This window comes from Bos indicus, chromosome 16 (genome assembly GCF_029378745.1).
Source record: "Bos indicus isolate NIAB-ARS_2022 breed Sahiwal x Tharparkar chromosome 16, NIAB-ARS_B.indTharparkar_mat_pri_1.0, whole genome shotgun sequence".
NCBI classification, from domain to species: Eukaryota; Metazoa; Chordata; class Mammalia; order Artiodactyla; family Bovidae; genus Bos; species Bos indicus.
Genome location: NC_091775.1, coordinates 30,404,976 through 30,526,871, shown reverse-complemented (window position 1 = coordinate 30,526,871; position 121,896 = coordinate 30,404,976). Strand labels below are relative to the sequence as shown.

The 121,896-nt window shown below is 48.2% G+C and overlaps 1 protein-coding gene across 2 annotated transcripts; it reads right to left on the bottom strand.

Moving 5' to 3' along the window:
• Positions 1-240: 240 nt before the first annotated feature.
• Positions 241-80,164, bottom strand: STUM (stum, mechanosensory transduction mediator homolog). Of its 2 annotated transcripts, none has more exons than XM_070768060.1 (3): positions 79,751-80,164; positions 25,346-25,525; positions 241-528 (listed from the first exon to the last, which is right to left on the bottom strand). In XM_070768060.1, exons 1-3 carry the CDS (start codon positions 79,947-79,949, stop codon positions 332-334), a joined length of 576 nt encoding a protein of 191 aa, XP_070624161.1. In that variant the 5' UTR covers positions 79,950-80,164; the 3' UTR covers positions 241-331. The 2 variants fall into 2 exon arrangements, with proteins under 2 accessions (XP_070624161.1, XP_019832484.2); XM_019976925.2 differs by lacking the exon at positions 241-528 and adding an exon at positions 11,649-18,731 and having other exon boundaries at positions 79,751-80,156.
• Positions 80,165-121,896: the final 41,732 nt, after the last annotated feature.

The following is a 121,896-nucleotide window of genomic DNA, read 5'->3' as shown; positions in this document are numbered from 1 at the left end:
GCCAAAGATTGCAAATGCCGTCCATGTCATTGTGGGGCCAGGCTAAATGAAATGTTTCCAATGCAGCTGTTAAATATGACGCAAATGAACATATCTTTGAAAAAGAAACAGACTCACAGACATCGAGAACAGACTTGTGATTGCCACGGGGATGGGGGTGGGTGGGAGGGGAATGAACTGGGAATTTGGGGTTAGTAGATGCAAACTATCATGTTTAAAGTAGATAAACAGCAAGGTCCTACTGTACAGCACAGGGAACTATATTTACTATCCTCTGGTAAACCAGAATGGAAAAGCATTTTAAAAAGAGTGTGCATATAAATATACACACTCACCTCAGTCGTGTCTCACTCTTTGCATCCCTATGGACTGCAGCCCACCAGGCTCCTCTGTCCATGGGATACTCCAGGCAAGAATACTGGAGTGGGTTGACAGGCCCTCCTCCAGGGGATCTTCCCAGCTTAGGGATAGAACCTGCATCTCTGATGTCTCCTGCATCTCTGATGTCTCCTGCATCTCTGATGTCTCCTGCAGATAGATAGATAGATAGATAGATAGATAGATATATCTGAATCATTTTGCTGTACAGCAGAAATTAACACAACATTGTAAATCAACTATACTTCAGTTAAAAATAGACAAAGGAGTAGGACACGAGAGAGTTCAGAAAGAGATCTATACACGTGTTATGAATTCTTTTTCAACAAAAAATGCAAAAGTAACTCCATGAAGAAGAGACAGTGTTTTCAACAAAAGGTGCTGAAACAATTGGGCATCCATATACAAAATAATCTGAACTTTGACTCAAATTTTGCATCACATACAAAAATTAACTCATGTAAACTGAACTCAAATAAAACCTAACATTATAAAACTTCCAGAAGAAAATATGGGATAACACCTTGGTGATTTAAGGTTAGGCAGAGGTTTTCTTGGGTATGTCACCATAAAAGAAAAATATGATAAATTGGACTTCACTAACATTTAAAGCTTCTGCTCTTTTAAAAACTTTGTTAAGAAAATGAAAAAACAAGCCACAAATTGAGAAAAAATATTTGCAAAACACACATCTGACAAAGGATGCAACCATTATATCCAAATGTATGTTTTTAATTGTGGTAAAAAAGCCACATAACATGAAATCTACCCTCTTAACAAAATTTTAAATGTTACATTACACTGTTGTTAACTCTATGCACATTGCTGTACAACAAACTCTAGAATTTTTTCATCTTGCATGACTGAACCTCTATATTCATTAAACAATTCCGCAGTTCCTTCTCCACGCAGCCCTTTGTAACCACCATTCTATGCTCTGTTTCTGTGAGTCTGACTACTTTAGATACGTGGAATCATGCAATATTTGTCAGTCTGTGGCTGGCTTATTTTACTTAGCAAAATGTACTCAAGTTTCATTCATGTTACAGCACACGACAGGATTTCCTACTTTTTCAGACTGAATACTACTCCACTGCATGTATATTCCATGTTTTCTTTGTCCGTTCATCCCTTGATAGATGGCAGAAACTCCTGAAACTCACCAGTAAGAAAACAACCTTCCACCAAATGGGCAAAACATCTGAACAGACATCTTACAAAATAAGACAGGGAATAAGCACGTAAAAGATACTCAACATCATTAGCCATAAGGAAAATGCAAATGAAAACCACAGGGAGCTGCTACTACTCATCTATTAGAATGATAGGCTTAAAAAAAGCACCTGTGGTAGCAAGTGCTGGTGAGGATGCAGAGTAAGGGGGACTCTGACTCACTGCTGAAGAGAATAACACGGTAACTCTAGAGAACGCATGACAACTTCATATGAAATGAAGCATATGCTTATTGTGCAGCCCAACAACTCCACAATCCTAGGGATTTACCCACAAGAAATGAATGTTTTATGTCCACATGAAAACATTCTCAAATGTGTATAACAGCTTTATTCATTATCCTGGAAACTCTGCAGATCTCCTTCAATCTGTGAATACGTGAAAAATGCGGTTATCCTTACAGTGGTATACTACTCAGCAGAGACCAGGAGCAGAGTACTGGTGAAGGCAACAACGTGGATAAAGTGGAAATGCATTAAGCTGGGACTTCCCTGGCGGTCTAGTGGCTGAGGCTTTGCTTTCCAGTGCAGGGGGTGTGGATTTCATCTCTGGTTGGGGAGCTAAGATCCTACATGCCTCGGGATGAAAAAGCCAAAATATTAAAAAAAAAAAAAAGGAGCAATATTGTAACAGATTCAATACTTAAAAAAAAAAAGAAAGAAATGCATTATGCTAAGTGAAAGCAACCATGATGCTAGTTGTAATTATATATGAACTTTCCAGGTTGCCCTAGTGGTAAAGAACGCATCTGCCAATGCAGGAGACATAAAAGATGTGGGTTCAATCCCTGGTTTGGGAAGATCCCCTGAATGAGGGCATGGCAACCCGCTCCAGTGTTCCTGCCTGGAGAATCCCCATGGATAGAGGAGCCTGGCGACTACAGCCCTTGGGGTCACAAATAGTCGGACATGACAAGTGACTTAGCAGGCACACATGACTCTCAGGATATGACTTCCTGGAAATGTAAAAACTGTACAGCTGTACGTGTTTGACAAACTGTATATAGGCTTGTATACAGGATTATTTGCTATAAAGGGTGAATCATGTAAATTATGTCTCAAAAAACCTGAATGAGAAATTAATTGATGTCCCTTATTGACTCATTTGAAAAGACCCTGATGCTGGGAAAGACTGAGGGCAGGAGGAGAAGGGGACGACAGAGGATGAGATGGTTGGATGGCATCACCGACTCGATGGACATGAGTTTGAGTGAACTCCAGGAGTTGGTGATGGACAGGGAGGCCTGGCGTGCTGCGGTTTGTGGGATCGCAAAGAGTTGGACACGACTGAGCGACTGGACTGAACTGATGAATAAAAAACACCTGAAACAAATAAATAACCCAGCATCGCTGTTAGTGTCTTGGACTAACTCCTTCTACATCTCTTATTTGTGCCTGCTCTACATAAGCTCTGTTCTAGGCATCGTGCACGTGTTATTTCATTTATCCTTAAACACAGTTATTAATTACAGAAACCAAATTCTGTGAGGCTACCTCATGTTTCTGTGAAGGTATTTTATAGCTGTGTTTAAATTCCATCATCGGTGAACCTTAAAGTAAGGAAGACTATCCTCGATGACCTGGGTGTGTGCTAAGTTGCGTCAGTCGTAACTGACTCTGTCACCCCATGGACTGTGGCCTGCCAGTCTCTTCTGTTCCCGGGGATTCTCCAGGCAAGAATACTGGAGTGGGTTGCCAAGTGGTCCCCCAGGGATAACCTGGGAGGGCCAGTTTCCATCAGTTGACAGGCCGGAGGAGCAGAACTGAGACTTCCAGGGAAAGAAACGTCACCTGTGGCAGTTTCCGCTCATGCCCAAGAGCTCCAGCCTGCCCTTCCGGGTGGCCAGCCCCAAAATGATGAGATTTGCCACAGTCGCCTGAGCCAATTCCTTGCTAACTATGTGTCCCACTGGTTCGGCTTCTCTGGTTGGTACGCCTGAAAGATACACCAATACTCAGAGACATCACAGACAGGCATCGGCTTACCCAGCGAGTTAGTAGCTCAGGGGTCCTGCTCTTTCCCACTGCGTTACCCCAATCAGAGACAGGAGAGAAGAACATTTGGGGGTTTTGTTTGTTTTGTATATGCCTCCTTCTTTTATTTATTTAAATGAATTGCATTTACATTGTTAAAATACTACACAATTCTGTAGTTGAGAATTGGGCATATTTGTCTGTGATGAATGCCTGAATACAATTTTCCCCCCTCGAGCTCCTTTTCTAGAGTTGACATCAGAATTATCTTGGAGCCAGTAAGGAGGTACTAACATTTCTCTGCTGTGAAGTTGAAACAATCTGATTCAGGGAGTTTAGTCCCAGATTGGTCACCTCATTCACACTTCAACCTGTCTTCTCTTTCAGATTATTAGAAAGGAACATTTTGACTTGCTTCTAAGTTTAGAAAAGAAAGGAATAGGATCCTGGACATTCCCTCTCTCCCTCCTACCCTATTTCCTCCGCAAAATCTCTGGCCATGAATTCTCTCTCTGGGGCCCCTTCTTTACTTTAAGCTTCTTCCTCTCTTCTCCCCACCCAGTGTCTGGCTCCCCTTGCACTAGATTGACTAGAGCCCCTTCTCTGATGAAATAGCCACGGGCTTTCCCGCAGCAGGGCCTTCCAGAAACGACCCGGAGTCCTCCCGACCATCATCGCCCTCCTCCACTGTCTCTCTTTTCTCACCGCCTCTGGTAGGCGACAGTGGCTGTGGAAGAGGCTCCTTCTGTTGACCAGTTCACTCAGGAGAGAACAAAGTGAAGGTCCCGGAAGTGGCAGGTCTGAAAGTTCTAGCACCTGCAGGCTCAGGCCCCTCAGAGCTGGGGGTGTTGGGTGTGTAGGGTCTTAGACCTGCACCTGCTTTGAACTGGGGTTCCAATCACTCAGGAAGGGAAGCCAAGGTGGGTGCCAGGGACTCATTATTTCATGGGTGTATCTAAATCTGTGTTGGGCAGTGAGGTGAGAGTTGTAAGGACAGAGCTGTGGGTTCCCTGGCTCTTTTCTAATCTCAAGGCACTGGGTGGTGGGGCACTGGGGCTTGCAACCGTGTTGGTGAGACACGCAATCCATACACTGACACACACACACACACATGTTCAACAGCAATCAAAACACATTAAAAAAATAATTTTATTTATTTGTTTTGGGGGGAGCTGCGCTGGGTCTTCGTTGCTGCTGGGGCTTTTCTCTAGTTGTGGCGAGCGGGAGCTACTCTCTAGTTTCAGTGTGCAGAATTCTCACTGCAGTGACTTCTCTTGTTGCGGAGCCCAGTTTCTAGGACATGCAAGCTTCAGTAGTTACGGCACATGGGCTCAGTAGTTGCGGCTCCTGGGTGCTAGAGCACAGGCTCAAAAGTTGTGGCACACGGGCTTAGTTGCTCCAAGGCATGTGGGATCTTCTTGGGTCAGGGGTTAAACTCCCATCTCCTGCATTGGCAGGCAAATTCTTTACCACTGAGCCACCAGGGAAGCCCCAAACACATTTTTTTTGAGGAACTAGGATTTCTTGTTCAAAATATGGGCATGTCCAGAAATCCAGGTCATGTGGGTGTTGGTTGAAAGGACCAAAGGCACATACTCTGCAGAAGAGAAGAGAAGGGGAGATAGAGACAAGAGAGACACCCTCAGATGACTGAGGGGCTGCCTGTCTCGTCGAAGAGGGAGAGGACCTCCTGCATCCCATCTCATCCCCATTCTTTAGTTCTGGAGGGACCACTGGAACTGATGGGGAGAAGTTACAGGGAAGTAGGTTATGACTCAACCAACTCTTTCCATCCCCCAGAGGAACAAGCTAGTGAGTCCCTGGTCATTAGAGGAATTTACATAAAAGTCCCTTGACCAATCATCTGGCAGATGGGAGGCAGGAATTCTTAGAAAAGGTAGGGGATTGGGCACCATGACCTCCAAGCTCCCTCCCAACTCTAAGATTTTACAAAGAGCCACTTGACATTCATAGTTTTCAACTAACAAATATGCTTTCATGTTTACCTGCCTTATACTGAAAAAGATACACTTAAAGGCTCAAGTTTTATACATCAAATCCTGCAAAACCAGTAGGGCTGCCTGGATCCAGGGGAGGATGTGATATGGAGTGACTGACAGGAAGTGAATCTGGAAAGCAATCTGGGGAGGTGAATTTTGAATAGGATGGTCTTTTTAAAAATTTTTATTTATTTGATTTTTTTGGTTGAGCTGGGCCTTCATTACTTTGCTCAGGCTCTCTCCAGTTGTAGTGAGCAGGGGATATTCTTCGTTGCAGTGCGCAGGCTTCTCACCGGTGTGTCTTCTCTTGTTGTGGAGCACAGGCTCTAGGCGAGTGAGCTTCAGTAATTGCAGCACGCAGGCTAAGTAGTTGTGGCTCATGGGCTTAGCTCCAAGGCATGTGGAATCTTCCCGGACCAGGGATTGAACCCGTGTCTCTTGCATTGGCAGGCAGGTTCTTATCCACTGTGCCACCAGGGAAGACTGAATGGGATAGTCTTGACTTTCACCACTCAAACCACACTACTGTCAGTAGAGAATTAGATCATTCCAACTGGGTGCTCAGGGCAGGCCTCCTCCCTGGTGCAGGCTAGACCAATTGCCAGGCTGAGACCTCAAGGCCAAGGCAGCAGGCGAGGCCAATGATCTTCTTTTGTGGTCCTTGGCACACGCAGCACTCCCCACCTGTGCAAAGTGTGACTCCCTTAGAAGTTCCCAGATTCGCCTCCAGTGACCCGGGGCTTCACGACTCGGGGCTGCCATACGGCTACAGCAAACAATGCCTTTTGGGTTGCACAACAAAGAGAGAACAGAGCCTGTAGGTAATGCTTTCTCCGAAGTTGAGAGACATTTTGGAAATCCTTGTCAGGCCACCACTGCTTCCTGATGCTTGGCTGTTGACCTTCTTCCATATGTTTGCTGTCTTTTGGTCTCGATTCGTTCCTGTCCAAATGAAATTCTTTGAGCCCCTAGGCCTGTTGGTTTGTTCTTATTTTCATGGCTAGCATCCAGCACTTCAGATGGGCAGGAAGCCAATGGACACAAACTTTACTTCTGTACTGGGTTCTGAGAGGATCTTTGGCACAGAATATTTCCTTTTTTAGGTAGAAGGTGGGAGGTGGGAAGAGGGGGCCAATATGCAGGTGTGCTTCATGTCAATTAACAACTTGCTGCTTCTAATTCCACCTTCCCCATGCAATGAAATCTCCCTGGAACAGGGCCAGAGATGGCATGCGAGAAATAAAAATATTACTGGAGCTGGTGTTATTTGGGGGAGAGTGTCATGTCTGAGAAACCTAGCTCCCTCTGTGAAGTGACTGGGGCCACTGGCTTCGCTTTGCGGAGAATTTTGTGGGGCTGGATGGCAGGACAGTAGCTGAGTGTCTACAATCGCAGAGAATTCCCAGGGACTTTGGGAAACTAACCTCTGTGTTCTGTCTTCACAAGGACTAATAAGGAGGAGCTTAGACCTAAGTCCTGAGCCTTCAGCCTTAGTTTCTTATTCCTTAACTGGCCTCTTGGTAACCAGAGAGCAACTCCCAGCATGCTTTTGGTGCCTCGTCACGTGCTCAAAGGCCCTGCATCCACCCGGAGGGTCCACACTTACAATCCTTCCTAGGTGGGAAGAGAAAAGGGTTTTTTTGCATGTGTGTTAACCTTTTCTGGAACTTTTCATTTTTATTTGTTTATTGATGATTGATTCGGCAGCACCTCGATTTTTGCAGTATCTTAGTTCCCTGACCAGGGCTTGAACCTGAATCCTGGTAGTAAAAGCACCAAGCCCTAACCATTGGACCACCAGGGAATTCCCTGGAACTTTTCACTGAAGTGAAAAAGTTTTCATTAAAATCATGTGCATATTTACACCTACATTTTTTTCGTATAAAGACTGTTCTCCGTCACTGTTGAGATAGGTGGGGTCGGGGGGAGTGGGAATCCGGGAGAACAGGGCTGGAAGAGATGAAAACCTGTAAGAGCTAGACACACCACTTGTCAGAAGGAGGAGGCAACCACACGTGTGCTCAGGCCTGGTGTGGGCTCATGTGTGTGTGTGAGCGTGTGACGTATGTAAGGATTTTGTCTGTGTGTGAGACGTTGTAGAAGCTCCATAGAGGGTGGCTCTTCATAGTTGGGAAGATCAGTGAGGACAGGATGAGTCACACGAGGCTTTGGGAACAAATATTTACGTAGGGTTTTTTTCTTGTTAGAGAACCTCAACTTGGACCAGTTTATGGAAAGGAAAAAAGGAAAAAAATGCAAGGAGTCGGGGAGGGAGAGGAGCTCAAGCTCCTCCTCATCTGTGAGGACCTCACAGGTGGCTCACGCATTTAAACTGTCCTGTGGGCAGGGCCGCTGCTGCCTGGAGGTGATGGGGGTGACACCCTCCATCCCTCTCTCATCTCCGCTCTTCCCCTTGTTGCTGACGTCTTGCTTCATTCTCATGACTCCATGTTGAGGGGGCGGGTGGGGGACCTTGGCCATTGGTCGCTTTGGGCTGACAAACCACTGCCTCAAGACCAAAGAGGGGAAAAAGCTTTCCTGTACTCTAGTTCGGAGAAGGCAATGGCACCCCACTCCAGTACTTTTGCCTAGAAAATCCCATGGATGGGGGAGCCTGGTGAGCTGCCGTCTATGGGGTCGCACAGAGTCGGACACGACTGAAGCGACTTAGCAGCAGTACTCTAGTTAGGAAGATCTCAGGGGGATTCCTCGGCCGTTCAGTGGTTAGAACTCCACACTTTCACTGCTGAGGGCCCCGGGCAGGAAGGACCTGGATTTCTGCGGATTAATCCACCATAGCCTGTCCCTAACCCGCAGGACAGGCCTGTCTGGGGTGGGGTGATTTTGTGAGTGAACGTCTTTCCCAGAATCCCATGGGCCAAGCGGGGGAGGAGCTGGCCCCTGGGAAGGGCGGGTGGACAGCAGAGCAAACAAGATCCCAGTCTTGCATCCTCCACCACGATGGATGTGGTTCCTGAGCTGGGCCCTGAGAGCCAGGGAGGATTTGAATGGAGAGAGGAGGAGGGCTGTCCTCCACTCAGAGAGAGGGAGCAGGCTGCAGACTCTAGGGGCACTGCCATGCCTAAAGCCACAGAACTGATCTCTTCGCAATAAAATCTATATGTCACCACCTCAGCTCCTTCAAAAAGATTCTGGACATGTGTCAAGTTTCCCCAGAAACTTGAAACCAACAGCAGAGGTGATGCTCTTTCCCCTGACTGCTGGGTTCCCCTCCTGGCCTGGAACCTCAGGAGATGGAGACAGCTTCTAAGTGTTTGGAAAGTGCTTATTTCCTCCACTGACAACATTCCCAGTTTTAAAAGTTTCTTTGCTTTCTAGAGTCTTTTTTTTTTTTTAACGTAGCTATTTTTGATGAAAGTATAAATATCCACCAGGCTGACTGGAGAGACAGCTGCCGGCTCCTGCTCTGAGCACAGCCTCCACCCCCCATTACCCTCCACAGAGCCAGCCAGAACCCATCAGGGGGCCTGGACTCAGACTTGTGGCTGGAGGGGGCACTACTCCAGGGCCCATTCAGGTTTCCAGGCTTTCCACAAGGACACTCAGGGCCGCAAGGCCACAGGAACAGCTGCACAGCTGTGCCCTGGAGGAGCCAGGAAGTGGGTGGACACCAGAAGTGCCCAAGGTGTCCTGAGCCCAGGACGAGGGGGCTACTCTGAAAGAGTACCCCACTCACATGGCCAGACACTGCTGTCTCCTTTTTTGGAGGGAAGGTCCCACTTCTCCTCCTCCTACCAGCCAAGTGACCATTTCAGTAATTCCCAGTTTATGTTGCTGTGTGAGAAGGTCTCAGTGACCCAGCTGGCAGCCATCCTCCAGCACCTCAGGCCACTGGCCAGCTGGGGACTGAAAGAGGAGCTGTGCATTTAGGCCACACCTTCCCGCTCAAGGAGCTGCCCAGGCCTGCTGCTTTCTACCCTCCCTCCCTCCACTCCACTCTTCTTTCCCATAAACTGATATAAGTGGAGTCCCTCTTACTGGTAATAACAAATCTTAGCCAAGTCCTTGCTCCCAGGACACTCTGCCCTAGGTTTCTGTTCCCTTCCGGCTCCGTGGGCCACGCATCTTCAGAATAGATCCGAAACCCAGTCTATAAACCCAGCCACGGCCCTCCCACCCACCCTGCCTCCCATCCCCAGAGCATCTTCCCACATCCCCTGCTGGGACTGACCACAGCAACTGCAAACCTGTCTCAGAGCCTTCGGTCTGAGAATGCGGAGATTTCTGGGGAGTGGTTGCCTTTATGTTTGTCACAGCCCCTTCCTTCTGGGTCTGAGGAGAACTATCTCTGTGGGGGACCCCTTTCCTCACCCTCTAGGAGAAGCGCTGGAGGCTTCAACCAGGTCACCCCTCCTGAACATGAGCAGATGGGGGCTGGGAGGGGAGAGGAGATCTCGGTGCCCCTGAGGGTTCTTTCCTGTGACGCAGCAGGGCTGGAGGGTGCTGCTAGCTTCATCTCCACTGCACCTTCCCATCAGCCGGTCTGAAGCCGGAACCCTCTGCAGGAAGAAGTCTCTGGCCAAGAGCATTTCTGGCATAAGTTGAGCACAGCAAGTACCAGAAGATGCACATGGTCAAGAAATGCCCCTTAGGCGGGGTCTGGGTGACCGTGAATATCTTGGGTCATTATGTTACCTCAGGCTTTGCATCCTGGTTTTAGCAGTGACTAAAGTCAACCCTTGGGCTTCCCAGGTGGCTCAGTGGTAAAGAATCTGCCTGCCAATGCAGAAAATATGGGTTCGATCCTTGGGTCAAGAAGATTCCCCTGGAGAAGGAAATAATAACCTGCTCCAGTATTCTTGCCTGAGAAATCCCATGGACAGAGGAGCCTGGTGGGCTACCGTCCAAGGGGTTGCAAAGACATGACTTAGCAACTAAACAACAGCAAACAAAAGCCAACCCTTAGGCTCAGATGCCATTTCTGGGGCCTTGAAGGGTCCCTGAGGTTGAGACTGACGTCTCCCTGCAAGGTTGTACTTTGTGGCATATTCACTCTTTGGGGCAACAGCATCACCGAGGCCCTGAGATGGCAGCATCTCTCAGTAGCCACACAAGAATAGCCCCAGCCAGAGGACCAGGACCAGATTGGTGACCCGTGGGGTCCTGGAGTGATGTGAGGAAACAGTGAGAGAAGCAAGGCCTTGCCCTTGGGTGTGAGTACTGGGGTGACACCCGGGGACTCGCCTCCCATGCCCCCCGGGACTGAATGCAGCTCTACAGATGCGGGGTTTCTCTGCTGCTCCCAAGGCATGTGAAATCAGACAGTCTGTTCCATCATCCACACTCAGTGCTCCTGAATGTCGAGCCACCTGTCGTATGCCTCCCTGGGCACCAGGGAGAGTCTGGAGCCTTCTTAATTCCAAGCACGACTTCCTCATTTAACGTTATTAGATTTCATCTTGTTATATGGCCTCTGCCTGCCAAGAGCTTTTTGAATTCTGATTTGTCTAATAGATTTAGTTCCCTTCATCCACAAATTTGATAAGCTCTGCAGGTCTTCATCCAATTATTACAGAGAACATAGGCAGGGCCACCGGCCGTGCCCTGAAATTCCCTCCAAGGTAAGTAACATTGGTTCAACCAGGCCCTTGCTGCAGCTTAACAGCGAGTTGTAAGTTCCCCTAAGCACCCCTATTCTGCTTCTCATTTACATAGGAGACTTGGACGAATGAGTATGCCACACACATGTCCCTCATCAACTGGTCTCCAATCAAGAGAAGGAAATGAGTTTCATCTGTGCCCCCATTCTTGGTGAGCCCAGTCTGGGCACCGTGCTCAATTTAACTCACCAACTTGCGGTTACAAAGGGATCAGATTACCAAACATGTGGGCCTTTGAGAACTAACTTGCCCAACCCTCCCAGGAAAAGGGGTTGAGGAAGAAGTCTAAAGGAAGGCAAGGCCCATCTTGGAGAAGGGCAACCTTCACAGCAGGAAGGACGCCAGCCGCAAACACTGCCGAGGGAATGGGAGGGAGGCACTCCAGGGCCAGAGGTCTGTCCAGTTATGAGCTCGAGAGGACACAGGCAGGTGAGAAGCCATCAGAAAGGTCACATGAATGTTTATTACATAGAAAAGAAGGAAAGGAAGAAAAGGTTTCCAAAGCCATCGTTTGGGGATTAAAAAAAAAAAACCACAAACTTGGAATGTCAAAGAGATGCCATGCTTTCTATATTTATAATAGGAATATATAAATATGTACATGGAGATATGTACACAAGTTTTTATTGTCATACATGGTATTTTTCAATACATGTACAGTAATGGTGCTTGAAGGACGCATTTAAAGCCGGGAGAAGGCTGGAGAAATTGGAACCCTCCTCAGTGAGCGCCTAGACGGTGCTGTGGAGACTCAGCCAGGTCAGGCAGGTCTGCCAAGGTGGGCACTGGGGAGGTGGGCACGGTTATGAGGATATGGGGGAGCTAAGTTGCAGGCAGGGCTGGGCCCCAGACTGCAAGGTTTGGGCCAAGGTAAGTCTGGAAACTTCCCTAGGTCTGTGACATTAAAGCTTTCTTCCTCTCTCAGAAGGGAGGAAAGCTGCAGTCGTTGCAGTGGGCTGGAAAATATAGGAGCACTGGATCCCAGGGGAAGTCTGTGGTGGTGGGGTAGGCTCCCAGTTGTCTGGACGGAAGAGAGACAAGAAAGCCCTGGGAGATCAGAGAGTGGATCTTGCTGGAGAACAATGGAAATGTACGGTGATTCATCTAACATAAAGAAGAGAGACCCAAACAAAGCCAGTCATGGTATCAGAAATTATAAATCAAATACAACACGTATTCGTTATGAATTCTGCTGAGACACACAGAATCTGTCTTTTTTCTATATATGTTTTTTTTTTTTTTAAATGGTACCACATACAGCAATATGGAGCTTAGCCTGTGTAGGGGGGGCAGCCACATGCTACCACAGGCTGTCCAGGCCACCTACAACCACCAACACCCTCTCCCTGCTTGGCACAGGGGTCAAGTGCTAACCCAGAAAGTGGGGGCAGATGTGACCTCTGTCCCCCTTCTCTTCTTACTGGTTCCTGTACCTGGGCTGCTGGCAGTGGGGAGGTGGGAACAGAAAAGGACCTTAAAGAGAGGGTTGTATGCAGCCCTACAAGAGCTGGGAAAGAGACCATTGTCTCCTTCTCTCTGAGCAGACCCCCCACCCCCCCACAGGAGGCCAAACTGAGTGTGGGGATGGGCACAGCCAGGTTTGGTAGGGTGGGGATGCTAAGCCCATGGACCCTAGGAGGAAGAGATACAAGACCAGGGGTCCTGGAGAGAGAAGAAAAAGCATGGGTATCTGGGCATGGGATGAGGCCAAATGTGCCATCCACCAGAGCCCATGCTGGAGGGAGACGGTTCCCGGATGGGGCACTGGGCTCCTCTGGAGACATTAATTTCCAACCCTGAGTCTCCAGACAGACCCTGGCCTGCCTCCTCCCAGCCTGAAGGGAGCTGTGTGTGCACATGTGTGCTATGTGTGGGTGTGAGTGTGTGCACAGGCGGGGGTGTGCGTGTGTCTGTGCTTCTGCTCGCTCCAGGGTGAAAGTGCAGGTGCGAAGGCGGACCGTGGAGTCTGGACCAGCCTGGGTGGTTGGCATTTGGACAAATCCAGGAAGGGATGAAGAGGGGTGGGGAATGGAGATTTCACAGCTAGATCCAAGGCAAGAGGCAACCTGTACCAGAAATCAGGACACACGAGTGGGACCCTGTCGTCAACCTCCCCCTTCCCTGCCCTGGACAGGATCAGGAAGGGAGAGTGGAATTTGTCGGGGGAGGGCAGGCAGTATTTCGGTTTTACTAGGAAGAATCCATGGGGCCTGCTGCTCCCTCTCCCTGTCCCTCACCTGGCAAGGCTCAGCCTCCAAGCCCTTTGGCTCCAAAAGAAATGGGAAGAACGGCAGTTGCCCAGCCCCTTCTTGTACCCAAGCTACAGATGGTTAAACTGAGGCACAAGGCAGTAGGAAAGACAGAGTGCTGAGGGTGGAACTCACCCTCTCCAGGCTTGTGGGGCATTTGGGGTCACCTTGGTTTGGGGTTTTCCCCACCCATCACCCGAGGGGCTCGTCCTCTCTCCACAGGGGATTTGGGGTGGATCTATGAGAATCTGAGCATAATCCTCCATGCTCTGTGAGTTCAAGAATTTTCTAAAGTTCTAAGAATCTGAAGGGAACAAAAGTGATGAAAAATACAGGCCCCCAAGCATCGCCACCTACTCATGCTGACCTCAGCCTCCCTTCTGCTGACAGCCTGGCTTCCTATCTCCTCCAGCACATGCCAAGCTCTCTGGGGGCTCAGCCCTAGGCCTTGGAGAGCATCTCCCTTCTCCGACCTCCACTCACCTCGCCGTCCCACCTGGGATGCTGCTCGCCAGGAAGACAGCACCTTCGATCAGCTTCTCCAAAGCCACGCTCAGGACCTACTTGGCCCATTTGGTGCCCACTGAGGGCTTGCTGATGCACAAAATCAAAACAGGTGCCCCCACTCATAGGACTGCAGGAAGCTGGCACAGGGAGCCCATGGAGACAAAGGCTGGGTTCCATGGAGGAGCGTGTGTCAGCAAATGGTCAGCAACTGCTTCAAACTGCTCATCCTAGAGACGAGGTCATGGTCTCTGGGGAGTGGGGACTGGTCCTTTAAAAGTGCTCTGCCACCTTGGGATGCAGAAGGCGGTGGGAGAAGGTTCAAGAGGGAGGGGACATAGGTATATCCATGGCTGATTCATGTTGATGTTTGGCAGAAACCAACACAATATTGTAAAGCAATTATCCTTCAATTAAAAATAAATAAAATTTAAAAAACATAGCAAAAAAGGGCTCAGCCACCTCCACCCTGCCTGTTGAAAATCCTCTAAACCAACCAGCAACAGGGAGGAATGTAACAGTGAACACCTCCTGCAGACACTAACTGGAGAATTTACATCTAAATTCTACATCCCCAAGTGGTTTACACAGCACAAGAGGCTTTCTTTGCCATGTCACTAACGTGATAAAAACAGCTGGTATATTAAATCCCGAGGTGGGCCCGCAGCCCACAGCCTGCTCTCCTCCCAGGAGGGGATCCGCCCCAGCTCAGGCCCAGGGACTCAGGCAAGCTGAAAAGCGAGAAAACTCCTGCCTGTTAGGAGGCAGCCCCTCCCATCGGCTCCACCGTTCTCTTACACTGCAGTGCGGGGCGCCCTTCGGGCCTGCCTTCAATGAGGAGCGTGGGTCTGGGGGCCGCCTGGGGTGGTGACAGCAGGGTGGTGCCCTATTACTGCTGAGTGGGCCAGATACCACCCACCCCACTGCCGAGGACTCCCTCTCAGCCACTAAAGTCAGCTCCATGCCATGAGCGTGTGATGCAGGACCCGTGGCCTCCTCTCTTGGTGCCTCAGTTCTGACGTTTGAAAACCCGGCACACTGAAATTTCACCCCATCCCCACCCCACCTCCCCCGCCACTCGGTAAGGGTCACGGGAGATCAAAATGCACCACACAGTGCCTGGCAAGGGCCCAGCGTCTGGAGGCTGTCCTTGTCAAGCAGGCGGACACTTGGGTCCAGGGCAGCAGCGGGAGGGCACTATGTCCCTTCCTCACCTCCCCTCACGTACAGCCAGAGGCTGGCTTCGAGGCCACAGCGGGGTGGCTCCTGCCTGTTGCCCCAGCACCACAGAAGGCAGGAGGGGTGCCGACTGGAGCCAGGAGCCATCTGTCCCTGTGGCTCCCACAGGGACCGCGCCCTTCCCTAAGTCTTGTCGGGGACTCAGATCTTAAGATCCAGGGGGACTGTCTCCACTGTCCACAGGACACTCCCTGGCCGCCAGGTGGCTCATGCTGGCTGTAGGATCCTGCTCTAGCCCGAGGGAATTGCCACTCTGATCCAAGTTTCTCATTCACTGTGAGGTTCTCTGTGTGCCTGTGATCCGAGTACCCATGGCCTAGGAATGTCCTACGGAATTCTGACTGATCTATGGCTGGACCTGAAATGCACCCTGGGGTTTTTGGACTATTACCCTTGAGACAAGACCCAACCAAAGTGTTGGGTGTCAACCAAGCACTTGCTCGTACAAGGTTCCTGCTTTTCAGTTGGCCGGTGCTTCATAGATTAACTCTGGCCATCTAACGGTCAGTGGACATGACTTTGAGCAAACTCCAGGAGATGGTGAAGGACAGGGAAGCCTGGCGTGTTGCAGTCCACAAGGTTGCAAAGAGTCAGACACAACTTGGCAACTGGACAAGCTAACCACCTGAGCGGCCAGCTCAGAGGACTTGGAGTACACTGGCCGCTGTTCCTTATCTAATGACAATGACGAAACTATTTTGAGCTGATCCACACTATTTTGGGCAGTCCTCACAGACTCATTGTTCAGAAGATGGGCAGGGGTCTACCTGGAAAGGGCCTGCCTCCCGAGGCTGGTGTGTTCTCAAGTTGGGAGAAGCAGCCACAGGTAAGGGAAGGATCTGGGGGAGGGGGCGTAGGACGGGAGATGTCCTTCCAGGCACACACACCCCTGCATGAAGCCAGCCCACACTGGGACTCGTGGTGACACCTGTCACTCAAGAAAACTCCCCTCATGTCTGAATTGTGTCAGTAAACATGAGACATAAATTGCTAGCTCTTCTTTACCCCCCTCACAGCCGCCCCCAGCCATGCCAGGAAAATAAGCCCCACCTCTCCCTATGGGCGCTGCCTCCACCTGACACCTGTCACTGCGAACTCTGGGGAGCTATCTGGGGGTGCCGGGCTGTGGGCTGTCCTTCCTTCCCTCTGCTGGAGCTGTTTTTATCCGACTCCAGGGGAGGCTCCGCGCTCCGACGCCACTTCCTCGAGAGCAACCAGCCGCCAGCCTGCCCTCCTCTTGGCCTGGGGGATGCTGTCTTCTCACAGCAGAAGGTTCTGACTTTCTGGATAAAGCCAAATCCGATCCCACGCCTTGACAACACAGAGGCTTCTAAACGTGAAAAGAAGCTGCAAAGGCTTGGGTTGAGGCCAGGAAGAAAGGAGGGGTAAGAGACAGACACTGCCAGGTGTCCAGAACATGTAACCTGGCCCCAGGCAGCTCCTCAGAACTAAGGGATGGACGGGGTGGTGGGAGGTGGGTAGGATCAGGCCAAGGAGTGGAGAGCCCACCTCTGATTCAGGGCCCGGGGTGGAGGTGGGGGGCAGCAAGTGGCTCAGGGAGTTCCATTTCTTCAAGGATGCCGGTTTGCTATCCAGGCCACAGGGAGCCTGAGACCCACCTCCCAGCAGGACTGTAACTAGAAAGTTCGGTGGATGGGGTGGGTGGGCCACTGCCCCAGGTGGAGAGTATAGGAACGGAGACTAAGCACGCAGTGGCCCCCAAAGGGGCGCACGGTGGAGCGAGGGGCCTACCCAGCTGCCGGTTCCCCAAGCCTTTCCATCCATTAAGGGAAAAACGACCAGAAAAGGCCACTCTTCTGTGCTGCTTCGCTTCAGCCATGTCCAACTCTCTGTGACCCTATGGACCATAGCCCCCAGGCTCCTCTGTCCATGGGATTCTCCAGGCAAGAATACTGGAGTAGGTTGCTGTGTCCTCCTCCAGGGGATACCCCCCAACTCAGGGATCGAAACTGCGTCTCTGTCTCCTGCATTGGCAGGTGGATTCGTTACCACTAGCGCCACAGGCCGCTCTTCCATCCCTGGCCAAATTCTGACTGAGTCCTTGATAGATAGGAAAAGCCCCTTGGAGAGAAACACACCCCGTGGCACACAGTCCAGCGAGGCCAGAAACTTGGCTTTGGGCCAGTCCCACATTTTAACAACCCCTACGTTAGAATGAAAACGAAAAGAAAGCAGACATGTGAATGTCTCCTTTGTCACTGTCATTCAGATCTCCTTTCTCTTAATTGCTGATTGATCTTGAATCAGACATCTTCGGGTGGTTGTGACTGTAACAATCACTTGGGCGTCGAAAAGGCCCCGATCATCCCTTTGCAACAGGAGGAATCCCCGTGTAACACCAGCAAGGTCACCCGAATGCCTCTGTTGGCAGGATTTTTGCAGAAGAAGGATTTTCAGAGAGGGGTCCACAATTATTATTATTATTATTATTTGCAATTCTAAAACCCCTAAAGCTCTCAAATGGTGAGTTTTCTCCCCTTACGTATTTAGTGGCAAAATCTGACCTGTACTGAGGCGAAGCTATTTACAGTTTTATTGATTCTAATAAGTCTGATTATTCACATGCTCCTCTACAGAAGTGGTCCCGTGTTTCATGGTGTGAGCAGGTCCAGACTCCACCAGGCTGTCACGAAATGGATGGCAAACGTTTCTTCTCTTCCTCAGATCTAAAATGTGTGAAGTCAGAGACCTGTCGGCCCTAAGGATTTCAGAGAAAGGAGTACGGGCCCCAGACAGTGTTGAGTGTAATGGGGAAGGCTGCCCATGTGGACCTGGGTTGGTGAACTTGTACATGAACATCTGGCAATTCCAGCAATTTTGCCCCAGGAATGGAGCCACTGCCTTCTTCCCAGGGAAACAAAGGTCAGATCCGCCCAGACCTGGAGACTTCAGTAGCGAGGAGATGGGGGCAGCCATGGGGCCAGCAGACACCCATAGGGACCCATCCCTGCCGACAGAGGAGGGCACAGCAGGCTTTTCCACACCAGGCAGGAATCTGTCTATCCTTACTCATGCCTGGATGTTGGCCCCAGGAGACCACTCCCACAGGGGCCCAGAGGAGGTGTCCACTGCAGTCCTGCCCCTTGACGAGCCCTGCTCGCCTGGACGGGGTCACTGCTGCCTGGCCTGGCCGCCCCGCACACCCTCACGGTGGGCAGCAGACAAGGCGAGGTGGCCCGAGCCTGGGGCACTCCAGCTTCTTGCATCAGCATCCCCGCCTCCACCCCACTCCCCACCCAACCCAGATACCCTCTGGGTGTCTGTGCTACAGGACTCTCTGGAGCAGCAGGAGGAGCTGGCAGCTCTCAGAGCCTGCTGAGAAAAGCAGGTGCGTTTTCAAAATAAATAGTATTCTCAAATGCCCTTCTTTCCACTCCAAACCCAGGAAGCGGCAGAAGAGAACACGTGAAGACCCCGGGCCGGCCGCTGCCTGACGTGGCCCTCCTGGGCACCGGGCTTCTCAGCGGCTCGCCCGGGCTCACAGCTGCTGTGGGATGCCCTGCTCCTTGTAGCCTGTGAGGGAGAAGCAGAGGAGAGATGGTCAGACACCCACTTCCCTCACCATTTCTCCAGGCAGTGCCTCCGGACTTGAATATGCTAGAACTTATTCACACAGACGTGTGAATGACTGCTATAGCCGTGGCCCAGCTTTTCCCAAGGGCGCTGTCTTCTTAATGGGAAACAGGGTATGAATGAAGAGAGTGGATTTTGGGGTTTAGTCGGGGAGACATGAGAGGAGAATTTCTGTTACAGACCTGCTGGGGGTTGAAAGGTTATCAATGTGCTCCTGAATCCACACCCCTGAAGCCACTGCACAAACGTGGCCCCGGCAGACTGGCCTGCTGCCATTTCTTAACGCGGCGCCTTGGGAGAAGGTGCCAGGAAGACTTCCCCAAGTGATGGGCATCTGGTACGTGTGGATGGAGAGGAGGAAGGAAGAGAAAAGGAAGACAGCATACAGAAGGGAGGAGCCAGGCCGGCGTGCTCCATCAGTTGGACACCTGTGAACCTGTGACACAGGCCAAGGTGACCGCTGGCTTCGAGCCTTTAAAGGCTTGGTGGTGACTATGAGGACATGAGAAAAACTTGATCACTGTTGATGTTAAGGAACTGATGCTAGTTTATTTGAGCATGAAAAGGTACTGCGGTTCCTTTATTTTTTAAGACATCTACTGGGATATTTAAGGGTGAAATTGTCATCTGGGTTTGCCGAGTAGTTACCCCTATTAGCTGGTAAGTCAGCCCACAGAGGAGCATCAGTGGACTTGCGTTTGTTTTTTTTTCTCCCTTTATTTACCAGGTTACTTATCAAGTTAAGGTGTTGGGGGTGGAGGCAGATGCAGGCAGTAATAGAAGAAAACAGAGCGGCCGTGAGTGGAGGATGGCTGAAGCTGGTCTAGGCGTTTAGAGACTCGCTATACTAGGCCTTCTATTTGTGTCTATGTTTAAACATTTTCCAAAATAAAAAACTAAAAATAGAAGCTTGTTGGCCAACTGGAAACGGGGTGTTTGTGTGCAGGAAGTGGGGGGTAGGCGGGGGACGGGTAGGGGAGCAGCGTGGGGTAGGGTAAGGGCAGTGAAGGGGAGGGTCCAGGAAGCCCAGGCATGAGAACTGTGCACACCCCAACAGACTCACCTTGAGAAACTTCGGAGAAACACAGGAATATGAGGCAGCATGAGGAAGAGGAGAAAAAGAGAAAGAGAAAACAGTCTAAAAAGAGAAGCCAGACATGAGACCAGCTGGGACCTGGCACCTGGGACCCTTTGCTGCAGTGCTTGCACCCGGACAAACCCTCTCTGAGCAACAAAATACAAAGAAACTCATCGTCGTGAAGTCACTCAGTTGTGTCCGACTCTTTGTGACCCCATGGACTGTAGCCCACCGGGCTCCTCTATCCATGGAACTATGACGGATCAAAAATAACTGCATGCATGTGCATGAGCAGTAGGGGCAAATTATGGACAAGAAGATACAAAAAGACCAAAAGAACCAACTGTCACTTCTGAAGCGCCTGGAGCAAAAGCAGGGTGTCATGCATGTCCCCAGCACACAGCACCACCTAAGGCACCCCTCCAGTCAGACCCCTGGACCTGCCCCTTCCTTCACCCCATATAAGGAATCAGTTCACCGTTCTGCTCAGGGAGCGACCAAGGGAACCTGTTACTTGTTCTCACTCCCCTCTACTGCAACAGGGGCCCCCAATAAACCTTGCCTGATTTCTCATCTGGCTTCCTATCAGTCTCTACTGATTAAGGAGGCCAAGAACCCTGGTCGGTAACAGAGAGACTGCCTGAAACATAAAAAGGGAGAGGCTGCATGCTGGGGATTGGGAGATGGAAGGGGTCTGCAGTCTGCATTCACAGTGACCAGCCACTGTGGCCAGTGGGCAGCCCCAGAGGGTGTGTGGGCTTCGGCTCAGGAGTGCAGAGCATTCTCCCCTCCCTGGGGTGGTCACTCTCCATGAGACACCGCCAAGAAGCTCTCTCCTCTTCCCTCCGAATCTCAGCCAAGGTCGCTCTTCTGCTCACCTTCTGCTCCTCACTTTTCTTCCCCCAACCCATCTTTGCCTCAAGACGAATTCTGGATGGCTCCAAGGAGGGACAGCTACAGGACAGGTTTGACTGTGACAACCTAAAGATGTTGAAGTGACCCATCCTGGCCCCTATCTAAGCCATGGGGTTCACCTTTTATGTGGACAGGAGTCACATATATAAAACCTAATGCTTTGGGAAAGACTCAGGCAGGGAATGGCAAACAGACTTTTATCTTGTAGACATCTTGGACCCATTAGTAGTGACTGCCTGAAGCCCTGTATTGAAAACGGGTAAGACTATTCATCAGAAAGTGTCAAGATAGATTAGCAATGTCTGCCAAGGGTCAGTCAGTTCAGTTCAGTCGCTCAGTCGTGTCCGACTCTTTGTGACCCCATGAATCGCAGCATGTCAGGCCTCCCTGTCCATCACCATCTCCTGGAGTTCACTCAAACTCATGTCCATCAAGTTGGTGATGCCATCCAGTCATCTCATCCTCTGTTGTCCCCTTTCCCTCCTGCCCCCAATCCCTCCCAGCATCAGAGTCTTTTCCAATGAGTCAACTCTTCGCATGAGGTGGCCAGAGTACTGGAGTTTCAGCTTTAGCATCAGTCCTTCCAATGAACACCCAGGGCTGATCTCCTTCAGAATGGACTGGTTGGATCTCCTTGCAGTCCAAGGGACTTTCAAGAGTCTTCTCCAACACCACAGTTCAAAAGCATCAATTCTTTGGCGCTCAGCTTTCTTCACAGTCCAACTCTCACATCCATACATGACCACTGGAAAAACCATAGCCTTGACTAGACGGACCTTTATTGGCAAAGTAGTGTCTCTGCTTTTCAATATTCTATCTAGGTTGGTTATAGCTGAAAAAGGCTCCTGTACAATTACCAAATATTTATTGACCCACACCAGTACTGCTGCTGCTGCTGCTAAGTCGCTTCAGTCGTGTCCGACTCTGTGCGACCCCAGAGACGGCAGCCCATCAGGCTCCCCGTCCCTGGGATTCTCCAGGCAAGAACACTGGAGTGGGTTGCCATTTCCTTCTCCAATGCATGAAAGTGAAAAGTGAAAGTGAAGTCGCTCAGTCGAGTCCGACTCTTAGCGACCCCATGGACTGCAGCCCACCAGGCTCCTCCATCCATGAGATTTTCCAGGCAAGAGTACTGGAGTGGGGTGCCATTGCCTTCTCCGCCACACCAGTACAGACTATCGTTAACTTACTGATTATTTTTATTCATATAAGCAGAGCAGCAGCCTTGCGAGTTCCTGATTTTAACTTTGATTTAGAGTTCTCTGATTTCCCCCTTAGGAGGTTTTTCTTGATGGTATGTTTCTTTTGTTGTTATTGTTTTAATTAATTAATAAATTCTTTATAGTAGGTCCTTGTTGGTAATCTATTTTAAATCTAGTAGTATGTACATGTCAATTCCAAACTCCCAATCTATTCTTCCCCATGGTACGTTTCTTGGTGACACTCACGTAATGCTAGGTAAAAAAAATTACCCTGTGTTGTTACAATTGGAAAGTCTCCTTCATTTTTACAGGAAGAGGTTGGAGTGACACGAGAAACAACAGCCCCTTATCCAGCTATCTACGAGGGCAGACATTGTGCTGCTGCTAAGTCGCTTCAGTCATGTCCGACTCTGTGCGACCCCATAGACAGCAGCCCACAAGGCTCCCCTGTCCCTGGGATTCCCCAGGCAAGAACACTGGAGTGGGTTGCCATTTCCTTCTCCAATGCATGAAAGTGAAAAGTGAAAGTGAAGTCGCTGAGTCTTGTCTGACTCTTAGCGACCCCATGGACTTCGGCCCACCAGGCTCCTCCGTCCATGGGATTTTCCAGGCAAGAGTACTGGAGTGGGGTGCCATTGCCTTCTCCAGACATCGTGCTAGGACAGTCCATTGTGACAATTCTTTTCAATGTAGTGTTCCTAAGACATGCACACTCCATTGTTGCTTGGGGTGATCTCAGCCCACAGCACCATCTCAACCGTGGCAATTATTGATCCTTTGCAGGTGGGTTTACTTTCTGGAGAAAGGGGCAAAGGCACCATTGCTGACACGGATGAGCGAGTCTGGTGCCTAGGTGGGATAAGTGGGTAGCAGTGAGGTGTGGTGGGTTTTCTGGTGCAGCCCTCAAGTCTATTTCTCAAACAGTGTTCTAAAAAGTCTGACACAAATACAGCACTCCTGAAACCAAGGAGGTGACCCACCGTGAAGGTGTGAGCTGGGAGGAGGGGGCAGGAAAGGAGGGGTGGTGGGTTCCAGCACTTGAGTAGCCTGCAGCCCAGCTACAGCCCCCACACCAGCCATGAGAGAGCGGTTGATGCGGAGTTAACAGCTAGGGTGGCGGAAAGTGAGGAAGCGATAGGTTCCCATCTGCCTTCTCGGGTCTCTGTGTCCTCCTCTAGGAGGTGATGAAGGGGAGTTCTTGAAGCTATCTCTAAGATACAGACCCTGTGGGGTCTGATATCAAGCGTCACCCAGAAAGAGAATACCAGAAAGCTCTAGGCATCAGGCTAGGCATCAACACATTTATTGCGACACAGCTTTGTGCCGCTATAACAGAAAGTCTCCTCACTAACATGCCCCAGGGCCTGGCCCAACACCTGTGTGACGAGGAGATGACTCAGTAAGAGGGGCCTGGGGCTCATACTGGGCAGAGATGGGGCAGCCTTCCCAGGCTTTCCATCAGCCACTGAGGAAGCCTCTGAGAGCAGAGGGCCCCTTCCAGGTTCCAGCTGGGAACAGGCCTCTCAGAGAAGCACCAAACTCCCTCTGGGAAATGGTCAGACTTGGCTTCTCCAGACTCACAGGATGACTGGCAGCATGTCTGTCTTATCAGCGATGCTCTGCCCACTCCCCACAAATGGAAATGGTCCGTGGACCTTTCCCGGGGCGGGGCTCCCCTGAGGGGGCTGGATGCACATGCCTCGGTCTCTGCCTGCTCTGCAGGCTCTCTGACCCCCTTGCTGACGGGCAGCCCCTGCCCTGGGACCAGCTGTCCCAGGAGGGACTGGACACCATCCAACTGTTCCTCAGCTCCCCCCAGTGTTCCCCTCCCCATTCTCTGGCCACCCCTGTCTCCTGGCTCTAATTCTGAGATGCCCTGGCAGTCCAGCACCCCGGCAGGGAAAGGAGCCGCTTCCACCAGCCTGTCTAACCAACCCACCGGCCCTGCTGGGCTCGCTTAGGCTCAGGGACCTGCCTTTTCTCTGGCCTGGTGGTTTGATTGGTCACTGACCCTAACCTTGCTGGGCCCTGGTATCTGAGTGAGCCTTGGGTCTTGGATGCTCACAGGATTCTGAACTCAGACTGAGTCAACTAGGAATCATTCTAGATCATTCTAGAGCCCCCTGACCCTTGGGCTTCCCCTCTTGCCCCCGCTCTTCTTCCCTGACACAGCTCACCTCTGGCACAGGCACTCCACCTGCAAATGGTCTTGTCAGGTGTGGGGCACAGGAGGAGCGTGGGGTGTGCTGCTACTGCTGCTGCTGCTAAGTCGCTTCAGTCGTGTCCGATTCTGTGTGACCCCATAGACGGCAGCTCACCAGGCTCCCCCGTCCCTGGGATTCTCCAGGCAAGAACACTGGAGTGGGTTGCCATTTCCTTCTCCAATGCATGAAAGTGAAAAGTGAAAGTGAAGTCGCTCAGTCGTGTCCGACTCTTCACAACCCCATGGACTGCAGCCTACCAGGCTCCTCCGTCCATGGGATTTTCCAGGCAAGAGTACTGGAGTGGGGTGCCATTGCCTTCTCTGCGTGGGGTGTGGGGAGAAGGGCAAAGGGCCTGTGAGGATGTGCTCCGTGTGAGTGAGGAGCTTCGGCCTAATGAGGTAGACAGAACGTGTGACAATACAGGGACGTGCACGGGGGCACGGGGGGCACAGGGTGAGGAGCGCGGCTGCTTAAAATAGGTGTCTGTCTTAAGATCTCGCCGGGTTATTTTTAAAATGTTAATCAAGTCTTCTTCGGCAGTTTTGTGTCGGGATCAAGTTTGTGTTAAGTGACTGGTGAAGGTCCGCTGAATACAAATCAGGAAGAGGAAGGCTTCAGCACCAAGGAACAAAGAACTTACTTTAAAAGAAGTTGAAATTATGGGGCTCTGGCTGTTAAATAAAAAGCAGTTACAGGGTTTCCTGAGCACAAGTATGCCCGGTGGGCTTTTCCTTCTTTCTGGAAATGGCATGATGGAGGCACAAGGGACTGAGCTCACGAGGGCCACACCTTGCTACCCCGGTGTTATCAACCCAGCTGTTTCCTTGACAAACGTGATGCCTGGTGTGTCTGAGCTAAACAGGTGCTCTCTCCCTTCCTTATTCATGCCTCTGGCTCAGGTCCCTGACTGGTGCTCTCGTGATACCCTGCAGGCCCCAGGGCTGGGCATGCGGGGAGAGTCCCCCAGGCCAGGCGGCCAGGGACACCAGGGAGCCCCTGGAGGAGGAGCAGGCCCAGCTGTGCAGATCTCCCTGCAAAGCCCCCACCTGACCCCCAACAGGATCACAAACAAACTCCCAGCCCATCCTGGCCCCCACCCCTCCTCCAGCCCTGCTCCCCTCATCCCGGCCCAGCCCCAGCCCCACAGCTACTCACTGGCGAGGATGACCATGTCCATGCCCCAGAAGATGCTCATGATCCAGCCCACCATGACGATGGCTGTGAGGATCTGGATGAGGGCTGCGGCGATGTTCAGCCAGAAGACACAGCACACGTGCCTGTCCGGGAGGTCCGTGCGGGCGCCACACAGCACGGTGAAGGCCGAGACGAACGTCCCTGTGAGAGGCCGGAGGGGACAGCCTTTGGAGGGCGCTGGGAGACGCAGCGGCACGTGTGCCCATCATGAGCTGGGGCCCAGTGGCTCGCCCTCCAGGAGCTCCGAGAGGAACAACTCAGGTCCAGCACTTTGCTGCTCAGACCACTGGCGCCCATGCTAGAAATGCCAATGTACCAGCCTGGAGGAGGCACAGCCCTGGGCGGCCAAGGACCCAGCACAGTCCTGAGGCCTCAGGGGAACACAGATGTCACCTAACAATCCATTCCTGCCATTAAGGAGCAATAATGCAGCCACTTGAAAGGACAACAGGCAGCAGGTAGAAAGGACGCCAACCTCGTGTGGCAAAGCTCCTTAGGGCCTAAGAGTTCAGAGGTAGGAGCTGGAGTCGTTGAAGGGACAGGGAAGCCACCCAGAGGGTAAATTCAGGAAATGACCCCCAGCACACACACTGACCACGGTGCCTGCAGAGGGGAGTAAGCTCAGGCCAGGGTGCATCTCCCAGAACCCTTCCTTCAAGGGGCTCTCCCAGACACCCCAGACCTGTAAGAGGAGGGACAGAGAGCCCGAGATTTTCTGAGCAGCCACAAGGCACAAAGCAACGTGGTGGGTGTGTCTGTGGTCCTTACTTCATCCCAAACTTCCCAGAGCCCTGCAGGTATTAATAATATCACTACATTTTTATTGACACTTTTCTCAAGCCAGGCTCTTCTCTACACAGGCTCTGAGCCCCATAACAACCCTGCAAGTTAGTTGGCGTTCCTCCTATCTGTGTAAGTTCCCTATGGCTGCTGTAACAAGTTACTGCAAACTTAGTGACTTAAAGCAACACAATTAAAGCAACAATTAAGGAAAACAGTATGGCCCTTCCTCCAGTGCTGGAGGTCAGAAGTCTGAAATGGATCCTTGGGGCTGGCTCCTTTCTGGAGGCTCTGGGGGACAATGGTTTCCTTGCCTTTTCCAGTTTCTCAAGGTTGCCCACATTCCTTGGCTGATGGCCCCTTCCTTCGTCATCAAAGCCAGGAGCTGAACATCTTCTCTCCTCTCAGACCTCAGCTTCCATCCTTACATCCTCTCCCTCTGACTATGATCCCCCTGTCTCCCTCTTATAGGGACCCTTCTGATTATCCTGGGCCCACTGGATAATCCAGGGTAAGCCCCATATTTTTAAGATCCTTAAATTAGTCACATCTGAAAAGTCCTTCCTTTTTATGTAAGGTAGCATCTTTGCAGGTTCTGGGATCAGGATATGGACATCTCTGGGGGTGGGCATCATTCTGTCTATCATACTATCTTACATATTGCATTAACCTGGTGTTTCTGATGCTTTGGTATCTGGAGACTTGCTGACTCTGTAGAGATCCCCCTCCCAGGGCTAGCCAATTCCTAGGGATAGCAAATGACTTTCTTATGCAAGACAAACAATCGAGAATGCACACCCAGACTGCTCTTTTATAGACTCTCACCCTCTGGGTCACTCTCTTCTGCCCTAATCACTCAGAGCCAGGCACCAGACAGCTCAGGCAGTCCTGACACCCTGGGGAGCACTAGCCCATCCTAAGCCTGCTTGACCTGTCTTGACATTCCTTCCCATGGAAATCACAGCAAAGGCTCCCACCCATGTCTCCCCCTAACTTCCTCTGCCTCCTAATGGACCCTGATCCTTCCACATGTGCACCTCCAAAGTGTGGTATGCCCTCTCCTCTTAGGAACTGCGAGTAACAAACTACCTTTTCAATGGCTGTCATTTCCTGATCTGTTGGCCTCACCATAGCTCACTATTAATAATAACAAAACCTACATTTTAAAGTGCACACATACACTCAGAGTCAAGAATTAAGTATCTCAGAGAGACCCAGCACAGCCAAAAATAAATTAATTAATTAATTTTAAAAAGAGGATTAAGTATCTTGTCCAAGTTCTCACGCATGGGTAGGCATTGACCCCACCACTGTCTGATGAGAAAGACAAACTTGGAGAAAGGAGAACTGAAAAATGATAGGGACATGAATTCAGGGCTTAGTAGCAGACATGGAAGGAAATAGGACATAGGGACCATTAGAATGTATATGTCACCATCCACTGCCTCTGCTTATGTATCATGCTGTGAGGCATGAGATAAACACTAGATGATACCATTTAAAAAACACAGCCAAAGCGGAAAGATGGTAGAAGATGAACAGGAGCATGTAGGGGAAATACTAAGTAAAATTAACACAGGTGCCACTTACCGCACCCCTATAGTGCATTACAACACACTACCACCCTCTCCAGGGACCATCCCCATGGAAAAGAAATGCAAAAAAGCAAAATGGCTGTCTGGGGAGGCCTTACAAATAGCTGTGAAAAGAAGAGAAGCGAAAAGCAAAGGAGAAAAGGAAAGATACAAACATCTGAATGCAGAGTTCCAAAGAATAGCAAGAAGAGATAAGAAAGCCTTCTTCAGTGATCAGTGCAAAGAAATAGAGGAAAACAACAGAATGGGAAAGACTAGAGATCTCTTCAAGAAAATCAGAGATACCAAAGGAACATTTCATGCAAAGATGAGCTCGATAAAGGACAGAAATGGTATGGTCCTAACAGAAACAGAAGATATTAAGAAGAGATGGCAAGAATACACAGAAGAACTGTACAAAAAAGATCTTCACGACCAAGATAATCACGATGGTGTGATCACTGACCTAGAGCTAGACATCGTGGAATGTGAAGTCAAGTGGGCCTTAGAAAGCATCACTACGAACAAAGCTAGTGGAGGTGATGGAATTCCAGTTGAGCTCTTCCAAATCCTGAAAGATGATGCTGTGAAAGTGCTGCACTCAATATGCCAGCAAATTTGGAAAACTCAGCAGTGGCCACAGGACTGGAAAAGGTCAGTTTTCATTCCAATCCCAAAGAAAGGCAATGCCAAAGAATGCTCAAACTACTGCACAATTGCACTCATCTCACACACTAGTAAAGTAATGCTCAAAATTCTCCAAGCCAGGCTTCAGCAATATGTGAACCATGAACTTCCTGATGTTCAAGCTGGTTTTAGAAAAGGCAGAGGAACCAGAGATCAAATTGCCAACATCTGCTGGATCATGGAAAAAGCAAGAGAGTTCCAGAAAAACATCTATTTCTGCTTTATTGACTATGCCAAAGCCTTTGACTGTGTGGATCACAATAAACTGTGGAAAATTCTGAAAGAGATGGGAATACCAGACCACCTGATCTGCCTCTTGAGAAATTTGTATGCAGGTCAGGAAGCAACAGTTAGAACTGGACATGAAACAACAGACTGGTACCAAATAGGAAAAGGAGTTCATCAAAGCTGTATATTGTCACCCTGTTTATTTAACTTATATGCAGAGTACATCATGAGAAACGCTGGGCTGGAAGAAGCACAAGCTGGAATCAAGACTGCCGAGAGAAATATCAATAACCTCAGATATGCAGATGACACCAAACTTATGGCAGAAAGTGAAGAGGAACTCAAAAGCCTCTTGATGAAAGTGAAAGTGGAGAGTGAAAAAGTTGGCTTAAAGCTCAACATTCAGAAAACGAAGATCATGGCATCTGGTCCCATCACTTCATGGGAAATAGATGGGGAAACAGTGGAAACAGTGTCAGACTTTATTTTTCTGGGCTCCAAAATCACTACAGATGGTGACTGCAGCCATGAAATTAAAAGACGCTTACTCCTTGGAAAGAAAGTTATGACCAACCTAGACAGCATATTCAAAAGCAGAGACATTACTTTGCCAACAAAGGTTCGTCTAGTCAAGGCTATGGTTTTTCCTGTGGTCATGTATGGATGTGAGAGTTGGACTGTGAAGAAGGCTGAGCACCGAAGAATTGATGCTTTTGAACTGTGGTGTTGGAGAAGACTCTTGAGAGTCCCTTGGACTGCAAGGAGATCAGCCCTGGGATTTCTTTGGAAGGAATGATGCTAAAGCTGAAACTCCAGTACTTTGGCCACCTCATGCGAAGAGTTGACTCATTGGAAAAGACTCTAATGTTGGGAGGGATTGGGGGCAAGAGGAGAAGGGGACGACAGAGGATGAGATGGCTGGATGGCATCACTGACTCGATGGACATGAGTCTGAGTGAACTCCGGGAGTTGGTGATGGACAGGGAGGCCTGGCATGCTGCGATTCATGGGGTTGCAGAGTCAGACACGACTGAGTGACTGATCTGATCTGATCTGATCTGACCACCCTCTCCTACTCACACTGCCTCTAATTCTTATGACAGTTCATGATGGTTATCATTATCCCCACTTTACAGATGGGGAGACCAAAGATCAAAGAGGCTAAATGACTTGTCCACAGACTAGAGCCCAGATTTAAACCCAGATTTGTCCAGAGCGGAAACCTGAGCTCTTTTCAGTCTAGGGTGTTTCAGCCTTACATTAAAAATTAAGGAAAACAGTATGGCCCTTCCTCAATAAAATTAAAAATAGAGTTGCCATATAATCCAGGAATTCTACTTCTGGGTATATACCCAAAAGAATTGAAAGTAAGGTCTCAAAGAGATATTAGTATGCCTATGTTCATTGCAGTATTATTCACAATAGCTGAAACATGGAGGCAACCCAAGTGTCTATAGATGGATGAATGGACAAGCAAAATAGGATCTGTACATATCATGGAATAGTATACATCCTTAAAAAGCGAGGAAATTCTGACACGTGCTACAACACAGATGAGCCCTGATGACATTACGTTAAGTGAAATAAGCCAGTTACAAAAAACCAAATGTATTATTTCACTTACATGAGTTACCTAGAGTAGTCAGAATCATAGGAATAGGAAATAGGATGCTGGTTGCCAAGGTCTGGGGGGAGGAGGTTACGAGGAGCTATTGTTTAATGTGTACAGCCTCAGTATTGTAAGATGAAAGAGTTCTGGAGACAGATGGTGGTGATGGGTGCACAGCAATTTGAATGTGCTTCATGCCCATGAATTGTGCACTTAAGAACGGATAAGACGACAAATGTCACATTCTGTGTAGTTTACTACAATAAAAAGAATTGGAGGGAAAAAGGAAAGAAACTTCATCCTTAATGATTTTCAAAATATTCTTGAACCTTTCCACATTCCCCCACCCCTGCCCAGGCCAATGTCCTTCACGGACACAGACGGTGCCCTGACTCTGGCCAACAGTGTCCTGACTCAGTGGGATCTGGCTGAGGTTCTGTGACCCCCTGTCTCTTTGTAGCTGTGGCCTCGCCATGGTCATCCTGCCTAGGAAATGGGAACAAGTTCTTACTAGACTGAACCATAAGAAATCGCCATCTTGGTAGGTCAGAGTAGCTGAATAACAGCAATTTCATATGGCTCAGGCTAACATGTAGCTGATATGAAAAATTTGAGCATAAGGAAACCCCTGAACTCAGAGATTCTTAGTTAACTAACCCATCCTCTGCCCAAAAACAGCATATCACCAGAATTACCAAACTGATTAGAGGCCAGTGAGCCTCTTCATGCATCTAGTTGCTTGCCAGGGAGGCAGGGAGACCTAGCCAGCCTGCTGCTCTGGGGACAGGAAACATCAGCAAAGAGGAAGGCTTACCTGCTGGGGAAGCTGGGCTGACAACATGCGTGTGGTGTGGGAGGGACTTTCGGGCACTATTCTTTTACCCACATTGACAAACTAAGACATGTATAAAAATAAAAGCACATTAGTCACATACCAACCTGTACAATAGGTACATATATTACCTGCAGTTGCATCAATCTGGATAAATTACAAATTAGTTGTTAATTTGGATAAATAATTTCATTTACTAGGAAACAGTGGTGATAGGTCCCTTTAGCCATTTGTTGTTTTTGTTCAGTCACTCAGTCATGTCCAACACTTTGCGACCCCCATGGGCTGCCAGCGCACCAGGCTGCCCTGTCCTTCATCATCTCCTGGAGTTTGCTCAGACTCACGTCCACCAAGTCAGTGATGTCATCCCTTTTGCCATATGAGGTAATATATGCCACAGAAGGGTTTCCCAGGTGGCACTAGTGGTAAAGAATCCACCTGCCAGTGTAGGAGACAAGAGATGTGGGTTGGATCCCTGGGCTGGGAAGATCCCCCGGAGGAGGGCTTGACAACCCACTGCCATATTCTTGCCTGGAGAATCCCATGGACAGAGGAGCCTGGTGGGTTACAGTCCATAGTGTTGCAAAGTTGGACACAACTGAAGCGACTTGGCACACATGCCCGCACATGCTATCGAAGGTAAGCATCAAGTGAATGGATTTATAATATACAGACATCGTTTTAATCTACTCAACAGGAAATTTAAAAAATGATTTTAGCACTGCTGCTGCTGCTGCTGCTAAGTCGCTTCAGTCGTGTCTGACTCTGTGCGACCCCATAGACAGCAGCTCACCAGGCTCCGCCGTCCCTGGGATTCTGCAGGCAAGAACACTGGAGTGGGTTGCCATTTCCTTCTCCAGTTGCATATGAAGAGGTATTATTTTAAATGAGTCTTACTTGCTAAAGAAAGAGCCCCCACTCCCAACAGCAACCAGTTAGTCCTACCAGTCCAACCAGTTATTCCATGAGCACCAACCCTGAGCCAGTGCCAGGCCCTGAAACAGAGAGTGCAGGCTGGTGGTGGAGACTTGGCTGGGTCCCTTGTGGGGAGCTCATGCTCTGGTGGGGATACTGGGTTCCAGAAAGAACAGTGACGAATCAAGTTTGGTTTATCAGGAAAGACTTCACAGAAACAAATGTGATGAGGGGAAAGGTATAGAAAGCCAATGGGAAATAGTCAAGGGGAGGGGGTGAAGAACATCCCCAAGACAACCTAGAATGTCCGTCCAGAAGCCCAGAGGGTGGCAGGGGACCTTGAGGGTGCCGCGTGCGGGGCAGGGATGAAAAACGGGGCTGGAGGTGGGCAGCTGTCAGACTAGGGGGGGCCCTGAGGGCCTTGTTATGGGGCCTGGCTTCCTCTTCCAGGCAACCAGGCAGCCCCTGGGAAGGCTGGTTTCAGTGGGGAATCACAGGTCAGGGTTGTGACTCCCAAGGGGAGGACAGGGCACAAGGGATAAGGCAGAATCTGGGAGGTGAGATGAGATGAGGCAGGCAGGGAAGCATGGTAGTGGGTGCAGGGGAGAGAAGGAACCCCAGGAGGAGGGGCGGGGTGTCCTGGAGATTGAGGGGCCTGTTCATTTCAGAGAAGAGAGAAGGGGGCACAGTTGGCTCTGGGTATCTGGTTTCCCACACTATGTGGTGAATGTGGAGCCACAGACCAGGTGGGGACCCCAGTGAGGGTGGTACTCATGGGCTGAGCAGAGCCGAGCTGGAGACAGGCTCAGGAGGGTCGCCTGCAGGTAGCAGAAGTCGTCAAAGTGAATAAGGTCACCCAGGAGGGGGTGGAATTCAAGGGAAGACCCAGGGGACATCAAGGCCACAAAGGGGACAGAGGGGGGCCAATCAGAGAGAGGTGAGAGCGTGTGTCCCAGACACAGAGGAGTCTCAGGGAAGAGGAGCTGGTGGACAGGGTCACCTGCTGCAGAGATGGAGTGGGGACAGGCAGGCCCTGGGACGAATTAAGTTACCAGTGGCCTCGGGGAGAGTCTGAGAAGCTGAGGGGCTGAGAGCAGGGAGCAGGATATCAGAGTTTCAGGGAGAGAAAGAGGTGAGGATTCGAGCACATGGGAGAGGACCCCTCTCTCCTTGGGAGAAACTCAAGCTTGTTTGGTTGCTGAGGAGAAGCCAGCAGGGAGGGAGAGGATGAGGATATAACCAGACCAGAGGATGCGGGTAGCAAGGTTCTCGAGAAGGTGAGGGGTAGGGGGATCTACTGCAGATTTTCCAAACTGGTTTGCACATTAGAATTCTCCAACTGAGGTTTATGTATTTCAAACTAGGAAATTTATTTCCAAATTGGGAAAGGAGTATGTCAAGGCTGTATATTGTCATCCTGCTTATTTAACTTCAATTGCAGAGTACATCATGCAAAATGCTGGGCTGGATGAAGCAAAAGTTGGAATCAAGATTGCCAGGAGAAATATCAATAATCTCAGATACGCAGATGACACCACCCTTATGGCAGAAAGCGAAGAAAAATTAAAGAGCCTCTTGATGAAAGTGAAAGAGGAGAGTGAAAAAGTTGGCTTAAAACTCAACATTCAAAAAACTAAGATCATGGCATCCAGTCCCATCTTCATGGCAAATAGATGGGGAAACAATGGAAACAGTGACAGATTTTATTTTGGGGGGCTCCAAAACCACTGCAGATGTTGACTGCAGCCATGAAATTAAAAGATGTTTACTCCTGGGAAGAAAAGCTATGACCAACCTAGACAGCATATTAACAAGCAGAGACATTACTTTGTCAACAAAAGTCCATCTAGTCAAAGCTATGGTTTTTCCGGTAGTCATGTATGGATGTGAGAGTTGGACTATAAAGAAAGCTGAGTCCCGAAGAATTGATGCTTTTGAACTGTGGTGTTGGAAAAGACTGTTGAGAGTCCCTTGGACTGCAAGGAGATCAAACCAGTCCATCCTAAAGGATATCAGTCCTGAATATTCATTGGAAGGACTGATGCTGAAGCTGAAACTCAAACACTTGGCCCACATGACGCGAAGAACTGACTCATTGGAAAAGACCTTGATGCTGGGAAAGATTGAAGGCAAGAGGAGCAGGGGACGACAGAGGATGAGATGGTTGGATGGCATCATTGACTCTATGGTCATGAGTTTGAGCAAGCTCTGGGAGTTGGTGTTGGACAGGGAAGCCTGGCATGCTGCAGTCCATGGGGTCGCAAAGGTTCAGACACAACTGAGTGACTGAACTGAACTGAACTGAGGTTTATACTAATGCAGGTTGCAGGGTACCTCCAGGCCACCAGAGGCACAGGGATGGGTCCAAGGACTGCTTGTTTGAAAACAGAAAAGAAACATTCCCCCAACTGATTCTAACACACAATCAGGCTTGAGAATCCTTCTCTGATAGGTGGAGAGATTGGCCTCTCAGATAGAGAACCAGAAAACCACACAACCTTGTAGGAAATTAGCCCACAATTCTTGCCTTTTACTCTGTCCCATAGCATCCCCCACAAGACTTAGAGCTGAGTCAGGGAAGCTGTCCTCCACAGGAGAGGCAGGGGCCTGGCCACAATGTTTCTGGCGGGGGCCAAGGTCCAATCAGGGCTTCCCTGGTGGGTCAGTGGTAAAGAACCCACGTGTAATGTAGGTGATGCAGGTTCGATTCATGGGTTGGGAAGATTCCCAGGAGAAGGAAATGACAACCCACTCTAGTATTCTTGCCTGCAGAATCCCGTAGAACAGAGGAGCCTGGCTGGCTATAGTCCATGAGGTCACAAAGAGTTAGACGTGATTGACTGATTAAACAGCAACAAGGTTCAGCCAAACACTAACTGGCACAAAATGATGGTAATGAACTGAACTGTCAACTACCATAATCAGTGTGCTGAAAGACACCTGGGACCTAGGTGCAGACATATGCATTCTGTGTCCCTATGACCCCAAGGGAGAGAGATGGGCAGGGGAAGCCTGAGGAGGACCCTGGCCCCACCCCACAGAGGCTTACAGCAAAGACGCCAGAGGGCTTTGCAGTCACAGCCCCCTCTGGCCACCAGGGCTCTGCTGAGGTCACTGGCTTCCCCAAGGAGCTAGGGCTGAGGCTCTAGGAACGGGCAGTGGGAGGGGAAGGACTCTTTCACTTCCATCCTGGATGTCCCAAAGGGTCCTGAGGAGGTGGTGGGGACAGGAGGAGGAGAAGCAGGGCAACACGCGAGCTGGCAGTCTCCCATCAGGACAGAGCCTGAGGGCTGAAATCATCCTTCTCGAGCCCCTTCCGGCTCAGGTTTTCTCTTGACTCACAAGGGAGTAGTGGAAGGTTCTGAGCTTAAGGCAGGGGAGGGGGGGATGGGGAGGGTCACAACAGGGAGAAGGGTAGAGCTTTCCTCTGAAGCAGCTGCTCCAGAGAAAATGTGCTCCCCTGGGACGAAGGCCAGGCAGTCCAGTTGGATTCCAGGCATCACCTGCAGCTGCCTCTGTGGTCATTAAGATGTGCCGCTCATCAGTGGCTGAGACTCACACCTGGATGCCCTCCATCACTCCTCTAGGAGTGTGAGTCTCAAGAAGGAAATGTAAGAGAAGCCTTGGTCTGGACTTCACAGCCTAATGACAGGACAAGCCACACCTTACAGAACACATCCCACTGCTAACTGTGTCCAAGTCAGAGCCAGAGTGAGATAAATGGGAGATCACGTTCAGGGTCAAACTCAGTTCTATAAGATTCCATTTCTCAAACCTGATGGGGGGTGGCATAAGAAGCAATGGAAATTGTACTAAAAAATACATCTTCCTGGGTCAAACAACACTGAGATTCTAATTCAGCCAGTCTAGTCATCAAGTTTTCATCATTATGCAATCATTTCAACTGGAAACTGGACAAAAGCCCTAGGAAGACAGAATCAAGATAGTTTCAAAGTAGGGCTTCCCTGGTGGCTCAGTGATAAAGAACCCACCTGCCAATGCAGGAGATGTGGGTTCGATCCCTGGGTCAGGAAATGGCAACCCACTTTAGTATTCTTACCTGGGAAATTCCTGGACAGATTGAATTCCAAAGAAGATATACAGATGGCCAACAGGCACATGGAAAGATGCTCAACATCACTAACCATCAGGGAAATGCAAATCAAAACCACAATGAGATATCACCTCAAACCTGTCAGAATGGCTATCATCAGAAAAAAAAAAAAAAAAAAAGCAAGTGCTGGTGAGGATGTGGAGAAAAGGAAACGCCCATGAACTCTTTGTGAGAATGCAAATTGATACAGCCACTGTGAAAGACAGTATGGAAGATCCTCAAAAACTTAAAAATAAAACTACCATATTTTCTACTTACGAGTATTTATCTGAAGAAAATGAAAACACTAATTAGAAAAGATATAGTCTATGTTCATTGCAGCATTATTTACAATAGCCAAGGTAAAGAAGCAACCTAGGTGTCCACCAATAGATGAATGGATGAGGAATGGATAAATTGAATACTACTCAGCTATAAAAAGAGAATGCAATCTTGCCATTTGTATCAAAATGAATAAACCTAGAAGGTATTAATGCTAAGTAAAATAAGTCAGAGAAAGCCAAATGCTGAGTGATTTCACTTATATGTAGAATATAAAAAACAAAACAAATGAACAAACATAATAAAACAGAGACAGAGACAAAAATACAGAGAACAAACTGGTGGTTGCCAGAGCGGGAGGAGAGAAATAAGTGAGGGACATTAAGAGGTACAAACTTCCAGTTGCAAAATAAGTGAGTCATTGGTATGAAATGTACATTGTAGGTAATACAACCAGTAATTATATAATATCTTTATATGGCAACAGATGGTAACTAGACTTACCATGATCATTTTGAAATGTAAGAAATATCAAATCACTATGTTGTGTAACAGGAACTAACATAGTGTTATAGGTCAATTATACTTCAAAAACAAACACATTCACAGAAAAAGAGACGGGATTTGTGGTTACAGAGACAGGGTGGGAGAAGGTGGAACTGCATGAAGGTAGTCAAAAGGTACCAAATTCCAGTCAGTTATAAGTAGTAGGGATGCAATGTACAATGTGATAAATATAATTAACCCTGCTCTATGCTTATTTAACTTATATGCAGAGTACATCATGAGAAATGCTGGGTTGGAAGAAGCGCAAGCTGGAATCAAGATTGCTGGGAGAAATATCAATAACCTCAGATATGCAGATGACACCACCCTTATGGCAGAAAGTGAAGAGGAACTAAAAAGCCTCTTGATGAAAGTGAAAGAGGAGAATGAAAAAGTTGGCTTAAAGCTCAACATTCAGAAAACGAAGATCATGGCATCTGATCCCATCACTTTATGGGAAATAGATGGGGAAACAGTGGAAACAGTGGCAGACTTTATTTTTGGGGCTCCAAAATCACTGCAGATGGTGACTGCAGCCATGAAATTAAAAGACGCTTACTCCTTGGAAGGAAAGTTATGACCAACCTAGAGAGCATATTGAAAAGCAGAGACATTATTTTGCCAAAAAAGGTCCATCTAGTCAAGGCTATGGTTTTTCCGGTAGTCATGTATGGATGTGAGAGTCGGTCTATAAAGAAAGCTGAGCGCCGAAGAATGGATGCTTTTGAACTGTGGTGTTGGAGACTCTTGAGAGTCCCTTGGACTGCAAGGAGATCCAACCAGTCCATTCTGAAGGAGATCAGCCCTGGGATTTCTTTGGAAGGAATGATGCTAAAGCTGAAACTCCAGTACTTTGGCCACCTCATGTGAAGAGTTGACTCATTGGAAAAACTCTGATGTTGGGAGGGATTGGGGTCAGGAGGAGAAGGGGACGACAGAGGATGAGATGGCTGGATGCCATCACCGACTTGATGGATGTGAGTTTGAGTGAACTCCAGGAGATGGTGATGGACAGGGAGGCCTGACATGCTGTGATTCATGGGGTCACAAAGAGTCGGACACGACTGAGCGGCTGAACTGAACTGAACTGATGTTATATATGGGGCTTCCCATGTGGCTCAGTGGTAAAAAATCCACCTGCCAATGCAGGAGATGCAGGAGAAGCAGGTTTCATCTCCAGGTCAGGAAGATCCCCTAGAGAAGGAAATGGCAACCCACTCCAGTATTCTTGCCTGGAAAATCCCATGGACAGAGGAGCCTGGTGGGCTGCAGTCCATGGGATTGCAGAGTTGGACACAACGTAGCGACTAAACAACAACAACATGTTGTATATGAAAGTTGTTGAGAGAATAAATCCTAAGCGTTCTCATCACAAAGGAAATTTTTTTCCTATTTCTTTAATTTTGTTTCTTTATGAGAGGATGGATGTTCATTTCATGATGTGTGTAAGTCAAATCATTACACAGTACTGTATGTCAGTTATATCTCAATACAACAGAAATAAAAATACATTAAAAAAATCTGCCAGTGTCTTTGCCCCATCGATCCTGGACTTGTGGCAAAAGGCTTTATGAATTGTTCTCACCATTCCAGACAGCACAAAGACCCCTAATGAGGTGGCAGCAGTTCATCAGAAGGTGGCTTATAAGTTGGAAGCTCATCATTTCAGTGCAGTAACGGGGTGGGGGGGGCGAGGGGTGCTCCTGTTGTCAGCAGCTCTGAGCAGACATTCTATCCATCTCTGACCAATTAGAGATGGGAAAGTGAGTTTATTACAACTTAAACCTTTCTGAGCATCAATTTCAAGGAAGAAAAATAATGAAGGGTGGACAGGTGAGCTTTCTGTCCCCCCAGTAAAGAGAAGGTGTGAGGTACCCAGAACCACTTTGCCCTCAGCCCCAAATGCTACCCCACACCCGGTGCCCCTCTCCTCTCCCCTCTCCCTAGTCAGAAAGGACTAGGACACCCACTCTGTACTCCTCCCTGGGCCTCAGGCAAACTCTGAGGAGTCACTGAGGGATTCAAGGGTTGAGGAGCTCCAGGAAAGGCAGCCAGGAAGAAGCCTTCGGGTGGATAAGGGGGTTTACAAGTGAGACCTCCGCAGGTAACAGTCCTGGTTCGAGACTACAGCCACTGTGGGGCCTTAGATTTTCCAATGGAAACAGCTCCATGGTTTCAAGGAAGGAGAACAGGAAGACCCCATGGCTACCACGAATAAATCTGTCGTCCTTCCTTTGAGGACAGAGAAAACAAGACCAGCTCCCTCCTCTGTCCCTCTTACTGCGGCCACTGTGACATCAGGCTGATGGGGGTGAGGGGGCAGGTTGACTGCAACTGATAATTTAATGGCAATGGGCACTGCATCAGCCTCCCTGTGCTTGTTAGCAAACCTCCTCTGCTCTCAGCTCCAAAACACACTCCCAGACCTGGACAAGCTGCAGGACTGAACTGGACCCCTTGGACTCTCGGGGGCCCCAGGAAAGCCTGGGGCAGATCTTCAGCCTAAGCAGAAATATGCTGCTGCTGCTGCTGCTACTAAGTCGCTTCAGTTGTGTCCAACTCTGTGCGACCCCATAGACCGCAGCTCACCAGGCTCCCCCGTCCCTGGGATTCTCCAGGCAAGAACACTGGAGTGGGTTGCCATTTCCTTCTCCAATGCATGAAAGTGAAAAGTGAAAGTGAAGTCGCTCAGTCGTGTCCGACTCTTAGTGGCCCCATGGACTGCAACCCACCAGGCTCCTCCGTCCATGGGATTTTCCAGGCAAGAGTACTGGAGTGGGGTGCCATTGCCTTCTACGAACAGAAATATAAACACATGCAATTTCTCAGTTCCTCAGTTTTGAGCCCTGTCACAACAGATTCTGCCTTAAATGGCAGAGGATAAACCGAGGAAGTGGGGATGGGACCAGGAAGGCGGCTGTGTACTGACCAGGGCAAGGAGCCCAAGCTGGCACAGAGGCCCCAGGGGACCAAGTTTCGTCCCTCCTGCCTTCCAGCAGGTCCGGCGTTCAGGGTGGTCAGTCAGGTGGACAGACGGACAAGGGCAGCAGCAGTGACATTTGCTGGAGGAGACAACACCGCTTCCATCTCTTCAGAATTCGCAACCTGACAAGATGCAATTTCCATGGATGGGTAGACACTGAGATTAAAAACAGAGAGGGGCTCTGCCCAAGGTCAGAGCTTCCGGGGAGCCCTTCTGAGATCACTGCAGTGAGAACCCGCAATGAGGTGAAACCCGAGGCGCTGCTCTGGGGACACTGCTGCAGCAACAGACTCGGGAACTAGAGCCCAGCATCCACCCCTGAACCCAGTGGGCGTCTCACCCACACGGGCAAGGCCTCTGGGCTCGCGACTGACCCTCATTCGATCACCCAAATGACAAGTAACATCTTTGTAGCGGCTGCCATCTGCTTGCACTGAGATTCTTGAATTGGAGTCACTCTCTCTTCACTGAGACAAGTGAGAGGATGAGGCTGCCCTGAACCTGTGGCACCCAAGTGAGTGGGAGGCCAGGTGTGCCAGCACCCGAGGGCGCTCATCGCTGGGATGCTGGGGGAGCTGACCCAGGTGCCCCGAGTGGTGGCCCCCCAGACGGGGCAGGAGGGAGGGCACCTCGGCCTGGCACCCTGCCTGAAGCCCTCGGCAGCAGAGGCCTTGGGGACCCCCGACCTGTGCACCACAGGTGGTGGCGGAACAGCCCCCATCAGAACACCCAGGCCTGGAAGTATGCATTCCTGGGTGCAAAGTTGCCCCTTCCTTAAAATCACACCGATTCATCTCATCCACTCATTGCCTCCACGTATTCAGGCAGCATTTATGAAGCACCTGCTGGGTGCCAAGAACTGGGCTAAAACCAGGTGCACCAAACAAACAGGAGTGTCCCAGCCCTGAAGAATCTCACAAGGTGGCGAGAGACAGAAGCCATGAACAATCCGTGAGGTCAGTCCTGGGGGATAGGGCCAAGGGAGGGGACCCCACATTATAAAAGGGACTCTGAAGCCAGAATGGCTGCAACCCCCACCCCCGCCCCCCAAAGAAGCCATGAGATCCTGACAAGTGACTGAACCTCTTTAGGCTTCAGTTTCCCCATCTGTGAAGCTAAGGTAGCAATAGTAGACTGCCTCACAGGGACATGAGGACTGAATTCGAGCATGTAAAGTACACGGGACACAGGGAGCCCTCATGGGAGCAAGGGGAGAACCTTCACCCCAAGTAGGGAGACCCAGAGAATCTTCCCCAGGAGGTGATGCCAGAGCAGAATCCTGACGAACAAAGAGTTATTCTTGAACATGAATGAAGCTGAAAATCTAAATGAATCCTGCTCTCCTAGTGGCTTGTAGCCAATGGTACTACTCTTCATTCCACCTTAAAACACGATTTATTATAACTTCTAAGTTCACTATGTCAGCCTCATGGAGACGGAGGCTCTGTATGCATCCATATGTCATAGTACTCTGCGGCCAGTAAAATTACAATTATGATGACTCTGCAGCAAGCCAGACAAGTGCTTTAAGTGAAACTACAAAAATAGTATGTATACTGTACAGCGGACTATTTAAAAATATTCACATCTGTGGACAAGGATTGGAGTGTATTAAGCAGATGGGAATTGTTTTGCTGTGGCAGAATTGCGCTTAGTTGCTCAGCTGTGTCTGACTCTTTGAGACCCCATGGACTGTAGCCCACTAGGCTCCTCTGTCCATGGGGATTTTCCAGGCAAGACTACTGGAGTGGGTTGCCATGCCCTCCTCCAGGGGATCTTTCCAACCCAGAGATTGAACCCAGGTCTTCCACATTGCAGGTGGATTCTTTACCATCTGGGCCACCAAGAAAGCCCATGGAAGAATTTGAGGTAACTTTTTCTCTATTTTCAAAACCAAATTCTCTTGGAACTTCCTTGGTGGCTCAGTGAATAAGAAGCCACCTGCCAATGCAGGGGACCCAGGTTGGATTCCTGGTACGGGAAGATTCCACAACTGCTGAGCCCGTGTGCTATCGCTACTGAAGCCCACATGCCTAGAGTCTGTGCTCTGAAACAAGAGAAGTCACTGCAATGAGAAGTCGGAGCACTTCAATGAAGAGTAGCCTCTGGTTGCTGCAACTAGAGAAGAGCCTACACACAGCAATGAAAATCTAGCACAGCCAAAATAAATAATTAAAAACAAATCCTTTTTTCAGTTAGGAAAAGTTTCAGGCACCTGTTAAGATCCGATTCTGTGGCCCACCAAACAGCATCTTACTGAAACGGAGCAGGACTCTATGGTCCTTGCAATCCCTCCATATCATCTACCTGCCTTTTGCCTGAGGAACACTTAAATCAAAGAACAAGTTTAACCGAGAAGTGAGAAATACGGAACAAAGAAAACAGTCAAAGGAGACTAAATAATAATAAAAATGTAGTCATTAAGCACAGTCAAGGGCCTTCAGTTCTCAAGGGCTATAGCTAATATTCTGAGCCATATCCTGTGAGCTGTCTTACAGATACTAAAACACCAGGAGAAGTTAACTACATGATGACCAGACTGTACTCATGACATAAGCTGCCACAATTCTGAGAATTGGCCTCAGAGAAATGGGAACAAACGGGCCCTAGAACTGAAGATTAACTGTATCTAAAATAATCAAGATGACACTGGTCAGACCACTGATGACCAACTTGAAGATGATGGTCAGAGATGACTGTATTGTTTCTGCATGTAGTCTCCCCCTCCACTTCTGTCTACAAAAGCTCTTGCCCCGCTGGTTGCTGTGGCAGGTGGTGGGAGTGTGGTGTGCAGGGAGAATCGGCCTTCGGGCAGATGTCCACCATTCTCTACCCCCAACTCAGTTGCCGGCATCTGAAGTAAAGTGAACTTTCCTTTCCACCAACCTGGCCTGTTTATTGGCTTTTGAACAGCAAGCATCCAGACCTCACATATTCCCTTCGCTGACATGATTGGTGACAGAGAAAATCACATTGCAGTCAATCAAACCAGAGGACAGATGACATGCAGACACCTAACACAGAAAAGAAATGATGCTGTGTGACAACACCTGGGCTGCAACAAAAGTCCCTGAACATCCAGGAACATCTCTGGAATGCAGCCCCCAGTAGAGCATCTTTCCCAGTGAAGCTGGCAAAGCCGGATTCTTAGATGGGAGGGTCGGGCTCACTTGTTGGAGGTGGGAGGAGAAGGAGGAAGCTGAGGGTTCCTGTTTGGAAGCCAGGAAAGGACTCTAGTCCCAAGAGACCTGGAGAAGCCATGGTGGCTTCAGCAGTCACACGACAGTAACAGTGGAAAAGGAGGTGGCTGAGCTGGTGCCCCAGCCTCCCAGAGGGCCAGGGAGGAGGAGGGAGGGCAGCAGGAGGCCTGTTTGGGGTTGGTGCTCAGGTGCTCCCTGTCTGGCTGGGGCCTCCCCATAGGCCCGGCAGTCAGACACACCTGCTCCTTCCTGGAGCCAGGCCTCGTGGAGTGGCCCCAGTGTGTGCTTCGTGCCAGGGACAGCTTCCTACTGGAGCTCCTGGGGCTGGGCTCAGGTTGGCTCTCTCCACGCAGGGCTGATGTTGCAGCTCATGTCATGGAAGCACGCCACACCTGCAGAGAGAGGGTGTCTGCTGCGGTTCTTCATTTCGGAAGTAAGCAACTCAATAGGCTCAAATGACAAAGGGAGTCATTGGCTCACATAAATTGGAAAAGTTCAGAAACGCAGTGTGGGCAGTGGTTAGAAAAAGTGGGCTCGAGGGTCAGACTGCTGAGCGCAATTCCTGATTATCATTTACTGGCTGTGGGGACGTGGGCAAATTACTCTGCCTCCAGAGGCCTGTCTCCTCATCAAAAATTTGTTGACCTATTTCTTCATCTGTAAGGTAGGAGTTATAATAATACCCTTATGCAGGCTCTTTGTAAGGCTTAATAGAAATTATGCATTTAAAGTGCCTGGAACACACTAAGTCCTTAACCACTGTTTACTGTATTATTATTAATAAGAATTCAGGATTAGTTTGATTCCGTGACTCAATGGTTCAACACAGACCCAATGTCTTCCACCTCTCTGTCTTCCATGGCATCAGCTTTATCACAAGACCTACTTCTCTCATGGTGACAAAATGATCGTAGCAGTTCCGGTTTTCACGTCCACATAGCACTTGTCCAGAGAAGACAGAACATTTCCATCCTACTATTCCAATCAAGAGTCCTGAGATTAACCCAGAGTGGGCTGTCACATGCCTGCCTTTGAACCAACGATTTGGCAGAAGGTACTTGCTGTCTTAAGCAATTGGGCTCGCCCCTGGAGCCAAAAGTAGGGTCAGCTTTCTTTATAATGCCCAGATTGCATTGGGATGTGGATTCCTGAGTGAAAATCTTAGTTTGGGGGCAGAGAGTGAAAAAGGGGTAATATGGGGCTGGTAAATTGTCCATGATGTTCACTAACAGAGGAGAAATGTGTTACAAAATCCAGCAGAGAAATGACAGACTGGACCATCTGTTTTGAAATGAAGGTGTGATTTCAAAAGGTAGCCCCAAATTCTTTGACATTCTTCCATCAAGGAGCGGAGGTCTACATTCCTTTGTCTTAAACTGTGCTCTGTGGCTGGCCAACAAAACATGTTATTATCAAAGCACAGAGCTGCCAACCACGTGTGGTATCACCTTTGACCCACACAACTGGAGGCAGCAGCCTAGGACGAGAAAGGCTCATTGGCCCTGTAGCAGGGCCATCTGACTTCTGTGCCTCCTGGACACAGAACTAATGTCTCTTGTCCCACCTCCCATTGAGGGATGCCAGGCTGAGTCAGAGACAGAGAGGAGGACTATGGTGACCACAAGGCCACGGGGAAAGACAGAGGAAGGGGCCAGTGAGGAGGGGCTCCCTGAGGACCACTCCAGGTGGACAAGGACACACTAATAAGCATGGAGGGGGAAGAAGAGAGAACTGCCTCTACTTTCCTTTCGGCCAGACATGTGTGCTTGACGTCTAAAGACAGATCCCTTCCCAGCCCTCCAACATTCATTACTATGGCTCTGATGATGGATCTATAATGTATCAAGCATGCATTAGAGATTAACATTTTACTGTATTACCTCACCCGATTCCCACAACAATCCACATCTTTATCCTCTTTTAACAGACAGGACCTAGAGTAAAGGTGCATTAACCAACTGTAGACGAGCTTCCCTGGTGGCTCAGATAGTAAAGAATCTGTCTGCAATGCAGGTGACCTAGGTTTGATCCCTGGGTTGGGAAGATCCCCTGGCAAAGGGAATGGCAACTCATTCCAGCGTTCTTGCCTGGAGAATTCCTTGGACAGAGGAGCCCAGTGGGCTATAGTCCATGGAGTCACAAAGAATCAGACACGACTGGGAGCAACTAACACACACACAACCAACTGTAGTCAGCTGCAGAAGGCAGGAGCCAGGGCGTTGAAAATGCAAATGAGATTTCAGTGGAATCTCAGAGACACCTCAGCAGTGGAGGGGCCCCAATTCTCTCTGAACCCATGTCTTTTGCAATGTGCTTTGCAACTCCTCCCATGAAAAGAACCTGTTTCCCCACCCTTTGAATCCAGACTGGCCTTGTGACTTTCACGGGCCGATACATGTGCTAGAAGTGGCATCATACCAGTTGTGAGCCGAGAGCAAGAACCACAGGCGCCTGCACTTGCTCTCGTACAGCTCTGTCCAGGCACCACATGAACAGGCCCAGCCCATCTGTTGGGGGATGTGAGCACATGGAGGAGGCTCCAGCCATGCAGCCCTCCTGAACCCAGCCCACATCACATCCCACAGGCTGCTGTTTTAAGCCACTACATCTAGGGGAGGTTTCTTATACAGCAAAAGCTAGCTAAACACCAACTGGGCCTGTTTTCAGAAACCCAGTGGCTACCAGGAAAGGGGAATGAGAGGCTGGAGGACTGGAGACCCTTCACTCCATCAAGAGAACAGGAGGGAGGGATTGGACTCGGGTTTTGGCTGCAGACCCTCTCCTAGGACCTGAGAAAGCCTTTCCAGAAAATTAGCCTCCCCCTGGATCATTCTCTAGAGAGACTACCTCTGGGGCTGCACTTTGTACCACTTGCTAGTTTCTTAAAGGGGCAAGGAGCACAATGGATTTGATAAATCTACTTATTTCAGGCAAGGGCCAAGAATTTAAACCAGCTGGCCTGATGGAGGCCTTCCTGTAGGTCTGGGAGGCTTGGACCTGACCCCTGCAGTGCAAGGCGTCACATAGTCGTCCCAGCTGCAGCCTTGGTATAAGTGGGGTTGCAGCTGCACCCCTGGGACCAGAGCTTCCAAGAGAAGGTTGGGAACTTCTATGGTGGCTGTAGGCTGACTCAGCCGAGGGGGGGCATGGGGAAGGGACGTGGAAGCTGTGATGCTCAATGGGGCAGACACGTGAGTGGGGAGGGAGGGAAAGGCAGGAGCTAGGAGGTTGAAAATGGAAATGAGATTTCAGTGGAATCTCAGAGAAACCTCAGCAGCTGTGGAGGGGATGTCCATGTTACCAACCAGGAGACTGGCCGTGATCAGTCCAGAGAAGGCTCTGCCCAAGCCACTGTGACCGGAGGGGGCCAGGCCAGGCTCAGGAGGGAACTTACTAATGGGTGGCAAGCCCCGCAGCACTGGCTCCTCCCCGCATGCTCGCTTCCTACTCACCAGCCACCTCTTCTCATCTGATTTTGCTGGTTGCCTATTCTTCACCCGCCCACTAGCTGGCTGTCCATCTTCCCCGACCATCTTCTCTGCTTACGCTCCCTCCTGCTGTACAATCTCCCTGAGCACTCCAGCTCGGAGCACAGCGGTGCCAGCCCATGCTCCACCCAGGCCCCCACGGGCCTCTGGTTGCCACTATGTGCTACTTGCATGTAGCTCTCTCGCCACAGTGAAAGGCCTTCGGGGGCCCCAGCCTCGTCTGGTCCACCTTTGAGGTCTCTACATTGCCTAGAAGCATAATCGGCTCATAGCAGGTACTCAAGTACCTGATGAATCTGAATGGAAGACAATTCCTGGGTGGAGAGTGGTCCTAGGAAGGTACACTCTCCCCCTGCGCAAGCTACAAGCATTTTGAAGGGTGTAGCCAAAAGGTAAGAAAGCTGACTCTGAACCCAGCCTCCTTGGGTCTGAGCCATGGCTCTGCCCCTTACCACCAGTGTGACCCTGGACAATCTCTTAACCTCTCTGGGCCTCAGTTTCTTTGTCTGAAAATGAGAGCAATAATCTCTACCTCTCCTGTGTTGTCATCAACTTTACAGGAAGCGTTTGGTGCTTAGAACAGTGCAGGGCACCCACTCATTGCTGTGGTTCAGTCACTTAGTCATGTGTGACTCTTTGCGACACCATGGACTGCAGCACACCAGGCTTTCTTGTCCTTTACTATTTCCCAGAGTTTGCTCAAACCCATGTCCATTGAGTCAGTGATGCCATCCAACCATCTCATCCTCTGTCACCCCCTTCTTCTCCCGCCTTCAATCTTTCCCAGCATCAGGGTCTTTTCCAATGAGTCAGTTCTTCGCAGCAGGTGGCCAAAGTCCTGGCATTTCAGCTTCAGCATCAGTCCTTCCAATGAATATTCAGGGTTGACTCCTTTGGGATTGACTGGCTGGATCTCCTTGCTGTCCAGGGGCTCTCAAGAGTCTTCTCCAGCACCACAGTTTGAAAGCATCAGTTCTGTGGTGCTCCAGTAAGTGCTATGAAAGTGCTGTAACTATCAGTACACTAGAAATAGGGTTTGCATTTTTCTCCCCTCTATTTTCCAGGCACTGGTACAATGCCTGGCACGTGGCAGGCCTTTAGTAAGAGTTTATTACATAAATAGATCTCCACAGAGGCATCAACTAAGGCCCAAAGACGTGTGTCTAAAGAACTGGGCAAGGTGTGTTTGTAGATTTCTGCTGTTTCTGCTGCCCTCCTGTCTTTTCTCAGGGGTCATGTGGTTGACCTTGAATGGACCATGAGCTGCTTGAGGGCAAGCCTGGGTGGTTAGCTTACAGGTAAGTCCATCTGCACTGGGCTCCCATCCCACACCCTGACCTGCTTCTGTGTGTACACAGCTCACATTAAAGCAGAGCCCTTGCAGGACCGCCTTAGCTGAGAAACTGATGGTTACACAAGCCGAGGAGACAGATCTGCCTTTCACAGCCCCTATGGATAAGAGATAGGCTGAGGTCCTGGGAAGACAAAGCAGCTGCCTACACGTGCTCCAAACTCCTTAGGAAAGGCCAAGTGGTAAAGGAGAGCAGAGTCATACTGTGGCCTTCCAGCCCTGCTTGGGCACTTAGCACTCACTGTGGGACCTCAGCCAGCACTTCTTGTCTCTGAGCACCCTTCCACTCTCGGGGTGGTTGTTATTACTGATGTTCTTGTCTTTGGCACCTGCAGGATTCAGTCCCCAGGACACTAAACACTTTGCCTTCTGAAACGGAAACGACCCAGCTTCTTGGGGGGTTGTGCAGTTCACGAAGTATCTTCCCATTCTTCCTGCAGACCCATCAGGGTCTGAGAACAGAACAGGGAAAGGACAGAAGCCCTCGGGGAACAGCCTGACAATAAGAGACCAAAGCCCTGTTGAGAATGAGCTACAAGAGAAGTAGAAGAGTTTGTGTCCCAGAGCACCCCACACCCCCAAAGTGAACACAAACAGACCCAAGCACACATCAGGAAAAATGTCCTTAAAGGGTTTAGTGGACCACAGCCCCCTCCCACCAATGAAATGCCAGGAACATTTCAAGATATGTGAACAACCATGCCACATAGACAGTAGCCCCAAAGGACGTGTTTCCTCCCCTGCAAGGCTGTGACTCCTGCACCCACACTGCCAGGGCGCGACCTCTGCAGCAGCAGACCCCCAGAATCCACATCGGGATTTAGACGCATGGGTCCTGGCCACAGTTCACCCTGATAGAAGTCAGGGTACTTGGTTCCATCACCCGCTTTATTCACTGATTCACTGGGCTGCAAATTGGCTCTTTCCAGAAATGAATTTCACCCTCTTTGAGTGTGCTTTCTGGGAGTGATTTGAAATTAAAAAAAAAAAAATTAATGTGCTTGTGACCTGAAGAGCAGATCCCTGGGGATGAGCTTGCTCTGAGCGGCAGCCACCCCACGGAGATCGATGACATGCAGGACAAGAGAATCCCCCATAAACAAAGAAGAACGTATTTCACTTCCCAGCCACCCCCTCAAACGCAATGGTGTCCCAAAGCAGAGCACAAAGTGTTGGTTAAAAATGCAGTCCTGTTCCCTTATGTCCCTTTCCTGTGCTTCATCAGCGGAGACAGGCACCTGGACATTTGGATGCTGAAGGGCAGTTGCCAACTTCAGCATCACCCACCTCATCTCTAGAGGTGAAATCAGCACAGAGTCAGGTTTATACTGCACTCCGAGACCCAGGACATTACCTGTTGCAGTGATCCAGCCCACCTCCACAGGGTTGGGAGAAGCAGGTGCAAATGGAGAGAAGCCCACCAGCCTCCTCTGTCCATGAAATTCCCCAGGTAAGAATACTGGAGTGGGTAACCATCCCCTTCTCCAAGGGATCTTCCTGACCCAGGGATCCAACCCAGGCTGACGGAATGGCAGGCACACCAGCCAAGGTCCTGTGGATACCACAGTGGGCAGACAGTGCAACGTGAGGTACCAACCACAAGTGGTTATTTGTTACAGTATATCTATGTCTGCAGTTAATGGCATGAAATTAAAAGACGCTTACTCCTTGGAAGGAAAGTTATGACCAACCTAGAGAGCATATTCAAAAGCAGAGATGTTACTTTGCCAACACAGGTCCGTCTAGTCAAGGCTATGGTTTTTCCAGTGGTCATGTATGGATGTAAGCGTTGGACTGTGAAGAAGGCTGAGCGCCGAAGAATTGATGCTTTTGAACTGTGGTGTTGGAGAAGACTCTTGAGAGTCCCTTGGACTGCAAGGAGATCCAACCAGTCCATTCTGAAGGAGATCAGCCCTGGGATTTCTTTGGAAGGAATGATGCTAAAGCTGAAAGTCCAGTACTTTGGCCACCTCATGCGAAGAGTTGACTCATTGGAAAAGACCCTGATGCTGGGAGGGATTGGGGGCAGGAGGAGAAGGGGACGACAGAGGATGAGATGGCTGGATGGCATCACCGACTCGATGGACCAGAGTTTGAGTGAACTCCGGGAGTTGGTGATGGACAGGGAGGCCTGGCATGCTGCGATTCATGGGGTCGCAAAGAGTCGGACATGACTGAGCGACTGAACTGAACTGAACAGTTAATGGCAGGCTCATGTCATTCTTGAGGCTTGTAAATTTCCCTGTATGCTTTGTTTCCAAGGATAACCACTTGGAAAGTCTAGTTGAGGAACATCTCATATACCAGAGATGGTACCTCTTGATTTGCTTTGGGCTGAATGTGACACAAAGCCAACTCAAACTAGCCTGAGTGACATCATCGCAACTGATAAGAAGTCCAAAGAAGTTCAGTTGTGTCCCCAAGGCTCTTCCCATCTCTGCACGGCCACACTTTAACCCAAGTCCATACCCAGACGGCTGTAGCAGTTCCAGGAATCTCCATCCAGACATGATAATGTCTGCAAGAATAAAGAGAGCCTCTTCCTGTAGCCCTGTTTCAGGCATGAGGAAACACTTCCCTGATTAATGATCATTGAGTCACCTGTCAATTTCTGAACCAGTCACCCATAAGAGGTTGGAGTCACAAAACTGGCTTTGAATGAGTCATCTTGGTGGAAAGGATGCTCGGGGTCAACCTTCCTGCCCATCACACTAGGCCTTTACCTGGGAACAGTGGGCCTCTCTCCTCTTCACCTCTGGGCATACCTCCTCCCAGGCAGCCAGATGCTCCAAATCAACCCCAGAGACCACTGGGAGCAATGTCACAGCCGAATGTCTAGAGAGTCCCTCAGAACAACCACTGCATTTCAAAAATGTCCTGCCCGAGTGTCCATCACTGATGAATGGAGGCACAAAATGTGGAATATTTACAGTGGAATGTCATTCAGTCTTAAAAAGGAAGGAAATGCTGACACGTGCTATGACATGGATAAACCTTGACGACATCATGCTAAGTTGAATAAGTGTTAGTCGCTCAGTGGTGTCCAACTCTTGGTGACCCCTGTGGACTACAGCCCGACAGGCTCCTCTGTCCATGGGATTCTCCAGGCAAGAACACTGGAGTGGGTAGCCATTCCCTTCTCCAAGGGACCTTCCTGAGCCAGGGATCAAAGCCGGGTCTTCTGCATTACAGGCAGATCCTTTAGCGTCTGAGCCGCTAAGGAAGCCCAGTTGCAAAAGGACAAATATGGTATGATTCCACACAGAGGCAGAGAGTAGAACAGAGGTTACCAGGGAGGGGAGGGAGCGGGAATGGGGAGGAACTGTTGAATGGAGACTGAGTTTCGCTTTCAGATGATAAAGTTCTAGAGATGGAGAGCGGTGAAGGTTGCAGGGCATCGTGAATATACTTACTGCTGCAGGGTTGTACATGTAAAAATAGTTAATATGGTCAATCTTATGGATATTTTACCAGAACAAGAAAAGTGCGCTCTGGATGTCTACTAACTCACTAGTTGCTGGCAGCCTTAGTGAGAATAGAGTCTTTACCAAGGACATTCACACCCCACAGAGCAACCACTTGAGAGCTTTGATCCTGTGTAATCTTGCCATGATTTAACTTCATTACAGCTTTGGGCATACGGGAAGAACCCCTTTTTCTTCTCTGATTTGAATGCCATGCTGATTAAAGAGGCCCAACCCACAGGGAGGCAGCATGTGAATGCCAAAATGAGGGCCCCTAGATAGGGGCACTCACAGCTTGGGGACCCCAGGACATACGGCCTGCCCCCTGCCCCCTAGTACAACGCAGTCCCTCTAACTCTTCCCCTGCAGTCACCCTACTCAGAGGCTCCAGGAGACGGAACGTCACTCCCTTTAATGAGGTGCTTCTGAGACCCGGGGTAAGAAGAGACCATCAGTCTACCTGCCAAGGGCGGCTGGGAGAGGAGTTGTGTTCTTTTCCGGTGATCCCCGTCTGACTACCGAGCCAAGGAGAGAAGCACAGGGTCAGACGAGTTGCTTCCACAGCTCATGGATTTCTGGAAGCAGAAGTCATTATGTGGAAGGAGTCTTATCTGGGGCTTTGCATCCTCAGTAGAAGGTTCTCTTTTCCGGTCTAAACAAGCAGAATGATGGAGTTGGCAGCCCAGGAGCTGGGGGGTGGGACTCGGCCCCAGGCCAGCTCCCAGGCAGGCTCTGGGGAGAGCTCACCACCAGACTTTGCCTATTAGGGCAAGAAGGCTCTGCAGATGTGAAAGGCCGGATCTGTGGTCACAATGTAGTTGCCTCTGATATTTTGGAAGTTCAAACTAGCCACTGTAGGTCCCAGTCACCTAAAAGGGGGCTGGAAAATGGGTGAGTAAGGCATACAGCTCTGTAGAAACAGCTGGTTGCTTTTTTCCTTCCGAACTAGCACTTTGGGAAACTTTGTATCTGATGGACTCCCAGGAATCCCCATTCCATCTCCCCAGCAGGAGTGGTACAGGCAGAGGCTGGCCCAAGGCCGCTGCCCCAAACTTCCCTGTTGCCTCTGAGCCATCCCTACTTTGCTACCCAAGGGCCAGCCAGGCCTGGCTGCTGAGTGCAGGGGCCTGGCTCTCTTCTGTCCTGCCTGTCTCTCATGCTACCCACCCTGAGTGCTCTGCTGGGGTGGGGGCTGGAGAGTGGCCTGTGAGAAACTCAGGCCAGGCCAATCTGTCTCTCTGAGAACCCTCAGCTCCCAGCTGGGGTGCTTGCTAACTTCATGCTCCCCTTCCTGCATCTCCCCATCCCGTGTGCAATGGGGTAGGGCAGTGCTCACCTTCACCTGGGGTTCACCTGAGCCAGGCCTGGCACAGTCTCCACCCTGCTCATAACATGGGATGGGGGGTGACAGTCCATACCTGTTCCGTGAGCTTGTCCCCTGTGAGTGCCCGGCAGGCCTTCCCCTGGAGGGTGATGAGGTCTGCAGACCCAGGGTCCCCTGATACCCAGCCGGGTGCCCCCTTCCATTTCTCTGACTCATTCACTGTCAGAGCCTGACTCCTACCCGCTCTGGGCTTCAGGGGTCCTCTCGCAGCCCCAGCTCAGGTGCAGCCCTGGGGATGTTTAGTCTTCAGACTCCATAACAGATTTCTGAAGCACACCCCACTGGCTGCCTGCCCCATAGCTCCTCCAGAAAGGTGCTTCCTGGCACACAGGGCACAGACTGGTAGACAGGACCGGACTTATGGACCCAAATCTACTAATCAACATGAGTAACTCCCCAAGGAAACCCTCAACCTTGACTCGGGTTTACATCAGGGGCCAATTTCTCTAATACTTTGTCCTTTGGCTTGGCCTGCAAGTCGGTTGCAGCCACTGTGGCCCCTTCTTCCACTCAGCTCTCTCCATTCTGAATGTTGCAAGTGGTAACGTCCCCACTCTCGCACCCCGAGATGAACATGTTCCTGTGAGGTCGCAACATGCCTCACCTGTTGGCTCATCTGTAACTTTTATCTACTTCATATCAGTTCCTCTTCTGGAAACAGTGCCCATAGCTTCCTCTGGGGCCTTCCTCTCTCCTACACTCAGGCCTTGAAGTTAGGATGGGACTAACCTTGACTACCCCTCCCAAACTCCCAAGGCAGAAGGGTGTTACAGAGCTGGACCATCCAGACATTCTACTCCCTGAGCCACAGAGATGGGCACATGACTCAAACCAGGTCCATAAGATTCAGTTCCAGGAGATTACTACCAACTGGGAGGAAAAAACCCTCTTTTGACCGGAATTGCTAGTGTAAAAGACATCAATGTGGAAAACCGAGAGCTACCGTGTAGAAAGAACCCACCAAAAAATCAAACATAGAGGAATGGAATCAGGGCCAAAGTGGGGAAGAGAAACTGAGTCCTGAGAACATCTTTGAGCACCTGGATCCAACAAGGCCTGAAATCCACTGTACCCCAAGATTCCACAGTTCTACGAGGCAACACATTTTCTCTTCTTCTTAAGCCAGCTGAATTGGCTTTTTTATATTTCTGATTGAAAGATAGTAACCCACCACCATGTGTTCCAAGAGCTCTATGTGTATTACCTCACGTATGACACGAAGCCTGTGACGTAGGTACTAGTAACATCAAGTTGTTTGAACTGAGGCACAAAGAACTTAACTGACCCGCATGAGGTTAGGAAGAGCAGAGTCAGGAATGGAGGGCTGAAGCACCACTTGGGAGAACCTCAGTATGCAATAAGTAACCAAGGTGGCAATCCAGATCACCTTATCAGAACTGCCCACGTAACAGTGTTGCGGGTGCTGAACTGACTCTCAGATAGTTGTATTAGAACAACAAGCTGAACTTTATAACCTTCAAAAGGCCCAGGACTCAGGCATGACCTCCATCCTGCATCCCTGTGGGGCAAGAGAAGGAAGATGTGGTCACACCACACTGCTCAGGGCTCGTAGTCAGGGGCCTTGGGCTCTCTCCCTGCCTCCTGCCACTGCCCCACAGCTTGGAAGAGTCCCTCTCACCTCTGAGCCTTGGTGTCTGAGTCTGTAAATTGAGATGCTTGGACAGCATGTTCCCCAAGAACCCTTTCAGGTCTAACTTCGGTGGCCCTGGTCCTGTGAAACTGAAGAAAGCTGTTCTGGCAGAACCGACAGCATGGGGCCCATGACTTTGCTTCTGAGTGATGGGGCAGAACCACTGGGGTGGGGAGGGGTGCTTTTGCACATTTTCTCAGAGGTTGGTGGGGTTACCTACATGTGGGTTTTTCCTGTGGCTGGCAGAGAGTACCTGGGCCCCAGGAACTCTGCCCAGTGGCTGACTCAGGGACTCTGGGAACACGGAGAGGTTTCCCTGCCCACCTAACCTGCCTGCAGGCCTGTGCACTGGGCATGGCCCAAAAGAGAGCATCTCCCCCTCTGACCCCGAGGTGTCAGGGGCTCTGCCATGGGCAGGGTCTGATGCTGGTGCCTCCTGACTGGCTGTGTTCTCCATCTCCTGGTGGCACGTGGCCGCATAGTGCTGTCAACCTCCCCACCTTGGTTTTCCTGGTTTCCACTGAAATCCAGGGGCCTTCCCAATGGCTCAGCTGGTAAAGGACCCACCTGCCAACGCAAGAGACACAGGTTTGATCCCTGAGTCAGGAGGATTCACTGAAGAAGAAGATCCCCTGGAGAACTGAAACCTAGCTTCATGAGACCAGCACTGGTCTCATGAGACCAGCACTGCAGACCCAGGAATTATTTGAGTGACTAAATTTTTGGCACTTCATACACACATATTCAAAACTGTTAAATGCATATAGTAAATATTAGAGAAAACTGAAAAAGCCCCATACCCTGTCCCTCAAGAATCTCATAGTCAAAAGCTCTCCTCTTTCCAAGGTCAAATTACATCCCAATGACCTTGACCCGGAACACCTGTGCTGCAAATGCCCCTCGGTAGAGGAAAGTGAGGGCGCCGGCCTCCGTGATGACACAGGTCACAGGTTCTCATAGCAGCCCTAACACCGCCATGACATCAACACTTACTTATTCACTGTTTGTTTAAGTGTCTTGCTGCTTATACACAGAAGGGCAAAGTAGGAAGATTAGAAAGGGAAGAGGTTCTCAGGGGTGAACTGGGGGCTACAAACCCTCTGGGGATCCATGAACTAGGACTGGAAAAACTTACTTCTTTATTTTCACTAACCTTTAACTTAATTTTAGCTTTTCCTTTCATTATAAACGTAGGTGACAGCTACAATAATATTAGCAGAACCTGGTCTTCATCACCAATCGAAATCACGGATAGTTCCATACCACACTGAGGCTGAGAAGTAGATTTTTCAAACTATCACTGACAGTTATTACTATTTCAAAGTTATAGCCCTTATTAGACTCACTGCTGGATCTTTTTATTTAGTGTATTAATACAGAAGCATGCTGTTTCTCTACACAGATTTGTTTTAATATTTTGATAACTGTTTTTTAATATCACTGTTTTCTTTATATGTCTGCGTACTAAAAGTGTATTACAATTATTTTGAGAGGGAATCGAAGGTTTTACCAGACTGCTAAAGGGTCCAATGGCTTCAGAACCCCTGGATCTGGGTCTAATATCCCCTCCAGGCGCAAATCTGCCACTCTCCAATTACACACTATAGAAGGCCATTTGACTGGATGCTGGGTCTCCAGGTGGTGGGGAAGGAGGGAGGTGTGAGGAGAGGCGAGCCCCCCAGGTGATGTTTGTTCCAATGCCCAGAAGGAAGCGGCCTGGAGGAAGGTGGCTTGGTGTCCCCGGGTAGGAACTTTTCTCCCTCAGAGCTCTCCAATCGAAACCAAGGGCTGCTGCGTCTGTTCCGGGCTCCGAGTTTCTCTGCCCACTGGAGGTGCTGTGCTCAGACTTTTCTCGTGTACTCTACAGATTTTTATTGTGTTTTCTACGGTGCTTGTGGGCATCGTTGGATGTTCTGACACTGCCAGCGTGTTCTGGATGAGCCCTGTTGCTAAGAAACAAACCCCAGAGGTATCTTTAAACACACAGCCCCGTAAAAGCACATTCCTCCTTGCTTGACTCCAGGGTGTCTCTTCTCGGGGCTGCTTAGGTTCAACTAGCAGCTGTTTTCCAAAGGCTTCATTTTGAGCCTCAAGGATAACCCTTTGAACTGCTCCAATGACCCAACAGGGGGGCCGCGTTCAGTGCTCGGGGTGGTGGCCCTGGGCAGAAAGGAGGGCACCACCCTGGCCAAAGCTTCCTGCAGACTCCAAGCTGGCAGCTGGTGAAGGAAGGTCTCCTTGGAGGGATCAGCACAGGTTGAAGGGACAAACAGGGCCATGACGTGCAGAAGTGCCTTGAGGGACCCACATACCCACCTACATGCTGGGGGCTCCTTTTAGGATTTCTAGAAACCCCTGACCTCACCATTTCCTGCAGAGCAGTTTCAACTTAAAAAGCCTCTCTCTACCTGGAAGGCTCCAGTCTTCCCTGGTGTGTCCACCAGCCAGCACAGAGCAAGGGCTCCAGAAAGGGACACCACCTTCCCCTCCCAGCCCCAAAAGCAGGGAGGCCCCGCAGGCAGGCCCTGCTGGTAGTGGTCACCCCTGGTTCCCTTCTTTTCCCCTAGGCCTGGCTCTGGGGACACCACAGATTGAGGCTGCCCAGGAGTTTATCACGGAGAAAGCAATGGCACCCCACTCCAGTACTCTTGCCTGGAAAATCCCATGGACGGAGGAGCCTGATAGGCTGCAGTCCATGGGGTCGCTAAGAGTCGGACACGACTGAGCGACTTCACTTTCACTTTTCACTTTCATGCATTGGAGAAGGAAATGGCAACCCACTCCAGTGTTCTTGCCTGGAGAATCCCAGGGACAGGGGAGCCTGGTGGGCTGCCGTCTCTGGGGTCACCCAGAGTTGGACACGACTGACGTGACTTAGCAGCAGGAGTTTATCAATGGGGTTCTGTTTTAAAAATGCAACTTCTCCAGTCCCACCCGACTCCTACTAATACTAACGAAAACTCTCTGGGAATAAGAGTTGGGATGTGACAGCTAACAAGCTTTGCAGGGTTTCTGATATACCCTGAAGTTGAAGAACCACCGTATAAGACCATGCACCAGCCATGTCGCCAGCTGGCTGTCCTGATATTAAATTACTGAGGACCTGCTGGGAGCCGGGCATTATACCAGCCCCAGAGGGCAGAGCTGAGTGAAGACTGGTTCTATGTTCAATAGGCTCACAATTTAGAGGCCCTGCTGGCTCACACAGCATCGGTCCTCTCAGGGCTAGAATGGGAGGACTGGCTTCATCCCAGTACAAATTCCAAGGACGATAATATTTATTTTGTTAAGCAATTTAAAAATAGGCAAAAAAACTTAAATAGAGATTTCTCCAAAGAAGACAAACAAATGGCCAGCAGGTACAGCAAAAAAGTGCTGAACATCCCTAATAATCAGGAAAATGCAAATCAATGAGATATCACCTCACACCTGTCAGAGTGTCTGTTATCATGAAGACAGGAGATAACAAGTGTTGGAGAGGGTGTGAAGAAAAGGGAACCCTCGATCACTCTTGGGAATATAAATTGGTGCAGTTACTAGGGATAACAGTATGAAGGTTCCTCAAAAAATTAAAAATAGAACTACCATATGATCCAGCGATTCCACTTCAGTGTTTTTATCTGAAGGAAATAAAATCATTATCTCAAAGAGATAGCTGCATTCTCATATTCATCACAGTATTATAGTCAAGATATGAAAAGGGCCTAAATGTCTGTCAGTGAGTGAATAGATGAGAAAATGTCATATATATATTCACATATATATGAATGTTATTGAGCCTTTAAAAAAGAAGGAAATCCTGCCATTTGTGACAACATGGATGGAACATGAAGGCACTATGCTGAGTGAAATAAGCCAGACACAGGAAAGCAAATGTCGTATGGTCTCACACACGGAATCACAAAAAAACTAAAAGCCAAATTCCTAGTAAAAGAGAGTAGAATGGTAGTTACCAAAGGCTGGGCCATAGGAGAAAAGGAGAGGTGAAAGACATTAATCCCTTTATAGCTTGGGGGAAAATGTAATCCTCACTGTGTTCCAAGCACAGTTCTAAGACTTTATATGTTATAGCTCATTTCATCTTCTACAAAGTAGGTACTATGATTATCCCCATTTTGCAGATGAAGAAACTGAGGCACAAGCCTTTAAGTAACTTGCTCAATGTCACACAGCTATCACATGGTAGAGTGGAATCTTGGCCCTCAGCAAAATAAAGAAGCAATACCCTGAAAAGGATCACTGGGATTCGGGAAAGCACACACAATAAATTGGGGATCCCCAACTCCCCATCATCAAATGCCCTTCTTGTTCCCAAACCCAAAGGGGGCCTCTCCCTCCCACACCCCCATTTCTGGGCAGTGTAGCAGGTGGTTCTGCTTCTAATTTATTTTTCGCACCCTGAGAGTGAAATCTTCCCATTCCTGGCAGGGAGAGTAAGGGCCAGCCTGGCCTTCCTGCACCCTGAGCATCTCAGATGGCAATGCCCCAGGGCAAAGCTCCCCACTACAGTGCACACCTGGGCCTCCACTCCACAGCAGGGCAGCAGCCGCTAGAGGGGGCCACAGGCAGAAAGGCTCAGGTCCCGCGGCTGCTGTGTTCTTGGCTCATCAGGCTCCTACCCTCTCCGAGCCGCCCACCAGCCCCTGCCATGCTGCCTGCTACTGATGCATTGTTAAAAGAAAAGGAGAAAAAAGAAAAAAAAAAAAAAAACCTCTAAATTAAATATATGCTAAGGGAAGAGGCTGGAACAGCGCTCCGGGCACCGTCCTGGTTCTGATTCCTACTCTGGATGGGACGGGGCAGTGAGCCACTTTCCAGCACTCTCTATGCCAAATTCCTCTAGGCTATTTCAGGGCAAATAAGAATGTCTGGGAAGCCCTCTGGGCAGTCCTGGAAGGCATCACTGCAGGAGACTCCCCTGGTCCTAAACAAGTCACTCCACCCACGGTTGATGGCCAGACACATCCCAGGCACCCAACAGGAAAGTCCCAGCCACAAAGGTGCCAGCTTTCCGCCTGGCATCCACAGGTGGACCCAGCCCAGGTCACCCCCAGAAGGAGCCTCGCCCCAAGGCTCGCTTACTCTAGAAGCACCAAAGGGCGCCTCACATCTCTCCTTCACATTCTTTTTCAATAAACACCCTTAACAGCAAGAGAGCAGCAGTTGCTATCTCCAGTCTACACAGACGGTCTACTGGGTGAGGGGGAGACTATGAGTGGTGTAGCTGGGGCTCCGCACCTTTCCAACCTGTGCAAACCGGAATGTGCCCCTGTCCTCTGCACACTGGGGGCACCACCGTGCAGACTCATGTGTGCACACGCTGGATGAGCAGACATAGCCCCCTCCGGGTATCACAGTTCACTTTCAAGGAATGGAGATCAGCATGCTGCCAGACAGGGAGTCTGGCACGTCCCCTGGGTGGCCCTGTTCGTATTTCCGGTGCTACATAAATAATAACAGTCAACACAATGGCTTTCTAGTAATTCATAATTTCTTATGATTCATAATTCTGTATGATTCAAACCCCTCGGCTGTGTCCAGGTGCTCGATTAGGCGGCTCCTGGCACCGAGTGCCCAGCCTGCTCACTAGAGAGCCCTCAGTGGAATTCATCTCACACTGACACACTTCCACTTTTAACTCCTCTTACTGGTCATTTCTCTTCCAAAATATTTTTAGTTTCTAGAAAATCCTCTCTTATTCATTCTGCTTCTCCCTCGATGGCTTTGTATATTTCATTTTCTGGGAGATGAAGTTTCACTGAGAAGCCCCTCTGTTTGTGAACTGAACAAATATCTAGCATTATTGGTAAAAAGTTGGGTGCCACTGGGACCCTCTACCTCTTCTTCTAATTAAATCTGCTTTTCCTTAACTGCTAGTGTTCAAGATGACTATAAAACTATTTCTGGTTCAATATGTTCTTCTTTTGTTTAACAGGAATATTGCTTTGATTTCCTACTATTTTCCATTACAGACTTCAGCATTTTAACAGTATTATACATTAAATGGGATTTTTTATTTTTAACAAATCTGATTAAAAGGAATAAAAGAGCCCTCAGGCTCTTCACCATTCCTTGGGCAGCTCCAGAGTGTCTAGTTCTTAAAGGTTTTATGAAATCCACATTTAGAGAGACTGCAGGTCAGTGCGACCCGGACAGGACCATTAACTAGCAGAGACCATGCCCACGGTCCGGCACTGCACTGGTTTCATCTGGAGAGCAGACTGGCCTCCTTTTCTGCTAATCACATCCACTTTCCAGAAGCCTCTCAAGTCAATTGCATTGTTTAGAGACCCAGGTCTCTGCCATCACATGGATTCTTGGAATCAGATTTGTAGCATTTGAGGGAGCAGCCACCGGTGGCTGCCAAATTCACCTCCTACTTTCCCCCAGCCATATCAACCTCAGCCTTCAATGTGCAAAAATCTCCACAAAAAATCATGTTTATGGAAATTATATCGCCATGGCAACTGTAAAGGTCTCACAAGTATTTTTAAAATAGCAAATTAACAAAACCCACTCATAAAAATCTAAAATCTGTTCCTTGATGGGCATTAGTGAACACACAGATTCTAACAAATACCAAATGTGTTTTGTGACATGATGGCCGAATGTCTGTAAAAAGTGCTCCTGATCTTGGATTAACTGGGGACAGATCTGTGAGATCTGTGAGAGCAAAGTTTGATTTTTCTAATAAGAGGTTGCACCTTGGATATATTCTGGAAAATAACACCAAGATCTTCTGGTGCAGAAAAATATGGGTAACAGATCTGAATTGCTGAAATACTAATTTCTTACTTTCTATTTTCACATCACTGATATTATTACCTTCCCCACTCTGCAAGACTATTCCATTTTTAACTCATAGGTTTTTAACAGTTGCATAAGCTTCTGCCGCTGTGATTTAGCCTGGCTGAATCTCTATTATAAAACCTGCTTCTCAAAAGTCTGCACACAAATCACAGAGGAGGAGGGGATAAAAAAACCAGATTCAGAGGTATCCAACCAAAACCTTTTTTCTTTTTAAAAATGTAATTGGTATGGCTATCAAAGGGGATCCTTTTAAGCAGATGATGCACTAATTTTTGGAGTCTTTTGTAAAGACTTAAAACGCAATAGGCGTATTTTGATGACTCTTCTCATAACAAGGAATCGTTGAGGGTTTTAACAACTCAAACAGTGGAGGTTCTTTTTGAGAGTGGAGGAAGAACAATCAAACCATGTACCTGACAACTTCTTTCTTTAGTTGGTCTCATCCTCCAAAGTGTGGTGGAGGGGAGCAGGGATAGACAAAGGAAATTGTGAGGTGAGGGGGGTGGGCAAAAGCAAGATGATGTGTCTTCCAGAGCAGAACACACATTTGCTCTCCGTGAAGCCTAAAGTGGAGAAGGGAATCACTACCCACTCCAGTATCCTGGCCTGGAGAATTCCACGGACAGAGGAACTTGGCGGGCTACCATCCATGGGGTCACAAAGAGTCGGACACGACTGAACGACTTTCACAGGACAGTGAGGTAAAATAGCTGTTACAACAGCCTGGCCTGACGCTGCAACTTCCAAAGTGATCATAAAGATGGAGAAATAGCAAAAAGTTGTTTGTGAATGGGAGCTAGTTCTTAAAAGGCAGACGGTATTCAGACTCACATCAGGAAAAGAGGGAGAGAGAGAAAGCGGGCCAAGTGGCCAACAGGCTCCAGTGTGAAGGAGGGCGGTGGCTCTCGAGGCAGCGATAATGCTTCCAGCAATCAGAGTCTGCGAAGGGGACCGAGGGTGGGGAGGGGTGGGAGGTGGGGGTGAGGGGAAGGTAGAACCCTGGCTTCTGCCACTGGGGAAGGAGGGGCAGCCCAGAGATCTCTGAACCAGGGCCCGGGACTGTCCAGGAGGGAGCTGGGGCTGGTGTCTGTTGATGAAATCCCATAAAGGAAAACACAGAAGGAAGATTCCTGGCCCTGGGGTGGGGGTGGGGGGGTGCCGCTCAGCACCGTGTCAGCATCCCCTCCCTGGCCCACCCCCTCCCCCGGCACTCTCAGGAATGTGGCATCTCACGAGCACGAGAGCCATTTGGAAGCTGGACGCCCACTCTTTTCTGGCTTCGTGTACTGGCTGTTCCAGAGCTTCCAGGAGGAAGACTGTGTTAGAAACCAACTTCTTAGCAAAACTGGGCTGTGGAGGGGGCGGGGTGTGGACAGAGGCGGTAGTGGTGCCAAGCTGGTGGTTCAGGTTCCACAGCCCAGGTGGGGGTCTCTGTGCCAGTCGGGGTCAGTGACTATTGACAGAGGTCTGGGCAGGATCAGGAGGACCACCAGGGAGAGTGAAATGCTGACGTTTTGCAACAGAAGGAGCAGGAAGGGTGGTGTTGTCTGAGTCTGGAGAGGGCTGGGTGCAGGAAGAGGGAGTACTGGCCTGAAGCTGCAGTCACAGCCAAGCCAGAAGGAGCTGGAAGGGCCAACACCCAACCTCTCTCTTCCTTTCCTCTGACCTCTGCCAGTGCCTCCCATTGGCCGACACACCTGGAGCAGGTGAGGTCACATGGAGCTCAGCCTCCAGGCCAGGGATGGGTGGAGAATGGATGGTGGGTGGGGGAAGAGGAGGGGGTAGCCTCCCCTCCTGCCCACCTCAGCAAGGGCAAGCCTCACTCAGGCCCTCAGAGCATGAAAGCAGGAGATGAGCCAGGTGGCAGGAGTGAGAGGAGCCAGACAAGCTGCTGGAACAGAGCCCCCATTCACTTCTTGACTGATAGGGACATGGTCGTGGGAGCTTGATCTTATTTCATTAACTATCTCAGCACAAACAAGGAGGCAAGAACAATAATCACTTTCCTTTGGATGAGTACAAAGTGGGGCCCATGGTGGTGGTGGGGAGGGTGGGGTGTGGGTGGGTGAAGACCACTGGGCCAAGGGTGCTGTTACACAGGTCTGGAACCAGAAGCCAGGATTTGGGATCGCAGCCTGGCAGGGGCCATGCTCCTTCCCAGCTCATTATCAGTCAGCAGGTGTGGCTGGGCTCCTGCTCCATGCTGTGGGCTGGGCCACACTCCAGGGGACACAAGAGAGGAGTAGTTGAGGAGACAAGACTAACCCATGTGATAGATTTCTTGGTGTTCAATTGCTAAGTCATGTCTGACTCCGTGACCCCATGGACTGCAGCATGCCAGGCTCCTCTGTCTTCCACTGTCTCTCAGAGTTTGCTCAAATTCATGTCCATTGAGTCGGTGATGCTATCTAACATCTCACCCTCTGCACCCCTTTCTCTTTTGCCTTCAATATTTCCCACCATCAGGGTCTTTTCCAGTGAGTCGGTTCTTCACATCAGGCGGCCAAATATTGGAGCTTCAGCTTCAGCATCAGTCCTTCCAATGAATATTCAGGGTTGACTTTCTTTAGGATTGACTGGTTGGATGTCCTTGCAGTCCAAGGAACTCTCAAGAGTCTTCTCCAACACCACAGTTTGAAAGCATGAATTCTTCAGCACTCAGCCTTCTTTACAGTCCATCTCTTACATCTATACGTGACTATTGGAAAAACCATAGCTTTGACTATGTCGGCATGTGATAGATTAAAAAACCCAAAGCTTGAGTGACGGGTAGGCCAGGAAGTCCAAAAGAGTAAATAAATTCTCGATTTTAATGCATATTCTACCCGTCAACCCTATCCTCTCCCTCCAGTCTGTGTTCACCATCTCCAGACTTACAGTAAGAACCACGTGCATCTCCCCCACGGTTGGTGGTAGTGCCAATGCCCTGATGCCTAGGGGTGGTGGGTGAGGGACTCCATGCAGACTATGAAATGATGGGACGCAAACAGCATTGGGGAGATGTAACTGCTCACTCCTTCCTTCCTGGGTCTACCTTTAAGGAGCGCGTGAGTCTACCTCCAAGTCCTTACATCCTGGCACAGGGAAGACCAGCTCTCAGTCCTCAGGGGAGCCCACACAGGAACACTGATGGTACCTTGTGGGAGGTTCTGCATTAAGCTCAGAGGAGAAGCCGGCAGGGAAAATAAAACGCACAGCCATCCCATCCAAGTGTGGGCCCAAGCAATCAGGGATCTTGCCAAGGTCATGGCTTTTCTTTGCTTTCCTTTACCCCAAATCGATTCCCAAGCCCCAGGGTTAGACACCTCTCCTCGGAATGGACTCAGAGTCCAGCCACAGGCACTGAGGGCCCAGACCTTGGAAACCTGGCCATGCCCAACCTGGGAGTTTTGGCATATCAGCCACTTGTCCCACTCTCTGCCTCGAACCACAGAACCCCAGCTATAGGACCTAAGATGGTTATGTTTATTTTTCTCCTCTCTGAGTCAGGCCACAGTGCGATCCCTGGAAAGATTCCACTTCTAGGTTCAATCCATATGACCTCTCAGAGCAGCCCAGGCCGAAGGGCGAAGGGCGGCTCTCCCATGCCCTCCCAGCATGGTGCAATCATTGATTGTTGGCTTGAGGCTGGTTTCTTTGAGGCCCACAAGTGATTCTTGAACTTGACTCTGAGATGTCAAAAAGAGGAATTACCAATACCAGAAAGACTTCTCCAAAATAGCTCTGCAGCACTGGGACCTACTCCAGCTCTGGCTGAAGCATTCAGATGCCTGACGGGCCCCCAGGGAAGGCTGGGAAGGCAGCCGGGTCAGTCTCAATCAGCCACTGCAGGGCAGGCCAGTTATGTGCACTGCCCACTGGCTTCAGCCTCCCCAGAAACTCACTTCATTATAATCTAGCCTGTATTTTTTGATAGATACGTTGATGGAGCAGAGAAATGGTTCACAGTTCCAAATGGCTGCAGTAAGCTTCTGCACCACCTTGGGGTTTTAATGTTTGGCATTCCTGAGAAAATCCCTCTTGGGCGTCTGGGCCCTGCAAGCCAATGCCACCTTATACCATGACTTTTTTTTCCCCATGTCCCCAGGTGGTCCCTGACTGAGGTAGAGCTGGTAGACCTCAAGTGATAGGAAAGCACTTACATTGGGTGTAGCCACTTGGATTTAGGTGCAGTTGGGAAGGCAATGGCACCCCACTCCAGTACTCTTGCCTGGAAAATCCCATGGACGGAGGAGCCTGGTAGGCTGCTGTCCATGGGGTTGCTAGGAGTCAGACAGGACTGACCAGCTTCACTTTGACTTTTCACTTTCATGCATTGGAGAAGGAAATGGCAACCCACTCCAGTGTTCTTGCTTGGAGAATCCCAGGGACGGGGGAGCCTGCTGGGCTGCCGTCTATGGGGCTGGACACAGACTGGGACACGACTGAAGCGACTTAGCAGCAGCAGGTATACCTAAACTATGAGTTCAGAATTTTTGACTTTTAACCATATAATTTTTAACTTCTGATTTTAAAATACTTTCAAACCTAACAGACAAGTTTCAAGAATAATACAGAAAAATCCTGTCTACCCTTTACCCAGATTGCCAGTTTTTTAACAGTGGACCAGATTTGTTTTGTCCTTCTCTCTCTTTATCTTTACATATTATTATCTTTTATTCTGAACCATTTGTAAACAGGCTGCATACATCATGATTTTTTATTCCTTAATACTTCAGTGTGTTTCCAAAGACAAAATATTCTCTTACATTTCCACAGCACTGTTACCCATTTTAGGAAACACAATATGGATACAATGTTTTTTTCTAATCTACAGTCCACATTCCAATTTTTTCAATTGTCCCACTAATGTCCTTATTGGTATTCTTTTTCCCTCCAGTACAGAATCCAATACCCTTAAGATTATACTTTATATTTAATGATCATGCTTTTTTGTATCCTTTAATTTTCACAATGATGATATTGTGATGATACCACATGACAGGTATTTTGTAGACTGTCCCTCAATTTGGGGCTTATCTGATATTTCCTCATGAATAGATTCAGATTATACACCCCTGGTTAGAATACCACAAAAGTAATGTTGCGTCCCTCTCAAGATATCACGTCCAGAGGCATGCAACGTCTGTCTGTCCATCCTTGATGATGCTAATTTTTTAAACAGCTTTATTGAGATATAAGTCACATACTGTGGCGTTCACCCATTTAATCATGCAATGGCTTTCAGCATATTCAGGTGGTGCCACCATCACCACTGATCAATTTTAGAATGTTTTCATCACTCCCAAAAGAAACTCTATGCTCATTACCAATTATTCCCCCTGACCTCCCAACCGTATCACTCTTCCCCCACAACTATCTCCTGTCTCTACGGATTGGCCTATTCTGGACATATCATACAAATGGAATCACATAGTGTATGGTTCTTGGTGACTGGCTTCTTTCTTCTAGCAGGTTTTCAAGGTCTAGGTAATGTTATTTTGTTCACCCAGCCAAGAGGCTGTCTGGTTTCTCCACTGTATGATTCTTCCCCTTGCAATTAAGAAGCATTCTGTGGAGAAACACTTTAAGATCATGCAGATATCCTGCTTCTCATCAAAATATCCCCCTAGATTTAATTTGATGGCTATTGCCCAAACAAATCTTTATTAAAATGGTTTACTAAGATTGATTTGCCTCCACTGCTCCCCCCTCCATCCCCACCTACACTTAGCTGTTGTTGGCTGTCGACCTGGCTATTCCCAGTCCCACGGTGGCTGTCCTCAATGAATCCGCCACAGAGCAAGCCCTCTGGCCCACAGATGGGGAGGCCAACATCCTGCCTCTGCCCCACATCCCTCTCCTGAGGAGCTGAAACACCAAGGACCCTCAAGAGACACCTTGCTGTGGCACAGCCCTGCTCTAGTGCCGTCTCAGACCTGGGAACGGAATCCCTTCCTACTGAGTCAGGAAGGCTAAGAACTGACATGAACGCTGTGTCCCTCGGCTGAGGGACACACTTACTAGGGTAAGGGAGTAAGGATGTGCTCTTGACCCCACCTTCACAACCAGAAGTCAGCTGCACACACACCTTCCCCCCGACAAGTGCCTACTGGACCCTGCCAGGTGCTGTGGGAGGTGGAAGGTGATGTAGCATGGCCCCACCCTTCAAGGAGATGATTCCAGTACAAAGATTAAGACAACAGAAGAACAGAATTTAATGAAAACAAGAGAAATGTCCTAAATGGCCTGACAGTCCCTGGAAGGTGCTCCACATGGGAATGGTCAAAAAGGGGTTGGAAGAGCAGGGCCTTGGAGATGGGCCTGGGAGGTGGGCAGGATTTAGACCTGATGGTGCAGGAGGATGCTCCAGGCAGGGATCCAGAGGGGCACCATAAAACCATGTGCTTCAGTTCGACTAAATTAAAGGGAGGGAAAGAAGAAGCGAAGTTTGTTGAATCCTGGTGGGTCCAATGTGGAACGTGAGCTTAGTCCATGGACAATAGAGAGCTATTGCAGGTTTCAGAGAAGCAGAAAGAAATCAGCAGAGCTGAGCTATGGGCAGAGATGGGCTTAATCTGCTAACATGGAAATTCTATTAAAACCATAGGAGCACTGAGCTGTAGCCCAGAAGACCCACGTCCATCTGAGGTGCTATGGGCGTGGCTTTCTGCCGCCTGGCCGAAGGGTGACTCTCAGGCCTATGCAATATCCACGACCAGGGCCACGCGTCCCCAGGGAGAGGGGACATTTCCACCTCAGAAATGGCCCACATTTCAGCTTATACCACCAGTGCCATGTTTTTGTGTTTTCACTGAGAAAGTTTTCCTTCTTGCTGAGATGTTTCTTTTTAAAACAAAACAGAAAATAAAACATGACAACCTCCCAAACAATGTTTGTTCCGGAAGCCTCCAGGTGGCTCGCATCTCACCCATCTGGGCCTCGCCTTCTGAGACGCAGATCCCTGACTAGCAGAACTTGGAGGCAGTCGTGATCAAAAGGTGCCCCAACAATCTCCCTTCCTCAGAAGCACCTGCCTGAAGGTGTTCCTGTCACAGGAAGCTCCCGAGGTTCTGAACAGAAAGTGGCCAAATGCTGAGGCTGGAAGGCAGGGCAGGAAGAGGAGCAAGAGGCTCTGGATTTGCTAAACACCACCGAGCTGCGCATTCTGAAAGTGATATTTATGGTATGTAGCTAGATCTCAGTAGAGCTTATGAGGGGGAAGGCTGGGGCCGTGAGAAGAAGGGACTCTGGGTGATGGGACTGGATGTGGTCACTGATGAGTCACGTGGTGTCCCCTGCAGCCCTCATCAAGTCTATATAATACCTGCACAGTCGTTTAACTTAACAAATAAGTAATTAACCCTCTAGTACAGGGCTTCCCAGGTGGTACAGCGTAAAGAGTTTGTCTGCCAATGCAGGAGACTCTGGAGACGTGTATTCGATCCCTGGGTTGAGATCTCCTAGAGAAGGAAATGGCGACCCACTCTAGTATTCTTGCCTGGAAAATTCCATAGACAAAGGAGTCTGGCAGGTTATAGTCCATGGGGTTGCAAAGAGTTGGACACAACTGAACAAGCGTGTGAGCACGTGCGTGCATGTACACACACACACACACACACAAGTTCGAGGCACCAGGGTGGAAGGTCTGGGGCTAGGAAAGTGATGTGAGGTTGTGGGGAAGAGCCTCAGGTCCTGGAGGAGGCCTGTTCTCTGTAAAATGAAGTCGTCAGATGGCCCTAAAGCTTCCTGACCCTGGGAAAGGTGGACCATTTTCTTTATTGAAGTTTCAGGACAAGTGACAGGCTCTTCTCTGCAAGCACCAAATCATTCTTGGCTTCAGGGTTAAACTTCTCAGTCAGTGAAGATCAAAGCCTACAGGAGGCCTGGCCATGGACCCTACACATTCCAGGTTCTAGGACAGCCCTGGTCTCATGTTATTTTATTCTTTTCAAGAAAAATGACTTATTCAATGAACTTAAGACCTTTCATAAAATAAACGCATATAAGTATCCATCCACAGACGAATGGATGAAGATGTGGTATATATATAGGAAGGGATATTACTCAGCCACAAGAAAAGAATGAAATATGCCATTTGCAGCAACAGGGATGGACCTAGAGATTGTCATACTAAGCGAAGTAGGTAAGAAAGAGGACAACAAATACCATATGATATCACTAATATGTGGAATCTAAAATACAACACAAATAAACGTATCTATCAGACATATCCACCAGACGGAGAACTGACTTGTGGTTTCCTGGGGGCTGTGCAGAGGCTTGGGAGTTTGGAGTTAGCAGTTACAAATTATTAAATATAGGATGGATAAACAGCAAGGCCCTACTGTGTAGCACAGAGAACTATATTCAATATCTTCTGATAAACCATAATGGAAAAGAATGTGAAAAAAGAATATATATATATATACACACACACACTTGAATCATTTTGCTGTACATCAGAAATTAACACAACATTGTAAATCAATTATACTTCAATAAAATTAATTTAAAAAATGAAATTCTGTCATTTTCAACAGTGTGGACTGACCTGAAGGTTATTACGCTTAGTGAAACGTCAAAGATAAATACTGTATGATTATCACTTATATGTGGAATCTAAAAAAAGGAATGAATGAACGTAACAAAACAGAAACACAGAGGGAACAAACTAGTGGTTATTCGTGGAGAGAGGGAAAGGGAGAGGGGCAAGATAGGGGCAGGGGATTAAGAGATACAAACTGCTATGTATAAAATAAGCTACAAGGATGTGTTGTACAGCACAGGGAATACAGCTAACACTTTGTAATGATTTTAAATGGAGTATGATCTATAAATACACTGAATCACTATTTTGTACACCTGAAACTAATATAATATTATAAATCTGCTATACTTCAATAAAAATACACTCTCCCAAGGCCAAGCCCACCTTTTGCCCAGGTGATGGGGTTTCAAGGCTACAAACCACCAGTATGGCCTCCAAGATGAATGAATGGTTTCCTTGGACTCGTGAGCTGGGAAGTTCAAACACAAACCTAAGAACTGCCTAACTTTTGTAGTAAGATAATGACAGGTAAAATTTAAAGGGCATTTGTGTGTGTGCCTGTGTGTGTGCGCACACTTGCATGCACACTCACACACCAACCTGATGCTCCTATAGCCTCTTAGCAAACAGTAAAGTTGTCCTCAGAGACATATCCCTCGCAGAGGCCCAGGGTTTGGGGGTTGTAATGGCAGAACCTTCTCATAAATGGTAAACCAAGCCCTAGAGGCCAGGCACTCCCTCGCCTCCAGCATGTCAAGTGTGTGAGGTCCAGGCAGGGCCCAGCAGGAGGTCCCAGGTCTTGGCTCTGAGCTACGTGGCACCAGAGGCTGAAAAAACCTCCCTGCTTAGGGCTCTGCTGCCCGCCTTAATGACACTGAGAGGGAAACTCCAGGACTGATCTTGGAAACAAAGGAAATTTCGTTCATGTTAACTGGGAGTGATAACCCCCTTTCTGACCGTGGAGTGCTTCGTGGTTAAACAGAACACAGTAGCCTTATGAGATGGTAGAGCAGGAGTTATTTCCATTTCACAGATGGGGAAACAGGCTCAGAGAGGAAGGGGCTCAGAACTACACACATGTGAAGAACCAGACCAAGCTCTGGGGCCTCCTAACTCCCTGGGGCTTTGTGAATCTGATGCACTAGAGATGTGACTTAGTCCAGTGCCCTCTAGGTCACCCACTGTATTCACCCTCCCCCTCGACCTGTGCATTGCAAGACCACTTACAAGCCAATGTATAAAAGTCACTGTGTCAAGTGACACCTGTTCAGCGAGTCTCCCGTGGAACATATCCTTTCGTGAGTGGGGTCACAGCCTGGGCAGTGACACTGAGGAGTGACCAGGTTAGGTTCAATAACATGAATTGCATCCACATATCTTCTGAGATGTTGCAAGAATTGGAGCTGCTGTGGGGAGCAGCCACGGTCAGCCAGCAGGTGACCCTGAGGAAGTTGGTGTCAGACTCAGTGTAGACCCAGGAGCGTGCTGAGCAGAGAACTGACGCGCTGCCTTCTACAGCACGCCCCTCCTGCTGTTGGCAGGTCTGTGCTCCAGCTGAGATGCAAAGTCAAAGGAGATGAGGTCCCTGTACACCATATGTTTGACAGAGACAGTCCTCTTAAGGAACACAAACTCGCCAAAGAAAGGAAGTCTGGGGAGGATGGAGAAAGCCACAGTCTTAAGATCATCTGGAAGGTGTTATGGGCTGAAGAGTGTCCCCTCAGAAGTCCTACCTCCCAGTGCCTCCACACATGACTGTGTTTGGAGATAAGGTCTTTAAAGAGGCAAATAACTGAAATCGAGGCTTTTAGGATGGGCTGTAGCTCAATATGACTGGTATCCTTATAAGAAGAGAGATGTGGACACAAAGACACACAAAAGGAAAATCCTATGAAGACGCACGGAAAAAGTAGTCACCTACAAGCCAAGGAGAGAGAATTCAGGAGAAACCAGTGCTGCTAACACCTTGATCTGTGACAATTTCTCATCTTGAAGCCACCTGGTCCATGGTATGTGTTATGGCAGCCCTAACAAACCAATACAGGCCCAGTGAGCTGGTGACATTTGAGCAAAGTACAGGATAGGAACAAGGAATCCACACAGATGTCTGTGGAACAAGTACTCCAGCACATGCAAAAGCCTTGAGGTGAGAAGATGCTTCCAGAACAGTCAGGAAACAATGAAGAGGCCAGTGGGCTGGGGTACAGTAAGCAAGAAGGAGAGGAGATGAAATCAGAAAGACAGTGGGAGAGATGCTGTCCCCCAGCCCACAGTGGTGCTGTGTTATCCAATATGATGGCCACTGTGGCTAGTGGGCACTTGAATGGGGTTAGTCCAAACTGAGATTCAATGCCAGTGTAAAATTCACAACAGATTTTTGAGAACCTAGTACACAATAAAAGAAGCATAAAATATCTTGTCAATAATTTTTATATTGATATACATTGAACGATAAAATTTTGGATACACTCAGTTAAGTACAATATACTAATAAAGTTAATTTCACCTTTTCCTTTTTTATAACATAGGCACTAGAAAATTTTAGATTATACTTGTGGCTCATGTTGTATTTCTTTTGAAAATTTCTGGCCCAGGGTCTGGTGGGTCATCATGAGAACATGAGCTTTTACTCGAATGATATGACAGCCATTGAAGGGTTTCCAAGTGACAGGATCTGACTCACTTGGGTTTTTAAAAGGATCACTCTTATTGCCATACTGAGGACAGACTATGAACAAGGTCAATAAAGGCAAGCAGCCCATTAAGAGGCCATTGCATTCTGGAGAAGATGGAGGATTGGGCCAGCAAGGCAGACCCAAGGTAGGCAGAAGTGATCAGATACTGACTATATTTTGAAAACGGAGCCAAGTATTTCCTGACAGACTGGGCGTGGGGTGTGAGAAAAAGAGGAGTCAAGGATGAATCCCAGACTCTGGCCTGAGCTACTGGAAGGATGCCATTGCTAAGATGGGGAGAGATGAGGGAGTAGATTTGGGGAAGAAAATCAGAAGGCTGTTTTTGGGTAAGTTAAGTCTATGATGCCCTTTGGTTTCCAAGGAGAGATGTTGAGAAGAAATCAGTTGGATATAAGAGTCTGGAGGTCAGGGGAGAGTCTGAGCTGGAGATCTGGATCTGGGAGTCATCATCACGAGGATTTAATTTACAGCCAGGAGACTGAGCGAGAACATCAGAGGGGTGAGTGGGGGCGGAAAAGAGAACAAGATCAAAGAGAAAATCAAGATCAAGAAGATCGAGTGCCTGGGGAACTCCCAAGTTTAAAAAACTGATGAGATGAGCAAAGGAAACGGAGACGGCTTCACAAGGTATAAAGAAAACTAGGGAGTGTAGTGTTCCAGAAGCCAAGTAAAGACAGTGTTTTCAAGGAAGGAGTGAGCAATTGTGTCCAAAGCGACTGCAAAGTCTGAAGACAGAACTGACCACTGGATTCAGCAAATCTGGAGGAGACTGGCGATCCTGATAAACACAGTTTAGGCAAGTGATGGAGGTAAAAACATGCTTAGAGTGGGCTGAAGGGGGATTGATGACAACAAATGTAGACAACCCACCCAGGGAGCCGCACCATAAAGGGGAACAGAGCAATGGGCAACGGGCAGAGGTGAGGGTAGGGTCAAGAGAGCCCATTTTAAAAAGATGAGAGACAATTTTAGCATGTATATGTGCTAAGAATGAGTCATTCAACAAAAGAAAACCGATGATATCAGAAAGAGTGGCAACTCTTCTGGTGTTTTCCTAATCTCCAGAGTATGCTTATATTGCGTTTTCTGTCTTATCAACTACAGATGTCATTTATTGACTCTTGTTATGATGCGTAAGAGCTAGCTTACTTTTATCATTCATCATTTCTTTCCACTCTTATCTCAACATGACCCCATTGTCCTGATACATTACTATCTCAGTGTCTCTGCTGATTTCCTTGGTAGCCTTTATTTCTTGGTCTATCAACTTCAGACAGCATGTCTTGATCACTTACTTCACACGAGGAGGGTATTCACACCTCTACCCTACCCTCTACAAATTAGTCAGTTGTGGTAGGTTGTGCTGGGAAATAACACTAACACAACAGCAGAAAAATCTCAATGACTCAGATTTATTTCTCACTCGTGTGACATGTCATGCCCTGCTTCCATTGTTCTCTTTATTCTGAGAACCAGGTAGAAGAGCACATCTGAGACCTGCCGTTCTCATGAGAGAAAGAAAAGAACGGTGGCAGAACCTCACAAAGCCTCTGAAAATGTCTGCTCAGGCCCAGCATATGTCACTTCCACTCACTCAGCTGGCCAAAATGAGTCACATGGCCAAGCCTGATAACGTTGGGCAGGGAAGGAAATAGTCTCCTCCCACAGGAATCATGGCATTAAGTGGGTATGTGACATCATCTTTCAGTTCAGTCGCTCAGTTTGTCTGACTCTTTGCAACCCCATGGACTGCAGGCAGGCTTCCCTCTCCATCACCAATTCCCAGAGCCTACTCAAATTCATGTCCATCGAGTCACTGATGCTGTCCATCCACCTCATCCTCTGCCATCCCCTTCTCCTCCCACCTTCAATCCCTCCCAGCATCAAGGTCTTTTCCAATGAGTCGGTTCTTTGCACCAGGTGGCCAAAGTATTGGAGTTTCAGCTTCAGCATCAGTCCTTCCAATGAATATTTAGGACTGATTTCCTATAGGATTGATTGGTTGGATTTACTTGCAGTCCAGGGGTCTCTCAAGAGTCTTCTCCAACACCACAGTTCAAAAGCATCAATTCTTCAGTGCTCAGCTTTCTATATAGTCCAACTCTCACATCCATACATGACTACTGGAAAAACCATAGCTTTAACTAGACGGACCTTTGTTGTTAAAGTAATGTCTCTGCTTTTTAATATGCTGTCTAGGTTGGTCATAGCTTATCCATAAAGTCATAGCTTATCTTTCAGTGGATAAATGGAAATAACAATTTATTCTATCACAATTTACCTGTCAATTTCTATAAGCTGTTTTTTTTTTTAATTTTATACTGCCAAGGGAAAAAAATCTTATATCCACCTTTATAGCTATTATTAAGTAGTCTTCAGTGCTTTGCCTGTGGTTGGTGTTAGAAGCTAAAAACCACTGAGATGCATTTATATCATTATGACTAAGCAAATACTCTTCACTACAGAATCAAAGAGACCCATATTGTGCACCACTATTCACAGACCGACTCTATGCACTTAAAAGAGCTTTTCTTATATTCCACCACTTGCCTAAAACCAGGTCACAGTTTGATTTGCTTCCTATTTAAGCTATACCTTTAATACAGTGTTTTTTGTTTTTCCTGAAGTTGTTACTTTTTTCTTTTTTTAAATTGTTGATAGAAGAAACATCTGCCTTCTACACACATCCCTAATATCCTCAAATTCTTTTTCATTTAGTGTTTGGAATCCTCTATTCTTTTTGAAGCCTACTGACCTCCTGATATAATTGGATAGTTTGCTTCATTTGGAGATCTTAACACTTTTACACAGCTTTTTGTCTTTACTGCAGTTACTAATTGCCTTCTGTTTTTCTTGCTTTCTGTTTTGTATCACCACTTTAATCTCTTACAGTGTACCAATAATACTCTCTACTCTGTGGAATGTCCCTTTCTCCCAACTTCCTCAGAAACCTCATTCCTGGAGCCTTCTACCCTCCTATAGTAATGAAGACTGACTGCTCTCCAGGCCTGCTGAACAATTTTATCCTGGGTTGCTTTTCATGGCTGCTTTCAACTGGATATACTATTCCCTGGATCTCATACCTTCTTTTTTGGTTTACTCTCTTGTTTTGCTGAGATACATCCTCAAATGATTTCCTTAAAAAGACGGACTAGGATGTAAACGTTATTGGTTCTTTCACCCTTGGGACTGCCTCACTTCTATATAGAATAAAGGCCTTGGACCAGACGATCTCTAATGCCTATTCAAGGAATATAATTCTGTTGGTCAGTGTGCATTCTATAAATAGTATCCTATATCAAGGAGAGACTTTAAATGGTTCTTGCTCTAAGGAACTTACAATCTACTTGGATAGACAAAGAATAAACTCTTGTAACAGTAATAAAAAGGCAACAATACAAAAGATGCCACAAGGCAGGGCATGATTCATCATCAACTAGAGGCTCAGACTTAAAGGAAAGAGAGAGAAGCTGAGCCAGCCTGTGATGTGCTGACCAGGGAAAGGAGATCTTAGCTGAGTGCCAAAGAGCAGGCAGTATATTAGGGGGGGATTAATTATTTATGAATATTCAACAGTAGATTAATAGCCAACATTAATCTGATGGAATAGTTAACAGTCAGTGAAAGTTCTCCTCTGTCCCACTTTCCCTGCCACAGAGTTATCAACATTTTCATTTCACCAAGTCAATCAAGATAGAAACAATTTTCAAATATGAAAGTATAGTTTTTCTCATAACAAATAGATAAACCCTTTGGCCACTTTGGGGCATAACAGTGAACTTCCACTACATGTATAAGTAATTGTGTATACTTATAAATGCCATACCTGTTGGACTATGAAAGTGTTGGCCATGGTCTCTGTTAGCAGAGTTTCACTGAACAGGAAACTACCATCATCCATTATTCGAGTTCATTTTGTATTGTTCCAATGAGGATCCAGAATGACCATAAATCACTTCCCTTCCCATTGACTCCCCAAGAGAGGAAACATCCCTCTGATGGTATGTTACCCCAACAGCCCTTCTGCTTGGACCAAGGCAGCACCAGGGAATTGTAAGGACTGGGCGTCTCCATGGTGGGTCCTGCAGACTGGATGAACCTGAAGTGCTGTCAGAGAAAAATGGTGCCTTCATTCAGCCCAGCACTGGCACTCCCATCCCATTTGCGAATGAGGAGAACACTTGCAGGTAAGGAAGTTTCCAGAAAAAAGAAGAGCTCTTTGGGCCCGTGCTGCTACCAGTTTCCAGAGAGCAGGAGTGATGTGAGGATGGCAAGTGCTTGGAGCCACATGATGGAAACTTTTAGCAGGGTCTAACCTAATACTACTCCTTCAGGGAGGCATCCTCTGAACTCCCATCCCAGCCCTGGAAGAATCAATTACTGCTCAAATACTGTTCCTGCTGCCATTATAGCAATAACAAATTTAAACAACGTTTGCATCAATTTTCCTTAACAATACATGACATCTTGACTGATTTATTCATCATCACATCCCCAGTGCCGGGCACACAGTGGGTGCTCTGTGTTTGTTGAATGAAAGAGTGAACAGATTAAAAGAAGCTTCATTTCCTCAAAGGGCAGGGCCAGACATGAATATTCAGTTTTCACAGGAGCATCAGATATGCTGGAGGACCTGGAGAAGTGGATCTGGGCTAAGGGAAAATTTTCTAAGTGCTGGGGCCATTCAAACCCCAACAGGGTCAGTTGCAGGGGGCAGGGCGGGGAGTGGGTGGCAAAAAAAAAAAAAAAAAGCCTGGAGATTTTGCCTGGGCTGTTTTGTTGTCCAGGATTCCACTGCAGGTCAAGGGAAGCAGAGAGGTCAATACATACTCAGAAGAAAGGTCCCAGAGGGCAGCCCCCCACCCCAATACACCAGAGATGGGACCAGGGCTCAGCTTTGCAGAGGGTCAAAGAGCAAGACGGACCCACGGTCTCCACAACACTCTCTAATGGCCAGACCCCAAGCTTTATGTAATCTCATTTTATCCTCCCAGCATCCCGGAGGGACAGGCATCCCTGACTGACAGATGAGAAATACCAGCAAGGATCAAGAACTCCCTTCAGTGTGTGTGGGGGCGTGGAGGGTTGGGGGTGGGAGGCAGGAGCCCATGCACCCAGTCAGTTGTACAATGACAGCCAATACAAAACAATAAAATGCCTGGATTTTCAGTCACTGAAAATTCAGAAGTCTATGTACCCATGGCTCACCTCAGCCTGTTTTATTACTTTTGTAGTTTGCTTTTTTTCTCTCTCTTTCTTTTATTCTGTCTTCTTAGAAAGGTTTCTTACAAAAATCCCATAGGATTCTGATCTAACAATAACAGCAACAAAATGTTATAAAGGGCATGGGCATGCATGCTCAGTCATGTCTGACTCTTTGTGACCCTCTGGACTATAGCTGGCCAGGGTCCTCTGTCCATGGGATTCTCTAGTCAAGAATACTGGAGCGGGTTGCCATCTCCTCCTCCAGGGTATCTTTCCAACCCAGGGATGGAACCCCATCTACTGTGCCTCCTGCATTGGTAGGTAGATTCTTTATCACCCAGCCACCTATGTAAAGACAGAAAAACTGGGGGAAGGTGGGAGGAGTTGGCAGGAGGGCAGGGGGTGTGGCAGCGGGCCTAAGGGTGAGAAAGGGACCTAGTGAAGCAGACCTAGGAGGTGCCCAGATGAACAGGGGCTGACCCAGCAGAGACTCGGTGTAGCTCTGCCCACCTGGCAAACAATGTGCGTCTTTCCTCAAAGACCATAAGATGGCATTTACTTCACCACCTTAAGAAAAGGAGAATCAAGACACATCCCTGCCGGTGATCTTCACATCCCCAGGGAGATGGACAGGCAGTGAGTTTTTCACTCCAGCAGGTGGGAATTTCTGACACAGCTACATTGGCCTCGGCTTGCCTTCTCACAGGGTCCACATGTGCAGAGAGACCCGGCCTGAGGACACCTACCAGGCTGCTGAAGGCACGACAAGGGGACGCCCACCTGAAGGCCACCTAGCTTTCTGCTCAGACACATACACTTCTCCAGCAGCATCCCCCCACCTCCCCCTAGGGGGCAGAAAGATGAGCAGGAAGGGGAAAGGGAACCCGACCTGCGTGGATGGGTGCGATCTTACCTATCAGCACCCCAGAAGCCCCTGCAAAGCTGGTTAAGAGCGGGGCGTGAGAAAGGCCAAAGCAAAACAGAAAGCCACTTCTAGCTGACCTCTGTTCTTGGGAACTTGGAGCCTTGCAGCGGCAAGCTTTTCTCCTGGGCACAGAGGTGCCTGCCTCTCCAGTCCCACGCGGAATTGGGGCGTGGGGTGCTCTTAACTCGGAAGAAGAGCCGGTGCCAAGTTGGCAAGTTGGGAGTGAGCGGGGAGGGGATGCAGACATATTTGGGTGTGGGGTTAGGAGAGGGAGGGTCAAGAAAACTTCGCATTTCCTCTCTTTATGCCCCCACTGGGCACTCCTATCTCTGTGATGGGCCTCTGTTTTAAAATTTGGGACACAGGTGCCATCAGGGACCGTCCAGGACGCCAAAGTCCAACACAGAATTACACCCGCGGGCACTCCACGTTCTCAGGAACGGAAGCGATGGGGGGAGTTATGGGGTCAGCTCTGGCCAAGTGCGGTTCAAACCCACAGGCATCTAAACTAATAAAATCGTCCCTTCTCCTCGGCGTCCTGCGGGGAGTGCTAGTGGAATCGCTGGCACGCCGGAAGGCGGTGGAGGAGACTCTGGCTAAAGAGCTCTCGCCCCCACACGCCCCTCACTGCGAGAACGCAGGCGGGGCTGCGGGGTGTCTTCTGTCCCAACTCATCTCTCTTTTTTCCCCAGCTCGACCGACTTCTCCAATGCCCAGGAGCTTGGTCACTGGCGGCCCCAACGCTGGTCTTGCTGGGGCCCCGCGCCCCTCGGAGGATGGAGCTCGTGGGAGGGCGCGCACGGCGGAGAGAAGAGGCAGGAGTAGCCGGGGCCGAGAGAGCCGCCCGTGGGGCTTGCCGGCAGACTCCAACATTCCCGTCAAAGTTTCCGGCTCCTCGAGGCCGGATCACCTGGCTCCCAGGTCGGAGAAGGTGAAAGGAGTGTCAGGGAGCCCTGCGCCTCCCTCCGGGCGCCCCCTCCACGCGCTTCTGCCACCTGCCAGAGGGCGCTAGGAGCGCCGGCGCGGCGCTTGCAGCCCGTGGGCGCGGCCCGAGGGTCCCTCCCTGACCCCTCCCCTGCCGTCCTCAGCTCCCGGGGCCCGGGGCGCAAGGGGTCGCGGCCGTCGCGTCTTACCCAGTCCCGGCACGAAAGTGTTGAGGAAGAGGCAGATGACGGCCACCGGGAAGGGCATGTAGGGGATGGCGGCGCGCAGAGGGCCCTTCTTCTCGCGGACTTGCACCACCACCCCGCTGGACGAGGACGCCCCCCGCTCCGCCGCAGCCACAGCCGCCGCCGCCGCCGCCGTCTCGGCGTCCTTGTGCGAAGGCTCCATGGCCGGGCGCGCTCCCCTCCCCGGGAGCCGGGCTGCCGCGGCCGGGGCTGCCGCCCAATGCACAGGGGGCGGGTGGCGGGCGGCTTTCCGGGCACTGGGATCCGCGCCGAGCTCAGGCGGCCAGCGCGCTCCGGGTGCGGCGCGGCTCGCCCGGAACCCCGCACGCCCGCGTCCCCAAGCGCCCGGCCCTCTGCCGCGCGCTCGGCTGCGCTCCCACGCCCCCGGCGGAGGGGCGGGGAGGGCGGCGTGACACCCGCTGACAGCGCTCCGACGCCCCTCCCCGCGAGGCCCCTTCCCCGCCCTCCCTTCCACTCCCCCACATCCCCCCGCCCCCCAAATACCATTAAAATCTGGGCGGAGGGAAGCAAGTAGAAGAGGACCGCGGAGGGAGCTGGCTGTCCAGATACTGGGAGGCATGGACACACCTCTCTCGCCCCAGACAGGTGAACGGGGCGGGGACCTCCGCCGAGGACACCGTGAATTGGGCGCGTGCGTTTGGCTGGCCCGGAGGGGAAAGGCTTCGAGACTGAGTCTTCTAATCTGGAGGTTGTGTTTTAACGCTAGGGAGATGGAGGCAAGGAACGCGCCGCGCCTGCTGCCTCCTGTGCTTTAAATTCATTCTGATTTGAATGGATCTCAAGTCAGTGAAAAAGCGATTTTAGGATCGATCGAGCTGAAAGCAGGAGACCCAGCTATTCAAACAGGTCTCCATGAGGCTAGTTAAAATGGAACCCTTCCTTACACACACACACACACACACACACACACACACACACACAGAAAGAGAGAGAGGGAGGGAGAGACGCGAAAACTAAAAGAAATGAGCCTGTTGCTCGAAGGGGGGATGTTGGGAACTGTCCCCGAGCAGTTCTGGGGAAAACCTGGGCTTTTTGTGAGCTGGCCTGGTGGTTAAGAAGCCAACGAAGACACAGCGCCCTCTGGTGTTGACATGCAGCAGTTGGTAGAAGCGGGATTTGGCCAGCCGTGTGCAAGCGGTTAACAGGAGGCCCCATATTTAATCAGATTTTCTGAATATCGCCCCCTTCACCTCCACACCTGGAAAAAGTGAAGGGATGCAAGCAACCGCCACTTACGTTAGGGAGGGATTCAATGCATCAGAATTATCCTGATACTCAGCAAATCGTCTGAATAATTGGAAGGATGCAAATCCACTTGCTTCCCAGCAACCCTCTTTCTCCAGGAAAAATGGTGATTGAATAATCCCCAAACAGCCCAGAGACTCTGAGGAAGGATACTAAAAAACCGTGTATTATTTTGGAGGTATCTGAATTAAATTATTTTATTTTATTTTTAAAAAATATTTATTTGGCTGGGGCAGGTCTTAGTTGCAGTGGGGCGGGGTAGGGGGCGTGAGGGGTTGGGGCCGGGCGGGGAGGGCTGGTCGACTGGGAGTGGATCTTAGGTTGTGGAATATGGACTCTAGTTCTCTGACCAGGGAGGGAACTCGGGCCCCCTGCATTGGGAAGGAGGAGTGTTAGCCACTGGACCACCACCAGGGAAGTCCCTGAATAGAATAATTTTAAAAGCAGATGGTCAGCAGGGGATAGTGGTGATACTAGTGAGCACATACTAGTAACTAGTTAGGCCTGGCAATCATAAGTAAACAAAACTGAAATACTTGTTCTGTCTGACCACTAACTACCTGTATGACTCAAAAGAACTCATCAAGCTTTTTATGGGCTTGAGTTACTGTGATTCAAATCAATATTCAGTTTAATATGCATTTATCAGGGGTCTAATATGACTTGGATTCTGGAGAGAGGTAAAACCCAGACCCTGACTTCAAGGGTCTAATAGATGAACTGACAGATACTAACAACTACAAGGGCAGAATTATAGATGGTGATGAGTGCTGTAGCTGCGTTAAGCAGAAAGTGCTGAGAAAACATGGACCCATCTGTGAAACCAGCTAGAGAAGGGAGGCGTCAGAATATCTCCCAAAGAAGGTGATAGTGGATGAGACTTGCGAAATGACTACAGTTAATTGCTTGCAGGACATTTATTTTATTTTAAACAAACACATTTATCCAAGCCCTCTACCAGGCGCTGTGCACTTTACACATTTTAACTCATGTAAGCCTTACTACATTCTATCTTATTGGAGAAGGAAATGGCAACCCACTCCAGTGTTCTTGCCAGGAGAATCCCAGGGACATCGGAGCCTGGTGGGCTGCCGTCTATGGGGTCGCACAGCATTGGACACGACTGAAGCAACTTAGCAGCAGCAGCAGCAGCACACTCTATCTTGTATTATTCATTACCCCATTTTACCAGTGGGGTCATTGGTACACAGAGAGGTTAAGTAAGGATTCTCTGGACGTTTTTTCACGGAGTACCTGAATGGTTTGAGGGCCACTGAAAGGATTTCAGGGAGGGAAATGGATTTACATCTTCCGATTTTCTAGATGATGTGCTTAATATCTGGATGTCAGAAAGATATATAGATAGAGCAACAGCATGTACAAAAGCATGGAAACCTAGACTTGTAGGAACGTTCCAGAAATAGGAGTGTGTCAGGACGAGGACTGGCGTGGGCAGGGGCTGGAGATGGTGGTGCGGGATGGGCAAGAACTAAGTAATGATCTCCAACAGTTTGGATTGTATGGAATCAGTGCAACATTCTAAGCAGGCATGTGGCATGACCTGAGTGTTACAGTTACTATGTAACAAACTACCCCCAGACACAGCTATTTCATTATGATGACAGATTCTTTGGGTCAGATTGGACAGAACAGAGCTGAGACAGCTCTTCATTGCTTTAAAATATGTCTAGAGCTGAGAGGACTCAAACAGTGACAGCTGGAATAGCCATGGCTAGAGGATCCACTTCCAAAAGGATCCTCAACTCTGATATCTTGACTGGGATGACTTGACAGCTGGCTCTGCTGGGGCTGTTCTGTAGAGCCCCTACACAGGGCCTTTCTACATGACTTGGACTTTTCACAATGTGGAGCCTGGTTTCTGAGAGGAAACTTCCCCAGAAAGGGCATGGCAGGACCAGTGCCCTAACATCAGAAATCACGCAGCATCAGTTCTATGGGCTGTATTCATCAAAGCTGTCACAAACCTGCTTAGATTCAAATGGAGGACACCCCACCTCTCAATGGAGTAACGTCAAGAATTTGAGCCCTGATTTGAAAGCCACTCTAATGAGATATGCTGACAAAGTTCTGTATAGTCAAAGCTGTGGTTTTTCCAGTAGTCATGTATGGATGTGAGTTGGATGATAAAGAAGGCTGAGTGCCAAAGAATTTATGCTTTAGAACTATGGTGCTGGAGAAGACTCTTGAGAGTCCCTTGTACACTGCAAGGAGATCCAACCAGTCAATCCTAAAGGAAATCAATATTCATTAGAAGGACTGTTGCTGAAACTGAAGCTCCAGTACTTTGGCCACCTGGTACAAAGAGCTGACTCATTGGAAAAAACTCTGATGCTGGGGAAGATTGAGGGTAGAAGGAGAAGGGAGCAGCAGAGGGTAAAATGGTTAAATAGCATCACTGACTCAATGGAGATGTGTTTGAACAAACTCCAGGAGTCAGTGAAGGATAGGAAACCCTGGCGTGCTGCAGACCAAAGAGTCAGACATGAATTAGCGACTAAACAAGAGCAACCAATGAGATATGGTTTGGTGGAAGGACTGCTCAGTCAACTGTGTGGAGGTTGGATTCTAGGGGATTGTGGACAAAAAAAAAAAAAAAAAATGTTGCCTGCCTTTTCAGTCAACAACAAATGCTGATCTCCATCAAGTGGGCAGCTACTGCAGCGACCTGATGGTGTGCCCTGAGGATTCAGGATCAAGAAAAAGCGAGATACTGGCCCTGGATAGTTAAGATGCATAACAAGGGAGTAATTTCAATGAACCCAGACTCTTGCATCTTCCATATATAGATAAGCACTAAAATTATTAACTCTAGATCCCTTTTGTGTGTGTGTGTGATTTGCCATAATCTTTTGATGTTCAACTACATTTGTTTATTTAGCAAAAAATCCTATATATCCTTGCTCCTCCCTTACCTCTTCGGAACAGTTTTTCAGAGTTATCTGAGAGGTTATTTCCCAGGTTTTAGTTCTCAGTAAAGTCCCCTAATACAACACAACTCTCAACTTTCAGGTTGTGCCGTTTTTTGTTTTTTTTTTTTTGTTGTTGTTGTTGTTTGGTTGGTTGAGGTTCTTTTTTTTTTTTTTTTTTCATTTGACGGTGTAAAATTAGATCTCAATGAGAGGGGAAACTCTTCCCGACCTTTCCCCTATGGTGAATAGGGCAGGAATAGTTTTTATTAATAGACCAAAAGGAAAAGTTGAGTTTGAGGGACTGAGGGCGGCCAAGGGGTGGTGGGCACTTGCTGATTAAATAACCAGCTGTCTTGACTGTCAGTCAACATGAGGCTCAGTAAAGCAGTTTGGGTTGCAGCTTTGGGAGCCATCAGCGTACGAATAACAGTTAAAGCCCTGTGGAGTAAAACAGACGTGGAGTAAGAAGAGTGGAGGACCTAGGAGAGCCATCAGAAGTTACTGAAATTAAGCAGAAAGGAAGGAGGAAGGAGAAGGTTTTTAAAGAAGAAACACTAGGAATGTTTCATGGAAGCCAAAAAGGAAGATTTTTAAGGAGGAGTGGTCAGCAGTGTCAAATGCCATGGAAGGACCAAGGAAGACCTCAAAATTACCTATGGGGTTTGGCAGTTAGGAGGTTCAGCTCCCTGGAATCCCAACTCTAACATCTCACCCACTGTGTCTGTTTTTAAGGAATTTGTCCATTTCATTTAAACTGTTGAATTTGCTAGGATAAAATTATTCATAATATTCTTTTATTGTCTTTTTAATGTCTGTGAAATCTGTGATGATGTCTCCTCTTTCAGTCCTGATATTTGTGCTTTCTCTTTTTTCTTAATCCCTCTTGCAAGGGATTTTTCTGTTTGACATTGTGACCACAACTTGTATTTGAAGCAGAGTTTAAGATCTAAGTTATTTCACGTAGGAAGAGGTCTCCAAAAAGGTTAAAACCTTAAAAAATTATCTCCCCCCAAAATCAGACACAAATATAACAACAGAAAAAAATCAGTTGATTGCATCAGCCAAATATATCTGGGCCAGGCATTGGGTCATCAAGATAAAATCTGTTGTTTGGCCTTGTTCTGTCATCAGCTGAATAAAGTACTTCAGCTTTGGACCTCTTTTTAGCCAAAAACTTTTTTTTTTTTTGCTTAAGTCAGCTTCCAAACTGTACAAGGAGTTCATATATCAACCAGGATGGCTCCTTTTGGCAAAGATTATATTGTAGCTTTGGCAGTAGAAAGACAGACCTTATTTGGAGCTCTGTGTCTGAATGATTTCTTAACCTCTCTGAGCCTCGGTCTCCACAATTGTAAATAATACTTATCTCATTGGTGTACATGTCAGGATTAAGGGAGAAAATATGTGCAAGCTACTCAATAAATGGCCACTGAGTCAGAAGCCTTTCATTCCCAGGAATACCTTGGTGGCTCAACAGTAAAGAATCTGCCTGCCAAGCTGACAAGGGTTCAATCCCTGGGTTGGGAAGATCCCCTGGAAAAGGAAAGGGCAACTCATTCCAGTATTCTTGCCTGGGAAATCCCATCGACACAGGAGCCTGTCGGGCAACAGCCCATGGGGTCACAAAGAGTCAGACACACCTTAGCCACTAAACAGCAAAAATAGAAAATCCTAACTCAAATTTAGCTTACAGGGAAGACAAGGTGTTTATGGGTATGATGGCTTTTTGATATATGAATTTGGCAAAGCTGAATTTCAGCTTCCAGAACTCCCTTTCTAATTTGTTTCCATTTTGAGTGGATTAAAGGTGATGAACTCTCTCAAGAACTGAAGGACGGAAGCAGTCAGTGGCTACTTCATACCATACACGTGCCTTCTCTGAGGTATTTCATCAAATGTTAATCTAGGTGTTGTGATAAAGGAATTCTGCATATGTGATTAAAGTCCCTAATCAGCCAACCTTAAGTTAACCTATGAGAGAGTGTCCTGGCTGGGGCTGACTTCATCAATTACAAGTGCTTTAAGGCCTTATCTGAGGGAGAAACTCACAGTGACTGTTAGGGCAGCAATTGCTCTCCCTTCCTTCTAGATCTTCCTCTGTGACTGAAACCTGTGAACATCAAGGTTCAGCTCTTCCTTGTGATCTTCTCTCCCTGTCTGCCTGGACTTTAGATTTGCTTGTGTGTGCTCAGTCATGTCCCACTCTTTGCAACTGTATGGACTGTAGCCTGCCAGTCTCCTCTGCCCATGGGATTTCCCAGGCAAAAATACTGGAGTGGGTTGCCATTTCTTCCTCAAGGGGATCTTCCCGACCCAGGGGTTGAACCTGCATCTACCAGATTTGCTTAGACAGTCCCTATAGCTGTGCAAGCCAATCCCTTGTAATAAATCCATATTTACATCCTTTATCTATCAATCATCTATGATTCTGCTGGTTCTACTTCTCTGGTTGAACCCCAACTGATAAAATGGGATTGCAAGTCTAGGAAGTCCAGAGAAGGACTCAAACTATAACAATGAGTCATCTAATCAATTTCCCACCCCCCTCCATCTCTCAGCTCTGCTTCCCTCCGTGTGAGGGGGCTTCATTCTGTAGGCTGGTGCTTCCCATGTGGTGAGGAAGATGGCCTCTGAACGCTTTAGAGTCACATCTTCCCAATCAAGCCAAGCAGAAAGACACTTCTTTCTTTCCCACAGAAGGGGTTCTGATTGGCCCACCTCTTGGATTAGTCACTGTTGCCAGGATACTGTGTTAAATTTGACCAGGCTTGTGAGAGGTAGGAGTCTCTCAGCAAGCCTTAAAGAGTGGGTAGAAGCACCTCCCCCTAAAAGAGGTGCTACTGTAACCAGAACAGGTGTCTGGGGATGCCTATTAGACAAACATAGCTGTAGTGACCACAGCCCACCACAAAGATGGTTAGTGGAATTCTTGGTGATGAGCCTTCTAAATCACTGATCTTTATCTACATGAGTCATGTGTTTGAACTTCCATCCACAAGCTGACTTCCACTGACACTTCTTGTTGCTTTTTCCAGGCACAATACACTCCTGTGAAGTGTGGTCTTAAAGACAGAGCCCAGCCTGGCGTCTACTCATAACTGTACTTCTACCCAACCATGTGCTCTCGATCAGAGCAGGTCATCTCTCTGTGCCTCCATTTACCCATTTATTGAATAGGAATGTTCATGCCCACCTTTCTCACTCTAAAAGACCAGGCATGGAACAGCAGTAGTATTTCAAGTCTTGGGATCAGGTGGATCACTTCCCTGCTTCCTCTGTGGATGGAACTTCTCATCCTCCTTCCTAAAGTGACATTTGCCCTCCCTACTCCTCCCCTGAAGCCATAATGGTATAATGTTTGCAAAGGAACATAATGAGAGAAAAGGAATGTTTGTAATGCCAAGGTCAAACAGAGAAGTGGGGGCATGGGCTTCCCCACTCTCCCATCTTCCCATGCTGGAAGCAGTATTCTCTGCTGGAATCCAGTGAGGGTTCTTGTTCTAGTGGAGGGGTCCACCCCATCATGGGTATTCTTTTTATTTAAAAGGGTAACAGTAGAAACTTTGACCATGGAGGGATAACCAGACCAGGCTGTCTAGATTTGGAGACTGTTTACAAAATTTGGAAACCTAGTGCTCTTAGGAAGTCACCCTCTCACAGGGAAGGGTAAAGCATGGCAGAAGCTACTTATCCCCCAGGTGGGAAGGTGAGCTTGGGTACAGCATCTCCAAGTGGGGAAAGAAGGACCTGGAACTCAGAATTACTGTTAAACAATCTTGCTCCTTGCCCTACACAGTCTTTAAGGATCAAGGGAAGAATTATTATCATAATTGAATTTAGAGTCTTGATGATCTGGAAAAAAAAAAAAAAACATGTTAAGATGAACTCAATCAAGACTTGGGGAGGGAACAGATTGCTATCTCTCTTTAAAACAAAAAAAATTTGGCCACAACACACAGCATGTGGATCTTAGTTCCCCCACCAGGGATCAAACCCACACTCTCTGCATTGGAAGCGTGGAGTTTCAACTACTGGGCCACCAAGGAGGTCCTAAGGAGACTGCTATATCTCTTTAAGAGTCCTCAGCAGACACTTGTAGCCAGAGCTTTACCTTGGCAAGTCCTATTTCTTGTGCAAACACTTTTACAGTTTTCTAAAGTTGGTCAGGCTGTGCTGCAGGCCAGGTTACTAAGAAAAATGCAGAATGCTGTTAAGAGAGAGACCAGAAGAGCTAGCAAAGGCCTTCCTGATCTAAAAGTAGGCAGATCTACACCCTCTTAAGAACCAAGCACTCCTAGACTCCTGCACGCTGAAAAATGGGCCAAATTCTGAACCACAAGAGTAAGAGAGAACCCTACCCCAGGGACCTCTTCTGTACATGGGGAAGTAGTTGTAAAGGTAAAAAGGTTTCTCCAGAGAGGACTGAGCAACCTGGAGCCCACCTCAGACACGAAACAGCTAACATCCTGCCCAAATAGGAGCTATAGCTACCTGTGGCTACTTAAAGCTCTTTACAATTCAGCAAAACTTAAACTTCAGTTTCTCAGCTGCACTAGTCTCATTTTGGGTACTCAATGGCCACCTGGATGATGTGGCTAGAGAACATTTTCCTCATCCCAGAAAGTTTGGACAGCACTGAGTTAGAATAGGATTGAGCTGAATTTTTAAAAGATGGAACACCCAGTGGTTTAACCAAGATACTAGTTTCAGTTCAGTTCAGCCGCTCAGTCGTGTCTGACTCTTTGCGACCCCATGAATCGCAGTATGCCAGGCCTCCCTGTCCATCACCAACTCCCGGAGTTCACTAACCCTAACCCTAATTTTTGACACTGTTTCCACTGTTTCCCCACCTACTTCCCTCTTTTATAAAATTCTATGTCAGTAACGTAGCTCAGTTCCCCAGAGTCATCAAGACTGATTATGCTCATGTGGTGTCCACAGAGTGAGGGACCCTGGATCCTTCCATCCTGATGCTCTGCCGCAGCAGGGTGTTTCCTGGTCCACAGGGTTGAGAACCATGCCCCAGCGGGGGAAGAGGAATGAGGATGAGCATCCCCATCCTTTGAAAGGCATCACCTAGGCCAGCATCGATCACTTCCACTTAATCCATTGGCCCCATTTTTTCTCATGGCCTCACCTAACTACAAGGGAAGCTGGGAAATTCTATTCTGGTCAAAAATTAGAAGTTTATTCTTATGAGAGAAAGAGTGCATGGATGTTGGGGGCATGTAGCCATCTCTTCCGTGGCAGTTCTGTGAGTAACCCTGGAATCCATTTCTTCCAGTTTTCTCTCCTTCTTGTAACCTTCTCTCTGTTCTCCATCCTTCTTTCCTGTTTCCTCCCTCTTCCTTCTACCCCACTCCCTGCAGCACCCCTTCTACACAGCAGGCCCCATATGCCCCAATTTCACATACACAATCTCATTTTACCATCACAGCCACCTTGTGAGGGAGGTATTAATTGTACCTATATGACAGATGAGGACATGGTGACTCAGAAAAGTTGAATAATGAGCTGGACTGGATTGGTCCTGAAAGCTTTCTCCCCACAGTCACTAAGTTTCACCTGCTTCTTCTTCTCCCCCACCAGCCCAGGTCTCTCCTTCTCCTCAGATTCTCTTCTCTGCCTGTCTCTTCCCAGCCTAACCCATCTTCCCTCCCCTGGATTTTAGGCTGTTATTCTTTTCTGTCTCCCAGTGTAACAGGCTGGCTTCACTCAGCTCCTAATAAATCTGTGAAGTTGTAATCAATCTGTATATCAGCTCTCCTGAGGAAACCTGGTGGGGATTAGGTTTGCGTTTCTCTGTAATTATAGCTGAAGACCTAGGCAATGAATCAAACTGACTGACAGAAAGAATGGGGTTACCTCAAAACACCTTGCGTCTCCTCTCCTGTGGTCTATCCGGCCAGGCCCCAACCACAGATGACCTGCCTCGCTGCTGCGCCCCTCCCCCCCATCCCCAAGGCTGAGGGTGTGAGATCCAGACCAGACCTCTGACCTTGGGCTGGAGGTCAAGATCCTGAAGGTCACAGAAAAAGGGGGTCTGCAAGATGTGCAAGAATCTTCCAGAGCGCTCATCTAACTACGCATCCTCTCTCCTCCTGTGGGTCTGGGTAATTTCTCCCTCCTTTAGTTTCCTGGGGTTTCTCTCCCTCCACTTGGGTAAAGTGGGAGAGAGGGGGTCTTTTTGAGGAGTGTCAGTCCCCTAACTAGTCTGGAAACTCTACACTTGATTTTGGCTATTTTTGGCAGAATCAGAAGGAGATGGTAGGCAGCAGTGCGCGTGACAGTGGAGACCAAAGATGGGGGAGGGGTGCTAGGCTGCCAGGTGGTGGAGATGCCTTGGAGACTGACAATCCATCTGCCTCTCCTTTCTTTCCAGGGGCCCAAGCGGGGTTGGTGCAAGAGGACTTGGTCCAGGCAGGGATGCTGGCCTTTCTTCCCACGTCCTGTGAGGTTCCTCACCATCAAGCTTAGACTTCGGTAGCCTTCACCTCCCCCACCCCACCCGCAACTCCTCTTCCTTGCAATACCCTCCCACACCCATATACAGAGGCTGGTGCATCCTGGGTGTTCAATCAATGCGAATTGAATCGCCTACTCATTCAGGCGCTGATCAACTCATATATCCACATGCAGTTTTTATTATTCAGCTGTCCCAGACATTCCCCAATTCACTGATGTCTTTTCGGAAGCAGTAGGAGTCCTAGGACTGATGACTTGCTAAAGGATGAGAAACCAGGAGGAATCAAAAGAGAAAAAGGGAAGAAGAGAGAGGAGGGTTTGGAGAGGAAAGGTGAGACAGATGGAGAGATCTTGCCTTTCACCTAAAAGGTGAGCTGAGCCAGGGCAAAGGGTGAATCGTGTGCCCTTATACTCACAACTAAGAGAGTAACAGACTAGGAAACAAAACAGAGGAACACAACCCCAAAGTCCAGCCAACCTACCCGTCAGGCACTATCAGCCCTGGACACCCTCAAACCACGCACACGCAATACCAGGTAAAGACCCTGTGTCTTCTACCGAGCTGCGTCCATGCCCGTCAACTGAATTCCCTCAGCCCTAAACCTGGGAGGACGAGCCCAGCAGCCCCTCACCAGCAGCCCAGCTGGCCGGATCCCGCTCCCCACTCCCCACTTTTCCCTTTCGAGGGGCCCTTCCCCGGGCCCAGGCTGCTTTGCACAGTTGCCTGGTCTCACGCTTCCTGTAATGACACATGGGGACAAGAAGCTCTGTTGTTCTGGCAGGCACCACAGGCTGGTCTCCCTCTGCACTTAGTTCCTGGGCGTAGGTTGCCTTGTTTCTCCCTAAACCACCCAGCACTTACAGCAGTGCTGCCTTCATGCTACAAAGAGCACCCCCAGGAGGCCCTCAGGCCTGGGCCCTATTCCCCACCCCCACTCTCCCAGGGTCCCGGGGGAGCCTTGGAGAGCCCCAGGAGAGGCTCACACACACACCAGATACCAGAAAGGGACATGCTAGAGTCCCTGAGAGGCACTGTCGCATGGGGTCTGGAGTTGGACATTCCAGGGAAGGACAACCCTACCTCTGTCACCTACCAACTGTGCAACTCACAGCAAGAGACAGACTCTCAGAGACTCTGTTTCCACAGCTGTAAAACAGAGCCAGTAATAGTATTCACCTCATAAGGTTGCCCCGAGGGCTGCAGAAAGAAGGCTTAGCACAACGCCCGCACATAGCAAGTGCTCAATAAATTGTATTTATTACTATTATCATTACTGACACTTTCCAGAAGGGACAGATACCAGTTAGTGCTAGTCATCCTATTTCCAAAATACAAGCTCACAAGTCCAGGTGATTTATCATGCCCATTGTCCTCTTGAGAGGTGGGAGGAGGGAGACATGACCCTAGAACCCTATAAGAGATGACCCTATAAAGTAGCAAAGTAGGTGGTGATCTAAGCAAGTAATTAAGAGTGACCTTCCTGGCATCTCAATAAACCATCTTTATCACTCACTAGTCATGGGTCCCTAAAATGTCCATCACAGTTCACTTCTTAGGGATCTTTGTCCAGATCCCCAGACAAAGAAAAGGCCTTGAGTCATCTTTGGGGGACTTTCATCTTTGATCTGATCACTGATGCCTGGTCAGGCAGCAGGGAGAAAAATTGTGCTGGACTAAGATGAGGGCTGAGTCTTTGATTACCAGCTGAGAAGAGCAGGTCTGGAGTTGGGCATGGTGGGGTGGGTGAGGGGGTAGGGTTGGGGGTGGGGAGAGTATGGATCCCAGCAAGCTAAGTCATGGAGCCTGGAGTTTCCAAAAGAGGGTGTAGGGGACACACTCCAGGGTGGCCTCCATGATTCCCGCCCCCTGCTGTTGATGCTGCTCTTTGAGCCTGGATGAGAACTGTGAGTTATTCTAGCTCAAGGTGAAGGGATTTTGTAGATGGAACTAAGGTCCCAAATCAGTTGATTTTGAATAAAAGGAAGATTGTCCTGGGTGAACCTAACTTAATCAGGTGGAAACCCTTAAAGGGGGACTGGGCCCTGCCCGAGGTGAGAGCTCTCCCTATAGCCTGGGGAGGTGAAGTCAGTGACCAAGTTGACAAGGCCACCGTGGCAGGAGCTGACCTTCTAGGGCCTGCAGGCTGCAAAGTCAGCAAAAAGCAGGAAGCCTCGATCATATCACTGCAAGGAAATAAACCTTGCCAACAGCTCAAGTGAACTTGGAAGTGGGTTCTTCCCCAGTTGATCCTCTGAAGGAGAATAAGGCCAGCCAACACCTGGGTTGCAGCCCAATGGGCCCCTGAGCAAAGAACCCAGTTGGGCCACATGCAGCCTCCTGAGCCATGAACATTGTGATAGAGTAGTGTGTGTTGTTTATCTTGCTAAACTTGTGTGATCTGTACAGAAAATTAACATCACGGAGGGAAATGTCATGGAGCCGAAGACAGCCTCCAACTGTAACACTCCAAGAAGTGCCTGCTTGGGCCAAGATATTGAACCCTGATCACCTTCCTGGCCCCACTCTATTTTTGACTTGAGATGGAAAGGAACCGTGTCTATGGGGCCTGCTCCTCTAAGGACCCTTGCCTGAATCTGCTATGAGGAGATTGGCCCCCGAAGTCACACCGCCAATACCTCTTGCTCTGAGGGAAAGCCCAATGCTCTGAGGTAAAGTGCCCGCACTGCCAGGCTCACCCAGGGAGGGAGGTGCTGGGGGCACAGGGGGAGCTACAGATTCTCCAAGTCAGACCTGGTCCCAGGCCAGTGGCCTCCCTCCGTGTCTGTGCTCCCAGGGAGTGGTCATCCTAGCAATGCTGGCCTGGGGCTCTGTCACCTGAGACCTCACACCACCTTTAGGTAGACACAAGGCCACCCCTGGGTAAGTCCCCCTGTACTAACCCCTGGGTAAGTCACGGAGACTGTACCCTCAGCCTTGGTTCTGGAGCTGACACTGGACCCTGCTCACCTCAGCTGCCTCCCTCCCTGCCTCCATGGCAAAGACCTGTGCAGCCTGCTTCCCACGCCGGACCCTGAATATGACACCACCCCATCCTGTGTCCCCACAGGCAGCATTGCCCTTGACCTGACTTCATATTTCTTATGGACGAAATCTCTCTGAGTGATTTTTAAGCTTTTATTTTCTTAGCCTTAGAAGCCTTTCTCCACACACATACACAAAATCATACTAGAAAACTCAGTCTGCAAGGACACAAAAGTGGAGCAACTCTGGTTGAGTGAAGGGAGGTGAGTGGGTAGAGGCCACACACAGTCCTGTCCCCTCCCCAACTTCAGCTGAAGTGCTTCTTGGAAGGTTGTTTAGACCCTCCTGCCCAGGACGCAGTCAGGACTCCCTGTTTGTCTTCTGCAAGGCTGGCCAGGACAGGAAGTTCCACCCTCTCATCCCCAGGACAACTGTCAATCAGTAAACACAAAGAACATTCCCAGTCCATAAAGACTGAGTCCCTAAATAAACAGCCATTAAGATATTTTCCACCTGGTGGGAATGTAAGTTGGTACAGCCACTGTGGAAAGTACTCTAGAGGTTCCTCAGAAAATTAAAAATAGAATTACCATATGAGCCAGCAATCCGACTTCTGGGCATATACCCGGACAAAACTGTAATTCAAAAAAATATATGCACCCTATGTTCATAACACCACTATTCACAACAGCCAGAACATATGTCCATCAGCAAATGGACGGAAAAGAAGAGGTAGTATACATATACAATGGGATACTACTCAACCTAATAATGCGATTTGCAGCAACATGGATGCAACTAGAGATTATCATATTAAATGAAGTAAGTCAGGAAGAGAAAGACAAATACCATATGTTAGCACTTATATGTAGAATCTAAAATATGGCAGAAATGAACATTTCTACAAAACAGAAAGAGACTCACAGACATAGAGAACAGACTCATAGACAGAGAGAACAGACTCACAGACAGAGAGAACAGACCCATAGAGAGCAGACTTGTGATTGCCAGGGGGGAGTAGCGAGGGAGAAGGATGAACTGGGAGTTTAAGGTAAGCAGATACAAGCTACTACATTAAGAATGGATAAACACAAGAGCTTACTGTGTAGCACAGGGAACTATATCCAGTCTCCTGGGATAAACCATAATAGAAAAGAATATGAAAAAATGTACACATACACGCACATATATAAGTGAATCACTTTGCCACACAGCAGAAATTAACACAACATTGTGAATCAACTATACTTAAATTTTAAAAAAAGGTATTTTTCATGTGGAAGATTATGATCCCTGTCCCCTCACCTGCCTCACAGGTGGCCTGACACCTGAACTTGTTATCTATGAGACAAATGTCCTTCCTGACCTGCCAAGGACAGTTTTAAATAGATTCAGAGTTGGAAGGAAGCATATGATTACTTAGCCCAACTCCCAACTCAGGAAAGAATTCACTATACATCCCCGCCAGACTCTCTTTGGACACCTCCCATGATGGGAAGTTCACTATCTCACAAAGCAGGCATCTCCCTGTTGGGCAGCTCCTATTAAAACTCCAGTTGGTCTCCCTGTACCACTCCCCCAATGGTCCTGCATCTGGAGCTCAAAGAATAAGTTATGTAACCTTTACTAAGAGGAACATAGCTCACTCAGGGCAGTCTGTTCCTCTCCTACACCACTCTCCTCAGAGACATCTGTATAGACTGGTGCATTGGTGGCCCAAGGAACCACATCTCCCAGTATCCGTGGCCGGTACATCTTGTCTCACTGACTCTCAGATTGGCCATGTGACTTGCTTAGACCAATTGAGATATTAGCTACATGAAGTTTGATTAGTGCTTGCAAATTGGGGCTTGCCTTCTTACAAAGTTCCTTCTTAGAAGCCAGCTACCACGCTGACAGAAGCACAAGATAGGTTATTGAATGACGCAAGGCCACGAGGAGAGAAGCTATGGAGGACAGGACACCACGTTGGATGTTCCAGCCATAGGTGGGCGTCCAGCTAAGTGCCACCACATGAGTGACCTAAACAGGACACATGGAGCAGCACTGCCTAGCTGAGCTTAGCCAACCCACGGAACCGTGAGATATAATAAATCATTCCTTTAAGCCACTACTTTTTGGAGTGGTTGTTATGCAGTGAGAGGTAACTGAAAACCACCAATAGGCTTTTTCTGGGAATAAGTTTCTGAAACAGAATAGCCAAGATTCTTCATCCCAGGTCAGACATTTACAAAGAACAGAGACCAGCTGGCTCAGCTACGAGATAACAAGCATCTTCACTGGGAATACTGGGAGTCCTGCCACTTGGAATTAAATTAGAAGGAACAGGTCAGAGGAGGGGAGGAAGTAGGAGCCTTTGGTTTGAGCAAGTCAGAGAGCCCTGGCTGGATGACAAATTATACAGAACAGCTTGGCTTTCTGCACAAAATGGAATTATGTTTCGGCTCAAATTCTTTGCCACTTATAAATTGCTTTTCATTTTATTACCTTCCAAACCGCCATCCAGCCAGGCTTGAATGTTGTTTTGGATACGCCAGTTTCTTTCCAAAGCTGTGAAGGTGCAAATCATGTGCCATCCCCAGTGGTTTGGGAAGAAATGCCTTCTCTTTCCAAAAAAGCAATTTGGGTACATGTTGTGGTAATGACTTAGAAGTAGAAAAAAACAGCAAGATCAATTGGGGATTATAACAGCATTCTGAATAGGGGAAATCAGGGTAAAATGTTCTAGAATGAACGCTTCCTCAACCTCCATGCACTCCATAAGCATTATTTGAGCACCTATAGTCCCTGCCTTCCCAGAGCTCTCTATTCGAGAGGAAAGACTGACAGGTGAACCAGCAGATGCAGTGTGGTGTGATAACAGGTGAGTTGGGGTTGGGGAAGCAGCTAGAAGAAGGCTGACGCCTAAAGAAGCTCTACCTAAGCTGAGAACAAAGGGTCAATAGGATAGCTGAACAAAGAGAAAGAATGTTGAGTGGCAAAGATTACTAGTTCCTGTCCAATATCCATCCGTCACGTCCTTATGATTAGACTATCACCTTGTCATGGTGTGCAACGTGTCCAGCTAAAACACTCCCTTGTACTAGTAATGAATAATGAGATAGAAATGGAAGTTTATACAGATTCTTGGAAGGAATTCTGTCTCACTTAGGACCTGCCCAGAACATGTACCTGATGGCTGGAATCCCAGCAGCCATTTTTTACCATCAAGCAAACTTGAGGATGAAAACCAACTGCTGAGAATGGTAGAACGGAAAGTTAGAAGGAGTCTGGGCCACTGACAACTGTGAGGCAGCTGGGCTGGCCCTGGAGAGCCTCCCATGTAGCCCCCCATGTACTTTCTTTCACGTGCAAGAGAAATAAATGCCGTATTCAAACTACTTATTGGTTTTGTTGTTGCAGCATCACAAGTTCTAACAGATATGGAAGATGAAAGAATCTTGAAGAAGGAAATGGCAACCCACTCCAGCACTCTTGCCTGGAAAATCCCATGGACGGAGAAGCCTGGTAGTCCATGGGGTCGCAAAGAGTAGGACACGACTGAGCGACATGTTGTTGCAGCATCGCAAGTCCTAACAGATATGGAAGATGCAAGAGTCTGGACTCACTGAAATCATCCCTTTGATATGCACCTCAGCTATCTGGGGCCAGTATCTTATGATTTTCACATTCTGAGTTTCCTCGGGGCTTGCCGTAGGGAATGGCTGCAGTTTGACAGCTGCTAGATAGCAGGGCTTCTTTCCTTCCTGAGTTCCCCCCAGGGCTCACCAGCTCACCTTCTGTGGTGACTGCAATTTCTGATGCACCCTTAGGGTCACAAACAATCGGACATGACTGAAGTGACTTAGCATGAATGCACGCATGTGACATCCTTTGTTTTCTGATATGGCAGGAAATGGTCCATTTCTCAGAAACAAAAAGTCCAAAGTCAAAGAGTGTGTCTCAAAGTTGGAGACCTGGACACAGATGACTGCCCTCATGACTTCTAAGCTGCATTCAATGTAGCTCTGAGCCCCTTTCCAGGGTTGTGTCACCAACCTCCCTTTCCCAAGGGAGGCAAAAAATTAGAGAACAGAACTTGCAGAAAACCAGCAAGAACTCTAGCTTTCCACTGAGGTAGTATATCTGAGATGCCCACTGCCAGGCTGGCATGGTCCATGGGCAGCTTCATCTCTGCCCAGCAAAGCCTGGGAACGAGGATGCTCATGGAGAAGCCTAGGTCCACAGCTCACTGTCAACAGCCTCTTGCAACCGTGAGCCTCCCTTGCAGAGGTTGACAGCACCCAGACTCCAAGGGGAGCAGGCCTTGCTCCCCACCACCCTCAGAAATCCCCAAACACAGCCCCTCACCTTCCTTGGGGAAACTTCCTCACCTCCTTCTGGACCAACCCTTCCTAGCATCAGCTCTGGCCCCTCCTCCAACCCAAAGGAACTCAGCTTGAATCTCCTGAGTAAGTTTCAATCACAAAAGATATTTTCTTCCCACTTTTTAATCCCTTCTCCCTGCCCCCAGGGGAAAGAATGTTATAAGAAACTCCTTTGAAAACTCAATTAGGTGCCTCCCACCATCACTGGCAGAAGAGGCCCCTGAAAATGATGCAGCCTTGAGCAACAAAGACCATGAGAGCCAGGGCTGAAGGACTTGGAAGCCAGGCTGAAAGGCTGTCTCTGGCAGAGACACAACAGTGTGTGTCAGTAAGGACAGTGACCTTGAGAGATTGAAACAAGTAAAATATATTTAAGTCTTCGAGTCTGTAGTGATATCTTTTTAAAAAGAGAAACTCATTGGTTATCCGCTGAGGATGCTAATAAACTGATTCATTATTTTGAAACTAACAAACAAAAGGGAAAGCTCAAGGAGGAGATAAGGATAGAAAGAAACCACCCTGTTCTGAGTAAATATATCCCAGGATGCAAAAGAAGAAAGAGGAGGAGGAGGAGGGGGACGAAGAGGAGAAGGAGTTTAGTCTGTGATGACTCTGATGTCATGGAAACAGGAAAAGCAGCCGTTTTTCACTCCAGCACTGGGAACCACAACTTATACTGTCCTTGCTGGTCAGCTGGGGGGTCTCTGTGGGCCAGAGCAAGCAGGGCTTCTTAGGATATAGTCCTCCAGAGAAAACACCATGCTGAAGAGAGTGAGGGATGCATGGCAGAGGATAGCAGCAAGAATATTCCAGAAAGCATGTGGGCATGTTCTCGGAGTCCAACGAGCTCTTTTACACAATGCTGGGTGAGGCAAAGAAGATGCCACTTCCTTGGGAAGGATGAGAACTGAGCAAAACCATTGGGTTTTGCAGTTTGCAGACTTTAAAAGACTTTGAATATCCTTCAAAGGAGTTGATTCAGGAAAGTCACGTTGGTTGTTGGTTGTCAGTTACTCAATTGTGTCTGATTCTTTGAGACCCCAGACCGTAGCCTGCAAGGCTCCGCCGTCCCTGGGATTCTCCAGGCAAGAATACTGGAGTAGGTTGCCATATACTTCTCCAGAGGTCATGGGTTGTCCCCAAACTTCAAAGCCTGGAGGAGGGAAAGTTCAGCCAGCCTCTGCTGAGAGAACCAGCAGGAAAGTCAGAGAAGGAAACGTGACTCAGGGATGAAGCCGGGAAAAGGGAATTTCTTTTTAGCCTTTTTTTTTTTTAAAGCAGAGGCAAAATATCATAGTGGTTAAGATCGTCAGTGCTGAAATCAGACAGACTTGGTTGAATCCCAGCTCTGCCAATTACTAGTTGCAAGTTACTTAATTTCTCTGTGCCTCGGTTTGCTCAGCTGTGAAATGGGATATAATTGTGGGAGAGGCTGGAGCAGCCAATCATTACAGAGTGGACAAGACCTGAACAAGAGACAGCTGAGCACTCATGACATGAGAGGGAGGCCGTGAATTTCCAAGTTGGGGGCCACCCCGGTTCTCACTCAGGGCCACTGGCTTTTGCTTTGCCACTCTCTCTTGTGCCGGGTCTCCACGTGGGCTGGGGGATCCCCTGGGGCTGGAGAAATTGCTGAGCCCCTGAGGGTGTCCCCTGGCTCATGTCTTCTCTGAAACCTTCCCCTCAGAGAAGAAGTTTAAAAGCTGGGCTTCAGACATTGGTTTTATGCCTGGTGCTTTCTCATTGTCATCTTGTTAAGTCTCTGTCTAGACAACAATGTGAAGTGGGTATTATCTGCTTTTTCTACAGAGGAAGAAGATACAGTGCCCAGAGGTCACACAGAGCCATGGTGAGATAGAGCGGCTCAAGTCCATCTCAGGCATCCTGGCTGTGTCTGCCTTTGCCCCCTGTCCCCCAGCCCCATGGCCCTTCGCTTCTCTTTCAGCCTCCATCCCCAAAACGGTCTTCAAGGGGGACTTCCTGGCCCTGGGGTAGGGGGGTGGCAGGGTGGTCTGAGACATGCCCTTCCACCAAAGCTTTAAACCTACCTGTAAAGAGGATGCCAAATAGTGAGAGCTCCTGTCCACTGAGTGCCAGACTCCATTCCCTAGCCCTGAGCTGGCACCCAATAAGCAACATTGCATTTAATCTTCTTAGACCATGTAAGGTAGGAACTGAAAGCAACCAGACTCACAGGACAAACATCCCTGAGAGAGGGGTGCTGAGCTGGCCCCTGCGGAATTAATGACCAGCAAGAGAGCCTGCAGGCAGGGCACGCTGTGACAGGAGATGGTGGGGAAAGGCAAGAGAAAGAGGCGTAATTGAGTTGGGGTTGAGGGGCAGGCACCTTGAGAGATTTCTTTATAATTTGGTGGGCACCCTGGCCAGGTACCAGCCTGGTCTGTTCACTGTCCTCCCTTAGCCTCTTCTTCATTTGAAGATGGACTGGGGTCCAAACACCCAGGAGAAAGACGAAGAGACTCCCAGGATCTCACTCCTGAGAGGCTGGGAGGTCAGTGGGCAGAACTAGAAGGTCTGGGCCACCTGGAGCCAGTAGGATAGGAAAGGGAGATGGGCAGGAAGGTTGGGCGTGGGGAAGCAGGGACAGTAAAGAGGAGGGAGCAGCGTGGGGAGGAAGGGAGGTAGAAAGGGAGCTGGCAGACATGGAAATACAGTGTAATTACAATTTGCTAACATTGCGTCTGACACTTTTAAGGTTCAGATGAGACTATTCAGACCCCAAAGGGCCAGTTCTCCACAGAGCTCACTCGTGTCCCAGAGGGATGGGCTAGAGGTGCGAAACATGTGAAAATTAGGTTGACACATCACAGAAGAAAAGGCTGAACGACCCCTGGCTCCAGCCGGGTCACATGGTGTTGAAGGCGGCGCTGCAACAAGAGCCCGGGAGTCTAGTGTGTGTGGAGGCAGGCCTGTCTCTCAAGGTTAGTGCCACCCTGTCCCAAGCTCTCGACTCTGGAGGGAAGTTCACGGTCTTAACTGCTATTCAGTGTGTGGAGTAGGAGACAAGAGACTTGGAAACGTGTGAACACCTGCCCTAGTGGAGAGAGACAGGGGGCCCTTGCTATCACAGGTGGGACTCAGGCCTGCTCCAGGGAGGCAGGCTGCCCCGACTCAGCAAGGACTGCCGTCACCATGGAAACTTCCCTGTAAAGGACTGAATGGCCTGCATTTTGAGTTTCATCTCCCGACATAGGATTTTAGAATGCAGAGAGCAGGGATGAATTTTCTCTGTTTCGGTGCCAGCTGAGCAGCGTTATGTAGCCCAGGAGACAGCCACTGAGCTGCTCTGGAGTATGAATGAGGTGGGGGCATCTCCCTGAACCAGCCTCTCCCATTGGCCACTCTGCTTCACTCATAGAGGCTCCAGGTGTGCTGCGTCAGGTGCCAGGGACATGAGGATAAGCGAGGGACAAATCGTGACCCTCACATGAAGCGGGGGTGTAACACCGCTCTCCAGATCCCTGTGGGCTCGTCCGAGGCCTTCCTGCCCAATTTGTCTCCCCAGAATACCCAGGAGAGGGGAGTGCTGTGCCCAACACTGGTACCCCTGTCTGGGAACCCTCGCCAGTTCCAGGATAAGTGTGAACATCGAGCCATGACTGAACACTGACTCTAGAATGTAGTCAATGTGTGTCGTCATGCTAAATAAGGGAATGAGAATTCTTCAAGTAAATAAGAGAAAGGACAGCCTGCAGGAGGGATGGAGAAGGTAATGGCACCCCACTCCAGTACTCTTGCCTGGAAAATCCCATGGATGGAGGAGCCTGGTAGGCTGCAGTCCATGGGGTCTCGAAGAGTCAGACTGAGTGACTTCACTTTCACTTTTCACTTTCATGCATTGGAGAAGGAAATGGCAACCCACTCCAGTGTTCTTGCCTGGAGAATCCCAGGGACGGGGGAGCCTGGTGGGCTGCCGTCTATGGGATCACACAGAGTCGGACATGACTAAAGCAACTTAGCAGCAGCAGCAGCTAGTAAGTGGCAAAACCGCATCCTCCCCAGTTTTTTTTTTTTTAATTGGAAGGTAATTGCTTTAAAATGTTACATTGGTTGGGCTTCCCAGGTGCTACTAGTGGTAAAGAATCTGCCTGCCAATACAGGAGACATAAGAGAAGTGGGTTCGATCCCTGAGTTGGGATGATCCCCTGGAGGAGGGCATGGCAACTCACTCCAGTATTCTAGCCTGGGGATTCCCATGGACAGAGGAGCTTGGTGGGCTGCAGTCCATGGGGTTGCAGAGTTGGACACGACTGAAGCAACTTAGCACACAGGCATGTTGTGTTGGTCCGTCCTGTTTTGAAGCCCAGCCTTGCAGGCACTCCAAATGGCCAGTGACTGTGTGACCTCCCGTGGCCACTCGGGGCCCATCTGTTCCAGCTGGGTCACCAGGTGCTGAGGAGGAGGGACTATCTAACCTACACAGGTGTCCCCCAGCCCTGCCTTTCCTGATTCTCTATGGGCTGTGTGTGACTGTCCTCCTTTTTCTGTCTCCAGCCCCTCACATGATCAGCCTGGCATTCTTGTCTGCATTTGGATCCCATATCCCATCAAAACCTCCTAAAGGCCCTCTTCCTGATTTTCACCTCTTTGGTCCCATTTAACCACATGCTTCATGTGCCAGAGCAATTCACGCCCCCTCCCTTCCCGGGATAACTGACCAGCTCTTTAACAGTCTGCTGGCACTGCCTGCCCAGAACGCCTGCCACAAACTGCCTTATCTGTAAGGCAATCGAGTCATTTAAGGTCGATGTTTCCAGAATTTTGTCATCATTTTTAACTGCTTTGTAGAAGTATCATTTGCGTTGTATTCAATGGCTTTGAGTAACAATTGTGCAACTGTCACCACGATTGGATTTTAGGTCATTGTCCTTACCTGGAAAAGATCCCTATGAACAACTGCAAGTCACTCTCTGTTCTGAGTCCCAGACCCAGGCATGTTATGATATTTTTACTAAAAAAAATAAGAGTCAAATTTTTTTTCCAAATGCTTTGCTTTTGAAAGTAAAGCTTCAAAAACATCCTCACAGGAAGACTGTAACAGCCATCTATGCTCATTTCTCACGGACTCGCTGATGATGCAAGGAAGGGCCAAGTATCTGCGGGGACATAGGAGTGGATGAGCACCCTCCTAAGACCACGGTTGTAGTTGTTCCGTTGCTAAGTCTTGTCCAACTCTTTTCGACCCCATGGACTGCAGCATGCCAGGCTCCTCTCTCCACTATCTCCCAGAGTTTGCTCAAATTCATGTCCACTGAGTCAGTGATGCTATCTAACCAGCTTATCCTCTGCCAACTCCTTCTCCTTTTGCCTTCAATCTTTCCCAGCATCAGGGTCTTTTCCAACAAGTGGGCTCTTCGTATCTGGTGGCCACAGGGTCCACAGCGAAGCCAGGACTGGAACCCTCCAGCTTTCCACATCTAGCAATAGCTGCTACAGTAACTCTTCTAAAGCCCCTCTAATGATGGCTATCCTAGTTAACCGATCTTAATTAACTTAATTCTTTTTTTCCCCCACCATTTTTCTCACTTTCCCTTCACCCAGCAGAAAGGTTAACTAGAACTGAATGTCTCAGAAACAAACAGCAAAGACATGCCTGCAAACTTAGTCTTGTCCAACTCTTGGTCTTGAGACCCTTTGGGCTATACCCCACCAGGCTCCTCTGTCCTTGGGATTTTCCAGGCAAGAATACTGGAGTGGGTTTCCATCTCACTCTCCAGGAGGCCTTCCTGACCCAGGGATTGAACCCACATCTCCTGTGTCTCCTGCATTGCAGGCAAATTCTTTACTTGATGAGCCATCAGGGAAGCCGATGGAAACAGCAAAGAGGGAGGTAGAAAAGAAAGGGCTATAAAATTATAGGTCATTCTCTGAACTTCTCAAGCAAGACAGGAGGCTTCTCCTTGACTTTCTCATCTTCACGTGGTCTCTAGTCTCTGAGAGCTCCCTACTGACAGTCTCTGTGTGTCTTTTTTTCTCATTATAGGCTAGCACAAGACAGTGAGTATAGTTCCCTGCGCTTTACAGTAGGCCCTTGTTGTTTATCTGCTACATATATAGTAGTGTGTATCTGCTAATCCCCAACTCCTAATTTACCCCTCTCTGTCCCATTTCTCCTTTAGCAACCATAAGTTTGTTATCTGTCTGTGAATCTATTTCTGTTCTGTAAGTATACCAATTTTCGGTACCATTTTTTAAAATTCCGCATGTAAATGATGTCATATGATATTTGTCTTTCTCTGTCTAACTCACTTCACTTAATTTGATAATCTCTAGGTCCGCTCATGTTACTGCAAGTAGCATTATTGCATTCTTTTTATGGTTGAATAATATTCCACTATATATAGGACTCTTTCCTTCTGCTGTGAACTGTAGTGTTTTCCTAGCATGTTTCCCTGTCCCTTTTAGGGACAATGGATCCCCACTCCATAGATGCAGATGGTCCTTAACCAGATGCACATTTAAAAAAAATTCAGATGGTGGGACTTCCCTTGTAGTCCAATGGTTAAGAATCCACCTTGTTAGGCAGGGGACAAGAGTTGGATCCCTGGTCTGGAAAAATTCCACATGCCCCAAAGCAACTCAGCCTGCATGCCACAACTACAGTCCATGTACCAAAACAAAAGAGCTGAGATGATGCAGCAAGACCCCATGTACTGCACCTAAGACCCAATGGAGCCAAGTAAGTAAATAAAATAAAATAAAAATTTTAAAGTTCAGATGGCAACACGGGAAAGAGAGTGTAAAGGCAGAAATTAGAGGCCAGGAAGTCTGGTAAGGGATCATGCAAAAATCCAGGTAAAAGATGATACAGCCCTGAATAGCAGGGGGCAAGGGGGAGAAGCTGGGGAGGGCAGCTCTGAGAGATGTTTAAGAAGTGGACTCAGTGACTTTGCTATACAGCCAAAATTAATACAACGTTATGAATCAACAATACTTCAATTTAAAAGGAAGTGCTTCTTATATTTCCTATATTAGGATTTTATCTGTTTAGTTTTCATGGATATTTATTTCCAGGAAAAAAATTGTCTTTACTTTAGAAACAGTTTTTAACATGCTGCTGCCACTGCTGCTGCTAAGTCACTTCAGTCGTGTCCGACTCTGTGTGACCCCAGAGATGGCAGCCCACCAGGCTCCACCATCCCTGGGATTCTCCAGGCAAGAACACTGGAGTGGGTTGCCATTTCCTTCTCCAATCCAGGAAAGTGAAAAATGAGAGTGAAGTCATTCAGTCGTGTCCGACTCTTCGGAACCCCATGGACTGCACCCCACCAGGCTCCTCTGTCCATGGGATTTTCCAGGCAAGAGTACTGGAGTGGGGTGCCATTGCCTTTTGAAAGTGCTCAAATTCATCAAAACTAAATCTATTGCACCCCTTGAGATGATTAGATGGTTTTTCTCTTTCAATCTGTTAATATGATAAATTGTATATGCCATGTTCTAGTAAAAAAGACATCCCTAACATCTGGAATCGTGGCCGAGAGAAGCTACCCCACGCCCGAGGTCAGGGGCGGCAACCGAGAGGAACAACCCCATATCCAAGGAGCAGTGGCTGCACGGGCACAGGAGGGCCAAGAGGAGCTACTCCACGTTCAAGGTCAGGAGGGGTGGCGGTGAGCAGATACCCCTCATCCAAGGTAAGGAGCAATAGCTGCGCTTTGCTGGAGCAGCCGTGAAGAGATACCCCACGTACAAGGTAAGAGAAACCCAAGTAAGATGGTAAGTGTTGCAAGAAGGTATCGGAGGGCAGACACACAGAAAGCATACTCATGGAAAACTAGTCAATCTAATCACACTAGGACCAGCCTTGTCTAACGCAATGAAACTAAGCCATGCCCGTGGGGCAACCCAAGCCGGGCAGGTCATGGTGGAGAGGTCTGACAGAATGTGGTCCACTGGAGAAGGGAATGGCAGACCACTTCAGTATTCTTGCCTTGAGAACCCTATGAACAGTATGAAAAGGCAAAATGATAGGATACTGAAAGAGGAACTCCCCAGGTCAGTAGGTGCCCAATATGCTACTGGAGATCAGTGGAGAAATAACTCCAGAAAGAATGAAGGGATGGAGCCAAAGCAAAAACAATACCCAGCTGTGGATGTGACTGGTAATAGAAGCAAGGTCCGATGCTGTAAAGAGCAATATTGCATAGGAACCTGGAATGTCAGGTCCATGAATCAAGGCAAATTCGAAGTGGTCAAACAAGAGATGGCAAGGGTGAACGTCGACATTCTAGGAATCAACGAACTAAAGTGGACTGGAATGGATGATTTTAACTCAGATGACCATTATATCTACTACTGCAGACAGGAATCCCTTAGAAGAAATGTAGTAGCCATCATGGTCAACAAAAGACTCCGAAATGCAGTACTTGGATGCAATCTCAAAAATGACAGAATGATCTCTGTTCGTTTCCAAGGCAAACCATTCAATATCACAGTAATCCAAGTCTATGCCCCAACCAGTAACGCTGAAGAAGCTGAAGTTGAACGGTTCTATGAAGACCTACGAGATTTTTTAGAGCTAACCCCCAAAAAAGATGTCCTTTTCATTATAGGGGACTGGAATGCAAAAGTAGGAAGTCAAGAAACGCCTGGAGTAACAGGAAAATTTGGCCTTGGAATACGGAATGAAGCAGGGCAAAGACTAAAAGAGTTTTGCCAAGAAAATGCACTGGTCATAGCAAACACCCTCTTCCAACAACACAAGAGAAGACTCTATACGTGGACATCACCAGATGGTCAACACCGAAATCAGATTGATTATATTCTTTGCAGCCAAAGATGGAGAAGCTCTATACAGTCAGCAAAAACAAGACCGGGAGCTGACTGTGGCTCAGATCATGAACTCCTTATTGCCAAATTCAGACTTAAATTGAAGAAAGTAGGGAAAACCACTAGACCATTCAGGTATGACTTAAATCAAATCCCTTATGATTATACAGTGGAAGTGAGAAATAGATTTAAGGGACTAGATCTGATAGATAGAGTGTCTGATGAACTATGGACGGAGGTTCGTGACATTGTACAGGAGACAGGGATCAAGACCATTCCCATAGAAAAGAAATGCAAAAAAGCAAACTGGCTGTCTGGGGAGGCCTTACAAATAGCTGTGAAAAGAAGAGAAGCGAAAAGCAAAGGAGAAAAGGAAAGGTACAAACATCTGAATGCAGAGTTCCAAAGAATAGCAAGAAGAGATAAGAAAGCCTTCTTCAGTGATCAATGCAAAGAAATAGAGGAAAACAACAGAATGGGAAAGGCTAGAGATCTCTTCAAGAAAATTAGAGATACCAAGGGAACATTTCATGCAAAGATGGGCTCAATAAAGGACAGAAATGGTATGGACCTAACAGAAGCAGAAGATATTAAGAAGAGGTGGCAAGAATACACAGAAGAACTGTACAAAAAAGATGTTCACGACCAAGATAATCATGATGCTGTGATCACTCACCTAGAGCCAGACATCCTGGAATGTGAAGTCAAGTGGGCCTTAGAAAGCATCACTATGAACAAAGCTAGTGGAGGTGATGGAGTTCCAGTTGAGCTATTTCAAATCCTGAAAGATGATGCTGTGAAAGTGCTGCACTCAATATGCCAGCAAATTTGGAAAACTCAGCAGTGGCCACAGGACTGGAAAAGGTCAGTTTTCATTCCAATCCCAAAGAAAGGCAATGCCAAAGAATGCTCAAACTACCGTACAGCTGCACTTATCTCACACACTAGTAAAGTAATGCTCAAAATTCTCCAAGCCAGGCTTCAGCAATACATGAACCGTGAACTTCCAGATGTTCAAGTTGGTCTCAGAAAAGGCAGAGGAACCAGAGATCAAATTGCCAACATCTGCTGGATCATGGAAAAAGCAAGAGAGTTCCAGAAAAACATCTATTTCTGCTTTATTGACTATGCCAAAGCCTTTGACTATGTGGATCACAATAAACTGTGGAAAATTCTGAAAGAGATGGGAATACCAGACCACCTGACCTGCCTCTTGAGAAACCTATACGCAGATCAAGAAGCAACAGTTAGAACTGTACATGGAACAACAGACTGGTTCCAAATAGGAAAAGGAGAACGTCAAGGCTGTATATTGTCACCCTGCATATTAACTTATATGAGAGTACATCATGAGAAACTCTGGGCTGGAAGAAGCACAAGCTGGAATCAAGATTGCCGGGAGAAATATCAATAACCTCAGATATGCAGATGACACCACCCTTACGGCAGAAAGTGAAGAGGAACTAAAGAGCCTCTTGATGAAAGTGAAAGAGGAGAGTGGAAAAGTTGGCTTAAAGCTCAACATTCAGGAAACTAAGATCATGGCATCCGGTCCCACCACTTCATGGGAAATAGATGGGGAAACAGTGGAAACAGTGTCAGACTTTATTTTTCTGGGCTCCAAAATCACTGCAGATGGTGATTGCAGCCATGAAATTAAAAGACGCTTACTCCTTGGAAGGAAAGTTATGACCAACCTAGATAGCATATTCAAAAGCAGAGACATTACTTTGTCAACAAAGGTTCATCTAGTCAAGGCTATGGTTTTTCCAGTGGTCATGTATGGTTGTGAGAGTTGGACTGTGAAGAAAGCTGAGCACCGAAGAATTGATGCTTTTGAACTGTGGTGTTGGAGAAGATTCTTGAGAGTCCCTTGGACTGCAGGGAGATCCAACCAGTCCATTCTAAAGGAGATCAGTCCTGGGTGTTCTTTGGAAGGACTGATGCTAAAGCTGAAACTCCAGTACTTTGGCCACCTCATGAGAAGAGTTGACTCATTGGAAAAGAGTCTGATGCTGGGAGGGATTGGGGGCAGGAGGAGAAGGGGACGACAGAGGATGAGATGGCTGGATGGCATCACCGACTCGATGGACGTGAGTTTGAGTGAATCTGGGAGTTGGTGGTGGACAGGGAGGCCTGGTGTGCTGTGGTTCATGGGGTCGCAAAGAGTCAGACACGACTGAGCGACTGAACTGAACTGAACTGAACATCTGCCATTATACCCAACTAAATGTGGCATTTTTTAATGCCCTGCTGGTATTTTATTTGCCAGTATTTTGTTTAGTGTTCTCATATCTGTATTCATGAGTGAACTGGGCCCATGATTTTCATTCCTGATAAAATCTTTGGTTTTGGTATCAGTTTTGGAAAAGGAAGATGCTGTAATCTGGCTTTAACATCTTTACACAGAAATCTTTGAAAGCTTATTTTTATTAATTAGTGGTACCTAGAGAGGACTGATTTTTACCCACTAAGTACTTTAAAAAAATCAACTAACTTAGCAATATTTGGTAGCATTTTCTTGTGGCTTGACATCGTAGTCAATGTAGATGTTAAAATCCATCTTTTTCCCTTTAAAAAGAGCTGGATGGGTTTGCCCGGCTCCACTCCTCCAGCACCTTCCCTGCTTGCTCCCGTTCCTCAGAGTCCGTGGGCCACAGTGCCCCCTGCACACCTGTGCTCCTGCAACCCTGCCTCACGGCCTGGACCATGGCGCCCCCAGCACACCTGTGCTGCCACGACCTTGCCCACGACCAAGGATGTGGCTCCCGAGAGGCCCAAGCCAGCAGGTGTGTGACACGTGCTTTCTACACAGCCCGAGAAGTTCCCAAGTTTCTTAGAAAAATTTTACATCAAAGACATCATGAGTTGTGGACTCCTGGTGAGTGCACTCATGTTGTCATTCAAACAGAACTTTCTAGATTTGCTTCTGGGCAGGCAGCCCAATGTGAGAGCCCTTGATGGCCAGGCAGCACCTCTCAGGAGCAAGGCATCGCTGTCACAGCTGGCGGGAGCAGCTCGTGGCCAGCTATCCCCTCCAGCAGGGCCTCACCTCCATCAGCGTGCTCTGCTCATCCTCCCAGCCCAGCTCCTCCATTGCTCCCGGCAGTGAGCAGGTGGGCTCCAGGAGCCCCTCGGCGCAGAGTGAGGTCCAGCTGCGAAGTTCAAAAATAAGAAATCCTGTGCACCTGGTGCCTCCCAGCACAGCATCCCTGCCTTTGCTCCTTTCCTGTTCTGGCTGCACGGGCCTGAACTGGACAGGCTGCCTCGCCATCACATGGGGCCCCTCCTGGCTCCCACGGGGAAAGTCACGGAGGCCCCTTCTGCTGGATAGGCCAGCCAGCCCCTGCTCTGGATTAAACATGGGGAAGCTCTCTCGACAAGACCCTAAGGGATGTCTGAGCACCGGGTCAGAGGGATCGTAAGGTTAGATGGCCAGTTCCCTACAGAGAAAGGGTTTGTGCTTTGTCTGCTTACCCATTCTCTCTCCTTTCCCTCCTTCCCCACTAGAAAGGAAGGAGAAAGGGCGAAAGGGAAGTGGGAACAGGGGAAAGAGGGAAGGAAAAAGGAAGGGAGGGAGAAAACGTCAAGCAAATAAAACCCTGCATCTTGAATTCCTATGAAAACAGGAAGGATTCAGGAGTCAGGGTAGTTTGAGGAAACTGAGGCAGCTCTGAGGGTGGGAAGGCAAGCTGGCTGCAGGGGTCAAAGCCAGTTAACGTTTGGCAGCTCAGTGGACATGCCACGCCCTGGCCGCGGGCTGCCCTGAGCTGCCACAAAGCAAGGGGCCCTGGACACGCTCCCTGGGACGGCCAAGGCTGCTTTGTGCTGGATAAGCGCGACTAGCTCCCTCCATGAAGGCATCCGTCACAGCCCTGGTTTCCTGACCAGGATTCCCCGTCACCACAGTCACCCTGGCCCTGGGGTTTTATGATACGCTGTGGGCCAGGTGCTATTTGTGGGTTCTCTCAGCAGACTTCGTCAGCACAAAAGAATGGCAAAGGGAATGGTCCCATCAGTCTCAAAACACGTCTGTGATGTTTATTTTTTTCCCTTATGGAAGAAGGAAATACTCAGAGAAAGCATGGAAAAGTACAGGAAAGTTTTAAAAAAGAATTTACCCGAGGTTGACTACTCAGAGACAACTGACATTAATATTTTGGGGAACACGTATGCCCCACTTAACATCTTTTGCTTTCTTCTGCTTTAAGAGGATAGAGGTAAATAGGTGTTAAGTAAAATGGCAAGGATCACAACACAGAGATATTCTCAGTGAAACTGTCCTTCTTAACCTCCCAGGTAAGTTTTCCCTGAAATTCATTCTCTTTAACTATTATCATATGGTGAGGGGAGAGTCTCTCACTCTCTCTTCCCATGCTTTCCGAATCAATTCTTTATTATTTGACTTCTTTTGCATCATAAGCATATTACTTTGAGAGATTACAATTTCATTCTCTAATATCTCCAATAGCCTCACAAAAAGCAGGTCTTATGCAAATGTGCAAGTCTAAACCCAATGTGGCAGACTGAAGATGGTCACAAATTCTTGGACAGACTTTTATGTCCCCCCCAAAATTCACCTGTTGAATTCCTAACCTCCAGTTCCCCAGAAAGTAACTGTGTTGGAGGCAGGGCTGTTAAAGTGGTGATTCAGTTAAAATGAGGTCATTAGTTTAAGCCCGAATTCAATATGACTGATGTCTTTGTAAGAAGAGGAGGTTTGGACACACACCGATACCAGGGATGTGCCCATGCACGGGAAAGACCATGGGGAAAAGCAGCCATCTGCAAGGCCAGGGGAGAGTACTCAGGAGAAAGAAAACCTGCTGACACCTCAGACCTGGGCTTCCAGCCTCTGGAACTGAGAAAATAAATTGCTGTTGGTTAGTCACCCAGGCTGGTGGGTATTTTGTCATGGCAGGCCTAGCAAACTAATACAATAGCTGTGCAGCCTTGGGCAAGTCATTCACCCTTTTGGAACCTCAGATCTCCATACACAAGCTGAGTCATCACAAAGATAAGAATCAATGTAAGTGATACATAGTGATATCTAGCATTCATTGGGCTTCCCAGGTGGCTCAGTGGTAAAGAACCTACCTGCCAATGCAGGAGATATGGGATTAATCTCTGGGTTGGGAAGATCCCCTGGAGAAGGGAATGGCAACCCACTCCAGTATCCTTGCTGGCAAATCCCATGGACAGAGGAGCCTGGTGGGATACAGTCCATGGGGATCACGAAGAGTCAGACACGACTGAACGACTGAGCATGCATGCGCAGCATTCAGTAAATGGTTAAATCAAGGTGCAAAGTAGCATAGCTAGAATGCTTCCTCTGCGTGAAAAAGATATTTTGGTTATCTACTCAGTTCAGTCGCTCAGTCGTGTCTGCCTCTTTGCGACCCCATAGACTGCAGCACACCAGGCCTCCCTGTCCAACACCAACTCCCAGAGTTTACCCAAACTCATGTCCATTGAGTTGGTGATGCCATCCAACCATCTCATCCTCTGTTGTCCCCTTGTCCTCCTGCCTTCAATCTTTCCCAGCATCAGGGTCTTTTCAAATGAGTCAGCTCTTCGCATCAGGTGGTCAAAGTTTTGGAGTTTCAGCTTCAGCATCAGTCCTTCCAATGAACACTCAAGACTGATCTCCTTTAGGATGGACTGGTTATATCTCCTTGCAGTCCAAGGGACTCTCAAGAGTCTTCTCCAACACCACAGTTCAAAAGCGTCACTTCTTCAGCACTCAGCTTTCTTTATGGTCCAACTCTCACATCCATACGTGACTACTGGAAAAACCATAGCCTTGACTATACGGACCTTTGTTGACAAAGTAATGTCTCTGCTTTTTAATATGCTGTCTAGGTTGGTCATAACTTTCCTTCCAAGGAGGTTATCTACTAATGTACAACAAAGCCTCCCAAAACTTAATGGTTTAACACATCAACAAATATTAGATTATCTCTCATGAATCTGTGAGTTCACTGAGTGATTCTTCTGTATTTTTTTCCTGGGTGGGGGAGGTGTGGAGGGGAGGGAGGTAGATTCTCCTGCCGCCACAGTCAAATGGCTGCTGAGCTGAATGGTCCAAGATGTCCCACACTCATATGTTTAGTGTTGGTGGGATGGATAAGGGGCTTGGACTTCTCGATCTCCACATGACTGGCTTGGACTTTTATTTTGGCAACTGAATCCTAAATCCCAAGGGTGAAGATGCCAAAGAGGAAATGAAAGCTGACAGTCCCCATAGGCCTAGAACTGGCAGAGGGTCACTTCCCCTGCATTCTATTGGTTAAGGCAGTCACAGGATCAACTCAAGTCCAAGGGGAGTGGGAGGACACTTCATCTCTCAATGGGGAGAGCAACAAAGAATTTGTTGCCTCTCTAATCCAGCACAGAGCTTCCCTGGTGATTCAGATGGTAGAGTCTTCCTGCAATGCAGGAGACCCGGGTTTAATCCCTAAATCGGGAAGATCCCCTGGAGAAGGGCATGGTTACCCACTCCAGTATTCCTGGGCTTCCCTAGTGGCTCAGATAGTAAAGAATCTGACTGCAATGCAGGAGACCTGGGTTTGATCTCTGGGTTGGGAAGATCCCCTGGAAAAGGGAAGAGCTACTCACTCCAGTATTCTGGCCTGGAGAATTCCATACACAGAGGAGTCTTGTGGGTTACTGTCCATGGGATCACAAGGAGTCAGACACAACTGAGCGACTAACATTTTCACTTTCAAGGCACCAACTCCTTACTCAGATAACTGACTGAAAGGAGAGAAATCCTTCTTTATCAGATCAGATCAGTTGCTCAGTCATGTCCAACTCTGTGACCCCATGAATCGCAGCACGCCAGGCCTCCCTGTCTATCACCAACTCCCGGAGTTCACTCAAACTCACGTCCATCGAGTCAGTGATCCTATCCAGCCATCTCATCCTCTGTCATCCCCTTCTCCTCCTGCCCCCAATCCCTCCCAGCATCAGAGTCTTTTCCAATGAGTCAACTCTTCGCATGAGGTGGCCAAAGTACTGGAGTTTCAGCTTCAGCATCATTCCTTCCAAAGAAATCCCAGGGCTGATCTCCTTCAGAATGGACTGGTTGGATCTCCTTGCAGTCCAAGGGACTCTCAAGAGTCTTCTCCAACACCACAGTTCAAAAGCATCCATTCTTCGGCGCTCAGCCAGTCCAACTGTCACATCCATACATGACCACTGGAAAAACTATAGCCTTGACTAGATGAACCTTTGTTGGCAAAGTAATAATTCTGCTTTTGAATATGCTATCTAGGTGGGTCATAACTTTTCTTCCAAGGAGTAAGCGTCTTTTAATTTCGTGGCTGCAGTCACCATCTGTAGTGATTTTGGAGCCCAGAAAAATAAAGTCTGACACTGTTTCCACTGTTTCCCCATCTATTTCCCATGAAGTGGTGGGACCGGATGCCATGATCTTAGTTTCCTGAATGTTGAGCTTTAAGCCAACTTTTTCACTCTCCACTTTCACTTTCATCAAGAGGCTTTTTAGTTCCTCTTCACTTTCTGCCATAAAGGTGGTGTCATCTGCATATCTGAGGTTATTGATATTTCTCCCGGCAATCTTGATTCCAGCTTGTGCTTCTTCCAGTCCAGCGTTTCTCATGATGTACTCTGCATATAAGTTAATATGCAGGGTGACAATATACAGCCTTGAGGTACTCCTTTTCCTATTTGGAACCAGTCTGTTGTTCCATGTACAGTTCTAACTGTTGCTTCCTGACCTGCATACAGATTTCTCAAGAGGCAGGTCAGGTGGTCTGGTATTCCCATCTCTTTCAGAATTTTCCACAGTTTATTGTGATCCACATAGTCAAAGGCTTTGGCATAGTCAATAAAGCACAAATAGATGTTTTCCTGGAACTCTCTTGCTTTTTCCATGATCCAGCAGATGTTGGCAATTTGATCTCTGGTTCCTCTGCCTTTTCTAAAACCAGCTTGAACATCAGGAAGTTCATGGTTCACGTATTGCTGAAGCCTGGCTTGGAGAATTTTGAGCATTACTTTACTAGCGTGTGAGATGAATGCAATTGTGCGGTAGTTTGAGCATTCTTTGGCATTGCCTTTCTTTGGGATTGGAATGAAAACTGACTTTTTCCAGTCCTGTGGCCACTGCTGAGTTTTCCAAATTTGCTGGCATATTGAGTGCAGCACTTTCACAGCATCATCATTCAGGATTTGGAATAGCTCAACTGGAATTCCATTGCTTTCACTAGTTTTGTTCATAGTGATGCTCTCTAAGGCCCACTTGACTTCACATTCCAGGATGTCTGGATCTAGGTCAGTGATCACACCATCATGATTATCTTGGTCGTGAACATCTTTTTTGTACAGTTCTTCTTGTATTCTTGCCACCTCTTCTTAATATCTTCTGCTTCTGTTAGGTCCATACCATTTCTGTCCTTTATCGAGCTCATCTTTGCATGAAATGTTCCTTTGGTATCTCTGATTTTCTTGAAGAGATGGCTAGTCTTCCCCATTCTATTGTTTTCCTCTATTTCTTTGCATTGATCACTGAAGAAGGCTTTCTTATCTCTTCTTGCTATTCTTTGGAACTCTGCATTCAGATGTTTGTATCTTTCCTTTTCTCCTTTGCTTTTCGCTTCTCTTCTTTTCACAGCTATTTTTGGGCCTCCCCAGACAGCCATTTTGCTTTTTTGCATTTCTTTTCTATGGGAATGGTCTTGATCCCTGTCTCCTGTACAATGTCACGAACCTCCGTCCATAGTTCATCAGACACTCTATCTATCAGATCTAGGCCCTTAAATCTATTTCTCACTTCCACTGTATAATCATAAGGGATTTGATTTAGGTCATACCTGCATGGTCTAGTGGTTTTCCCAACTTTCTTCAATTGAAGTCTGAATTTGGCAATAAGGAGTTCATGGTCTGAGCCACAGTCAGCTCCCGGTCTTGTTTTTGCTGACTGTATAGAGCTTCTCCATCTTTGGCTGCAAAGAATATAATCAATCTGATTTCGGTGTTGACCATCTGGTGATGTCCACGTATAGAGTCTTCTCTTGTGTTGTTGGAAGAGGGTGTTTGTTATGACCAGTGCATTTTCTTGGCAAAATTCTATTAGTCTTTGCCCTGCTTCATTCCGTATTCCAAGGCCAAATTTGCCTGTTACTCCAGGTGTTTCTTGACTTCCTACTTTTGCATTCCAGTCCCCTATAATGAAAAGGACATCTTTTTTGGGGGTTAGTTCTAAAAGGTCTTGTAGGTCTTCATAGAACCGTTCAACTTCAGTTTCTTCAGCGTTACTGGTTGGGGCATAGACTTGGATTACTGTGATATTGAACGGTTTGCCTTGGAAACGAACAGAGATCATTCTGTCGTTTTTGAGATTGCATCCAAGTACTGCATTTCGGACTCTTTTGTTGACCATGATGGCCACTCCATTTCTTCTGAGAGATTCTGGCCCACAGTAGTAGATATAATGGTTATCTGAGTTAAATTCACCCATTCCAGTCCATTTCAGTTCGCTGATTCCTAGAATGTCGACATTCACTCTTAGATAATAAATCAGAAGAGATGATAAAATTGAAAAATCACTACTTCACAACCCTTAAAATAATGAATCTGACCTGCTACCACAATCAGGTTGCACCACTTGAACCCACTTGGTAACAGAAAGAAACAAACCAGACCCGATGCCTTAATGCAGTCATGCAATTTTAAGTGTAGAGCACCACCTTTGAAATATTTTTGCCTAAAAAAAGGAATCCAGTGGCCTGTCAAAGAAGAGGTTGGGAGAGGCAAGTGTCCACCTGTGTGCAGTGTTACTTTGAAGAGAATTTTAAACCAATAATAAAACCAACTAAAAGTCAGTCTGCTTTTTGTGACTGCCAGACATCAGCAATTTGAAACAGTGTCAGTGATAAAATATCCCTTTCCTCCCAGCTGTCTGTTCCTAATGGTTCTCTGTCCTTGATACACCATTGCCTGAAACGAATCAAGTTTGTAGAATAAATAACAGTTTACAGAAAATACAGAATATGGGAGAACAAATTAAATGACATCATAAGGAAGCATTCATCCCAATCTAGAATAAGGAGCGTTCTACTTGACAAATCACCCAGGTTCTCTAGCAACCAAAAGCATGGAAGGAAGGGAAAGGGGGTTGTTACAGACAGAGGAATGGAGGCATCTAAGGAGACTTAACTAAATGGACGAATATGCAGACCACATAGCTCCTGATTTGGACAAACCAACTGGTTAAAGATAATCATAGAAAGGTAATTAACTATGCTAGCTGTGATAAGGACATGATGGATATATTTTTATATGTGTATATAAAGTCTCATATATATAATAATCTCTTTCAAAAAACTAAGATCATGGTATCCGGTCCCATCACTTCATGGCAAATGCAAAGAGAAAAAGTGGAAGCAGTGACAACTTTTATTTTCTTGAGCTCCGAAATAACTGGATGGTGACTGCAGCCATAAAATTAAAAGACGCTATGGGAGGAAAGCTACGACAAACCTAGACAGCATATTAAAAAGCAAAGACATCACTTTGTTGACAAAGGTCCGTATAGTCAAAGCTATGCTTTCTCCATAGTCACGTACAGATGTGAGAATTAGACCATGAGGAAAGCTGAGCACTAAAGAACTGATGCTTTCAAATTGTGGTGCTGGAGAAGACTCTTGAGAGTCCCTTGGACTGCAAGGAGGTCAAGCCAGTGAATCTTAAAGGAAATCAACCCCGAATATTCATTGGAAGAACTGAGGCTAAAGCTGAAGCTCCAATACTTTGGCCACCTGATGCAAAGAGACAACTCATTGGAAAAGATTCTGATGCTGGGAAAGACTGAAGGCAAGATGAGAAGGGGGCAGCAAAGGATGAGATGTTTAGATAGCATCACTGACTCAATGGACATGAATTTGAGCAAACTGTGGGACATAGTGGAGGACAGGGAAGCCAGGCATGCTGCAGTCCATGGGGTCGCAAGAGTCAGACACAATTTGGTGTCTGAACAAAAATAAAATCAGTTCAAAATGACTAAAATTGTTTATGACTGAAATGACGTGACACCTAGGATTTGTTTTAAAATATGCCAGTAAACAAATGAGGAAGCAACCAAAGTCAACAGAATAAAAACAAGATTGTCCATGAGTTGATAGCTGTTGAAGTTAGGTAATGGACACACGGCTGTTTGTTACTAGTCTCTCTCTTTTAAAATTTTTTCATAAGAGAATGAAAAACAAATCGATGTATGCACAGTGGTAGTTGCCATCGTCACCACCATCAGACCCGAGTTGCAGACTCAGGCATGAGGAAGGTGGCATCTAATTCTCCGGGAAGGAAGGACTTGCAAAAGCTGGATCAGGTACCACCCAAGAGGACTGGACTAGGCCCAGTGGTCAAAGCACAGGCAGAGAAAAGAAGCCCAGCTCAGCTGCTGAGCACAGAGCAGAGCCCAGGCAAGCAGGCATATCCCCCAAAATGAAGATAATGTCACTGCAAACAGGTGTAGGTGAACAGGCATGGGGTTGCCTCCAGGAGGTGAGGCAACATTCAGACATCCTCAGGGAAGAAACCTGTCCTCCACTGGCCACAGGGTCTCAGGACTGAGGAGGGGGCAAGAGGGGTGTTTAAGGACTAAGCAAGGGATTGGCAATAGAGAAGAAAGGCTTCCTCCCATTCAAAAGTGAGGGGACATATGTATACCTATGGCTGATTCATGTTGAGGTTTGACAGAAACAACAAAATTCTGTAAAGCGATTAACCTTCAATTAAAAGATAAATTAGTTGTTAAAAAAAAAAAAAAACAGAAAGGCTTCTGCCCTGGGACTGCCACACAACAAGGTTATCAGACAATTTCATCAATAATGAAAATTAACTACTAACTCACCTTACAAGAGACCCCTGAGCTCAGGAACAGCGGGGGCATGTTCCAGAACCCGGATCCAATTTGGAGGGGGGTCCCTGCACTAGCATCCAAGCTCTAGACACACCCCAACCCAGAACAAGACAGATCAAGCCCAGAGGGTAGGGCATGACAGGAACCTGTGAAGGAGACTAAATGACCCCTAGGGTGAGGATTAAAGTACTGAACTAAACACATGAAATTTTCTATTACGGTCACACACGCACACACACATCATTGAATACGTGTTAGAATAATGCTGTTGCATTGCTTTTGTCCCATTTAACAATACAGAAGCCAGTTATTTCACCAGGAAAAATGAGCTTATTCACAAACAGCCAGAGAACAAACTATGGCGGACCATAGACAAACCCAGAGAACAGGAAGGGGAGCTTGCTTTTATACAGAGACCAGGAGTTTAGAAGAGACTGTAATAACCAAAGGGTCCATTGGAGGAGACAGGAGTCCAAAGTATGCAGGATTCCCATTGGTTGGACTGCTGCAGTCTTTGATTGGCTTGATTGTCCTCCAGTGAAGAGAAATTGTCTTCTTTCTGCTAGAAAGTAAAGTAGGCAAGACCTTCCTGTGTGACATAACTGTACATCTCTTCCTGTTTGGAGTAATTGAGGATGCATGGTGAGGGGTGAGAGCATCCCTACAGACTTATCCCAACTCTAGTTTTAACTAGGGTTCTTTATTACACTTGTAAATGTATTTGAATTTATTTAAAATGTATGTATTAATCTGTGTTTATTACATTCGTAATCTGCAAATCTCTTATGATTTATTCACATAGCTTCTTGCACATGCAGCATCACTATATACTCCCAGGTTTTTTTAAATAGTAGAAATGTCCTCCAGTCAGCCTGCACAAGATTTGGCACACTTCATCTGAGCAATAAGGCTGACTGCCTAAGTGCTGTGGGATCTGTATTTGTAAGATGAGAAGCTGTTTGGAAGTCCCATGCTGACAGTATTTAAGAGATGAAATAATTGGGGGGGGATTAAATTATCTGGCTGCAAGATAAGAGAAAGTGGAGGTAATTCTAAATGAGGTGATTCCCCTTCCCTTTTCAAATTCTGGGGCCACCAATGACCTGAACCCTAAAGGTGGTGACAGAGAACACTCAGCCCAGCCACCCCCCCAACTCCCCCCACCCTGTCCTTGGCTTTGAGACACCTGCAGTGTTATGACAATAAGGGAAATGCCCCAGGCTCTCCCAGCCCAAGAAAACTACCTAAACCCAAACCTTTCTTTAGAATTCAATTGAAAAATAAATCTCTAATTCAAAACTAAATGCCACAAATATTAAAATGCAAACAGACAAGCTATTTTTCAATGCACAAGTCATGATTTCAGTTGATTAAGCCTCACTTGTTCAGCACTCAACAGACAATAAACTCCCTATATACGAACCTTCAAGGTGAGAACTTTCAAAGATGCACGTCCAATCAAGTAAGTTAGTTCACCTGTCTGGCGTTCAGTGTCACACATGTGCATCCTCTACAAGTGGCTGTGCTTTGTGTGCTTTACTATACGTATTGTATAGAGTTCAGTATCTTTATTTCAAGCCTAGGATGTCTGGAAGCAAGCATAAAAGCATCAGTGATGTAACTGGTACTCTACCGTACTTCTCAAGGTACTGTGCTGTAAAATTTAAAACGTTTTCTTCATTTTTCGTGTTTGTTTTTATGTATTATTTGTGTGAAGACGATTATGAACCTATTACAATACCATACTATATAGTAGATGGTGTTAGTTGGGTATCTAAGGTAACTTTGTTGCACTTACAAACAAGCTGGACTCAGATGGGAACTTGTTCGAATGTAGAGGACTTGTTTTAACTCTCCACGGACAGTTCTCCCCCAGAGAGACTGCAAATGGCTTCAGGGCAGCTCTCTTTTACCCAGCTCTTAGCAGGCCAGCCTAGAAGACTCCTGATGTTTGCTACCTACAATCATATTTCAAAAGCACTGATAAAGGGGCCACATTTGCTGTGTTTTTGGAGCTTGAGTGACTGTTGAGGAACAAGTGTTTTCCCGTCATGCTGCCTTCCATCCTCCTCCTGTCTTTTTTCGCACTCCTCCCTCCCCCCTCTCTGTATCTGAGGACGTGCGCATGTGCACATCCATGTATGCAGTGTGTGCACAGCTGCGGGCGTGTGCGTGTTGGAGTGCTAGTGAGAGTCGGGGCGGGAGGATGTGGTCTCACACACACCCTGTCCTTTCATTGTCCTGGCCTTTTCCTTTTTCCCATTCCCACTTCTATGCCTTTAACTATTAATGCGTTTAGAGGCCCTGCCCCGTTCCCGCCCCACAGCCTCTTTCCGTCTGGGTTGCTGGGACAGGAGCCGGTGGGAAAGAACATGCGCTGCACCTCTGTCCACAGTGGAGACAGAATCTCGGGCTCCTGCTCCCTCTTCCCTGCACCCCGGCAGACCGGGGTCCTGAGAGCACAGTCCTGGGGTGAGATAAAGAGAAAGAAGGGCTGAGTGAGCTGGCCGACTTCATCCTGTCCTCCCAGAGCAGAGGTGGTATGAGGCTCTGCCATCGGCCTCCGCCTCCCCGTGTCGTTTCTGAGTAGGGCTGACTGCCCTCCTCAATGGCGACTTGATTCATTGTTTCGTCCCCTAGTATCTCACAACCCCAGGGCTGCTGAGGTGTGAACGGAAGCCCACTTAGGAACCACATCTTGGTTTCTCTTCCCCACTCACACCCCAGCTGCCTACACTGGCCAGCAAGGTCCTCTTCTTGGGGACAGAGAGGTCACTGCAACAGCACCACTCACCTCAGATACCCTGGTACAATCCGCTAAGGATAATTCTTAGGGAAACCTTGCCATCTCCATTGCATTAATTAGTTCCAGAGCTGCTAATTAAAGCCCTGAGCTGCTGCACAGGAGGACTGTCTGCGTGCTGGGGTGAGGCCACAATGAGGAGCGGGGATAAAGCCGGAGACACGGCTGGGCCACGGTGATAGGACTCTCCAATGACAGGCCTAAGACGTAAATGAACCTCCAAAGGCCCTTTAAGTTTGGCATTCAGTTATGTGGCTGTTTTGATAAGGAAGGACTGAGACCTTGTCATGATTCGCTGGGCCCCTTGCATGTGGGTGAGGGACAGGCTCCAGATCTCAAGTGAACCCTGCTCGCTCCAGGGTGAGCTTCTGTCTTACATTAATGGAAGGCTAATGAATGTCTCAAAGGAGAGGCTTTGCGACTTTCATGTGGATTGAAGGATCACCCCAGTGGGCAGCTACAATGCCAGTGACTGCCTGCCTTTGGCCTGTGGCAGCATCAATAAGGCCCTTCAGTTCAGATCAGTTCAGTCACTCAGTCGTGTCCGACTCTTTGCGACCCCATGAATTGCAGCACGCCAGGCCTCCCTGTCCATCACCAGCACCCAGAGTTCACTTAA

What these genes read in the sequence shown, in the direction of transcription:
- STUM (XM_070768060.1), bottom strand. Translation starts at nt 79,949, where the DNA reads ATGGAGCCTTCGCACAAGGACGCCGAGACGGCGGCGGCGGCGGCGGCT. An exon ending in CACTTTCGTGCCGGGACTGG is followed by an intron (nt 25,526 to 79,750) that starts GTAAGACGCGAC and finishes GGCCTCTCACAG; the next exon opens with GGACGTTCGTCTCGGCCTTC. An exon ending in GGACATGGTCATCCTCGCCA is followed by an intron (nt 529 to 25,345) that starts GTGAGTAGCTGT and finishes ATCTATCTGCAG; the next exon opens with GAGACATCAGAGATGCAGGA.